General features: G+C 45.1%; 1 protein-coding gene across 3 annotated transcripts; it reads right to left on the bottom strand.

Annotated features, from left to right (window-relative positions):
• Positions 1-4,282: 4,282 nt before the first annotated feature.
• STARD8 (StAR related lipid transfer domain containing 8) lies at positions 4,283-86,903 on the bottom strand. Of its 3 annotated transcripts, none has more exons than XM_074200841.1 (14): positions 86,817-86,903; positions 15,605-15,676; positions 14,739-14,820; positions 14,523-14,586; positions 12,592-13,793; positions 10,562-10,735; positions 10,054-10,213; positions 9,226-9,424; positions 8,302-8,512; positions 7,376-7,490; positions 6,335-6,541; positions 5,258-5,475; positions 4,994-5,170; positions 4,283-4,695 (listed from the first exon to the last, which is right to left on the bottom strand). In XM_074200841.1, the coding sequence occupies exons 4-14, from the start codon at positions 14,577-14,579 to the stop codon at positions 4,581-4,583; spliced, it is 2,835 nt and encodes a 944-aa protein (XP_074056942.1). In that variant the 5' UTR covers positions 14,580-14,586; positions 14,739-14,820; positions 15,605-15,676; positions 86,817-86,903; the 3' UTR covers positions 4,283-4,580. The 3 variants fall into 3 exon arrangements, with proteins under 3 accessions (XP_074056942.1, XP_074056945.1, XP_074056944.1); XM_074200844.1 differs by having other exon boundaries at positions 8,302-8,509; positions 86,817-86,893; XM_074200843.1 differs by lacking the exon at positions 86,817-86,903 and adding an exon at positions 72,688-72,729.
• Between the last annotated feature and the right edge of the window lie 37,811 nt (positions 86,904-124,714).

The raw sequence follows: 124,714 nt of genomic DNA, 5'->3' as shown, positions 1-124,714 counted from the left end.
TGTGAAAGGTTTTTGGCGCAGCGCTTTAGGGAGATCCCTTGGACAGCTGAGTAGGGGATATATTGAAGTGGGGAAGAGTCTTGAGGCAGAGAGGTCAAGCAGAGCTTATTTCTATAGGCCAGGTATGAGGTGATGAAGGCCTGAATCAGGGGTGGCAGCTATGTGAGTGGAGAGAGGACATAAAAGGAGAAATGTGATGAAAGCAGATTGCATGTGCGGAATGGGCAAGAGCCAGCAGCTGAGTGAGGAGGACACTTAGGTTGCGGGTTTGAATTACTGAGGAGATGGCAGTGTCCTTGACAAGAACAGTTCAGAAAAGGAAAAAGTTTTAGGGAAAAGATGAGTTCTGATTTGGATATGCTGAGTTTAAAACATTTGGCAGGAGCTGTTGGAGGTTAGGGCTGGATAGAGAATCATCTGCTGGGTATGCCAATCGAATAGATCCATGGGACCTGATGAGATTATCAGGTAGGTTAGAATCCCAGTTCAAGGCCTATTTCCTGAAGGAGGCCTTTCCTGGTCCCTCCAGCTGCTAAGGTTACCTCTTTCCTACTCTGTAGTATCATGTATGGACCCACATGTGTACATCTTCCCCATTAGACCATAAACTCCCTGAGGACAGGGACTGATGTTTGCCTTTCTTTGTATCTCCAATGTGCTTAGCACCATGCCTACTTTAAGAAATGCTTGCTGACTTGGGGGAATTTGACTAGATAGTTTTTGTGGTCCTTTATATATAAATATTTATAATTATTGAAGCCTTTTGTTTTTCCACACAATTCCAATATGCCCTTCCCACCATCCCATTGAATTCTTCTCCATATCAATGAAAGACAGCTCACTGGAAGTTCTAATGCCATATGTAACCTTCTATGCCTGGCCTTCCTCATATCTCTACCGAGTGGAGGGAAATGGATTTGATCATTGGTTCTCTGGAACTGAGATTGATCACAGAATCTGAATGTAGCTGTCTTTCACAGTTCTTTTTTCATTCATATCATCCTTTTTGTTCAGTCATGTCCAACTCATCATAATCCCATCTGGGTTCTTTTGGGGGCAGAGATACTGAAGTAGTTTGCTGTTTCCTTTTCCAGTTTATTTGACAGATGAGGAAACTAAGGCATGAAACCACTTCACTTATAGGGTGAAGTGGTTTGCTCAGGGTCATACAGTTAGGAGGTGTCTGAGGTCAGATTTGAGCTCAGGAAGATGTCTTCCTGACTCTAGGCCCAGCCCTCTATCCACTGCAGTGCCACCTAGGGGCTCACCAAAAGCTGTGCCTTTTAGGAAGTGCACATAGTACCTTCTCCTATTCTGTAGTCCCTTCCCTCTGTGATTTTAAGCTTTCCCATCTTTATGCCTGTTTCCCCTTCTGTAAAACTGAAAGGGAAGTAATCTCCAAGGTCCCTGTCAGTTCTGACACTTTGACCAGCCTGAGGTGGGAGCAGCTGTTGTGTTCCCTTGTAGAATGCCCTTTAGCCACCTACAGTTCATATTCTAGGTCCTCCACAGCCCTATGGGCCCCCCCTAAGCCTTCTCCATAGAAGCTTCTATTCCTCAGGGATTTTTCCTTAATTCCTTCATTACTGCCTTCTGCCTGTTGATCCGTCTTCCCTCTGAAAGTGCAGCCTCCTCATCCCAGGGTGAGGAGGCCCCATCATCTCCACTACCATTCCTTCCCATCTCATTTCTTTTTGCTTCTTCCACACCCAGTCCCTTCAGCAGACTTAGGGACAGAGGGGCCTCCTCCATTCTCATTACCCTCACGTGATTCATTCCTGGACCTCCTGCGACAGTGGGAAGTTTGAGGATGGGAACAGGGAGAGCAGGAAACAAAGGTCCTTGGAGACTGGGAAGGATAAGAAAGTCTAACTGGGGCCTGGTCCACATAGTTCTGAAGGATATAATTGGGACCAAGAGAGTGTATCTACAGGATCTTTTTAGAGAGCGGGGAGCTGGGATGATGAGGCCAGTTCAATCCTGGGACAATGTCTTAGAAGTCACCAACAACCCTTTGATCAGTGAGGCCTGCAAGTTATGTCATGAATGCAACAAGCTGAAGCCCATGGGTTAGCCCAGGCCCTGACTGGACCTGTTTATTTTTCATCTCCCTTTCAATAATCCCCCTAGGTCTTGTGTAGCCCACTCAATCATTTCTAGCATCTCAGGATTCAAATAACTGTGATTTCAATAATAAATGAGTACGAGAAAGACGGCACAGGAGTTAAACAGGTGAGTCCAGTGGTCAGTGGTGTGAAAGGTGTTCACCAGTTACAGAAGAGTGAAGGGAAGAAGCATCTCGATTGCCCTGCGGTTAGGGGACATTGAAAGAGTGAGCTGGCTTCCCCTAATGGAGAGGTTCAGTTCTTAGTTTCCCAATCTGGTTATCCATTGAGATTTTCATTCTTTTCCCCACCAAGACATCCTCACACATCCATAGGCCACTGTTTCAAGCCATCTCTTCTCCCCTGGAAGGAAGGGCAGCCTGCATGCCCACAGACACATAGGCCAGCCCAGTCTAACCCTTAGCTTACAGCCCACTCCAACCCTAAACCATTCACCCCTTCCCTAAAAAGACAGCCACATACAGATAATTCTTGTGAATACTTTTATTTGCCAGTTGAAAGGTCTTTACATTCCCCATACCTGCCTGTCCTAAGCACCTCATGCCCACTGCCCTACCAAGACCACAAATACATATCGTGATATATATATATATATATATATATATATATATATATATATATATATATACACACCACAATATGTATGTGTATATGTGTATTATGTGTATATATGTATAGAGATGTGCATATACATATGTATATATTAATATATATCCCGACTGTACAGTATTTATAGGTACAAAAGAGACAGGCCTAAAAACTAGAATTAATTAGATTAACAGCTATAGTCCCTCCCCCCCACCCCACCCCCCAAACTAATTACTTCTACAAAAAAGGCAGCAAAATCCAAGGTGTGGGATTTGAAATGCCAAAGATAGACAAGAGTGGTTAGGGCTAGATCAGAAGAAAGGCAAGAAAGCACTGGCTGGAGACTTGGGAGACCGGAGTTCAAGACCCAGCTCTGTCCCTAACTAGCTATTTATGTCCTTGGAGAACTCTGCCCCCAACAGGATCTGGCTGACCCCTAAGGTCCTTTCTATCACTAACACACTTAGAGATGAAGTCCCAGCTGATTAGCACAGTCACTGTCTTGTATTCAGTAGGCACTTAAACAAGGCTGGCTAAGCTGGTTTGTCAGGCTTACCTGGGTGATCACACTACTGCTTGGGGCTCTGTGACTGCTAGGCCACTACAATCAACTGAAATAAGGGCCAGGGACAGTATGGAGACTGGGGATGGGGCAGAGGCTCAGGGGATCTTTCCCCTCCTTTTCTGCTTTTGCTGCATACAGCATGGAAAGCCAGTTGTTATGCTCAAGAAAGCCACTGGGGCAGCAAAGGAAATGAGCTACAGCTAGGCAATACCAGCTGGGGTGGGGTAAGCTGCCCAGACACCATCACTCACCAATCTAGATTGGTACTTGGTGAGCAGGCGATTTGGACTGGCTCTGGGGTGTCACTGGCAGGTTCTGCCAGTTGAGGAGAGTCTCTCCACCAGGGCAGATTGTCACCTGTCTCAGAGAGAGAGAGGTCTGGTGACTTGCCCAGGGTCACAAAGTGGGGGACAGCTCAGATGCAGGACAGGAACTTAGACCTCGTTGACTCAAAGACCTGACTATCTGCCATGCTGCCTCTCAATTGGAGCTTAATATCAAGACTTTCCTAATAAGCTGAAGTGCCCCAAAGGAAGTCGATGGGTGACCTCACAGGATAGTAGGTTCCATAGGCCTGGGGGTGGAGGGCTCCTCCTAGTGGGGTTGGATGACCATTTGTCAGAGATGTCAGGCAAGTGTTGGACAAAATGCTGTCAGATAGACTGGCTCTGCTCTAGGCGGAGACAGCCCCCTTGTTTCACTTTCCCCAATCAGGCCCCATGGGGAGAAATCTCCAAGCAATGGGGGATGGAATCACTAGAAGAAGGGATTCTGAGGCCACTCATTTGGGGGATTCTTAGGAGTTGGCATCTATCTCCCCTTGCAACCTGCTCGCTCTCTTCTCTTCTCTTCTCTTCTCTTCTCTTCTCTTCTCTTCTCTTCTCTTCTCTTCTCTTCTCTTCTCTTCTCTTCTTTTCTTTTCTCTCTCTCTCTCTCTCTCTCTCTCTCTCTCTCTCTCTCTCTCTCTCTCTCTCTCTCTCCCTCCCTCCCTCCCTCCCTCCCTACCTCCCTACCTCCATTGGGTGCTTGGAATTTTCAGGCTAGCAAACATGGTGAAGGCAGAATCCCAGAACTGAACTTGTCATGGTTGCTTCAGTCTATTCATTCCTATACCTCAAGGTGAGGCAGTCAGGGGTAGGGGTGGGGGATGTAAAGGAAGGGGGTGGGCCAAATCACACACATTGGGTGACGAGGCCCTAGATAGGCCCAGTTCAGAGTCCACATTCGTTTGTTCTCATCAGCTAGCTATGAAGGGAAGACCCAAATGAGAGCATTCCTGGGCTCTGTCTGGCCCCATCTGTTCACAGTTTTGTCTCAGGGATGGGCCGAATGGTGGTGAAGGAGTCTCGGATCCTTGCCACCTCCATGGCACACAGGTGTCCAAAAACCTTGTTATACCAGTCCGGAGAATGGCCTCTGGGGAAGGAAAAGCAGCATATCTGAGCAGGAAGAATATTCCAGCTTCATCCCAGGATGTACTGTCAGGTGAGAGGAAGCCTTGACTCCATCAAGGAACCAGGGACCCATGGACAAAAGAGAGAGCATGCTGGGGTCAGAGGCAAGGCTCTAGGGTAGAGGAGAGGGAGAGAGGAGGCTGGAGGATACCAGGGTCATGGGAGAGGAAGAAGAGGGACTGGAGGACCTCAAGGCCAGGGTAGAAGAAGGGAAGGGGGCTTGGGGAGCAGTCAGACTAGGAGGAGGGGTTGATTCTTACCGGAGGTCAGCCCTGCAAATGTGAATTAGCCGGGAGTGCCCAAGGCCATAGGGCTCTATGAGGTACTGAGAAGTGAGCAGGATGGCTCGGACCCCAGCCTCTGGAATTGGCTCCTCAGGCTCCAAAGACTGGGCAACGAGCAGACAGCCTCCTCGGGGGAGGTCTGAGCGCCACATCCTGGGGGAGGAAGGGGCTTTAAGTCACTGGTAGCCTGGCTGGCTGAGGGGTCCAGCACTCCTCACCCACCACAGACAGGGAGCTCACCGAATCACCACGAAGTCTCGGGAAGGTTGAGGGGCCATGCTGTCTGTGACGTAGTGGTAAACATCTACTCCAGGGGCCAGGGACTCAAGCACATGAGCCCGCAGCAGGTCTTCATCCCACATGGCTCTTTCACGTAATACCCGATGGAGGACAGCCACAGGTGGGGCTGCCACCTCTGTTGTCACTTTCCACAGGCGCAGGGGGTGGCCATCCCGGACCTAGAAGCATACTTTGAGGAGTCCCAGTGCTCTCCTGCCCCACTTCCAGTTGTGCCTGGAACAGTTCCTTCCCCAAGATCCCCACAGCCCCCCCTCTCCTTGTTGCCCCTCCTACTTCAGGCCTTCTCTCTCTCCCCCAGTCTCCAACTCATACTCAGAATACCCTACATCCTAATGTGCTTCCCCTCCCTGGGCCTCAGTTTCCCCCTGTAGCATAAGTGGGTAGGATGGTTATATGTGCTCTAAAATCTCATAAATCTATAACATTCTGCTAGGTTCCTAGTGATGCCTTCTTTCTTGGGGGCTAATGAAGGAAACACAGGAGTTGGGAGTCAAGAAGACCTGAGTTTGAATCCTACCTTGTGCACTGACTAAGTTGCTAAACCCCTCTCAGTCTCAGTTTTCATATCAGTGAAATGAGAATAATAACTGTATCCACCTCACAGGTTATAAGGAACAAATGAGATGACACGTGATATGCAATTTGTAAATCTTAAAGCACTGGAGAAAGAGTGCTTATTATCGTTGCTGCTGCTATCGATGAGAGCCAGCTTCTGAGTCAGGAAATCCTGGGCTCAAGTTCCACCCTTGACATACATTTGCCCTATCAGTGCCTCAGAGAAGATGCTGACCTGCATTGGTGGAGGGACTTTCCCCATCTAAGAGTTCCCTATGTTCTCACTTCCTATCCCAGTCATCATTGTTCTTCTGTCCCTGGGCCTAGAGATACAGGTTTCAATGATGGAGCTGGCCCTGAACTGATCTGCAGACTCCAACACTACCATGTTGATGCTGGCCAGGGCAGTTCTTTTCAAAGGCCCTCCCTCCTTGCCCCTATTGGCCCTGTGACTCCACTGACCTTCTTACTGGCTAGCTCTGTGTGCTGTGGTCCAGGCATGTTCAGCCAGCCCTTGAATCGCTCAGCAGCCTCCTGGAGCAAGTTCTGTACACTCTCCTCCAGGTAGTCCCCAGGCTTGACCCTAAGCTCAGCTAGAGCCAGGGGAGGGGAGCTAGGCTTGGTTACCACATAAGAATTACACAACTGCAACATCATGTCCTGGGGAACCTGGGGACAGCCAAAACATTAGTGGATCCCACAACCACTCGGGTAACCCAGTTTGGTGGAGAAAGGAAAAAAGGGAATGTCATGGGAAAAAGGGAAACTTGAAGAAGCTCACCAGGGTGGGAGTCAAAATAGCCAAGGAAGAGTCCCACAGCTTGAGAGGAGGAAGTACTCACAGCACCCTCTTTGGGTGGAGGGCCCTCTCTCTTCGGAGAACTGGCTGTTCCTATCCTTATCAACTGGGAAATGGCTTTTATTCCCTATATATTATAGTTCTCAGATCTTTATCAAATTTGCTGCAAAGATTTTTCCCCAGTTCATTTCCCTTCTAAGTGCACTGATTTTGTTTACGCAAAAACTTTTCAATTTTATGTTGTCAAAAACCGTCCATTTTATGTCCTGTAATTAATCCTCTGTATCCCCTGCTGTTTGGTGAAGAATTTTTCCCCTAAGGGCCTTCTTTTGATTATAGGCAACAAAAAGGCTCTAGAAAGGAGAAGGGTGAAAGGTGAGGATGCTCCAGAAAAAGGCTGGCAGGGATCCATGGAGACAGCCCATGGGCTGGAGGGGGTGGGAGTAGGAGGGTTTGTGTTGCACTATCCTACCCCCAAATATGGCAATAACTACAGTTTTCTAGCCCTAAAATCTATAAAATACTTTTCTCAAATTAGTACTGAGGTGCCTATTTTACAGATGAGGAAATACAGGTTCCAAAAAGTAAAAATCTCCTTGTCTGGGAATCACACAACTCTAACATTAATGTAGAACACTCATTTTGTCACTGCCTGGCATGAGTGCTTTCTTTCCGCATCCAACACCCAGGGTCAGGTCTCTCACCTGAAAGAGCTTCTTGCAATCAGTAATCATGTGGGACAAGCCCTGGGTAGCGGCCATGTTCTCACTCAGGTCTCTTGGGGCTGGTTTGCCTGACTGGCCACGTCTGGGAATGACTCTGGAGAAGAAGGAAAATGGCTGAGACTATTCCATCTGGAAAGGGAGTTTCCCTGATCAGAGGGCTGGCCAAGATAAACAACTGAAGAGTAAGTAAATGAGTAGACAAATAAATGAGCACACAAAGAAACAAATACTAACTCCCACTTTTCCCCAGCCATATTATCCTCATTTTATAGAGGAGGAGGCTGAGGCTCACAGAAGGCCTTGGCCAGGATCCCCAGGTGGAAGATCCCCAACATGTCACATAATCTGTTCTGGGCTGCTTACTTACAGATCCTCCTTACCTACTCCCCAATCAGGCAAGAGATCTCCAGGCAGTGTGTAGGTAGGTAACCAGACTGACCCCTTGTGTTGAGCCTGAGAACTACAGCTGCTTCCTTTCTAGGTCATGTTCAAGGTCCCCTTAGAGATTGGCCACAAGGCCTTTCCTCCCCCCCTATATACCTTCTCCTGCACTCCTCCTGCTTTGCAATTGCCCTGGCTGTTTTGCCATCTGCCCTGCTCCAACAAAAGTCCTCTTCCCTGGCACATTGGGAGTTGGGCTGGGCTGGGCTGAGCTGAGCTGTGTTGCCTTGACTGATCAGCAGTCATCTTCCTGGCCCATGTCCTCACTCTCTCTGCAGAGGCTTTCCCTTGAGTTTACAACTTGACTAAGTGGTTGACATCAAGACTCAGGATCTATGCATGTTGCTCCCATCCCTGCCAGCCCTTCCCCAGTGCTCCTCTTGCCCCAGCAACTGCCCTCATTCATTTTCTGATGAGTGCTCTGACCCTCAGCTCTATGTCCCAGCCCAGTCCCAATTTCCAACCTTGGTGAAGCGCTATCCTTCGAGACATTGAGGTGAAAGATGGAGGGCGCCAAGCAGACAGCCAGGTTGCCAGCAGTCATTTGGTTTTCTTGGGCAGCAGCGATATCGCTCAGGAAGTAAAGCAAGGTCTGCAGTACCTCTCTGTTCTCATCAGGCAGCAGAACAACAGCCGCCTGGGCAGCCAACAGTTGCTGGTCCTTTGGAACAACTGCTGAGATGGGGAAGAGGGGCCAAGTGACCCTCCCTAAAGCCACTGGCCCTTCCTTCCCTTTGATTCTCCCCACCCCCACCCCACCCACGCCTTAGCCTTTGCCTGCAGATCCCTCCCCAGGTCCATTCTTTGCTCAACAGACCGTGGGATGGAGCTGGAGGGGTGCTGAGAATTCACCGAGTAGACATGAACTCTGAGCTCTCAAGCTAAAGGTCATCGTATCCAACTTGCCCATTTTACAGAAGAGGAAACTAAGGTCCCAAAAGGGGAAGGAGCTGACTCAAGGTGCTCTGACTTCAAATCCAGTTCTTTCTACTACACCACATTCCATACTCTTCATTTTTACCATGAGGAAATGGAGACCCAAAGTTATAAGGGCAGATTAGAGCTCCAGGTTGCTCTCTGCAGTGCCCTGTCTGGAAGCCCATCGAATGGGATCTTCATAGTAACTTCTCTCTCCCCTAGAGCCATGATACTTTAAATTAGTCCCTAGACAAATCACTTCTCCCCTTAGCTTAAGTTTTCCCATCTGTAAAATGGGGCTAATCATATTTATCTGACCTGTCAGGTCAGTATTATTGCCCCCATTTTTCAGGTGAGGAAAACAGGCAAGTACCTTGGTCAAAGGCACACAGTGAGGGATAGGCAGAAGCCTCCAGCCCAGGTGTACTGACACCCTTCCCCCAGCAGTCAGTCAAGGCAGGCTCACTCACACTGATAGAGACGCAAGAAGGTCGTGGTAAGCTTGCTAGTGAAGATAGGCTCAGGTAGGTCCCTGAAGTACTGCTTCAGCAGGTCTGCCACATCATAGGCTGATTGGCCTTCATAGACGACATGCTCAGGGGATGCCTCATTCATCTGCCTCAGGGTCTGTATACGGGACTTCACCCCAGACTTGCGGAAAATGCCCACCTGGTCCAGTCAGAGGACAGAAAGTGGGTGGTGAGAAGACTCTCCTTAAATGGGATGGCTGCTCTAGACAGGCCCTTGTTTCCCACAAGTGCCCTGAACAGGACTTTGAGGCTACTAAGAGTCACCACCCTATCCTACAGGCTCCAACTAGGGATCCAGCGAGAAGCCCAGACCCAGTCACATCATGGTGTGAAGAAATGCATCTGGAGCTAAGGGGACCAGCATCAAAAGGGAGCATGTGAGCAAAGCAGGGACCATGTGAGGTCAGTAGGACGCCCGCAAGGATGGAGAGATGAACATGCAGAAGGTTCAAACCTGGGGCAGATTAGGAGGGGGAGAGTGAAGGGAAACAGAGAAACTGAAGACTTGGGCAGATGTCGGAGGTTGAAGGAAAGCAGGAACAGACCATGAGAGGGTATGGGAAGGGAACAAAATGGATTCCCAGAATAAAAAGGGAGAGGTGGGAAGAGTTCTAGGCATCTCAAGCTATGGGCAAAAGGCAGTCCCAGGAGAAGGAGGTGCTCTGACTCTGTTGGGCTGGGCCCTTTCCATCCAAAGAGCATGACTAACCTGACAGAGGCTTTTGCTTAGGCAGAGTCCCCAGAGTGCAGCAGGGGCCAAGGTCTCACCTGGTCCAGGCACTGGCTTCGGAGATAACGCATGGCCTGTTGGATGCTCTGAGGCAGAGGCTGCCCTGTCCTCTGCATGTGGATCAGGAGGGGCACTCCAAAGACACTTTTGCCCTGGTAGCTGGGAGTTTTGCTCCTTTTCATGAACTTGGGGACTGACCTGTTGGGGAGGGAGGGTGGTCACACTCACAAGTCAGGCCAGGCTGAAGTCTAGTATGTGCATGAGCTCCCTGCCTGGGAACAAGGGAAAAGGCCAATGCCCTGGGGCTGGATTCTCCCCTTGGAGTCCTAACCCCACTTCAGTCCTGCATTTATACAGATCTTGGACCCATTTTGCCCACATAAGCCACGTATAAACATTTTGGTCCCACTTTCCTCCACAGGATATGTCATGGACTGCATGATTCTAAGACACTTCCCCTGGTGCACCTGCACCCCTGCACCAAATATTCTGGGGTCACCCTATCAGGGGCTCCTCCCTGAGGTTCCCAGCAGCACCCTTGCTCACCAGGCCCAAGTCTGCTTGTGGGGCACAGAATATTTCTCCATTAAGGCTGTGAGCCGGAGAAGGGAACCCTTGTGGAGTAGATTGAGCTGAGCCACAGACTGGCGGTTGAGTTCAAGGGAAGCAGAGTTGAGGCTGGGTCGGTGGGAGTTCTGGAAGCTGTGCCAGCGGAGTTTCCTGGCAGGAAGAGAGAAAAGTGGGGCCTCAGGGGTGGACATGGGTGCTGCCTACCTGGAATGCTCTCCAATGGTACAGGCCTCTTAGACTTTGAGCACCCTCAAATCAGGGGCTATTGTTTCTGACCTTTTTGACTCGCCAATACTTCACTCATGAGACCTGTTCAAATAATTAACTGACACCTGAACATCTTCTGGGATCATCTTTGGGTCATTTCAAATCCAGGATATTAGCTGTGTTAGGGCCACAGAAGAACTGGTTAGACAAGGCAGTTTGTCATTCCTGAGGTCAAAGGTCATGACTGTCTTTAGTGACCAATCTATAGGGTTCAGGTTAGAGCATGAGAATTCTAGATGTTGAGGTACAGCCTTCTAAATCCAAGCTCCGCATTTTACAGAAAAGGAAACTGAAGCCAAGCAGAGGGGAAATTAGACAACCAAGGTCTTCCAAATGCTAAGTAGTAAAGATGGGATTTGAACCCAAGTCTTTGAATTCCAAATTCCTTGTTTTTTCCCTGTCTTCCTGTCTGCCATCTGCCATGTGGAAACTTGGCTAATCCCACACTATATCCAACAAGATAAAGTTTTTCGAAGACTCACTACCTGCTTTGCACTTTCAGTTCCCAAGCCCAGATATCCAGAGTTCTGGCAAACTTAGGCTCAAAAGTCTTGCCCCCAGCTCCCCTCCAAACTTCCATTGCCAAGTGTCATTCAAATTTACAGTCTGCAGAGACATCTTAAGGTAGTGCCACTAGAGGGCGGCAGAGTCCACTGTTCAGCGACTGTTCAGTTAGCACCAGCTTGGGCCCTTTAGGGCCAATGACAAAGGCTGGCTACACAATGGTTTCCCTCACTTCACCAAAGTGCCAGAAGAAAAAGAACCTGCAAAGACAGACCAAGGGCTGCATGTGCCTAAGAACCTCTGGCACAAAGGGAGGGAGTCAAGACGGAAGGGGGAGGTGAGCACCCCTACTTCCTAAAAGCTGAGCCAACTGCCTAACCTTCTAGGGCCTGAACGGAAGGGCACCTGACATTCCATGTTCTAAGGCCCCACCTAGCTCAGACACTCTGTGTTCTAAGGCCCCCTCCCAACTCTGACATCCTGTCTAAGGGCCCTCAACCTCTAGCATTCTGTGTTCTAAGCATCCCCCATCTCTGACATCCCATATTCTAAAGGACCTCCAAAGCTCTGACATTCTGTGTGCTAAGACTGGTCAAGCTCTGACATCCTGTCTTCTATGGGCCCTCCACGTCTGACATCCTGAGGTCTAAGGCCCCTCCCAGCTCTGATATCATGTGTTCTAAGGGCCTCACACCTCTGACATTCGGTATTCTAAGATCCTCCCAGCTTTGACATTCTGTGTACTAAGGTCCCGCTCAGTTCTGACATTCTATATTTTAAGATCTAAGACATCTCTGATATTCAGTGTTCAAAGGCCCCTCCCAGTTTTGATATTCCATGTTCTAAGCACCTTTGCTCTGACATTGTCTGTACTTAGGCCCCTCCCACCTCTGACATTCCATATTCTAAGGGCCCTCCCGTCTCTGATACTCTGTTCTAATACCTCTCCCAACTCTGACATTGACTGTTCTAAGGGTACTCCCACCTCTGACATTCTAAGGGCCCTCCACCTCTGACATTCAGTGTTCTAAGGGACTCCCAGCTTTCACATTAAGTGTTCTATGTGCCTCCCAGCTCTGACATTCCATGTTCTAAGACCCCTCCCACTTCTGACATTCAGTATTCCAAGACCCCTCCCAGCTCTGACGTCCTGTGTTCTAAGGACCTCTCAGCTCTGACATTCCCTGTTCTAATATCTTGTAAGAGCTAGGTCCATAGTTACTAAGGCAACCCACCTGCAGGGCCTGGTTAGGGAGGCTCCCACACCAGAGTCCCGGCGTTCTCGGATTTCTGTTTCTTCAGTTTCATTCAGGGAGTTTCCAGTGCTGTCGAAGTCACTGGCAGAAGTGCCCATGTCTGACATGGAGTGCTCCTCCTCCAGGTGCATGCTAAAGGGGAAGGTCTGCTCTCCAACAGAATCTGTGTCCTCCTCTTCCTCTTCTTCCTCCTCCTCTTCCTCCCTAGGTTGAACTATGTCTGGACACACGGCCTGAGACCAGAGCTCCACGTGTTTCTGGAGGCCCCACATGTCCTGTAGGATGTCATCTAGTTGGGCACAGTTGACCTCTGGCTCAGAGTCCCTTGGCTCCTCCCTGTTGCCCACCAGTTCAGGCATGTTGTCATAGACACTGAGGCGGCTGTCCATTGAGCTGCATGAACCCCGGCGTTTTTCTGGGCCCCAGCTCCCTGGCTTCTGCCAGTCTAATAGGCAGTGCCCCTCCTTGGGGCACAGGCTTTCAATGGAGAGAGATCGGGGGAAGGTACCTGGCTTGTGGTCACCAGGCACATGCACCAAACAGGCCTGCCAGCGTCCCTGTTGCTGCCATCTTGAGTCCTGGGTGAGCCTGGAGTCCTTAGCCCTAGCCCCCTCAGCCTCTGAGTCTGGATCTTGACTCTTAGAAGAATAGAAGCCAGCTGAGAGGAAGCTTCGGCGACTGTGGAAGGAAAAAGCCTTCCCAAGCTTTTCAGGGGCAGTGGCCTTAGTGGGACTATGTGGTTCCCCCAAGGGAGGCCTGGCCTCGGGGCTTCCTGGCTTCTCCCTTCTCCGCAGAGAGTCAAGGTGCCGGAGAAAGCTTCGGGTACGGCGTTTCCTGGGTTTATCTGGGGGGCCATCCACATCTTGAGGCAGACCAAAGAGGGAACTGGAGTTGGAGGCCCAAGTGGGTGAGTCAAGCTGGGCCATGGTTTGGTCTGGGGGCTCTGGTGGGGGAGACCCCACGATAGCCAGTGTGTCCCGAGCCATGTTCCCAGTCTGGCTGGTCTGGGATGTGGCACTGATGTTAGTGAGGATGCTTTCGTGGCTGGAAGCCACCCACAGGCCTGCACCAGGGGGAACCACCAGATCTGGAGACCCCAGGCGGGACCAGCGCCGACTATCCCGTTGGAAGGTCCAATTGTTGCTGATGGCACACAACTCTTCCTCCTCTGGGTCTTCATTCTGCACAAGAACCCCAAGAATCAAAAGAGGCCCAGGTTCAGCCCTATGGGCCTCAAACACACCCTCACTAACCCTCTGCCTTCTCCTAGGGAGAATGGTACCAAGATAGCCCAACCCAGCTTCACACCCCTACAAACTTCTAAATGAAAAGAGAGCCAGAAACAGGATTAGCTCATAGTACCATAGTCAGCTAGGGGTAGAGGATTCCAGGAGCTGGAACAGCGGTCCAACCTGGGGACAAAGTCACCTCTGCCATTCCCAGTCTAGCTAGGGAAATCACTTCTCTGGGAAGCAAGACCACACTGAGTAAGGGATTCACTCACTCAGGTTTTACTGGAAAAAGCAGTGGAAGTCAAGAGGTCTGATCCACAGTGCCTGGTACCCAACAGATACTCAATGAATGTTGATTCACTGACTGCCCCAACTAGCATTGTGACCTTGGCCAAGTCCCTTCCCCTGAGGGGTTCAATCTCCTTTTCTGGAAAATGGGTTAAGATGGTTCAACTCAATAATCTGTTCTTGAAGGTCACCAATGCAGGAGCTGATTGTGGCCCACTGAGGCTCACCAATCTCTCTTCCCAGGCCCTGCCCCATTCAGAGTACCCAGCTACCTGGAGAAGGGAACTGCTTCCCATACCTTTCCAGGCCCTCCCATCCAACCAGGATTCCCAAGGGGTTCATTTGCTAGGCAGTCCCCACATTTCCCATGGGCCAGGGGCCCAGTCTCACCGGTTTGTGCTGACTGTGAACCTCCAGTTTCATCGAGGCATAGGCGTTCAGGGTCATCAGTCTCCTACAAAGGAACAGCAAGAGGGAAAAACACTCACCCACCCAAACCCCTCTCTGGTGACAACCCCTCTTTGTTGGCACTGACCCCCTCAACACCCCTCAGCTCAGAAGTATTTTCTCCATGAAAACTGAGGCCTTTTCTCTAGCTGGCCTTACCGGCAGAGGGCATGCAGGGAATCCTGATCCAGAAAGCCATGGTCCTTCTTCACAGAGGTGATGTCCAGGGGGAAAAGGGAATCTGGGGGAAGAGGAGCCACAGTGAAAACCACAGAATTTTTGAGACCAGTTTGTGGGCATTGGTGGGGGGAACCACAAAAAGCAGATTCTGCAAGATCCTGAGGAGTGGCTGGATCTCAGAACATAGACTGGGTCAGAGTACTGGGAGGGAGGATTACAAAAGATAGACTAGATCAGAGCCTGGAGACATGGAAACTTCAGAATTCAGAATTCTGGAAGAAACCTTTTTTTTTATTTTCCACAAGAGAAAATTAAGACCCAGAAAAACAATTGAACTGAGAGAGTTAGTGAACCCTTCAAATAATCAGTCCCTGGGGATGGCTCCTTTTCGAGGAGTTCCTTAATGTGGCACTGGACCGTGCTGTCTGTCAGCTTCTGGAGAGAGGGAACCCTCTTGCAACCCCAGAAGCACAGGTGTCACTATTCCTGGAGCCTGGGAGCTTGGTAGCCTAAGCATCAGTCAGTTGGGCCCCAGGCTTCTGGCCAGTGGCATAGGAGAAAGCTGCAATTCACCTGCCTCAACCTTCCATGACCACAGTTACACAGGAGATGGAACTTCCTGGGCTACTTTCTAACATGGTCCAGGCTCAGTCCCCCAGAGTCCTTCAAGAGCTCTGAGAAAAGCTACCCTCCTCCCCCCAGGTACCAGCCTCTTATTTTCTCCCTGAGTTCTAAGCCCTCTTGCACACAAGCAGAAGAATATTGGTGGGGGGGGGGGGGTCAGGGGGAGAGGGGGTAGGAAAGGGAGTAGAAAACCTCAGCAAGCACCCAGAGGAAACCCTTACCTTCATAGAGTTGGGCGTACTGGGGAAAACCCGCTGCACGTAGCCAGTCACAAGCTTTCTTGGCCTCAGTTTCTGAAAGAGAAAAAAGAAAGTCAATGTTAGGAAGATGGGGGTGGGGGTGGGGATGTGGCATTGAGTCTATGCCTATTCAGCAGATGACCTGAGAGGGTAAAGTCAAACCCACAGAAAGAGGCAGGAACTCAAGATTCAAATCCTGACTCTGTCGCTAAAATGCCCATGTGATCTTGGGCCTGGGCCTCCAAAGGGGCCCCTTCCTCTGTAAAATAAACCTCAGTTTCCTCTATCTAGTCTAATCCCCTCATTTCAAAGATTAAGGAAACTGAGGCCAAGAGAGGGAAAGTGATGCTACAAGTCATCCAAGTAGCAGCAGAATTTGAAGCCAGGACCTCAAACTCCAATACTCCCAGCCTTTCCCTTGTGCCATACACTCTTTCTTGAAGTGATGGAAATAGCAAAATAGGCATGGAAAATTGGATTCACCCACAGGTCTGAGGCCTTTTAAAAAGTGAGCCAAAAGGCAAGGAAATTAAAAACAACAGCAGCAAGAATGGAAAATACTCTAGTGTTAATTTTCTCCTATTCCAGAACAACATCTTTGATGCTGCCCAGTGAAGTAGGGAAGTGAAATAGAGAGGTTTTGGAGAGGGGTGCAGGGAAGCTAGACCATACGAGACTGAATGTGAGCTCTGGTCAACAGCAAAAGCATCCTGGACTTGACTGCCGTGGTCACTCAGAACAGAGGCCACCTGAGGGAAGATGATACAAGAAATCTGATGGGAGTGAACATGAACCTTACGATAGACAGTCAGGGACCTTTCTGAGGTCAAACTTTCATTATCAATCCCTTTGTTCAGAAACTATCAGTGGCTCCCTCTTTCCTTGGGAATCAAGTTTTAACTCTTTTCCACTTCTCTCAAAACCCAACTCCCATGACTCCTTCCCTACTACCTCACCCTCCCCACTTTACCGCACAGTCTTTGGCTCTGTCTCTCCCTCTGCCCTAGTCTGACTGTCTAACATAGATTCCATGATGTCTGGAGATAACCCCACCTTACCCCGCCAAATCTTCCCAGTCCTCCAATGCCCTGCTCAAACCCCATTCAGACCCCACCCCACCCCCAGCCCATAGGCATTGACTGTAGACTGTAGAAATTAGCCTTTGATTCCATATACAACCAGATCCTGCCCACTACTGTTATATGTATGTATCTGGGTAAGCCCTGGAAGTGGAACCCTGAGCCGAAGATGACTTCTCCCCTACTGGTCATACATCTCCCCCTGGGGATGGGGATAGGAGGAATGGAGGCCCTATTCATTCCAAAGCATTTCCTCTCCTCTCTTCCCCACTCCCAGAACCTAGCTGTGTTATGCTGGCCACACCACAACCAAGGTCAAAGCCCTTCTGGTGGGTCAGGCGTGGCCTCCCAGAGAGAAGGGATCACTTTTTCCAAGACCGGAAGAACATTCCCTTCCATACCCTTCCTCCAAAGGAAATCCAAGATGGGATCTTGGCAGCCATGCCTTACAGACAAGACAAGACAATATTTCTGAGAAGTTGGGCAGTGGCCATGGAGGAGGGGGGTACTGGGGGAAGGGGAGATTTGGGTGGATAGAGGACAAGGTCAGAAAATGGATCCGAGCAGAGCAAGAGACATATTGAGGCAGAGGTAACAGACAGATGTAACCTCTAGGATGGAAGGAGGATGTTCAGATAGATCCAGGGAAGCTTTTGTGCTTTGCTTGGGTTGTTTTCTTTTCTTAATATTTCTATCTCCAGGCTTAACATCATTCTTGGAATAATATATTTTATAAAATGTTTTCTTCTTTTCCTCTTTCTTTCAACACACTAAATAACATTCTTCCTATAATTTAATGAAATACTTTCTTTCTTTTCTTTCTACAAATTGAATTAAATGTCTTCCTTTCTTGTTGTTCATTCAATCATTCAGCTTCCACAGTAGGGGCCCTGGCAGATGGCATCATCAGAAAGGAGATTGTTCCTCAAGGCTGGCCCTGGGGTTCAACAGCTAGTCAGAGATTATGTGTGTGCATGAACAGTATTTTCATTCCATGAATAGTAAAAAGGTATCCCAAAACCTCTTTTCCAGAAAAGATGACCCAGGAATGCCCAGATCCAGAAACAGTGCCCAAAGTTTCAGATGAAGATGACAGACTGGCAGAGTTGAGAGGAACTATAGGAATATCAGAGCCGAAAGGGCCCCTAGAACACCAATGCTCAGAATGACTAGAACACAGAACATCTAAACTTGGAGCTACTTTAGAATAAACAAAAGTATAAGAACAAAAGCAAAAACAAATGTTAAAAATTGTTTTTACATAGAATTGAGAGAAAATAAATAAAAACATTTAAAAACCAACAATTACTCTCTATAGTTTATGTTCTAAGGTCCCTTACAGCTTAGAACATAGACTACTAGAATAAGGAGCCTAGAGTCATAGAGATTAGCTACTTTAGGACAAGATCTAAACCAATGAGCTTTTCAACAATCATAAGACTGGAGACCAAATAGCCAAAATATACAGACCGGGTCACAGATCTAGCCAGCACTGGAAAGAAACTGAGACTCAGAGAAAGGCATTCATATCTAAACCCAGGTCGTCAGTCTCAAACTCCAGAATTCTTTTCTCTTGCTAAAAATGAAGACTAGGAGGAGCCAAGATGGCGACAAGAGAGGATCATCTCTTAGGTGCTCTCTCTTAAAACTTATAAGCTAAGGACTCTAACTAAATTTTTGAGAGACAGAACCCACAGAGGGATCCAGTGAGGGAGTTCTCCAGCCCAAGGTAACCTGGAAAAGAGTGGAAAGGCTCTGCTCCCCAGGGGTGGAGGGGTGGCATGCCAGAGTGAAGGAACCTCAGTCTCCTGGAGGCAGCCCCAGGGCACTGGGAACCGTGCTCACAGCAGCAAGGGCATTTTACTGACCTACATCCCTGGGAGCACCAGGCACACTTGGGGGGATCAGCGGGGGTACCTCTGCCAGAGCGAGCACGTGAAGCCCAGCCCTCAGGGCACACAGCAAGCAGCCCAGATCCAGGAACCGGAAGAGGGTGAGGCCAGTAAGCAGGCCCCAAGGCGAGAGTGCTGAGCCTAGGGAGGGGAGTGGAGAGACTGCCAAGCACTGTCCTCTGTCCCTGGAACAGGACTCTGGGGCTCTGACTGCATTCAGATCCTGATCACAGTCTAGGTCCCCCATAGAAGAGCAGCCCCCCCACCTCAGACCCCTGGCAGAGGGGTGCACTTATGGTCATTCTCAGACCAGGAGGGAAGACAGAGCCTCACACACACAGAGATCCTTGTGTGTCCCAATAATACTCAAAAGCTCAGTAAGTACCCCAAAACCAGGCTCAGAATGGGAAAATGAGCAAGCACAGAAAAAAGTGGAATGCCATTGAGAAATACTTTGCCTGTGATCCCAAGAAGGATCAAAATACGCAATCTAAAGATGAGGAAGCAAAAGTTGCTGCATCTAAAGACTCCAAGAAAAACAGAAATTGGACTCAGGCTATGACAGAGCTCAAAAAAGATTTTGAAAATCAAGTGAGGGCGATAGAAGCAAAATTGGGAAAAGAAATGAGAGAGATGCAGGAAAAACATGAAAATGAAGTCAGCAGCTTAGTCAAGGAGATCCAGAAAAATGCTGAAGAAAAATAACATGGTCACATGGTAAAAACTAAGTTCAAAAAGTTATTGAGGAGAAGAACACTTTAAAAAGCAGAATTGGTCAGATGGAAAAGGAGATAAGAAAGCTCTCTGAGGGGAACAAATCCTTCAGACAAAGAATGGAACTGAGGGAGGTTACTGATTTTATGAGAAATCAGGACACAATACTTCAAAACCAAAAGAATGAAAAATTAGAAGAAAATGTGAAACATCTGATTGAAAAAAACAACTGATATAGAAAACAGATTTAGGAAAGATAATTTAAAAATTATTGGAATACCTGAAAGTCATGATCAGGAAAAGAGCCTTGACATCATTTTCAAAGAATTACTAGAGGAAAATTGCCCTGATATCCTAGAAGCAGAGGGCAAAATAGAAATGGAGAGAAGCTACTCATCTCCCCTGTTAAGAGATCAAAAAAAAAATCACCAGGAATATTATAGCCAAGTTCCAGGACTCCCAAGTCAAAGAGAAAATATTACAAGCAGCCAGAAGGACACAATTCAAATATCATGGAGCTGCAGCCAGGATCACACAGGACTTAGCAGCAACTACATTAAAAGCTCGTAGGGCTTGGAATATAATATCCCGGAAGGCAAAAGAACTTGGAATGCAACCGAGAATCAACTACCCAGCAAAACTAAACGTCCTCTTCCAGGGAAAAAGATGGACTTTCAATGAACCAGTGGAATTTCAAATGTTCCTGTTGGAATGGCCAGAGTTGAAGAGAAGGTTTGATCTTCAAATACAGGACTCAGGTGAAGCATAGAGTGGAGGAGAGGGGGAAAATATGAGGGACTTAATGATGATGAACTACATGTATTCCTGTATAGAAAAAATGATAGTGATAATACTCATATGAACCTTCTTATTGAATAGAGCAGGTAGAAGGAGATTTTATAGATGAAGCATGGGAGAAAACTGAATTTAAAGATATGATGTGGTGTAAAAATGGAGTCAATAGATAAAAGGGGAATGTAATGGGAGAAAGAAAAAAGAGAGGAGGAATAGGCTAAGATATTTAATATAATAAGATTATTCTTTATTACAATGAGCTTTTGCAATGATATGGAAGGGGGGAAGGCAAGGGGGAATGAGGGAATCTTTGTTCTCATCAGAGGTGGCTAGAAGAGTAAATAGCATATATCCTCAATGGGGTATAGACATCTGGAGTAAGAAGGAGAGAAGCAGGACAGGGGGAAGGGGGGGGGGATGTGAGTGATGGAGGAGAGGATGGACCATGGGGGGAGAGTGGTCAGATATAACACATTTTTTTTTACTTCTTGCAAGGGGCTGGGATTGGATGGCCTGTCTGGGACCATAGGGCCAGGTGGATGCTGGGCCTAAGGGGTGGTATGTGAGCCCAGGGCTGGGGATCTGTCTGCTGCACCACTCAGCTACCCTACAGCAGAGGCAGAGTGAAAGAAGAGAGAAAATATAGTACATGGTAGTGGAGAAGTATGAATGGAGGGAGTTGCGATCAGCAATGGCAACAGTGGAAAAATATGTAAGTAACTTTTGTGATGGACTTATCATAAAGAATGTGATCCACCCGCAACAGAGCTGGTGGTGTTGGAACATTGCCTGAAGCACAATTATTATTATTATTATTATTATCATCATCATCTTTTGGGGGGGTTGCAGGGCAAATGGGGCTGGGTGTCCTGCCTGGGGCCACACAGCTGGGTGACTGTTGGGTGTCTGAGGCCAGATTTGGACCCGGGTGCTCCTAGCTCAAGGGCCAGTGTTCTGTCCGCCACCCGGCCACCCCTGCTATTATTATTACTATTGTATTTTATTTTGGGTCTTTTTTTTGGATTTTTCAGGGCAATGGGGTTGGGGGGGGGCTTACATGGGGTCACACAGCTGGGTGATTGTTGGGTGTATGGGGCCAGATTTGGGCTTGGGTGCTCCTGGCTGCAGGGCTGGTGCTCTGTCCACTGTGCCACCTGGCCATACCTACAATTATTATTATTATTATTATTATTATTATTAATAATAATAATATTTTTTATTTTAATTCCTTTCTCTCCCCTTTCCTTTATCGCTCATGCAGGTCTATATTTTGGGGGGGGAGGGGCATTACGTTTACTCTTAAACAAGAATATTTTAGTAATGTATAAAAAACATTATTTGCACAAAATAAGAATAAATAAATAAATAAATGAAAATGAAGACTAAAAAAAATAAGTATCACTGTTGATATAGTTGGAAATAAAGGTGAAGGTGTAAAAACCTAACAGTAGGGGCGGCCAGGTGGCGCAGTGGATGGAGCACCAGTCCTAGAGTCAGGAGAACAACAGTTCAAATCCAGTCTCAGACACTTAATAATGACCTAGCTGTGTTACCTTGGCAAGTCACTTAACTCCATTGCCTTGCAAAAACAAACAAAAAAACTATCAGCAAAAAAAATTTTAAACAAAACCATTGCTTTGCAATTCTAGAAATCTAAATGTCAAGGACTATTGAATCTCAGGATGGTGTGATGGAGTCAATTGTTAAATTTTCAGTGTGGGCAGTTAAGTTACACCTCAGAAATCAACATGGTAGTCATCAGGGCTTGATGGATTGTTTTCTTGAGTATCTACATTTAAGAAAGTGATGGAGAAAATGTGAATAATGCAGATGAAATTTCACACACACATGTGATCAGAGACTTGGTTGTTAAACATTTACCAGAGCAGTTCTGGTTAAGACCTTTTAGAAAAAGCTGGTAACATGCCTGGAGAGGGTGGTTCTTCTGCCCCACCAAATATTACTGCTTTCCTCTCCCATGTGCAAATGGTTCCCCCTAAAACTCTTCTGCCTGGCTACCCGTGGCTATAGTTCTGTCTTCAGTGGAGTCAGAAAACAGCTATATAAAACCCCCTCCAGGGCCTGATAACTATCAAATTGCTGAATAAAATCCCCAAATATGGGTTTTAAAAATTAACTATACAAGAATAGAACTTTCCAGGGAGAAGAAAGCCAGACAACAAGCAGTCCATGGGGAAAACACCCCAGGGAGTCTTACATGAGCAGAAGATAGCAGATACAGCTCATTCAACCTATACTTCAGGTTCTGAAGCCAAACAAACAAAGAAACAGCCCCATAACCTTTGGGGTCTCCCAAGCAGTTGGGCAAAATGGCAGACAAACAAGTTACCAACAGGATAAATTGAAGATAACTAAGAGAGTGGAGGCATTAGCATTTAAGGAGAGGAGGTGGCGGGAAAAGGTAGAACTTGGAAGAAGTCAGAAAGATAAAATTAAGGAGACAGAGATTTCTAGGTATGAGGGTCAGTCAATCAAAATGATCAGAGTTGAATTGTTGGTGGAGCTGTGAACTCATCCAACCTTTCTGTAGAGCAATTTGGAATTATGCCCAAAGGACAATAAAAAAGTGCATACCCTTTGACCCAGCAATACCACTAATGAGTCTATAACCTGAAGAGACCATGAAAAAGGGTAACTATATCACCTGTACAAAAATATTCATAGCAGCCATGTTTGTGGTGGCAAAGAATTGGAAATCAAGTAAATGTCCTTCAGCTCGGGAATGGATTAGCAAACGGTGGTATATGTATGTCATGGAACACTATTGTTCTATTAGAAACCAGGAGGGACAGGAATTCAGGAAAGCCTGGAGGGATTTGCATGAACTGATGCTGAGTGAGATGAGCAGAACCAGAAGAGCATTGTCCACCCTAATAGCAACATGGGGGCGATGATCAACCTTGATGGACTTGTTCATTCTATTAGTGCAACAATCAGGGATGATTTGGGGGTACCTGCGATGGAGAATACCATCTGTATCCAGAGAAAGAAATGTGGAGTTTGAAAAAAAACCCGTTATCTCATTATGTAATTTTGCTATTTCTTATGCTTTTTCTTCTTTAAGGATATGATTTCTCTCTCATCACATTCAAGTTAGATGAATGTATACCATGGGAACAATGTAAAGACTAACAGACTACCTTCTACTGGCGGGGAGGGAAGCAAGAATAGGGGAAAAATTGTAAAACTCAAAATAAATGTTGATTGGTTGAAAAAAATGCTCAGAGTTGAGAGATGGAGAATCAAAATACGAAGAACAAGAACCCCCCCCCCCATTTAACAATCAAAGTGCTCAAAGACCTCCAAGGAGAAGCATCCTACAACCTCTTAAGGTAAGCAGCCCAATCTCTTTTTAAAGTTAAAAAGCTCCCTGCCTCAACTTCCCTCTATGGCTCTGGGTTCACCCCTCTGGGATAAAATAGAACAAACCTAGTCCCTTCTTCACAGGAGGACAAGTAGCATCAGGAAGGAACCTGAGAAACTATCCAGTCTAACTGATACCTATACAAGGAGGCCATAAGTTCCCTGAGTCAAGTAAGAGATTCTATCCTAAGCTGTGAATAGAAGCAGAAGGGGATGATCAGAGCACATCTAAAATCTGGCTTCTGTTCTAGGTGCCATACTTTGGGAAGGACACCTCTATGCTGGATGGACCCCAGAAGAGGGTGGTTGGACACCAGGCTACCCAGACAGTGAGCAGTGGAAAGAATTTGTGATATTTACCCAGAGCAAGGGGAGGAAGGGGGGAAGGAAAACTGTATTGGAGGTATTCAAAGGGCTGGCAAATGGAAGAGGGCTCAGTCTTTGGCCCAAGTTGTCTTAGGCTCCAGAGGGAAGAACCAGGATTGGTGTAATCAAAGTAAAAGAGAAGCAGACTTTGCTTTCATATAATGAAATTCTCTCCAATAATAACTATCTCAAAAGATAGTGGATTCAGGGGTGGCTAGGTGGCACAGTGGATAGAGCACCAGCCCTTGAGTCAGGAGTACCTGAGTTCAAATCTGGCCTCAGACACTTAATAATTACCTAGCTGTGTGACTGTGATCAAGTCACTTAACCTCATTGCCTTAAATAAAATATAAAAAGGGGGGAAAGAATGGCAGAAAGAGGGGGCAACTAGGTGGCACAGTGGATAGAGCACCAGCCCTTGAGTCAGGAGTACCTGAGTTCAAATCTGGCCTCAGACACTTAATAATTACCTAGCTGTGTGGCCTTAGGCAAGCCACTTAACCCCATTGCCTTGCAAAAAAAAACCCAACTAAACAAAAGATAGCGGATTCTCCTACTCAGAAGCCAACAGTCAGCCTCCCATTGGGATCATTGTATTAAAGATGCCTACCCAGGTAAAGGTGGAAGTAGGGACTCTCTCAGGCTCCTTCCAGTTCTGAGACTGTAAGCAGAAAGGTCCATTGGCCTATATTACTTCTCTATAATGCTCTCCCTCTTGTTTAAGTGGGGAGCTGCAGGCAAAGGATTCTTAATTTAGAATCAGGGCAAGCTGGTGGATCAGGGCAAGCCAATAAGAGGCTAATGACTTAAGCTCCAAACTTCTTTCTCTGGGAAACAGTAAAAAGTAGTCAAGGGATATGAAAAGGTATTTTTCAAAGAAAGAAATCCAAGCTATCAACAACCATATGAAAAAAATTCTCCCAAATTACTGTTAGAGAAACTTGAATTATAACAACTCTGAGGTTTCACTGCATGCCTATCAAATTGGGAAAGTCAACAAAAAAGAAAAATGGAAGATGCTGGAGGGGCTGTTGGAAAGCCAGCATGGTAATGCACTTTTGACAGAGCTATGAACTAGTCCATCCATTTGGGAAATAATTTGGAACTATGCCCAAAAAGTCACTAAACTGTGCATACCCTCTGCTCCAGCAAAATGCTACAAAGACATTATCCCAAAGAGATCGAAGCAACAAGAAAAGGACCCTTTTCTACCAAATTATTTATAGCCGTTCTTTTTTGATGTGGTTCCATCAACTGGAGAATGGCTGAACAAATGTTATGTATATGAATGTAATGGGATACTATTGTTCCAAAAGGAAGGATGAAAAGGATGGTTTTAATGAAACCTGAGAAAACTTGGATGAACTGATACATACTGAAGTGAGCAGAACCAGGAAACAAATTATACCATAAAAACAACTTTACATAATTACCTAGTTGTGTTGCCTTGGGCAAGCCACTTAACCCCATTTGCCTTGCAAAAACCTAAAAAAAAAAAACTTTGAAAGACTTAAGAATGTTTATCAAAGCAATGACCAACCAGAATTTCAAAGAATCAGTGATGAAGCTTGCTCCACTCCCCAGCTCTTGTAACAAAGAGGGGATGGAGTCAAGGTAAGAATGAGACATTGATTTTGTGGACAAGGTCAACAATCCATATTTGTTTACAAGGGTTTTGTTTTTATTTCATTTTTTATATTGGTGGGAGTAGAGAAGCGGAGATGGGGAGAAGAAAACTTTGTTAATTAAAAGAATAAAATTTAATTCTCAAAAAGAGCACTGAGCCTGCATTTGATCCTGTTACTTTGTCTCTGAGCCTGCATTCTTCCACCTTCTTCTTGTTCTCCAGCTGGAATGAACCTTAGAGATATCTCTTCATTTTATTTTGAGAATTTTTCTTTAAAAAGAATACATTGGACAACACCCATTCCTACTAAAAACACTAGAGAGCATAGGAATAAATAGATTGTCCCTTAGAATGATAAGCAGTATCTATCTGAAACCATCAACAAGCATTATATGCAATGGGGACAAGGTAGAGGCATTCCCAATCAGATCAGGGGTGAAACAAGGATGCTCATTATCAGCACTACTATTCAATACTGTATTAGAAATGTTAGCTTCAGTAATAAGAGAAGAAAAAGAAATTGAAGGAATTAGAATTAGGAAGGAAGAAATAAAACTCTCTGTGCAGATGGCATGATGGTATACCTAGAGAATCCCAAAAAATCATCTAAAAAACTACTAGAAATAATTAGCAACTTTAGCAAAGTTGCAGGTTATAAAATAAATCCTCAAAAATCCTCAACATTTTTATATATGGCTAGTAAGATGCAGCAGAAAGGGCTAGAAAGAGAAATCCCATTCAGAGTAATTTCAAAAAAAATAAAATAACTTCAGACAGTATAAAATACTTGGGGATCTACCTGCCAAGGCAGACTAAGAAACTCTATGAAAAAAATTGCAAAACACATCTCTCACAAATAAAATCAGATTTAAAAAACTGGGCAAATATCAACTGCTCATGGATAGGCTGAGCTAATATAATAAAAATGACAGTTCTCCCTAAATTAAACTACTTATTTACCCTTTTCTTACCCTTACTCAGAATTCCAAAAAAAATATTTTAGTGGGTTAGAAAAAAATTCTAAGTAAATTCATATGGAGAAATAAAAAGCCAAGAATTTCTGGGGATTTAATAAAAAAAAAAGCACACAAGAAGGTAGCCTAGTCCTACCAGATCTAAAATTATATTATAAAGCATCAGTCATCAAAACTGTTTGTGTTTGGCTAAGAAATAGAGTGGTGGATCAGCGGAACAGACTAGGTGCAAAAGCAGGAGACGATTATAGTAATCTGCTGTTTGATAAACCCAAAGAGTCCAGCTATTGGGATAAAAACTCTCTTCGAGAAAAACTGTTGGGAAAATTGGAAGTTAGTATGGCAGAAACTCAGATTAGACCAACATCTCATACTTTATACCAAGAAAAGATCAAAATGGATACAGGATTTAGACAAAAAACACTAATATAAGCAAACTAGGAGAATCATGGAATAGTTTACCTGTCAGATCTATGGAAAGGGAAGCAGTTTATGACTAAGGAAGAAATGGAGAACATCACTAAAAACAAACTAGGTAATTTCAATTACATTAAATTAAAAAGATTTTGCACAGACAAAACCACTATAACCAAGATCAAAAGAAATGTAGTAAAATGGGAAACAATTTTTGCAACTAATGTTTCTGACAAAGGACTCATTTCTAAAATATGCAGAGACGTGAGTCAAATTTTTAGAAAAACAAGCCATTCTCCAATTGAAAAAGTGGTCAAAGGATATGCAAAGGCAATTTACAGCTGAGGAAATCAAAGCAATCCATAGTCATAGGAAAATTTCTCTAAACCATTACTGATTAGAGAAATGTAAATTAAAGCATCTCTGAGGTATCACCTCGCACCTCTCAGACTGGTCAATATGACCAGAAAGGACAATGATCAATGTGGGATGGGATGTAGGAAATCTGGGACACTAATGAATTGTTGGTGGAGCTGTGAACTCATCCAACCTTTCTGGAGGGAAATTTGGAATTACACCTAAAGGGCAACAAAAATGTGCATACCATTTGACCCAGCAATACCACTACTGGGTCTATACCCTGAAGAGATCAAGAAAAAGGGTAAAATCATCACTTGTACAAAAATATTCATAACAATTCTATTTGTGGTAGCAAAGAATTGGAAATTGAGTGAATGTCCATCAATTGGGGAATGACTGAACAAATTGTGATCTATGTACATTATGGAACACTATTGTTCTATTAGAAACCAGGAAGTATGGGAATTCAGAGAAGCCTGGAAGGATTTGCATGAACTGATGCTGAGTGAAATGAGCAGAATCACAAGAACACTGTACACCCTAACAGCAACACAACATGAGGGTAATCATGAACCTTAACGGACTTGCTCATTCCATCAGTGCAACAATCAGTCACAATTTTGGGATATCTGCGATGGAGAATACCATCTGTATCCAGAGAAAAAATTGTGGAGTTTGAACAAAGACCAGACTATTACATTTAATTAAAAAAACGCCATCTTATATAATTTTGCCATCTCTTATGTTTATTTTTTTTCTTAAGGATATGATTTCTCTCTCAACACATTCATTTTTGATTAATATACAGCATGGAAACAATGTAAAGACTAACAGACTGCCTTCTGTGGGGGTGGGGGGAAGGAAGTGAGATTTAGGGAAAAATTGTAAAATTAAAAAATAAATAAATTTATTTTAAATATTTTAAAAAAAAACAATACCTTGGGGGCAGCTAGATGGTGCAATGGATAGAGTACCAGCCCTGGAGTCAGGAAGACCTGAGTTCAAATCCAGCCTCAGACACTTAATGATCTAGCTGTGTGACCTTGGGCAAGTTGCTTAACTCCATTACCCTAAATAAATAATTTTTTTTAAAAGAACACATTGTATTGATGCCTTTTATGTTTTTTCTGTCATAGTCCTTTTCTTTCCTCTCCCCTCCCATCCTCTCGAGTGAAAAACAACAAGACTATACAGCAATCCCATCTGAAAATGTACACAGCACTGTGTCTGGGGCAGCCTCCCCCTCTCTGCCATGAATGTTGTATGTTGTCCATTGTTTCTTCTCACTGCTTTTATGACTCAGTTTCCTTTTTAGTGATCTTTCCATGTATATTGTTGTCCTCATTTTGAGTTTTCTTCCTGATTCTACTCATTTCACTCCTTCATAAATCTTCCTTATGTTTCTCTAAATTCCACACTGTTTGTGACTGTGGAATAATATGCTATAAGCATTCACAGACCATGCCTTTTTCAGCTATTCCTCAGCTGACGGGCAGTTACTTTGCTTCCACTGCTAGGAATGATGTGATTGTTTCCACCTTTCATTTCCTTGGAATCCTACTTGCTGCAGGCAGCAGAAGTAACATCTACAAGGATGCCTGACACAAAGATTGTGGCAGTTTTCCCCAAATAGGCTATTCTGAAATTTGATGGGTCTGGAGACTCAAGTGGATGACACAAGCTCTCTATCAGCTAGCCCATAAAAAGACCAGCTCCTGGGGAATCAATGCCTCTCAGACTTGAGGGGTAAATAACGCACCACCATGAGAATCATCACATTCCTATGCCCCTACATATTTCTGCAGCCCCTTGAAGCAATCTTTTTTTCTTTTTTTTAAATTTATTTATTTTTGAATTTTACAATTTTCCCCTTAATCGCACTTCCCTTCCCCCACAGAAGGCAGTCTTTACTTTGTTTCCATACTATACATTGATCTAAATTGAATGTGTTGAGAGAAATCATATCCTTAAAGAATATAAATATAAAAGATAGCAAAATTACATAAGATAATGTATTTTTTTTAAATTAAAGATAATAAGTCTTTGGTTTTTGTTCAAACTCCACAATTCTTTCTCTGGATACAGATGGTATTCTCCATCGCAGATACCCTAAACCAATCTTTAATGTCATACTAGCTAAGTGTTAGATAGTTATGAGCATCTCATTATGTTACAATCCCAAGCCCAAGTCACTGGACCAGTCTATGTTTTGGATCTGGACTGCAACATAAGCCCAATCAGAGAGGATCTGTTGGGTCAAAGGGTATGGATGGTTTCATCGCTTTTCTTTGACCATTGATTTCCCCACTGACAATGACTGGTTATTGTTTCCAGTTCTTATTTTGAAAACTATTTATTTCCTTTAATCACTTATCTATTGAAGACTACTCACCTGAAAAGTCCAAGGCAAGGAGCTACAACAAGCTCAAGTGCAGGTGAAAGCAAGAGAGGCTTCACTGAAAATTAATTGACAAAGATAACCACATGGAGCTACAGTTGATGTGGGAGGGGCTAGAGGAGCTGGGGAAGTCAGCCAATAATTGGGGTTTCCCTTTAGAATTAGGTAATAAAAACAACTAATTGATCCTCATTCTTAAGCCAGCATATTCCAAGGAATTCAAGACAGAAACTGAGGTCTAACATGCATCAAAATCACCACAGCAGTGGTGTGTAGACACATACAATGATTAAGAAGTGACTTAGAAAACCTATGATCTGTGAATGTAAAGGAGCATCTGGACAGTGAGAAATGATTCAAAGGGATTTAGAGAAACATGTTAAGGTTTATATGAACTGATACTGAGCAAAGTAAGTAGAACCAGAGAGTAAAACAACCAATGACTTTTCAAAGAAAAGCCCAAGAAAGGGAATGTAATGGAAAAAACTTGAGAGTGGGAGCCTACTAGGACAGAATATTATATCCTTGGGCAGATGTAGTCACTGTATCAAATGTTTTTATTTAATTGCTTTTTTTTGCCAGAAGGGAAGGGTCATCCCGGGGGAGAGGGGAAATGACTGATGTAAAGGGAAAAGCAACCTTAAAACAGAATTATTAAATTTCAAAGGGTTGGGCCTTTTCAGAGGGATCCTGAGAATGCTGAACACAGCCCAAAGAACAGCAGCAGGCCAGAGAAGTCATCTGGGGCTTGGGAGGGGCAAACATGCGATGCATCTGTACCATCTCCACCCGCCAGGCGCTGTTAGGGCAGAGGTCCATTCTATCTAAACATCCTCTCGCCCTGAAAAAGTTCCTGGAGCCAACCATGGAGAGGTGGTGGTGAAACCTGAGAGATGGCAAGGCCAACCACGTGATGGAAGTTCCTGAGACTCCTTGAGTGCTTGCATGTGAGCCCAAGGCCCTTTTACCTACATTTGAAAGCAGATTCAGAACTTCTTGGAGAAAACTCAGGGTGGGGGCAAAATGAGCCAGCCGACTTTGGGGAGGTTCCCCCAAGAGTGGCAGTGATCCTCAGGAACTTCAAGTCTGGGGCACTACATGGAAAAGCACTTTTGGTTCATAATTATGGAAGGGAGGAGAGGTGTGGGCCCTAGAGCCTTAGGGTGCAAAGGTCCAAAGGGATCTTTGAGCAAGTCTAGGCTAGCCTCCTGGATATACAGAGAGGTAAGCTAAGATTCAGAAAAGGGCACACAACTGAGGAGCAAAAGTGTTGGGTTTGAATTTAAATCTTCAGGACCTATCCCATCCTGGGCCTCATTTGTCAGCCATGTTTTCAAAGAGGAACACAGACTTGCTTGCCATGGAAAGAGGGGACTGAAATAGAAGGTAGCTGGGAGACAGAAGCTACAGGATGTGCAAATGAAGTCCTGAGACAAGGTCTATAAAGGCCTTGGCTTCCCAGAGTCCGTTGGGTGGGACTGGTGGGTGGTCATATGCTTCCAGGGAATGGGAAACAGAAGGTGAGAGTCAGATCAGTAGAAACTGGTACAGCCTTGGTAGCTCAGTCCCATGGCCCAGGTCAAAAACTTGGCTACTTTCCTTTCCAGTCGGCTTCAAAGTCAACCCCATTTTACTTTGAAAACTCCTGGAAGTATAGGGGCAGAGCCAAGATGGCTACATTGAAGGGATCAAGTCTTAGGAGCTCTCTGATAAAAACTCATAAACTAAGGACTCTAACTAAACTTTCGAAGACAGAACCCACAAAGGGAACCAGTGAGGCAGTCCTCCTACTCAAGGTAACCTGGAAAAGAGCAGAAAGGCTCTGCTTCCTGGGGTCGGGGTCGGAGGGGCGGCCCCCCAGAGCGAAAGAACTTCAGCCTCCAGGAGGCAGCCCCAGGGCGCTGGGAGTCACAGCTCACAGCAGCGGGGGGGGGGGGGGGGGGGGGGGGGGGGGGTCTCCAGAGCTGCACCCCGGGGAGCACGGGGCACAAAGTGGCAGAACAGCAGGGGACTTCTGCCAGAGCCAGGACATGGAGCCCAGCCCTCAGGGCACACAGCTAGCACCTTGGTCTTTCCCCAGCCCAGATCCAGGAAACAGAAGCAGGCAGAGTAGAGCCAGTAAGCAGGAGCCTCCAGGGCATGAGCCCATTGAGCTGAGGGAGGGGAGTGAAGAGAGACTGCAGAAATCTTCTGTCCTCTGCCCCTGGAACAGGACTCTGGGGCTCTGACCACATTCAGATCCTGATCCCAGTCTAGGCCCCACCATAGAACAGCAGCAGCCCCCCCACCTCAGCCCCATGGCAGAGGGGAGCGCTTATGGTCATTCATAGACCAGGAGGGAGGACAGAGCCCCACACACTGAGACCCTTGTGGGAGTGTCCCTAAAGCTCAGGAAGCACCATAAAACCAGGCCCAGGCTGGGAAAATGAGCAAGCAAAGAAACAAAAGGAAGGCCATTGAGAAATATTTTGCAAATGAGCCCAAGAAGGATCAAAATACTCAGTCTGAAGATGAGGAAGCACAAGCTCCTGCATCTAAAGACTCCAAGAAAAACAGAAATTGGGCTCAGGCTATGACAGAGCTCAAAAAAGACTTTGAAAATCAAATGAGGGAGTTGGAAGAAAAACTGGGAAAAGAAAGGAGAGAGAGATGCAGGAAAAACATGAAAATGAAGTCAGCAGCTTAGTCAAGGAAATCCAAAAAAATGCTGAAGAAAATAGCATGCTAAAAACCAGCTTAGGTCAAATGGATAAAACAGTTCAAAAAGTTATTGAGGAGAAGAATGCTTTAAAAAGCAAAATTGGCCAGATGGAAAAAAAGATAAGAAAACTCTCTGAGGAGAACAAATCCTTCAGACAAAGAATAGAATTCAGGGAGATTGAGGAATTTACCAGAAATCAGGAATCAAGACTTCAAAACCAAAAAAATGAAAAATTAGAAGAAAATGTGCAATATCTCATTGAAAAAACAACTGATATGGAAAACAGACTTAGGAAAGATAATTTGAAAATTATTGGAATACCTGAAAGTCATGATCAGGAAAAGAGCCTTGACATCATTTTCAAAGAATTACTACAGGAAAATTGCCCTGATATTCTAGAAGCAGAGGGCAAAATAGAAATGGAGAGAATCCACCAATCCCCCCGAGAAAGAGATCCCCAAAAACCAGCCCCTAGGAATATTATAGCCAAGTTCCAGAACTCCCAAGTCAAACAGAAAATATTACAAGCAGCCAGAAGGACACAGTTCAAATATCGTGGAGCTGCAGTCAGGATCACACAGGACTTAGCAGCAACTACATTGGAAGCTCATAGGGCTTGGAATACAATATACCAGAAGGCAAAAGAGCTTAGAATGCAGCCAAGAATGAACTACCCAGCAAGGCTGAATGTCCTCTTCCAGGGAAAAAGATGGACTTTCAATGAACCAGGGGAATTTCAAAGGTTCCTTTTGGAATGGCCAGAGCTGAACAGAAGGTTTGATCTTCAGATACAGGACTCAGGTGAAGCATGGAGATTGGAGGAGAGGGGGGAAATATGAGGGACTTAATGAGGATGAACTGCATGTATAGAAAAATGATACTGATAATATTCATATGAACCTTCTCAGTTAATAGAGCAGGTAGAGGGAGCTTTTATAGTTGAAGCACAGGAGAAAGCTGAATTTGAAGATAAAATATGGTGTAAAAATGGAGTCAATAGAAAAAAAGGGAAATGGAATGGGAGAAAGAAAAAGGAGAGGGGGAATAGGCCAAGATATTTCACATAAAATTTTTTTTTATTACAATGAGCTATTGCAATGATATGGAAGGGGGGAGGCAAGGAGGAATGAGGGAATCTTTGCTCTCATCAGAGATGGCTAGGAGAGGAAACAGCAAATATACTCAATGGGGTAAAGACATCTGGAGTAAGAAGGAGGGGGGAGCAGCGGGAAGGGTTGGGGATGTGAATAAAGGAGGAGAGGATGGACCATGGGGGGTGAGTGGTCAGATATAACACATTTTCTTTTTTACTTCTTGCAAGCGGCTGGGATTGGAAGACCTGCCCAGGACCATAGGGCCAGGTGGATTCTGGGCCTAAGGGGTGGTATGGGGGCTCAGGGCTTCTTGGCCCCAGGACCAGGGATCTGTCTGCTGCACCATTCAGTGACCCTAAAGCAGAGTCAGAGTGAAAGAAGAGAGAAAATAGAGTACATGCTAGTGGAGAAATAAGAAAGGAGGGAGTCGCGATCAGCAGTGGCAATGTTGGAAAAATATGGAAGTAACTTTTGTGATGGACTTATCATAAAGAATGTGATCCACCCACAACAGAGTTGTTAGTGTTGGAACAAGGACTGAAGCACATTTTTTGTTATTATTATTTGGGGGAGGGTGCAGGGCAAGTGGGGCTGGGTGGCCTGCCTGGGGCCACATAGCAGGGTGATCTTTGGGTGTCTGGGGCCGGATTCGGACCCAGGTGCTCCTGGCTCAAGGGCCAATGCTCTGTCTGCCACCCAGCCACCCCTACTATTATTGCTATTTTATTTTATCTTGGGTCTTTTTTTTTTTCTTCTTTTTGGTTTTTGCAGGGCAGTGGGGATCAGGTGGCTTACATGTCACACGGCTGGGTGATTGTTGGGTCTATGGGGCTGGATGTGGGCTCGGGTGCTCATGGCTCCTGGGCTGGTGCTTCGTCCATTGCGCCACCTGGCCATACCTACAATTATTACTATTATCTTTTTTTAATTTTAATTTTTTTCTCTCCCCTTTACTTTTTTCGCCCAAGCAAGTCTATCTATATTCATGGGGGGAGGGGTATTTTGTTTACTTGTAAACAAGAATATTTTCTTAATGTAAAAAAATGTGTACAAAATGAGAATAAAAAATAAATAAAAAATAAAAAAATAAAAAAGATAAAAAAACCTAAGTGTATATATATATATATATTTTTTTTTTTTGAGAGAGATTTGGAAATTGAGGGGATGCCCATCAATTGGGGAATGGTTGAACAAGTTATGGTACATGAAAACTATGGAATATTATTGTTCTATCAGCAACCATAAATGGTTAGACTCTAGAGAAGCATGGGATGAGTTACAGGATCTGCTGCTGAGGGAAGGGAGCAGAACCAAAATAAGAATGTACACATTAACAACCACATTGTGAGATGAACAGCCGTGATGGATGCAACTCTTCTCCATAGTCCAGAGAGCTAGGTCAGCTGTATTTGACTGGTTATGGACTGGTTATCCCCAACCAGAGGAAGAAAAACAACAACAACAAAAAACCCAAAACACAGAAAAAATAAACCAATCTGTCTGAATCTGATAAACATCTTATAAAAAAAAACAAAAAACTCCTGGACTTGGTTTCTCCACCTTCCCCAACCCAGCAGTTGCATCATCTCCGAAAGCATAGTCCTAAACCCTGTCACAGCAGAGTCAGGGGCACTTTGTGGGCACTAGGTCCAGTCTCCCTCCATTGCTCAAGTCATTTTTAATTAATCTCTCTAGGTCATCTCTTCTTCTTCTGGAAAATGAGGGGCTTGGAACAGAGGACACTTAAGACCCCTTGAAATCTCATTAGTCTCAGAGATAAAAGGAAAAACAGAAAGATAGAGAGACAGAAAAAAGGAGAAGGTCAGAGGCAGCCAGCTTAATGTTCTCCCTAAGCCACCACTGCCTCTAGCTGAGGTCTGAGCAGTTCTAAGGCTAGGCCTCCAGCCTCCCAATCCCATAACTCAAGGTCTCCTCCTAGTCCAGGAGGATCTTCTATCCTCACCAAGGCCCCGGCCCCAGCCCCAGCCAAGAAGTGAGCATCACATGGGGTTTCAGGGAGATTCGACGGCTCTACCAAGGTGGCCAGTCCTTTCTCAAGTTTGCCTGATTTGCCAGCCAAGACCCTGGCTCCACTCCACTTGTTGCTAGAGAGGCCAGGGTTAGTCTCAACCTTTCCCTCTTCCCCCGGCCCAATGCAGCCAGTCTGCCCCACCAACCCCTGGAGCCCAGCCTGGTGCAGTGGTGGAAACTGAGTGCAATGGATAGATCTGAGAGAACAATTTACTCAGCATCAGGATGTGGGACCCTGTATTGGCTACTACACTGGAGAGGAGTCAGGGAGAGATGAAGGTGTACCCCCCTCAGTCTGGGGGAGGGGGCCAGAAATGGAGACATACTACTTTTTATGCAAAACTTTTTTTTTATTTTTTTAAGATTTTATTTATTTTGAGTTTTACATTTTTTCCCCTAATCTCGCTTCCCCCCCCCCCCAGAAGGCAATCTGTTAGTCTTTACATTGTTTCCATGGTAAACAATGATCTCAGTTGAATGTGATGAGAGAAATCATATCCTTAAGGAAGAAACATAAAGTATGAGAGATAGAGTAAGATCAAACAATAAGATATCAGGTCTTTTTTTCTAAATTAAAGGTAATAGTCCTTGGTCTTTGTTCAAACTCCACAGTTGTTTCTCTGGATACAGATGGCGTTCATGGAGACATACTCAACAATCACACACAAAATGAAATTCCATTGAAAGGAAACGAAGACACCCCCCCACACCGAGCAATTCCACTGATTACAGGGTGCCCTCCTCAGGTTTTCCAACAGCTCCATCTGGGAAAAGGCACAAATTCTTCTTTGGGTCAATATGGTCCGAGTCTCTGTTCTTAGGATGAAGAAAGGCCCTGTGATCTTATCAGTGATGTAGGGATTCCCTCCATTGACACTAAGCCCAGTCAGACCACACCTTAGTCTTCCATGAATTTCTGTGACTGGAAAAAAAAAATTGCCCCAGTCAGTCCTGGTGATCTGACTTTCTAGGTTTCACCAGGGTGGTCCTCCAATGGCATTCAGGCAAAGTCTTGATGGTCCCTGTGCAAAGACTCCAACTACCTCGAATCCCCTCCACACCCCAATTAGGCAACAAAACCCCCAAATAATGATTTGGACTGATCTTGTAAATGTATTGGTATGGGGAGAACTCTGTAACTTCAAGTCTTAACCCAGGTCTGGGAATTGAAAACCTGTTTCTGATAACTTTATTCCAATATAATGTTAATGCTATGGATTTTCTTTTCTTAGCAATGTTATTTTGAGAAGACACTAAACTGCCCAAGACCTACAGGGCCCAGCTGAGAATTACTGTGACTTCTTGGGACAAGATATAAGTCACAAACTCCCCCAAATCAAATCCATAAGAATGAGGAACTCTTTATCAACTCTGTCATTATGTCTTTGAGAATGAATATTTAAGAAGGCAAATGACCTGCCCAGGGACACCCAGCCAGAATACAGGCCAAGGATTCTGGAACCTTGGTCTTGGGAAATTGTATAGACTTCATCTGCCCCCTTCTACAGCCTGAGTGACTATAACCATTAAGACTGAAAGATTTCCCTACTATACTATTGTCAGTCTCTGCTCTCTGTTTCTGCTCCTCTTGGGGAAGCAGGTTCTACTGCTCGGATCTCATTTACACCGCACCACAGCTCTTGGAGGTGAACAGGAAGGAAACCAATCCCCATTTTAACAAGGGAGAAACTGAGGCTCAGAGAGGGCAGGTTATTTGGCCCTGGTCACATAGTTGAGAAGGTTAGAGCAGTATTCTGAATTGCTAATCCAGAGCTCTTTCTGTGATACCAATAAAACAGAAAAAGAGGCAGGAAACACAGCAATAAACTGACCCGTCTAGATGACACGGCGAGAGAGAAGAGACTGGTGGGAAAATCGATTCCAAACCGGGTCCTGATTCTCTCCATTCTAAACTACACTGCAATTGGACAGAGTAGAAAGCAAGCCAGACAGTAAAGGCTAAATTGGAAAAAAATTAATTAAAAATAAAAAGAAGCCAGCTATTTTTGATCAAACAAATCATCTTCCAATGTATACCCAATGGCCTCCTCCCCACAACATGCACACCTGTCAGCAGCATGGGATAGCAATTAGACCTCCTAGTCAGGGGACTAGCTGCAGCCAACCCACATCCACAGGCCTTTGAGAGTCAGCTTCTGCCAGTGGGCCGTCCCTGGAAGGTGACTGTGGGTGGCCAGCAGCACCTTCCTGCCCTACTGGCTTGGGCAGGGCCCTCTCACTGCTGGGTCTGTCTCTGACTCCCAGGCCTAGTGACCAAGGGTGGAGGGACTATTATACTATTATTCACTCTCATCACCCCGCTCCCCATGATGTTGAAGGAGTGTTTGAAAATTACTTCTCTTGGGGGCGGCTAGGTGGCGCAGTGGATAGAGCACGGGCCCTGGAGTCAGGAGGACCTGAGTTCCAATTCGACCTCAGATGCTTAATAATTACCTAGCTGTGTGGCCTTGGGCAAGCCACTTAACCCCACTGCCTTGAAAAAAAAACTTAAAAAAAAAAGAAAATTACTTCTTTACTTCTATCTAGAACCAGAATTCTAAGTAGAAATAAGCTAAAACACAGGTTCAGGTAGATGTACATACTTAGAGATATACTCTCCCTCAATCCCAAGGTCCATTTCCAAAATCTCTGGCTCACAGTCACCTACGGAAATGTCTGAGGGAGGAGGGGTCTGGGTGGGCCTGGGTGGTGGGACAGAAGCTGAAGTTCAAGTCCCAGCTCTCTGCCTCTGGGAGAGGGGTCCTCTGGTCAACGGGCCATTCTCTAGAAAGTGTTTTGGCCTGGACTAAGAAAAAATGGGCCTTCCTAGCTAAGTGGGCACCAGAGCCCCAAGAACAGATCAGCCCCAGGCCTGCATGCACACATAATGACTCATGGCTTAGGCTAGTTGCACTCCCTCCCCCCCCAATTGGACATAGAAAATCTGAGTATGTATCCACAACTGGTATTATTTCTCATAATATAGCTATCCGGGTGCCATCGTGGGGTTGGCAGAAGACCAGAGAGAAAGTTTATGGTGCTACTTAAGAGCATGTGGCCTTGAACAAGTCACTTCTAAGGCTTTCTCCAGATCTCACTGAGGGTCAGATTGGCTCTGGCCTCTCCAGCTTGCCCAGCCCATACTAGTACATTAGGAGCTGGCAGCTCTCCCCTGTCAGAGTTCCTGGGCTCTGGTTAGACTGGGCCTTTCAATCCCCTTTTTAAGCTGGTGTTACTTAAGGTAAACCAGTTTAGTCTAGTTTAGGGCAGCTTCAGGTCATAACTGGAGGCACACCTTGATCCTAGCCAAAGCAAGACCTGGAGTTTGCACATCTGGTCACAGGGCCGGGCCAGGGGCCACAGACATTCTTTCCCCTCCCTCTGTCTGTGCAGGTATCACTCTACCTGCTGGACAAGCCAGGCCCCAGGCCAACAGAAAGGGGCCCCAGGCCAGCAGGAAGGGGCCCCAGTCTCAGCCCTGGCCCTAGCCCCAGGTAGACAGACCCCAGTTGGGTGGTGTGAGGAGGAAGAACAGAGGCAGGGCTTCTGGTCCAACCCTTAATTACCCAGACAGATGTCCCCAGCTCCTCCAATTGGGAGGGAACATCCAGGACTCATGAGACAGTATGCTACAGGGAGCCAACACTTCTGACATCCTGCTTGGGAATATTCCATCCCATTTCCTGTATTCCTGGAAAGAAAGGTTGATGGGGAATTGAAAGTATATGCAACCTTCCCTGAAACATAGACACAGCCAAAAGCCTTTGGTCTTGTCTCTCAGGTAGCTCAGAAAAACAATTACCCTGGAAGCCATCTGAGGAGGAGTCTCCTACTACATTGGTGCTGACTACTTGGACACCATAAAATGTCAAGTCTGGATGACATTTCAGGGGACACTGAGGATCACAGAATCGGCGATTCTGGGTTGGAAAGGCTCTCAGAGGATATGCAAGTCCAACCTCTGTTTTACAGAGAAGGAAACTGAGGAACACCGAAGTGAAATGCCTTGACCAAGATCCTAAGAACAGAAGAACAGAGCTACAGCTGGAAGGGATCTCAGAGGTATCCAGTCCTAACCTCTTATTTTACAAAAGAGGAAACTGAGGTCCAGGGAGGGGAAATGATTTACTCCAGGTTGTTAGATCATAGATCAAGAGATGAAAGGGACCCCAGAGGTCTTCAAGATCTAATCCTTCCCTCTACATCAGAAAGAGAAGTCTGAGTTCCATGAGCACACTCTGAACCATCTCAGGATATCTAGTTTAAGCTTCTCCTCAGTTTGGGTTTGGGTTTTTTATTTGTCCAATAACCAGTATTTCTTGTTTTTCTCTCCCATGCCCCCTACCCCAACAAAATCCGAAATGCTTCCTCAGTGCTCACCAGAAATTGTGCCAACTTCCCCGTTGGGACCCAGGGAACTTTGGTAAGGGTGCAGTGGAAGTGATAGAACCAAGGTTCTAGCCCAAGGCTTGTGCTCTTCTCACTAACTAGGGATGATTGTTCTTCTCCACTGCCCCCCACCTCATACCTTAAATATCATCCCCTGGCAAACAGCTCTCTCCAAGTTGGAAATGAGGAGGAGACATCAGGGTATGGCAGAAGCAGAACACTTGGGCTCAAGTTGATTGGAACCCTGGGCAAGTCACTTCACCTGTCTGCCTCAATATCTTCAATTGCCCAATGAGGATCATAATAGCACCTCCCTCCCAGAGTTGTTGTGAGGCTCAAATGAGAGAATACTTGCAAAGTGCCTCACCCAAGGTCTGGCACATAGGAGGCTCCCACATCGCCCCTACCCTGGCCCCATCTCTCATTTGATGAGTAGAAGGGAACAGCTCAAGTTCATCCTCACCCTGATCTGCAGTTTCCCTTCAAAGTCAGGGACAAAACCAAAATTATGGGGCCAAAGTCCCAGTACCTCCCAGCACACTTGGCAAGGCACTGGAAGGGCTCATGCTCAGATGGGAGTAGGGCAGTTATGGAGATGTGGCTCATTCTACATGTATCATCAGGGTCCATAGGTGTGAATGTGTGTGTTAGCAGGATTGGCCATAATCTAAGATCCCTGGGGGGTGGCAAACAAAAGTTAGGACCTTACAAAACCACATTCGGAGATCATTTAATCTAAACTATATGGTTTCTCCTTCTTTTACAGAGGGGGGAAACTGAGGTTCATTGGAAGGAAGTGTATTAGCCAAGTAGTGGAGTTAGAATTCCAACCCAGGTCAAAGCTAATAAATCTTCACTATTCATATAATGCTTTTCACATCTGCAAAGTGCTTTACAAATGTTATCTCATTTAACCCTCATGCTTCCAGGTGGGCACAGCCTCCATTTTTCAGATGAGGAAACTGAGGCACACAACTGGGAAATGTCTGAGGTTGGACTCAAGGGTCTCCTGACACCAGGCCCAGCTCTCTGCAGTGTCTCCCTCCCTCCAAGGAGCTGAAAGAATGCTGAGAGGCCATCCAGCCTAGGTTCCCTCATTTGGAAGAGCCAAGGGTCAAAGACTAGATGATGTTAAGGGCCCAGGATGGGCCTTTGGGACTTCAAGTCTGGTGCCCTCCCCCAATCACATCACTCTGGCTCCAAACTTTCACCATCCCACACTGTACCCAGCCCAGTGAGGCTAAAGATCTATGTGAGTGATCCATGTGACCTCTTCCGTGGGCCTTACTTTCCTGGATGAGATGCTCTCCAAGACCCTTTTCAACACTGAACTTCTCCAATTCTTTGGAGTGGCCTGGGATTCCTGCAGTCCAACTTGGCCTCAGTCTGCCTTGCTGCCACTGTGCTGAGCTCCCTGAGGCTGCTGACATTTGAGCCCAAGCTTGGCTGCCTGGGCAGCCCAGCAGCGTGGGCAGTGACCATCCTGACAGCTGTGCCAAGGCGGGGACTTCCCTGGAACACTGAAGGTCAGGGACACGAACAGCTCCCCTGGGTTTAGCAGAATCAAAACCATGGCTCCCATTTCTCTAGTAGCCAAACAACAAGTGTTTATGAAGTTAGCGTACTGTGTGCCAGAGCCCGTATGAAGGCTCCAACTACAAAGAACTAACCAACCCCGATTTGTGAGTAGAACCCACAGAGTTTACAAAACGCTTTCCTCGGAATTCTGAAAGAGACCACAAGTATTCCTGTAACCATTTTACAGAAGAGGAAATTCAGGTTTGAAAGAGTAAAATGACTTGCTTAAGGTCATACTGTAAGTAGAAGAGATGAGATCCACACACAGGTTTCAGAACTGGATTTAGTCTCTGAGGATTCAGTGCTGGAAAGGATCTTAGGGCTCATCTAGTTTAACTACTCATTTTACAAACGGAAAACCCATAAGATTCTAGTTTTAAAGGTAAAAGGGACCTCAAAGTCAACACTGTCTAGCTTCAGCTGCCCAACTTCCCTCTGACTATGGATGGTGGTGCCTTCAAACCTAGACTCTCAACCTAAGAATCCTCCTGAACTCATCCCTCTTTCTCACCCCCCAGATTCAGTTTAGTACCAAGATCTGTAGACTTCATCTCTGCACCATCCCTCCCATACACCTCCCTGAAACAAGGCCCCCACCATTGCAGGTCTTCATCACCTCACACTGAGACTACTCCAATGACCTTCTAATCAGTCAACTTGCCTCAAGTCTCTCTCCACTCCAGTCCATTTTCCATTCAACTGTCAAAGCTGACCACATCATCCCTTCTTCAGTAAATTCTATCATCTCCAGTATCAAATACAAAATCCTCCGTTTGGTTGGGTTTTTTAGTCCTTCACCACTTGGTGCCTCCACCCTTCCCTTTCCAATCTTGATACATCTCACTCCCCTTTGAGTACTCTGTGCTCCAATAAGCAGGCCCTCCTCAATTTCCTCCAACATGCCCAGGGCCTTCTCTTCAGTTGCACCCCCACCCACCCAGAGTGCCCTCTTTCCTCATCTCCACCCTGACCTCCTTTCAGTCCCAGTTCAAACCCCACCTTCTCTAGGCCCCCTTCCTGATTCCCAGTCATTCTGTTCATCAGCTCTGGTGGATTCCACCTACAGCTTTGCTTGTACAATTTGCACATTGTCACCCTCCTTAAACTGAGAGAGTTCCTTGAGAATGAGGCCAAATTTGGGTTTTTCTCTGTACTCCCAGCACTTAACATAGAGCCTCCTTTATAGTAGACGCTTCATAAATGGCTGGTGACTTGGCTCATTTTACAGAGAAGGAAACTGAGACCCAGAATCACTAGCAATAGTAGAAGAGCCAACATTCAAACTTGAGTTCTCTTAATCATTGTCCCCTACTACAGAGAGAGCCCACCTCCCAGGTCAGTCATTGGGTTCCCTTAAAATACACAAAGTACTCAGACACAGACATAGTGACAAAGAAGAAAAAACAAAAGTGTTCTATGGAGCTCATGAAGAGCCCTCAGAGACCATCTAGCTCAACTCACTCATTTTACAGAGGGAGAAACTGAGGCCAGGGAGGGGAAGAGACTTGTTCAAAGTCACATAGTTAGTAATTTATCTGTCCTCTGGCTCCAAAGCCAGCACAATCATCCCTTACTTTAGATCACCTTTAGATCCTTCCATTAGATCACCTGATCTCTAAAACCCTAAGTTAAAATTCAATAGTCTATGTACTGGGGATGGGGGGGGTAGAGGTGGGGGTGTCCATGACTTCCCACTTCAGACCATCCTGGACTTCAAGGTTACAGACACAGGAAATATGGGACAGAGCATCAGATGAAAACACAAACAGATGGCTTCCAGGGAAGGGGCATCCAGTGACCAGGAGATCTCTGCCCACCAACCAACTCTACCTTGAATCAACTCAAGAATACACAAACACATAGCCCCAGGAAGTCCATTTGGAGTTACAGGACACAGGTTTGAGTCTGGCCATATGACCCTGGTCCAGGCCCTTCAACCTGTCCATTCCCCAAATAATTCTCTGAGTCAACTAACTGCAGAACAGGTGCTGCCTTACCCTGGGGGAGGGAATGTCCTCTACACAGAGTTCTTTTCACCCACAAAATCAGAAAGCTGTTTGGACTAATGGTTTCCATGGTCCCTTCCACCTCCACATCTACAGTAGATCTCACCCCAAGCCCTCTCTTCTCCCCCTACCTCCCCACCACTCCCTTCCACCTAGGTTGCCTCTAGACAGAATAGCTAGCTGACATCAAGGTCACCTGTCCCCACCCACTTCCCCAGGTTCCCCACCCCACCCCCACTTCCCTAGTCTGCCTCTTCTCCACTTCCCTTTCCCTTAGTGTTAAACCAAATATAAATTCTCAGACAGGAAATGCCTTTAAGGAGCCAGACCACACCCCGCCACGATCTGGGGAACACTGTCTCTTGGTCAAAAAGGAAATGGGCTCAGGCAAGTTACCCTTCCTCTCCATCAGCTCCTACTGCCCTCCCCCCTCCCCCCAAGCAGAAGGGAGGGGCCAAGTTTTCTGGCATCCCTGGCTGGAACCCAGGAGGTCACTGAATTCATTTGCAATTTTCCTAGCCTATCAATATAGAACAATTTTGCTATTATCCCGGAGATGACTTCTACTGTGGGGCTATCACCCAGAAGGCACCTCAGGGGCCACTTTCTTAGGTTAGTGATTAATTCTTGGGTCAGGACCTCATTAGGCAGCAGGGGCTTGGCCATCAATGGAGCTGTCTGAGGATTCAAAGGTCTCCTTTCCTTACAGAGCAGCAATGTAGGTGAGAGAAGATGCCAGGGTCTCACAGGAGGAGGGAGTCCCCATTGGCTGTTGGAAAGAGAACCCCTGAAGCTACTTAGTTCAACCCCCTCATTTTACAGAGAAGCAAACTGAGGTCTAGGAAAGTTAAAACACTTACCCAAAGTCATTCAAAGGATCTCAGATCTAGGGTTGGAAGAGACTTCAGAGGTCAACTAATTCAACCCCTCATTTTACAGAGAAGGAAACCGAGGTCTATGGAGAGTCTATGGATGATTTGCCCAAAGAAGCAGGATTTAAATCCAAGTTGCACCTCTTACTGCCGATATGACATTGGACAAGTCATTCACCTTGATTGTTTCATATGTCAAATTGGAGAACTGAACTAGGGGATCCTAGTGACATCTTCCAGATGCAAGTAGAGCCACGATCTAAGCTCCTTTGACTCCACAGACATTCTGCCCCTGCCTTCAAGGGCTGCTGATCTGGTAAGCCAAAGGCAGCTTAAGACAATTCACCAGAGTGCAAAGGAAAAGCCCCAAGAGCTGTACTCTCCAGGCCAGCCCTGGAGTAATCAGTGAGTCAGAGAGCTGACTCAAGGGGCTCACACTGCCACAGAAAAGAATAGTTAGTGACTAGAAAGATTAACCCCCAGGTGCATCAGCATAGAGGATGGTGAATGGCAAGCGTCCTCAGGTATGCCTAGAAAGGTCGTCTCCATCTTTCAACGCCACGAGATACCATTTATCCAATCTATTTTAGCCAACTGAATAAAATGCAGCTTTTTTTGGTGGGGGAGGGTTGGTAACATGTTCAGACCTGCCTTCACTTTAGGAAGATCACTTTGGCTGTGGAGTAGAAGATGGATGGATGGGAGGCAGGGAGCCCAACTAGGAGACTATAACAGGTTTTACCAAAAATATAAAATCTCTGATTATTTTATAAATCTTATGTGGGAGTGCGTGTATAAACATGTATACATATGTGTGTGTCTCCAGGTGAAAGGTGATAAGGGTGGAAGGAGAGGCTGAGGGAGTGGAGTGATGGGGGTGGAAGCTGGACTGATGGAGTTAACAGCTGGGAAGATATTCATGGCCCTAGAGAGAGGACAGGGACACTGTGAACCTAGGGGCCTGCTAGAATGGTACATCCTCAGAAGAAAGGGGGAGAGGTTGCAGGCAGTTTTCCTCTAGAAGGCAGCAGCATGGGGCTTAGCTGGGCTTTCAAGGCTGGACAGAAATAACAGAGAGGTGTGTGGAGTTTCCCTCCAAGGTCCCTCCCAGCTTTCTCATTGCATGAAGTTGCCATTTAAGAAAGAAGGCTAACTTACCAACACTTGGCCACCTCTACAAAGGCTTTTATGAAGAAGCCAAAAAAATAAAAAGGCTGGGGGTGAAGGGGCACTCCCCCAAACACCAGGCTAGCCTGTGGCATCTTCCTATCTCAGGTTCCTTGGAGATGGGCTACTGGTCAGCCAGAGACAAAGGGCAGGAAATCCTTCCCCCTCCCAGCAGCTCAGGCTCACCCTGGAGCAGAGCTGACCCTGGGGGTTTGGGGTAAAGGCTAGGGAAGTTGCAGGCCTCTTGTGCATGGCATCAGGAATGCCTCCCTCATCTGAAGCAGTAGGGTGTCCTAGGTAGGAGAGCTCAAAGCCTGGTCATGTGATCTACCCTCAAGTCTTCTTGCTCAAAGGGCTCCTTGAGCAAAGGAACCTAATGCAAAGAGTCTGGCTGGCCCCAGACTCAGAAGAGTTGATGACCTTGGGCAAGTTATTTAATCTCAGGGACATGATTTCCTCATTTGGAGAATGGGTACACTTTGGGTCCTAGACTTGGTCTTTTAGTTACCAAGCATTTCTTTTTTTTTTTAGGGTTTTTTTTTTTTTGCAAGGCAAATGGGGTTAAAGTGACTTGCCCAAGGCCACACAGCCAGATAATTATTAAGTGTCTGAGACCAGATTTGAACCCAGGTACTCCTGACTCCAGGGCTGGTGCTTTATCTACTACGCCACCTAGCCACCCCATACCAAGCATTTCTTAGGGGCCTGGTTCTGGGTTAAGCACTGGGAGTACAAAGAAAGGCAAAAAATTACAATGCCTCGCAGGCAGCCAGGTGGTCCCATAATGGACAGAGCCCTGGCCCTAGAGTCAGGAAGACCTGAGTTCAAATTTGGTCTCAGATACTTACTAGTTGGATGATCCTGTGTAAGTCACTTCACTTCTGCCTGCCTCAGTTTCTTTATCTTTAAATTGTATAAATTGTCTACCTTATTGTGAGGCTCAAAGGACTTAACAGAGTGCTTGGTACAGCCCCACCCCACCCTCCAAGCAGCTCATATTCAAATAGGAGAGATAATATGCTGAGATTTGCAAAGTAAATATGAAGTCACCCCAAAGAGAAGGCACTAGCAGAAAGAGGGCCAGGGGAAACCAGAAGATGAGGAGCAAGAGCATTCCAAGCATCAGAGACCTGGAAATAGAGAGGTTTATAAGAAGAATGTGAAGGATTACCGGAGTCCAAAGAAAGAAGCTTGGGTCACTTACAAAAGTCTTTGAACACCACACTGAAAGAAGATGTGGTCTTGATCCTGGAGGTGAGAGCCAATCAATGAAGCTCAATGAACAGTGGGGGAACATGATGGGACCTGGGCTTTAGGAAGGTCATTTTGGCAACTGAGTGGAAGATGGTCTGGAATGGGTAGATTGAAGCAAAGAGACTCTCCAGAAAACCACTGGCATAGTTCAAGGTGAAAATATTAAGGCCATGCCAGAGGAGAAAAGAGGATGGATACAAGACATGCTGCAAAGACCGAAACAAGATATGACAACAAATTAGGTGTGTGGGGTGAAGAAAAGGAGATGAAGATGACATCAAGGTTCCCAGCCTGGTTCACCCTTGACAATCTACAATAGGGAAGTGCAAGGGAGGGGAGAGTTGAAGAAGGGAAGATGATGGGCTCTGAAGGGGCATTCTATCCAATAGACAGTACAGTGATGTGGGACTGGACTCTGGAGAGACTGAGGCTGGATGCCTCAGATCTGGGATCACAAGACACAAAGCTAATTGAAGCTGTGGGAGCTGATGAGATCACCAAGTGAGATAGTACCTAAGGCCCAGGAAAGAGCTTTGGGGGATACTATCAGCTAGTAGGTGTGACCTAGATGAATATCAAGGGAGTGGTCAGACAGGTAGGAAAAGCAGGAGGCAAGGTTCATAAGCACTGGAGAGGAGAAGGTAATCAACAGTGTCAAAGGTCAAAAGGTCAAAAAAGGATGTTTGAGAAAAGACCATTAGATCTGGCAATGATATCTTTGGAGAAGGTAGTTATTTTTTTTTAAAATTCAGTTAACAGACTTTAAGGTTTTTCTCCATTTCACGCCAGTTTAAAAGAAAAACAAAACCTATGTGACAAATGAGTAGTCAGATCAAATTGCACCACTGGCCATATTCCCAAAATCATCTTAAATTCATCATCTCTCTGTCAGGAGATGGGGAGCATGTTTCATTATCTGGTAACATGATTGGTCATTGTAGCAATCAAAATTCTTAAATCTTTCAGCTATTTTCTTTAACATTATTGTGGTGGTCTTCATGCAAATTGTCCTCCTGCTTCAACTCACTTCCTTTTGCATCAGTTCATACACATCTTCTTCAGTTTCTCTGAAGGCACAGTAGTATTCCATTATAGTCCTAGAGCATAATTTGGGCAGTCATTCATGGGTACCTCCTTAGTTTCCGGTCCTCTGCTCCTACAGAAATAGCTACTCTAAATACATCAGTAGAAATGGATTCTTTTTTGCATGAACTGATGCTGAACAAGATGAGCAGAACCAGAAGAACACTGTACACTCTAATAGCAACATGGGGGTGATGATCAACCTTAATGGACTTGCTCATTCCATCAGTGCAACAATCAGACACAATTTTGGGATATCTACGATGGAGAATACCATCTGTATCCAGAGAAAGAATTGTGGAGTTTGAACAAAGATTAAAGACTAATTTTTTTTTAGGTTTTTGCAAGGCAATGGGGTTAAGTGGCTTGCCCAAGGCCACACAGCTAGGTAATTATTAAGTGTCTGAGACCAGATTTGAGCTCAGGTTCTCCTGACTCCAGAGCCAGTCCCTATCCACTGCGCCACCTAGTTGCCCCAAAATTGAAGACTATTAACTTTAATTTTAAAAAAAAAATCTGTCGTCTTATTATGTAATTTTGCTATCTCATATACTTTATTTTTTTTTCCTTAAAGATATGATTCCTCTCTCATCACGTTCAACTTAGATCAATGTATACCATGGAGATAATGTAAAGACTAACAGACTGCCTTCTGTGGGGGGTGGGAGGAGGTAAGCAAGATTAGGGGAAAAATTGTAAAATTTAAAATAAAAAAATAAAATTAAAAAAAGTAATGGCCCAGAAGACACAAAAAAATGGGCACAGGATTTAGACATACATAGATAAATTAATAGACCAAAAATACTCTATCTGATCTATAGAAAAGGGATAAATTTATGACCAAACAAGAATTAGAGCACACTATAAACTGCAAAATGAATGATTTTGCCTATATTAAATTTAAAAAGTTTTACATTAATAAAATCAATGCTGCCAAAATTAGAAGTAAAGCAGAAAGTTGGGAAACAATCTTCATAAGCAGGAATTCTGATAAAGGTCTCATTTCTAAAATATATAGAGAATTGCATAAAATTTATAAGATCACAAGTCATTCCCCAATTGATAAATTATCAAAGGATTATGAACAGAGTTTTCAAATGAAGAAATTAAAGCTATAAATAATTATATGAAAGAATGCACCAAATCACTATTGATTAGAGAAATTCAAATTAAAACAACAATGAGGTATCATCTCACACCTATTAGATTAGCCCAGATAAGAAAAAGGGAAGATGATCAATGTTGGAGAGGATGTGGGAGGACTGGGACATTGATGCATTGCTGGTGGGGTTTTGAAAGGATCCAATCTTTCTGGAGAGCAATATGGAAGCATGCCCAAAGAGCAATACAACTGTTTATACTCTTTGACCTAGCAATTCCGATTCTAGGACTATATCCAGAAGAAATTGTAAAAAACGGAGAAAGTCCTACATGTTCCAAAATAGTCATGGCAGCGGTTTGTCGTGGCAAAGAATTGGAAATTGAGGAATTCCATCAATTGTGGAATGACTAAACAAGTTATGGTACATGAATATTATGGAATATTATTGTTCTATAGGAAACCATAAACAGTCGGACTCTAGAGAAGCATGGAATGACTTATGGGATCTGATGCTGAGTGAAGGGAGTAGAGCCAAGAGAACAATGCACACATCAACATTGTGAGATGAACAACTTTGATGGAAGCAAATCCTCTCTACAATCCAGAGAGCTAGGCCAACTGTATTAGACTAGTAATGGTCTACATTATCCCCAACCAGAGGAAGAAAACAAAACAAAATACAACACAGAAAAAAAAACTACCCCTATAGAATCTGATGAACACTTTGTAAAAATTATCTCTTATGTATCTCTTTCCCTTAATCCTAATTCCTCATGCCAAAAATTACTAATTTGTAAATATGTTTAACAAAATATATATGGAAAATGTTAACCTGACTCTTCCCTACTGAGGGGAGGGGTGGGTGGGAAGGGAGGGTGGAAGGAAATTTTGTAATTTGGAAATATGCACGTACAAATGGATGAAAATAAAAAAAATTTAAAAAAAAGAAAAATGCTCTCTCCAAAGTCGCAAATGATCACTTCATTGACCAATATGATGGTCTTTTCTCAGTCTTCATCCTTATCAACCTCTCTACTGCATTTGATACTACTGACCCTCTCTGTCCTCTCTGGGTTTTTGTGACCCGACCCTCTTCTGGTTTTCCTCCTTCTTGTCTGACCAATCCTTCTCAATCTTTTGCTGGCATCACCTCCGGTTCCTCTATTTAGGGACATTCTTCAGGTTCTTAACCCTTAGGTCTGTCTCCTTATCCTTAGATGGGGGGGGGAACTATCTTTATTTCAGAATAATCGACTCCCTCCACAATCCTATGTATTTTATTTAATACATTTAGAAATATTATTCTGAGAAGTCCTTCCTCAGACTGACTGCCAAAGGGATCTATGACATAAAGATTATGAGCCCCAGTTTTCCACTCTCAGATCATAAACTCAGTGTCATCTAAGAATCTTCACTCTCCTTAGTCCAATCTTGCCTTTTCTCCCTTCCAATATCTCTTGCTTAGGACCCCTTCTCTCCAGTCACACAGACACCACCTTAGCCCAGCCCTCTGGCTTAATCTCAAGTCTTTAACCACTCCAATCTAGTCTCCACCTGTTGCCAAAGTAATTTTCCTTAAGTGAGGATTTGACTACATTACTCCACTACTCAACCAACTATCGTGTTATAAAATATTAAATCCTTAGTTTAGCTTTTTAGAAGCCTAAATAACCAGGCCCCTAGCCTCATGGGACATTACTTCCAGTCTTTCATTCTGACATCCAGACAAATTGACCTTTCTGTTTCTCAAGCAAGGATCCTCCAGCTCAGAACTCTAGGACTTTGTACAGTCTCAAATGTCTAGAAGGTACTTCTTCCTTGCCTCAGGCTAAGATTCCCTCTTTTCCTTTAAGATAAAGCTCAGGTACCACCTTGGCATGATGACCCTCCCACTCACTCCCCATTCTCATTCCTAGCACCTTCCCTCTTCAAATAACCAGGTATTTATTTTATGTATACTTAAGATATATTCATGTTGACTTCCCCATTAGAAATGTGAGTTCATTGAGAACTGAGATTAATTTTTGTTTTTGTGTCTATCTCTGGTGCCTATCAACCTGGCACACAGTAAATAGGTGCTCAATAAATGATTGCTGCTTGAAATGTACTTCAAGGAAGCTAAATAGCTACATCTTTATGTCTCATCGATCAAGGAAAAGATTGATGTGGTCTGGCTTCCCTTCCAGGAGTCAGGGTATGCCAGGCAGCCCTTAAAAGCCAGGCTGACTGATGGGACACCTAAGAAATTCTGTGTTTGGTGTTCAGAGAGCGCCTGTCACTTAGATCGAAGCTGGAATCTGGGCCAGGGCTGATTTTATGGAACACTGAATTAATCCATCCAACAACAAGCATTTATTAAGCAGCTACTGGACACAAGGCACTGTGTCCCTTCAGAGCTCCTTAGGATCACAGAGACCAGCACACACTCACAGAGGATGAAGGGCCCTGAGAGGCCATGGAGAATTCTGGAGAGACAACTTGAAGGCAGCGAGACCTAGATGTGAGAATGCCGGCCAACTCATTTAACATCTCATTGCTCTCTAAAACTTTCTAAGTCATAGGGCAGGTGTCAAGCTGTCCTGGAAAAAGGAGTTTCCTGATAAGAGTTCCCCAAAGTCCTCTCACCCCAAAAGATTCTCTTCTTTTGGCATATTGCTCAGGGCTGGAATAGTCGCAAAAAGGCCTAACTTCAGATCTAATGAATACGGATAGAGCTGTTTTGCTATATTTTAATCTAGAGCTGGACTTAGAAGTTATGTATAGTGGATAAAGCACCAGTCTTAAGAGTCTGGAAGAGTCAAGTGTGAATCCCAGTCTAGTAACTGTGTGGTTTTGAGTGAGATACTCTGCTTCAGTTTCCTCACTAGCAAAATGGGAATAATAATAGTGCCTACCTCCAAGGGTTGTTGTTCAAATGCGATGATAGATGCAAAACAATTTACAAACTTTAGGTGCTATAGAAACACTAGCTATCATCATCATCATCATCATCATTATTATTACTATTCCTATGCTCCCCTTTGGTCAAGTCAAATGCGGATTATATTCAGATTTGGGAATGACATTTTAGGAGGGCCAGGGAGGGATACTAAAGGGGTTCAGAGTCATGCCATAGGTTGAAGGAAAGACTGTTTAATCTTTAAAAGAGAAGATTCAGTGATGCCACCAAAGAGGAAGTCAACAGGAAGAGAGCAGCCTTGCTCTAGTTGGTCTATTTGGTGCTATTATTTGGTTAGGGTTAGAGCGAGGGGTGCAAGTTCTACGGACAGAACTGGGCTTGTCCTGAGGACAAATTTCCTAAAGATGACAGTCCTCTCCAAGAAGGGCAACATGGGGAAATAGCAGGCTAACTTCAGTAAGGAAAGTTCTGTTCAGGTAGGGTTAGATGACCTCCAAAGTCCCTTGCAACCCTGTGACTCATTTTACGGGACACATGGTCAGCTCCTTTCAATCATGAGGCCCTGAAAAAAAGGCCTTGGTGAAACAATTACATGAGGCAGGGTGAAAAAAACTTTGGTGATGACAATTACAGCCTATGGGCCAATATGTAACAGAAGATGAAGAGGATGAGAAAGTCAATGAAAAGTTTCATAACATACCCCATTCTCTCCCCGCTCCTCTAATTTAAATCAACATCTACTCTAATATTCTGTAGAGACAGGCAGAGGAAATTGACTAAAATACAATGGAAAATGCAGTTCTGGAGTAAGAGAGTAAGAGTTAGAGAACCTATTTTTTTTTTAGGATTTTGCAAGGCAATGGGGTTAAGTGGCTTGCCCAAGGCCACACAGCTAGGTCATTATGAAGTGTCTGAGGCCAGATTTGAACTCAAGTATTCCTGACTCCAGGGCCGGTGCTCTATCCACTGCACCACCTAGTCACTCCCCGAGAACTTATCTTAACTAGAAGATACAGTCCATCTTCTCTAGGAGGAAGGCTACAAAGCAATAGTTCAAATAATTAGGGATTGGAGTATTCCTACCTAAATACATCTACTTTTTTCAATGAAAACAAAGTTCTAATCAAAGTTGACAAGAGGGAGCCTAATACAGGGAATTCCCTCCAACCAACTGGGAACCCGGAACAGCCATTATACAGTATAGAAAATGAGATCATATTTGAGTCCATTCCTCTCCAATCAAAGTGGATGTGATCCACGCCAGTCGCATCATTTTATTAACAGGTACCTGCTGCATTTGAATAGGAAGAATGTCACCCTCAAGTTAAAGGATCTGGGTAGAGATGCAAAAAATAGTAGATGTATTTCAATTTTGTGATACTGTTCATTTTGCTAAACTGGCCTCCTCCAAAACTGCAACTTCTTTTAAGAAAATCAGAAGGACTCAAGAGCAGTCAATCATCTGAACTTTTCAAAAATTAAATGTAATTACCTTTATTTTACAATAATAACTTGGTTGGAAGAGAAGCTCATGGAACTGCAAAAACTAGTCTAAGCAAAGACAATAATGGCAGTAAAGAGCAAAAGTAGATAAATACAAAATAAAAAGCTCAAATCCCATTACAATATTTATCACTGCAACTCACAAGTACTATTACTGATAGGGAAGAATGACAGTGGTGTTTGCTTGGATCCACATTTCAGCTGAAGTGGCATGAAACTACTAAATGAAGGAAAATAGATGAAGTCCATTTAATGATTATCTTGAAAATATGCAGACTACATTGGCAACACAAAAATTAGATGCTTTTAATAAGAAAAAGGACCTTTTTAAAAAAATCATGTTTATGACATCCACAAAACTGCTTGCATCATAAAAGGCTGGAAGCGTACAAAGTTTCAATCCATAGTAGATAGTGTTATCTGCAGTTGATGATATATAGTTAAAACAATACAAAGCAGATATAAAAAAGTCCACCTGCAGGAAAACAGTGAAAATTGTTCACGTTCAAAAACCTTGGCGATCAATTGACCAAGGAAGTAAAAATTGTCCCACTTTGTAATAAAAGTGCATCAAGCAACAGATGTAGTTAAAATGTTTATTTGGTGATATATGTCTGATACATTATTGAAACTGATGTTAAGAAAGATTTGCTACTTTGCAAACTCATCAGTAACATCACATCAGGAGAAAACTTCAATATAGTTGATTAATTTTTTAATGAAAAACATATAATGTGGTAAAATTGTATTGAACTCTGTAGTGGTAGATTACAATAGTTATCAAGAGAAATTCAACAGAACCCTGCCTATAAACTCTAAGTAAAAGTGAAGCCTCCATAAAATCTGTACACACTACTCAAGATTACTTTTGATCCCCTCTAAGGTTACCTTTGATAAACTCTATATTTATCCTTATGTTCTGATTTATGGCCCCCCTTTAAAATGTAAGTTCCCTGAGAGCAAGGACCATTTTCAATTTTTCTTAGTATCAGTAGCTCTTAGCACAATTCTTGTTGGCTAACTATGGCTAGCAAAATTAGTAATGCCGGCCGATTGATTGAGTTATAAATAATCACTTGTAGCAAGAAACATGACCAAGAAAGTAAATGAGTTTTCAAGTTGTTAACAGAGCAGTCATTTTTATTTTTTAAAAAATGTCAAATACAAGAAGGACCTTTGCAAAGATCTTATGGCAGTAGGCCAAAGATAAGGATACTTCTAATTAGTTCCAAACATGCCATGGTCTTGTCAAGCCAAAAGATGCTCAATTTAAGGCTGTTAGAGCTTAAAGAACAAACTGCTTTTTTCCTAGTGATAAAATAATAATAAAGTGGAAATAAATTCATTGTGACTAAAATTTTCTCCTGAAACATGAGTATTTCATGGATATTTTTGAAAAAGAAAATGGATATTCGAATGAGATCACTTCAAAGTCTTTGAATTCATACTCGATCCAGAAAAAGAAAGTAACTACATCTATGAAAAAGTCAGGGTTATAGATAATCATTTTATGAAACAGTATTTTTTGAATATCCTTTCCAAATCTTCAAAACCAAACCAAACCAAACAAAACAAAGCTTTACTGGCAAATGAAATAGGAAGTAAAGAAAAAAGTTTTCGTTCAACTTTCTAGGTGCTCAGCCCAGAGCTATGTCCTCCAGGAGCTTAAAGGAAGCAGAAAGTGGGAGGCAGGGAGGGAGGGAGGAAGGAAGGAAAGATGAGGCACTTCTGTCACATGACTTTCAGGCTTCTCCTCCTGTATGAATGATCTTTCTTAGTCTGGATCATCAGCTATGCTATGTCCCAGCTGTGGGCACAGTGCAAGACTTCACCGTGGGCTCTCTTCTCTCCTTGTTCTATATTCTCACTTGGTGAGAGAAGCAGCTAGGTGCTATAGTGAGTGAACAGAGCTCTAGGACTGAAGTCAGATAGATCTGAGTTAAGAATCAGATTCAGAACATTACTATGTCTTCCTGACCCTGTGGCAAATTCCTTGACCTGACTGCCTCCATTTTCTCAACTATAAAATGAGGATAATAATAGCATCAGTCTCCCAGGAGTGTTGTGAATATCAAATGAGATCATCTTTATAAAACATTTTGCATAGCTCCTTGCACATAGTGGATGCTTGCTCCTTTCCATTCTTCCTTGGTGACCAAGTGGATACAATGATCATCTCTATGCAGATGACGCCCAGATCTAGTCTCAAACAGTCCAACTGCTTCCTGGATGTCCCAATCGGATCGCGAGCTCAACATGTCTATCTTTTTTCCAACATTTCACCCAGGAAATCAACTCCACTATCTTCTGAACTTTTCTACTGATAACAATGGCACCCTCTTTCTAGTCACCCATATTCACAATCTCTGTCATTCTCGACTCCTTACCCTCAATCATCACCTCAGATGCCAAATCTTGCTATTTCCACCTCTACAACTTCTACATCTGTGCTCTTCTCTCTACTCACATGGCCAATATCCTAGTTCACTCCATAGTTCACCTCCTGCCTGGACTATTATAGCTTTTGATTTGGTTTTCCTGCCTCAATTTACCCTCCTATTCAATAAACTCCAGGACCTCCTCTAGGAACAACAGAAATTCTTCTAAACACACTGGTCTCAATCCTATCTTTCCAGCCTTCTCACACATTATTCCATTCTATAATCTAGTCAAAGTGGTTTTCCAGTTGTGCTCCACTCACTGCAGCTACCCTCTCACCGCCAGCTGTCCTCCACATCTGGAAGGCAATCCCTACTCACTTCTATCTCCTAGAATCCCTGGTTTCCTTGAAAACACAGCTCCAATTTTATCTTTTGCACGAAGCTTTCCTTTGACTCTCCAGATGGTTAGACTGTTTTTTACTTATTGTGCGGAGTGTGCCTGTGCCTATTTTTATGTCTACATTTATATATGTATAAAGAGATGGGACCACTAGGTGGCACTACAGTGGACAGAATGTCCACCCTCAAATAAGAAGGATCTGTGTTCAAATTTGACCTCATAGACTTACTAGCTGCATAGCTTCCTCATTTGTAAAATGGGCCAAGAAGGGAAGGGCAAACCCCTCCAGTATCTTTGCCAAGAAAATTCCAAATGGAGTCAAAAAGAGCCAGACACACACACACAAACTTCTCTACTTTAATACAAGCCCCTAAAGGGCAGGGACTACCTCACTTTTGTCTTTATATCCTCAGTGTCTAGCACAGTGTTTGGTATACTTATCCTTCTCTAGCTCATTTTGCAGACGAGGAAACTGAGGTAAGCAGGGTAAAGTGACTTGCCCAGAGTCACACAACTAGGAAATGTCTGAAGCCAGATTTGAACTTGGGTCCTCCTGATGCCAGGCCCATTGCATTGCTATTACCATCTAGCTGTAAATACTTAATAAACTTTTTTGATTTGAAAATTTGTCAAGTTTCATCATAAAGTTCTTTGGTCTTAATTCATCAGAACAAGAATAGGGGATAGCCTCATGATACAATGTTGAAATAAGTATTTCAATCTGAACATCATATGTTTTGGCTATAAGTGAATAAAGAGGTATTTGATTTACCAAATACAAATTTTATTATCATTCATAAAACAGTTTTCTACTATAGCTGTTACAAAGATAAAATAGAGATAGAGATTTCATTGATATGGTCAAGAAATTCCCACTATCAATGTAGGTCTCTTTTTAGAAACTTAAGTCTTAGAGAACTGAAAGTTTAAGTGACTTGTTCAAGGTCACAAAACCAGCACATGCTAGATAGGCAAGTCTTCCTGACTCTGAGGCCAGCTCTATCCAATTCTACCACATAAAACAAAATATCAATCTTAATTATAGTTGCAAAAGAATTATGAGTGATAATCTGAAAGTCACCAAATTTGAGAAAAATTTCACCCTAGAAATCAACTCCACTCGTCACATTAATAATAATATGATCATAGTTATAATTTCATAAGCCATAACCATAAAAATTGCAAATGTCTGTATGGGGGTTGCTAGGTGGCACAGTGGATAGAACACTGGCCTTGGAGTCAGGAGAACAAGAGTCTGAATCCAGTCTCAAATACTTGATGCTAGCTGTGTGACTTTAGGCAAGTCACTTAACCCTGATTGCCTCGTATCCAGAGCTATCTCCAGCCATCCTGATTCATATGTGGCCCATAACTGGATCTAGATGGCTCCACAGGAGAAAGTGAGGCTGGTAACTTAGCACAGCCCCACCTCACTCAAATCCAATTCATGTGCTTGTCATGGCATCACCTCCCTGATATCATAGTCCTCTCTGAGAATGAAGGACAAATATCAAATGTCTGCGTATACTTTTCTTATTTGTTTAAGATTTGTTACAAAACTATAATAAGTGGAATACCAAAACCTCTTTATAGAAAATGGGACCAATAGTTCAGAAAATTGGAAAACTGAGCTTCTAGACTATAGAGAAAAAAATGCATGTCTAAATATCATGAAGAGTCGGGAGTCCCTGGACAGAGTAGCAGACATGACAAAAAAGCTTTGATTCATTATATTCAGATGGAATCTGATGAGTTACACTCATCTACATCAATTGTGAATACAGTCAGACCATCAAATTGGTCTGACAATAAAAATGAGAAGAAACTACAAAAATCAAAAGATAAAGTATCTAACTGAAGCATCTTCAAACTGACTGAAAGAAGTTGCTGATGCCAAAATGGGAAATTAATAAAGGGATAGATACTGACGCAGAGTATCATCATTTCCAAAGTAACTTTAAGCACTGAAAAGCAACTGCCCCAACAAAGAGCTCAAATAAACCTAGATGCAGCTTCAGTCAGCAAACACATTATCTCTTTGCTATTATTTAGCAACCAAGGGAAAAATGTGTTTTGAATATACACTCTGTTTATAAAATCTTAAGGAACAAAATGGTAGAAGATTATGAACAGTGTTACCTCCAAAACCAGCTAGAAGCAGCAGAAGGAAAAAACAACAATGAAGTTGATGAGAAAACCAATTAAACCAATTCATTATGAAGACATTTAAAGATTAAACTGGAAGAAATAGAAAAGATCCATAAAGATTTTTTGTAAAAATAAAAAAAAATGGAAACAGTTCATAAAGGAACAAGATATGAAATATAACCATAAAATGATCATTAACAAAAATGGCTGATTAGAAAGAGCTAAAAAAAAAAAAAGAATTCCCTTCAAAATTGCTACACAATGCAAAAAGTCTGGGTGTTAGCCTACACACTCAAGAGTTAAATGAATACAACTATAAAGTATTCTTTATAGAAACTGACAAAACAACAACAAAATCCATTTGGAGGAAGCAAAGGTCAAAATCCAAAGAGAAATGATGAAAAAATTAGAAACAAAGGAACCAGAGTAACATCAGTTCTGAGACTAAACAGTAAGCATCAAAATTACATGATACAAGTGAAAAAATTCAAACAAGTGGACCAAGTGAACAGATTGTGTAAACAAGATGTGGAAGCAATGAGACGTAGTAAGAATGTGCAATGATGCCATGAACATAGACTACTGCGCAAAGTACTCCTCAGTCAGAAAGAATAGCTGAGAAAACTGGAGAGCAATTTGGCAGAAATTAGCTTTACACCAACACTTTATGCCATATCGTAGAAGTTCGGAATGGATGCATCAGTCAGTCAATGGGAACTTATTAAGTCAATTAATATTGATTAGGTGCTTCTAAGTGCTGGGGAGACAAAGAAAGGCAAAGGGCAGGTCCTGCATAGATAGACAGATCAGATAGCTAGATACATATGGCTGGCAGGCAGGCTGGCTGGCTGGATGAATGGATGGATGAATGCATGAATGGATGGACAGTCAGAAAGACAGAAGATAGAAGAATAAATGGGTAGATGGATGGATGGATGGAGATATGTTTATGTATGTATATAGAAATGTATATATAAAAATATGGATATGTGAGAAGACAATCAAGAAGACAAGCAAGAGAGAAGTCAGATTGAAACAGGAGCCATCTTTGCAAGGATGATCTTGGGCAGAGAGGTCTGGCAATGGTCAGGAATGTAGAAGTGGGGGATTCTCTGGCTCACTGGAGAGGGAAGAAGGTTGGTGGGTAGAAACTAGAAAGGTGACCAAAGAAGTAAGGGACCCAAAATCAATTGGAACTAACCAAAAGAGGGAAAGCTCTAACATGAAAGGGATCAGGAAAGGTTTCTTGTAGAAGGTGGGATTTTCATTACTTATTAGAGAAATGCAAATTAAAGCTTCTCTGAGATATCACCTCATACCTCTCAGACTGGCCAATATGACTAGAAAGGAAAATGATCATTGTTGGAAGGGGTGTGGGAAATCTGGGACACTATTATATCGCTGGTGGAGCTGTGAACTCATCCAACCTTTCTGGAGAGCAATTTGGAACTATGCCCAAAGGGCAACAAAAATGTGTATCCCCCTTGATCCAGCAATACCACTACTGGATCTATACCCTGAAGAGATGATGAAAAAGGGTAAAAACATCACTTGTACAAAAATATTCATAGCAGCTCTGTTTGTGGTGGCAAAGAATTGGAAATCAAGTAAATGTCCTTCAATTGGGGAATGGCTTAGCAAACTGTGATATATGTATGTCATGGAACACTATTGTTCTATTAGAAACCAGGAGGGACAAAAATTCAGGGAAGTCTGGAGACATTTGCATGAACTGATGCTGAGTGAGATGAACAGAACCAGAAAAACATTGTACACCTTAACAGCAACATGGGGGTGATGATCAACCTTGATGGATTTGCTCATTCCATCACTGCAACAATCAGGGACAATTTGGGGCTGTCTGAGATGGAGAATCCCATCTGTATCCAGAGGAAGAACTGTGGAGTTTGAACAAAGATCAAGGACTATTACCTTTAATTTAGAAAAAAAAAATTGATATCATATTTGTCTGATCTTGCTATCTCTTATACTTTATATTTTTTTTCCTTAAGGATCTGATTTCTCTCTCATCACATACAATTTTTATCAATGTATACATGGAAACAATGTAAAGACTGGCAAATGGCCTTCTGTGGGTGGGGAGAGGGAAGTAAGATTAGGGGAAAATTGTAAAACTCAAAATAAATAAAATCTTTGTAATTCAAAAAAAAAGGCGAGATTTTAGCTAAGCCTTAAAGGAAGCCAGAGAAATTTGGAAGCTGAGATAAGAAGGGAAAGGGATCCAGATATGGGGGATGACCAGTGCAAATGCCCAGAATTGGGAGAAGAAGTTCCCTGTAATGGGAAACTAGCAAAGTGACTGATGTTACTAGACTGAAGAATCCTTGGCAGGCTCTAACATGGAAGAAGATTGGAAAGGTAGGAAAGTAGGAAGGGGCCAGGCTATGGGGGGCTTTATAAGTCTATGTGATATGGGAGGCAATAGGGAGGCAGTAGGTGTCTCTGTGAGGTGCTATAGACCCTAAATACAGACAATCACATCATAAAAAAATTAGGAGAAGGGATAAAGGTCCCTTTCGCAACTACAGTTTATAAAGAGGATTCTTAAACAAGGATAAACGTCATAAAAAATAAAATGAACAATTCTGATGATATAAAATTCAAGAGATTTGGCAGGAACAAAAATCAATATAGCTAGAAGAAAAGTTAATTGGGAAAACCTTTTCAGCTCAAGTATCTTTGTAAAAGTCTGATACCCCAAATACTTGGAAAATTAATGGAAATATATGAGGAAAAGAGTCATTCCCAAGAGACAAGGGGTCAACTTCAATTAAAGCCAATGAACATTAAGGATCAATGTGCTCAATACTGTGTTGGTAATATGAAAATAAAAGTAAAAATAGTTCCCATCTTTTCTTTTGTCAATTATCTTCTGGTAGAGAAGCAGAATAGACACAATTGGATAGCAATATAGAGTCAAGCTAATCCCAGACCAAAAGATACCAAAGGTCTACCTAGGCGGAGGTGGTTCACTTTCCCAGGAAGTCACTACACCAGTAAACCCATATTTGGATGAAAATCACTTCCTTGTGACTTAATATGGTTATAAGACATGGAATTCCACAGTCTCTGAAGAAGTAAAGGATCATCCAAGATGGTGGTCATGAATAGGCTCCAGGGTACTACTAGCAAAGAATTAGTCATAAGATGTGGCAAAAAGAATGTAGCCCAGAAGATGTATGGCTCAAAAAGGAAATGGGCCAGTCACATACTGAGAGGGAAGAATAACTGAGAGACAGCTTGAATGCACATTGCCATCCATGCAATACAGATGAGATCTACATCATAGCCCCCAGAATACTGTGGTGGGGGGAATCAATTAGAGGGCACAGATAAGAGGCACACAAAATGGAATGATAAGGATGGATTGCAATCTCATTGTCCAATCCAAGGACAAGGTAGGTCCATCAAAATAGTTTCCCCTTTCAGCACTGTAGGAAAAGGTCTGACCCTGGAGTCAAGATGACTTGGGTTAGAACCCTGCTTCCAACATTTCCTAGTTGTGTGACCCTAGGCAAGCCACTAAACCTTTTAATCTGTTTCCTCAGTTTGAAAATGAGGATAATATAACTGGAGAATGAATGTTGTGATGCTCAAATGAGAATGAATATAGAGCGTTTTGCATATCTTAAAATACATGAATAAATGGCAGTTAGTTTTCCACTGGATACCAGCTAGAGTTCTTCCAATTGCAGTCTAAATTCAGTCTAGAAAGCAAGGCAGAAATCAGATTGAAACAGAAGCCATCTTTGCAAAGATGATCTTGGGCAAAGAGACCTGGCACTGGTCAGGAATGTAGAAGTGGGGGATCATCTGGCTCCTCAGGGAAGGAAGAAGGTTGGTGGGTAGAGGTTGGAAAGGTGACCAAAGAAGTAAGAGGCCCAAGTAGCCTGGACTCTCCTTTCCCAGAACCTTAGCTGGCATAAGGGAGCAATGGGTCACTCATTAACCCAAGGCTGAATGCGTTGGAGCAGGGTGAGCTGGGGAAGGTGCATTTCAGAGGGGTTGGTCAAACCAGGTGGGAGCCGAACCCAGCCAGTAGCTGTTTAAACTAACAAAGAGGGGAGACTGTTTAATGACCAGAACCTGACAGAAGTCAATTCCAGCTCTCATTTGAAGTAGGGAGCAGAAAAAAGTTCCTGATTGGGAATGAGACTTCTACAGAGAATTGTTTATCAAGCTTTCTCAAACAAAAAGCCAGTCTCTGGTCATTGCCACCCTCCCCACTGCCAAACACAAACTCTAGATCTAGAACTAAAAGTGTCCTCATCTGCTACATCATCCAACTTCCTCAATTTACAGATAGGGAAACTGAGGTCTAGAAATACATGACTTGACAAAGGTCACAAATGTAGTAAAGGGCTCTGCCTTTGAAACCAGCACTTTGTCAACGATACCATACTGCAGCAAATTGAGTTTGCCTGGGAATGAGACTGTGCTGTCCTAGAAGAGGCAACACCAGAGACTATCAGTGCTGCAAGGAACCTTAGCATTTCAAGTACTAAGCTGGAGCTGACTTGAGAACACTGAATCTTAGAACATTAGTCAGTCCAACAGCTTGGGACAGTTGCCTTTCTTTGCCCTTGTAACACACATCAACAGCAGCCTGGATAAGAAATACCACCCTTGGTTTTATCCAGGCCCCAGACTCTGGGGCCAAACTGCCTGAGAATAAGCCCTGAAAGCCTTCAACTACATCCCCAGTCACACACAGGCATCATCAAGTGGCCACAACAAGCCACCCCACACTTGCACATGACTTTCCCATCAACAACAACACTGAGTGTCACCAATGGAAAGGCAAGCCTGCCCCACCTACTGAAGACCCAGAAAAGAAAACATTCATCCCTACATCCTTGGAGCTACCAGAAACAGTAGGATTTCAGCAATGGGAGTGGCATTTAAAAAGAAGCCCTAAGCATCTGCTTTGCTGCTGCTGCAACCTCCCCAACCCCACCCCAAAACCATAGGACTTTGCCAGCTGAGTTGCCACTGAAACCCCACCCCCACTTAGAACGTAAGATCCTTAAGAACCTTCTTACATTTCTTTCTGTATTCTCAGAACTTAGCACAGAGGAAGCACTTAAGAAATGCTTTTTTTAAGCCATTCCCCAATTGACAAATGGTCAAAGGATATGCAAAGACAATTTACAGATGAGGAGATCAAAGCAATCCCTAGCCATGTGAAAAACTGCTCTAAATCATTAAATTATTAGAGAAATGCAAATTAAAGCTTCTCTGAGGTACCACCTCACACTTCTCAGACTGGTCAATATGACCAGAAAGGACAATGATCATTGTTGGAAGGGTTGTGGGAAATCTGGGACACTATTACACTGTTGGTGGAGCTGTGAACTCATCCAACCTTTCTAGAGAGCAATTTGGAACTATGCCCAAAGGGCAACAAAAATGTGCATACCCTTTGATCTAGCAATACCACTACTGGCTCTATTCCCTGAAGAGATGATGAAAAAGGGTAATACATCACGTGTACAAAAATGTTCATAGCAGCCCTGTTTGTGGTATCAAAGAATTGGAAATCAAGTAAATGTCCTTCAATTGGGGAATGGCTTAGGAAACTGTGGTCTATGTATGTCATGGAACACTATTGTTCTATTAGAAACCAGGAGGGATGGGATTTCAGGGAAACCTGGAGGGATTTGCATGAACTGATGCTGAGTGAGATGAGCAGAACCAGAAAAACACTGTACACTCTAACAGCAACATGGGGGTGATGTCCAACCTTGATGGACTTGCTCATTCCATCAGTGCAACAATCAGGGACAATTTGGGACTGTCTGCGATGGAGAATACCATCTGTATCCAGAGAAAGAACTGCAGAGTTTGAACAACATTCAAGGACTATTCTCTTTAATTTAGAAAAAAAACCAGATCTTATTGCCTGATCTTGTTATCCCTTATACTTTTTGTTTCTTCCTTAAGGATGTGATTTCCCTCTCATCACATTCAGTTTGGATCAATGTATACCATGGAGACAATGGAAAGACTGACAGATTGCTTTCTGTGGGGGGTTGGGGGGAGGGAAGTAAGATTTGGGGAAAATTGTAATACTCAAATAAAATCTTTAATAAAAGAAAAAAAGAAATGCTTTTTTTTAATCCAGTCCCCTGTTAAGGGAGAGGGTTGACCTAGTTGGTCTGAAAGGTACCACTCAGACATCTCTGGACTGTAAGATTTCCCCCGCACTACCACTGCCGCTTCTGCTGCCACCATACTACCACTGCTGTTGCTATAGCCACCACCACCAGCCAAGCTGTAGCCATTCCCATGACCAGATGAGCCACCTCTGAGACCTGAATCACTCTTGTATCTAGTTTTATGTACATGTTATCTCCTTCACATGACTGAGCTCCTTGAGGGCAAGGACTCCTCTTGCCTTTCTCTGCATCCTCTACGTTTAGCACAGAGCCCTGACACACAATAGGTACTAGATGACTTGCCTGAATCTATATTTGGCCAAAAGTCAGCCTATCCAACTCCATCCCCTGTGACAGAACTACATCTGAATTGGTGTGAGCTGAGGGTACCCTGAGAGCAGGCCTTGCTGAACTTGCCTGAGGGCAGTCTCAGCTCTCCCTCCAGCCCAGGTCTCCAGCAAAGTTCAGAATCAATCTTGAGACTGTCCTTTTTGATGTTAGGTAGGAGTTTCCAAACTACTCTTGAGGGAAAGGAAGCCAAAGAACCCCGGCACCCTAGGGATGGTCTGTAGCTGTGTCCTGCATCCTCCCTGTTGCTTCTAATCAACTGAGTCCTACCAGTGCTGCTGAAGGAAGAGACAGCAGAATAGACAAGTTTGAGGACAAGATGGTAAAAGAATGAAATATAATTGAGATATGTGACCTTGGACAAGTCATTTGCAAAATCATCACTTGAGGGGCTTACCAGCTCTGACTTTCTGTTTTGAGGGCCTTCCCAGCTTCGACAATCTATAGTTCCAAGTTCCCTGACAGCTACCTTGTACAACCTTAATTTTCAAATGATGAAATTGAGTCCCAGGGAGGGAAAGAGTTTTGCCCAAGATGACAAAAGTAATGTCTCAGAATTTTAATTCAGGTCCAGTGCTCTTGCCACTAGCTCACTTTATTTAGAGATTGAGTCACTTTAACTATGGAGAGAACAGGATCATGACTCTAGGATTTGCCATCAGCCCAGGTGGAAGTGACTGGATAACAGAGATCCCTTCAGGGGCAGCAGAGCCCATGGGTCAAGGTTCCCAGGTGCTCCAGGGCTCCAGCCTGGGTCCTCTTGTGGGCTTAGGAAGCCCGTGGCCTCCCTTCTACAAAAATACATGGAATCGCAAAGGAAACTAAGCGTGGTGAAACAGTGATCAGCACACAGTAAAAAAACAAGTTGCCCAAGTCCAGGTTGAGAAGTCTTGGTCTCAGGGCTGGAATGACCAGGGGCCAGGCGGTTGGTTAATGACTGTCCTCTGGAGGTGACTTTCAGGAGGTAGTTGTACGGCTCAATCATTAACCATGCTAAAGCAGGCCCCAAGCTCTGTTGGAAAGAGGCCACTTCCCCTCCCAAGGGCAGGCAGGCAACAACTGGGCACCTGGTCCAGAAAGGGGGCAGCTTAGAGACTCTCCCCTCTCTCTCTCTCTCTCCCCTCCTTCTCTTATCTTTCTCCCTTCTTCTTCTTCTTCTTCTTCTTCTTCTTCTTCTTCTTCTTCTCTCTTTTCTCTCTCTCTCTCTCTCTCTCTCTCTCTCTCTCTCCCTCTCCCTCTCCCCCTCCCCTCCCCCTCCCCCTCCCCCTCATCTTTTCCCAAACCCACGAGATGGTAGGGTTTGGTACCAAGCTTTGTGGGAAGGTCTCTGCTTTACTGAAAGGCATTCTTTGCCATGAGGTTAATTAGTCCAACTTGGAGCCACGAGTCATTCTTGGCCACTGACTTAAGGAATCTAATCAGCACAGGCCAGATCTTCAGTTTCTTGTGGCTCCCCAAACATAAACACTCTAGCAGAGGACGCATACTAGGGGTCTCTATCCTCCAGAAGACTGAATATATCTTCCTAGGAGCCAAGGGAAGGCCTACAGTCTTTAGATGAGACATGGCTGCTAGTCCTCAAGGACAATGGCATCCAGTAATGGGAAGGCAGGAAACATGGGACTCCCATCCTGGGGCTGCAAGAATAGCTGGCCTTAGCAACCTTTTGGGTTCTCAAAGTAGGTTGCCATGGAATGGTAAGAATCAAAGGGAATTCCCAGAGTTCCTGGTGTCTGCCCACTGAATAGGACAGGCAGATGAGAGCAGCATGGTCAATCCCTCTCTCTCAGGAACCTTTTCTGGGTCCTGGCCCTGTGTAAGTCTGTGGCAGCCTACCCTTTGCAGAACTGCAATTTAGCACCTCCATACATGAAGGAAGGACACGCTAAATTTTGGTTCAAAGTTGGGAGTCAAAGAGAGGGAAATTTTTCCCCATCCAAGTTCACAGACTCCTTGAAACCTCTCCCTATGGACCTCAAGTTTAAAACTATTAAAACTCAACTGTTTATCCTGATTGAACTTTACAGGAAAGAACACTATTTAGGGAGCCAGGAGACCCCGGCTCTATCCTTCATGAGCCATGGGAGCTTGGACAAATGACTCCCTCTCTGAGCCTGACTTGCTACACTCCCAGGACTCTTGTAGCTGCCAATCCTGTGCTTTGGGGAGGTTGCATCCTTGCCATTGCTCCCTATCTGCCACACACTTGCTCTGTGGCTGGATTTGGAGTCCCAGCCCCACTCGTCCATCCACCTACTGGCTGGAGAACCTGCAACTCCTATAGCTTCCATCTCACTAAGGTGGGGGTGGTCTCTTCTTTGAAGAGGTGAGAGACTATGGATGTGGAACATTATATGCCATATCAATCTTTTTCCACGTGTTGCTTTTTTTGTCCTTTTTTATTCTTTGTTCTAAAGGATTATCTCTCTAGGACATAGACAAGGATAAAATATATGGGTAAATGTGGATGATAAAATTACATGATATCAATAAAAATTTAACAAGATCATTAAAAACCAGGAAAAGACTCACGTATGCAAAAATAAAGCAGCTCTTTTGGTAGCGGCAAAAATACAGAAATTGAGGAGTGGCTGAACAAGTTATGGGATATGAATGTTATGGAGTACTATTTATCTGAAGGAAATCCTGAGTAGTCGGACTGTAGAGAAGCATGGAAAGTCTTGCCTTAACTGATGCTTAGCGAAGGGAGCAGAACCAAGAGAACATTGGACACATTAATGGGAACTCTATGAGATGATTAACTGTGATGGCTGCAACTCCTCTCAGCAGTTCACAGATCAAGGACAATCCTAAGAGACTTGTGATGGACAATGCCATCCACATCCAGAGGGAAAAAACTATGGAGTCTGAATGCAGAACAAAGCGTACTAGGTTCACTTTTTAAAACTTCCTTTATGTTTTTCCTTTCTTTCTCATGGTTTCTCCCCCCCCCCCCACTTAATTCTAATTCCTCTTTCACAACATGACCAATAGGAAATATGTTAAATATGACATCCATGTACAACTTTTACCAGATTCTTCACCACCAATGGGAGGGGGGGAGGGAAGGGAAGTAGAAAAGTGTGGAATTCAAAAACTTGCAAAAGAATGTAATTGCGTGTAATTGGGAAAATAAAATAATAAAGGATTTAAAGAAGGGGGTGTAGACCAAATAATCCCTAAAGTCTTAGGATTTCATACAGAAGGGGACCTTCCTTTAACAGATGGGGAAACTGAGGTCTGGAGAAAAAAATTACTTAAGATATCAGACTTAGAGTTGGAAGGGACCTCAGAGGCCATCTGGTCCAGTCTCCTCATTGCACCAGAGAAGGAGACTGAGGCCCAGGGAGACTGGCTCAAGTGACTTGCTATATGACCTCAAGCAGAGTCGGACTTGGAGTCCAGGCTGTCATTCCGTGTCTCTCTACCCTCTGAGGTCCTAAACAATTCTGAGATATTCTGTGTAACAACTTGCCTGGCTCTAGAGGAAGTCTGCACCCCCCCTAGAGGGAAGAGAGAGCCAGCAAGGGTTCGTTCCTGAATGAGAGAGGAAGCCCCAAACTGAGCCCGAATGATTAGAGGACATGCTAGGGAAAAAGTTCATCCAGGATGCATCCTGTTTTGTTCGGAAGTGGCCCCAGAGCCTGGGGAGGGGGGAGGGGGGAGGAGCAGTGGTTAGATGAGGACCTCCCAAGAGGAGTTCAGTCAGTTGGTCACCAAGTGCCCAAGCTGAGAAAGGCTGCCCTGGAAAGGTTGGAGAAACAAAGTCTCACAGAAATTCACAGAAGCAAAAGCATCACAATATTCCCCAAGGTACCAAGTCTGTTCACTCAGTGAACCCAGTCAGACAGAGCAGAGAGAGCAATGGCAGTGGAGTCCCCATGTACCAGCTGTGTCACCACCTCAGGCAATGCCAACTCTCTTTTCCTGGGACTCAGTTTCCTCATCTGGAATATGAGAACCACCTTTGCCATAACACTCAATGTAAGGAAAGGGGTCCTGGGTGAGCTCTCCTGGGAGGAACTATGTTCTAGAGTGGCCCTTGGGCTGGCCATCTCTAAGGATCAAGTTCTCTTCCCAGCCTTTTAGCTCAGACTTTCTCTGAAGGGCCTTTCCAGCCAGCCCTCCACCAGAGGGTTTTGATCACACACAGACCTCCTTCATTCAATGCTCACTGGCTAGTAAGCAGAATCTGGGAAGAAAGGGCCAGGATCTGGTTTCCAGTTCCACTTTTGACATTTACTGCCTGTCTGACCTTAGGGAAGACATTAGGTAAGTCATTCTCACTATAATCTAGTGGTCCTGTTTCCTTAGCTGCAAAATGCCACTAGATTTCATATAGAGGTTGGACAAGATGGTGTCTCAGGTCTTTTCAGACATTCTCTAACCTCTGAGGTTTCTCTGAGCTTGAGATCTAAAAACCTACAGGTGACCTTTACCCCCAAGGCCACCCTACTTCCTAATTTCCCTATTACTGTGGAGGGTACTGTCCAGTCACCCAGGCTCCCAACTCGTTGATCTCTTTCCTCCCTCCATCATAACTATCTCCTGCCAAGCCTGGTAACTTCAACCTTCTCAGCGTCTCTTGAATGTATCCCCTTCCCTCTTCTGAGGAGCCCTGTCCTGATCCAGGTCCTCAGCATCTCACCCTGGCCTATTGCCATAGTCCGCTGATGGGTCTGCCTCGAACTAGGCTCTATTCCGTCGTCCCACCCCTCCCCCACCAGCCGTCAAACTGACCACATCATTCCTGTATTCTACAATTCCAATGGCTCCCCATTACTTCCAGGATCAGATATGAAATGCTCTGTTTGGCTTTGAAAGCTGACCCCTTGCTACCTTTCCAACCTTCTGAGAGTACTGGCAAGGAAGACAGGGAGGGTGGCCTCGGCCATCTCCTGCCTCTGGACAATGCCCTCCCCACCCCACCCCCAGAGCCTGGAACGTTCTGCCTCATCTCCCACTTCCCTGCCTTCCTCTAGGTCCCAGCTACAATGCCCTGTCTCCTGGAACAGAGCCCTCCCCTTGTTGAGTAGCTCCAAGTGATCTATCTGCAGCTTCTTTGTACTTCATTGTTTGCATGTAGTCTCTCCCCCCCCTTTAGACTGTGAGCTCCCCCTTTTCCCTTTCTTTGTATCCCCAGAGCTTGGTACAATGCCTGGCTTAATCAATGTTTTTGACTTGACTTTTTCCGGGGTCTCAGTCTCCCCTTCTGTCAAACAAGGAGTTGGACTCCACAGTCTCTGGGGGCCCTGCTGGCTCCAGATCCAGAAGCTCATATGTTAGAATGGAAGACTTGTTCAGGGTTCCCCCATGAATTAGAAGTTGTGTGGTCTTGGGTTGAGTTTAGTCTGGGATTTGACCTGGCTAAGTTGCTTCCCCTCCCTGGTCCTCAGTTTCCTCTTCTGTAAAAATCCCAGAAGTTGACTTAGAAGAGCTCAGAAGTTCCTTCCAGCACAAATATTCTGGGAATCTAAGAGGCCTCACTTCCAGGGCTCAGTTTGAAGCAGGCAGGAAGGCGGGGAGAGGGGGGGAGGGGGGACACGACTGGGTAAGCTAGCCAAAAACAACCCCAAGAAACCTGCTCCTGAAACACATCCATGATCTCCTCCCAGGCTTGACCTTTCCTTCCTTCATTCCAGGAGATGAAAGCTGAGGCCAGAAGGTAGCCTGGGGCAGAGACAGCAGACCATGGGGGACTCACAGAAAGAGCCTGGAAAAGAGGACATGGGCTGGGGGACACTCTTGCTGCAAAGGAAACTGATTTCAAGAAGGCCAGGCGTCCATCTGCTGGCTCCAGAGGAAGGCTCTCCCTGCCCCCAGCCCAGTTTTCTAGCAGATCTCAACTGCTTCCATCTGCAGAGCTTGTCTTATAGCCCAAGTGGCTCAAAGGGAACCCCAGGGGCTTGGGGGGGGTGATGTGGCTGCCTCAGAGATCAGGTGATAGATCTGAGGTTTAAGTCGGCCTAGGAGTCATAAGGGGGCCACTTCTCTGGTCCAAACCCTTCATTTTACAGAAGAGGAAACTGAGGCCCAGGGAAAGAAAGTAACTCATGCCAAGTCCCACCAAGAGTCAGAAATCTGCATCCATATTCTGGGTCTCCCAAGGTCATACTGGACCACATGCTTTCCAGCTCCCACATTCTCTGGACCCCACCCTCTGAGCCTCAGTTTCCTTATCTGAAAATGAGGGGAGAGATTGGATTAGACACCATCACATTTACTTCCCTTTCCACAGTCACTCACAGCACATGGTTGGTCTTAGGGGTTTTTCTATAGGTTCCCTAGGTGTCATCTACTCTGCCTCTGGTCTCTCATTGAATTTAAACTTCAGTTCAGGGGAGGTTAGGTGGCACATTGGGGGGGGGGGGCTAGGTGGTGCAGTGGATAGAGCACTGGCCCTGGAGTCCAGAGGACTCTTAATGACACTTAATGACCTAGCTGTGTGGCCTTGGGCAGCCCACTTAATCCCATTTGCCTTGCAAAAACCTTAAAAACCCCAGGTCTTTCTTGATCCCCCCAATTCCCCAAATTTCCCTGCATTTATATGCAGATAAACACCCCACCCAGGGAAGTTTCCTGAACTTTTGTCTAGGAATCCCAGCATCCAGTAGGTCCTTAATAAAGGCCGGTGACTCCCTCAAGGTCCCTTCCAGCTGTCCTGAGATAGAATAAGCAAAAGTAACCAAAGCTCTCTGACAAGGTTCTGGCTCCCTGACACTTGGAGTGTGAAGGAGGAGGTGATTTTCTTTCATTCCCTTTTCTAGAAGTGGGAGAGTGCTGAATTGGGAATCAGGAGAGAGCTGGGTTCAAATCCCACCTTGGAAATTTGCTTTCCATGACACCTCACCTTTCACAGCCTCATTGGCCTCATCTGTCAGAAGTTAAGGTAATTGGGGGCAGCTAGGTGGCCCAGTGGATAGAGCATGGTCGCTGGGGTCAGGAGGACCTGAGTTCAAAATCTACCCTGAGGCACTTAATAATGTCCCAGCTGTGTGACCTTGGGCAAGTCACTTAATCACCTTGCCTTGCAAAAAAAAAAGTTCAGCTACTAACAGCACTTGATTTATTGCACCATTTCCTGGAAGCCAAGGAGAAGGGGCTGAGGATGCAGCCCGAAACAAGTAACCCAGCCAGAGCCTGCCCTGGGAGAGCTTCCATTCCACTGAAGGGAAGCGCTACTGAGCCTTGGGAGGAAGCTGGAGGTGCAGGGGGCAGAGGTGAGGAGGAAGTGCCCGGCGGGTCCGAGCGGCCGGCGGCCGCAGGGGCCAGCCTATGCCAAGGTTGGAGGCCAGGAGGTGAGCCTGCTGGCAGGGAACGGAGACTCCCAAAGAAGACAAGGGCAGTCGGGCCCGGGGAGGTGGGCCGGGGCCAGCCGTGCGTGCCAGGGGCTCCGGCTGGCATCTGATGGTGGAGGCCAGAGGGAGCGGCGGGCGCTTCCTGGCCGGGGGGCTGACAAGGTAGGAGCTGTGCTCTGCGTTCCCGTTAGTCTTCGTCTTCATCCTCAGAAAGTGCCAGATGCTTCTCGGAAGGGGGCAGGGGAGAAAAGCGCAGGCATTCCTGCCCGGCCAGCCGCGGCTCGGGCCGAAGCAGGAGCTTTGGGGGAAGGGCGCTGGGCTCCGGTCTGGGCTCGGGAGGGGGCGCGCCGGGAGTTCGCTCCAGCCCGGGGGCGCCGGTTCACCTCGCTCCCGCCTCCTCCCCGCCCCGTCCCCGGGCTCCGGGGGCCCCGCGGCTCGGAAGCGCCCCTCGGGACGGGGCCAGCTCGGGGCCACCTCTGCGGGCACCTCTTCCGGGAAGGCCGCCCTGCCCGAGGTCCGAGCAGCCCCTCCACCTGACCGAGGGGGAAACTGAGGCCCCGGGGAGGGCGTAACGTTGGGGCGCGCCGGGGCCCTCCGAGGGCGGCCCGGGGCACTCCCTGCTGGCTTACCTGGAGGCGGCGTCGGGGTCCTGCCCGGGGCTGGGTCCGGGAGCGCACGCGGCCGGAGGCCTCACCCGCGGGGGCGGGGGCCAGCGGAGCCGCGGCCAAGGCCACGCCGCGGGGCTCCGCTCGCAGCCGGGGAGCGCCCCGCCCACTCCCCCGAGCCGGCCACCAATGAGAGCCCAGCTCGGCCGCGGCCCGCCCCCCTGGAAAGGGCTTCAAAGCGAGGGGGGCGGGGCCCTGCCTCGGGCCTCGGCCAATGGCGGGGCAGCAGCGGATCCCTCGTGTCACCCGCCGCGGGGCGGGGGGGGGGGGGGACTAGGGAGCGCAGGCGGGCGCGCCGGCCGGGCGCCTCCGGCCCACGTTGCGCCGCCGGGCTGCTGCAGGAGCCCCTCTGGATGGCTCCTTACCCTGCAGGACCCTGCCGGCGCGGAGGGCAGATGCGCACTTGCTGGGGTGCGGCGCTTTTCCCTGCCGGGAGCCCCCTCTGCCAAGGCCAGCACCCATCCTCTCGTGCCCCCTCCAAACGCGCCAAGACGCAAGGCGCGAGCGGCATCCCTGCACGGGGAAGCCCCTCTGAGCAAGCAGCCTGCACGAGCGCAAGGGGCGGCGCGGGGCGCCCACTCTCGCCACTGGGCCCGTGGCGGCGCGCCCGAAGGCCACAGCAGGGGATTTGCTGAGGGCATGAGGCACGGGCACCGTGGATCAGGAAGGCCTTCAGTTAGGGGCTGCGACAGTCCCCAGGGGGCAGTTTGGGCCCTCGCGATGAGGACGATGCCTTCTCCTCCGTTGGTAGCCCGGGAGAGTGGCTGGCACGCTGAGACAGAGGGGGCGGGCCGTGCCCACCATCCCGCGGCTGAAGAGGGGGCAGGGGCGAGGCTCGAGCGATCAGGGCCTCCCCGGCTCTGGCACCAGCCCCCCCCCCCCCCCCCCCGCCGGCACCGGGCTCGCACCGAGTCACAGGGCTAGCTCACAGGATGGCTCTGGGCTGCTCTCTGAACCCAGGAGCAGACTGGAGAAGGGCCGAGGCCCTCTGCGTGGCTCCAGGCCCCACGGACCCCACCCCAACCCGCTTCCAGCCCAGTACCATCCTCACCAACAAAGGGAACCAACCAAACCCTCGGGCACAGATTACAGACAGCTGCCAGTTTAGGGGAACTGTCTGGCACAGCGGGCAGGACACTGGAAAGGACTGGGCAACAGCGAGGGAAGCAGGTGATGTTGGCCATCACCAGCCCATCCTTCCCTGGAGATCTGGAAGGTTGAGAAAGCCCCTCCACCTGCTGGGCCGCCAGCCGAGGGCCAGGCCCATCTGGAAACCTGGTGAGAATTAGTCACCCCAACGTGGAGGTGGAACGAAGAAAGATTTAGCATTCACTGGGCAAAACAAGCTAGTTCCTGCGGGCGCTACGCTGCAGCTGGAGATAGCCGCCCCACACAAAAACCTTGTCCGGGAAACCCGAAATCAGAGAATTCCAACGGATGGGCACCCTAGAGGTCACGGAAATCCAACTCTCCCCCCAAAATCCAACTGTCTCATTTAGCAGTTGAGGAGCACAGAGACCAGCTGGAAAGCTGCATGAGAGGCAGAATTAGAACTCCGGGCTTGACCCAACATCAAGTCTGCCTGTATCTGCTCATTTCACATCTACTTATGCCACCGTCAAGGGCCTGAATGAGAAAGACACCCAATCAGCAGGCTCAAATTCCCCTTCCCCTGGCCCCTCCCTGAGCCCCCAGAAACCCGTGACTCCAGAGGTGCTCTTGGAGTCCAAAATGCCAGTTCAAATCATGCCTCTGACCATGAGTAATTCCCCTTCCCTTTCTGGACCACGGTTTCTTCCTCCATAAGGATGTGGACTACATGATCTTGGAGGTCCCTTCTCATTCTACACCTTGGATCCTGTACAGTGCCAACCCCATGTTGGTACAGGGGCCTCATTGCCGCCAGCTTCCACTGGCCATCCTAGCCGTGCCAGATGATAATCTTCTGCATATGCAGATCCGATGATATCACTGCCCTACCATTGGGTACCCCAGGCAAGATTTGGAAATTGTAGCCCTTGTGGGTTACTGCTCACCAGTCTTCACTGAAACATATACAATTTGAACATCCCAAAATAAATATCTGCAGGCCATGGAAAGTGGAATTTTGGGTATTAAAAAATGTGTACATTCAAGTTTTTAAAAGAAATATGAAAAGGCATCCCTACTTACATAGATTACACACACACACACATACACACAAACACACACACACACACACACACACACACACACACACACACACACACACAATCTCTTAGGCTGCAGCCAGCTGCCTACTTGCCACCGACCTCTAGTCCTCCTGCCTTTGCTTCCCTCAACACTGTTTCTGTTATGTCCCTCCATGTCTAAAACCATCAATACTTCTCTGCTACTTAAAGGATGAAGTCTAAACGTCTCCTGCCATTCAAGGCCTCCACCATCTGGCTCAATATACCTTCCCAGACTAATCTTATACTACTCCCCTCCAAAGAACTCCAGGCTTCAACCTAACTGAACCCTTCCTCATTCCCCATCCCCCAAACCAATCACTTGATTGTGCCCCCCACTGCCTGGAATCCTCTCTCTTCCTCCCCCATCTCTGCCAAATGAAATTCTCCAAGAAGTCTTCCTCAATTCTCTCAGCTGGTAGTGATCCCCCTGGTTTTGTGCATTTCCACAGGCCTGTGTCTGTCATCCTGTTCTAGGAACTGCCACATTTTGCTTCTGTTCTTGGTTGATCTTTTCTATCACGATAGAAGTTTGATGAGAACAAGGAGTCTCCCTATTTCATTCATCTCTGTATCAGAAGTACCCAGGAGAGGAGCCTGAAAACACAGATGGCACTCAATAAATGTTGGAGAGAGGGGTATGAATAATAACTGACATTTTAGAGAATACTTTAGGGTTTGCAAAGGACATGTTATCTCATTCAATGCTAGCATTTATATTCTGATGTTATCTACATGTCTCTCATCTGTCCCTGCCCCTTTGCCAGGTCCAAACCAGAGCAAGAGACCTGCCTCCCCCTCCCCTGCACCCTACTTTCCCATCCAGGGAGCTCCATCCTGGCTAATGATTACAGGCTTAGGAAATCAACCCTGCCATCTAAAACCAGACACAGGTCCCTGCCCCTCATCACCAGGACACCTGGCCTGCCAGCAAGATCCCCACCAAGGACTCACCTCACCCCAGCCCCCACCTGGTCTTCCACCTTTTACTCAGGGAATGATAATCCAATCAACTCTGATTGAGGCCTGGGACCCAGCTGCCAGAGGTCCCCAGGAAGGGGGTGATTATCAACTGTCCCCTGGCTAAAACACTCTCTCCCCCTCTTCCTTTTCCTCCTTGCCTTCTTTCTCTTACTTCTCCCAGAATCCCTGGGAATCAGAGTCCCAGGCAGCCTAAGCAAAATCTCACTTTCCTTGCTACAACTGCCCACTCTCTCTCATACCCATCTATGTCAGCCCAACCTACCTCCCCCACCCATGGTTCCATCCTGCCGTTTCCCTTACTTCTACCGCTGCTAACAAACCGTCCTTTGAGAATTAGAACTCCATTCAATAATAACACCTATCATTTATATAGCTTCTCTCCCACCCCCTAACATATCGGACCAGGGGGAATCCTCCTGACTTTTGGTCTCCCACCTTCATTTCCAGTCCCTCTTTCAAAAATCAGCAATCTCCCCCTTTTTAAAGTTTACCTCATGGTTCTTCAACCCTCTGTCCAGATCCTAGGGAGCTATTCACTACCAGCCTCCAACTCACTCCCCCTTTTTTCTCAAAGCATTCAGAACCAGCCTCAGTCCTCTTAACATTAGACCCTAAATCCTTAAAGCCTGCATTTGATGGCCCCTCAAATACCCTGGTCTCCAAGTCCACTGACCTCCTCAGTAGCCATGATATTCCCACTCCACCCCAAACACAGAGAGATGACCCATACCCTTGCTCTATGATGCAGAACTCTGACATTCCTCTATCTGACCACAACCTCCAATCAATTTTTCCATCTTTCTCTCTGCTTTATGATCTCCTATGACGCAGTTGAGTAGTATAGGAGACAGCATGGTTGGGCAGAGAGTCAGGAAGATCTGAGTTCTAATCCATCAGAAATTATTAACTGGGTGATCCTGGTTATACCTCAGTTTCCCCAATAGCAAAATGGAGATCATAAGAGCATCAACTTAGTAGTCCTTAGGAAGAGCAATTGAAATATCTGTCAAGTTCTTGCCATATACTAGACACTTAATAAATATGTATTCCCCTCCCTTTTCTCCAAACCAAACCAATTGTTTCCCCATTGCAACCTCCCATCCTTCCACTCTTTCCTGCTTTCCGAGGCTAACAGCAACTATGCTTTGGTCTAACTTTTCCTCTTTAACCAGTTCAAATCCCTTGTTTATTTATCCCTTGTCTTCTATCACTTAATTCCTTTTCAAACCCCAGCCCTGGATAACCCCCATCATCTGCCTTATCCACCCCTATTCCTGAGCCGCCAAATTCCACTGAAAGAAAGTTCCACAACTGTTGTTTATGTTCACTGCAAATTTGTCCTATCTGATCTCATCAGAGCCATTCTGGGACAGTAACATCCTTTTCCTCTCCCTAAGCAAGATTTGAAACTAAGTCCTCCTAAGTCAAGTTCCCTCACTAGGTTCCAGTGCCACCATTTAACTGCAAAAGTCACCAATGGCCTCTTTATTAAGAAATGCAATGACCTTTCTTCAGTCCTCCTCCTCCCTGAGATCTGCAGCTTTTGTCACAAAGGATCATCCTCTCCTCCTTGGTTTTCTGAGTCACTTCTCACCCCTAGTTCTCTTCCTCGATATTTATCTGAATGCTCAGTTTCCACCACTTTGACTGGATGATGCTAAACCCCGTAGATTTCACCTTTGCAAACTTTCCTGAATATGCCCCCTTCTGGGGGGGGGGGAGTGAGATTAGGGGGAAAATTGTAAAATTCAAAATAAATAAATCAATTTTTTAAAAATACCTCCTTCTCTCCTCGAATACTGCCACCACCCTGTTGTGGGAGGACCTCATAACCTCCTGCCTGAATGATTACAATAGCTGCTAGTAGATCAGCCTGCCACAAGGCTCTCCCCATGCCAGTCCACCGACCCCCCCCACACACACACACACACTAACACACTAAGCTGTCAAGTTGATCTTCCTAAAGACTACAAGTCTGGCCATGCCATCCTCCTATTCAATCAATTTCAGTGGTTCTCAACCATCTCCAGGATCAAATATAAAATCTACCTTTCCAGTCTTCTTATAGACCTTCACCCTCACTCCTGAGTATTCTGAGATACAGTGACACTGACCTCTTTGCTCTTTCTCACACAAAACACTATATCCTAAGACTCAGCATTTTCACTGGCTATCTCTCATGCCTGGAACTCTTTCCCTCTTCTCCTTCTCCTGACTTCCCTCAAGTTCCAGATAAATCCCATCTTTTCCAGGATCCCCATCAATCCCCACCTCAATTTTAGTAGTGTCTTCCCTCTGTTGATTATTTCTAATTTGGACAGTATGTATATTAGTTCTACAGAGTTATTTACCCGTTGTCTTCCCTGTGAGACTGAGGGGCTTGAGAATAAAGACTATCTCTTGCCTTTCTTTGTATCTCTAGCACATAGCACATAAATGTTTACTGAGTGACTGACTCATCATTTCATGTGAGTGTCTCCTAAGGATCAGTCCAGCACCCTTTTAATCTCTCTCTATATAAGGAGATGACTTGGTGATCTCATCAGCTCCCAAGGAATCAACTACTATCTCTAAAGCTGATGATTTCCAGATCTACATATATAGTCCTCACATCTCTCCCAAGCTCACAATTCAAATCACCCACTCCTAGATGGACATTTCCACCTGCATGTCCCTTCGGCACCTCCATCTCATCACCTCTGAAAGAGAATTTATGATCACCTAGACCCCTCCTTCACTCCCTAAATCTGTCAAGGGCACCAGTCACCCAGGTTCACAAACTCGGTACCACCTTCACCCTCACCCCTTCTCATCCAATTTGTCTCCACTTCCAGGGACACCATCCTTCCTCATCTGGATTATGGCAAGAGCCTCTTCAAAGCTCTCTCCCCTCCCCCACCAAGCTTCCAAAAGCACCAGGCTTCCCCTGCCCCTCCACCCCACAAGAAGCCTCAGTGACTTTGCATTGCCTTTAGGATCTAATACAAACTGCTCTGTTTAGAATTGAAAGCCCTTCTTAGTCTGGCTCCATGCTACCTTTCCAGACATATTTCACATTACTCCCTCTCACAATTCTACATTCCAGCCAAACTGGCTTGCTGACTGCTCCCTGTGAGTGATATTCCATCTTCTGCCGCTATGGCTGGCACAGTCCCCCAAGCCTGGAATGCACTCCCTCCTCATCTCCACCTCTAAGAATCCCTCCTTTCTTCCAAGGCTCAGCTCCAATGGGCCTCCTCTGAGACAGGGGTCTTTTCTGATTCTCCCTGTTAGTTTTCTTCCTCCAGGAAGTTACTTTCTACTTCCTTTGTGTCTGAGTTCCTGTTCCTCTGAGTTCCTTGAAACAGAATATAAGCTACTTGAGAGAAGGAATGATTTCATTTTTCTCTAGGTATCCCCAGCATCAAGTACTGGGTCTGGCTGGTGCACAGAAGCTGGAAAGAAGACAAACTATGGATTCAGAAGACTTGCGTTCTTACTTCTCACCCCTGATGTTTGCTAGCTGTGTGGCTTTGGATAAATCACCTACCCCCTCAGAAACTTTGTTTGCTCATCTGCTGAATGAGGAGACAGAAAGAAGATCTCTAAATTATCCTCCTACTCCTAATCCTCTTGTTCCCAGAAAGTCACTTGCATTTTCTCTCCCTTCCAGTCCCTTCTTCAGACTACTACCAGGATAAGCTCGGTGCTGTCCAGATGCCCTCATGTTATTTCCTCTGCTCGAAAATCTTCAGTGCCTCTCGCTGGCCTGCTGAGTAAAATTCAGACTTGATCGCCTGGCCTCCAAGGCTCTCCACAACCTGTCACCACCCTATCTTTCCAATCTTGTCTCCCATGACTCCCCTCAACATATTCTACACTTCAGTCAAACTCTGTTTCTCTGTGTTCCCTAAGTCTGAGATAGCTTGTCCAGTCTATTCCCTTACCATCAATATCTAATTCTCATGTCCTCTCCTCCAGAAAACTGGTCCTGATTCCCATCCCTGGTTGGTAATGACCTTTCCCCTGTGATCTGAAACAGAAGCGCACGTGTAATCCTTATCATATAAATTGCTTATGTCCTAGATACAGACCTGAAAGAGTCCCCTGAGACCATCTAGTCCAACACCAGGATTTTGTGGAAGAAGAAACTGAGACCCAGGGACATGCACAAGTTCCCTAAGGTCACTGAGACGCCAAGTGCCACAGATAGCATTTGAACCCTCGTCTTCTAAGTGGTTTGGGGACCCTGGACCCTTCCCTTCGTCAGTGTAGGGTGAAGCCTATAGACCCCACCCTTCTCAAAATCACATTTTAAAATAATTGAAGGAAATGCTCGATTTCAGTTAGAGGTAAAGCAAAACAAGGTCATTTTTCCCCCATCCAAGTTCCCAGAGCCCCTGACATTCATCCAGGGCCCCAGAGCCTTGCACTGGATCATCTTTGCTTGGATTGATCTCCCTCCTAGACCAGAAGTTCCATGAGGACAGCGATACTCTCTTCTCACAGCTTTCAGTCCCCTCAAGGCCTAGCTCAGACAGAGCTCTGGAGACAACAGGTTTTTAATCCCACTCATCTTCACCTCCTGTCTGGCTCCCAATCCCCTAGCATTCCCTGCCTCTGCTCCCACCCCCACCCCTCCCACCTTGAGAAATAGCAGCAACAACTGCTCTTCGACCCCACCCCCCCCCCCAGTTCCCTTCCCTGATGCCAGGACTGGAGTTGGCATCCACAAGGGCTCTGCGTAAGCTGACACTCTGCAAGTGAGACAGTGTGGACCCCTCTGGGGGCTGGCCAGGGATGAAGTGGGAAAAAGAAACAGCTGGAAAAGTTGATTCATTTTCCTCTTCTTTCTGCCCAGGCCCCCCTTCCACCTGGCTCTTCCTTTTTCTCTCCTTAGTTCCTAGATCCCCTCCCACTTCCCAGAGGTGTGGAGAGACAGAGACAGAGACACAGAGAGTGAAACAGAAAGAGTGAGAAAGGCAGAGAGACAGAGTGAAACACAGAACATTGGATTGGGGATCAAGGCTGATGGTTTGGAATGCTGGTACTACTACTGCTTATTAGCTCCATGGTCTTGGTCTAAGTCATTTCCTCCTGAAAAGCAGCCTGGTACATTGGGTAGGGTCTAGTGCCAGGAGCCCGAAAGACCTGGCTTCAAATCCTGCCTCCATGCACAAATCATGAAAACTCTGTTCCTCAGTTGACTCATCTGTAAAGTGTAAGGGGGGTTAAACTCAAGTTTCTTGCAGCTCTAAATCCACGATCCAGTGATCCTTCTCAGGGCCTCAGGCTCCCCATCCGAACTCTGAGAGGGATTTGATTAAATGATTTTTAGGTCTCTCCCAGCTCTGTCTTTATTCTGGGATTGCAGCAGTGGAGTAGGGATGGTTGGGACAGCCATCCTTACATCCTGAAGTAATTGGCCAAGCAATCAGCTTGAAGCCTGAATGCCCAGGTCCCTCATCTACTAGCTGTGTTATGGGCACTTAGAAAGCCTCTTTTAGACTCAGTGGTAACCAGACTTCTCAGGATTGTTTTGTTGTTCACTTGTTTCAGTCATTTCCAACTCTTCCAGAAGCCCATTTGGAATTTTCTTGGTAAAGATATTGAAGTGGTTTGCCATTTCCAGCTCATTTTACCGATGAGGAAACTAAAGCAAAGGGTAAAGTGAATTGCCCAGGGTCATACCACCAGTAAGTATCAGGCCAGAATTAAACTCCCGAACATGAATGAGTTCTCCTGACTCCAGACTCAGAGCTCTATCCACTGCAACCCTACCCAGAAACCTGAGAATTGTGGCAAACATTAAATGTCATATGCAACTTAAAAGGGAACCGTTACTATTATGTTCATGATTCTGAATATGAGGTCTGATGAGGATCTGGGTTGAGCTAGAGGTTCCTCACTGAGGTTTAAAAAAATAGAACCAAGACTCCTTTGGGCCACCTTCTATGAGCAAGAAGGTACTGCCAGATCCCTAGGCTTGCAATTCAAGAAACCTGGGTTCAGCTGCTGATCAACTGTGAAACCTTGCGTGTGTCCCTCCCTCTCTGGGCCTCATCTACCTCTTCTCACAACCCAAAAGGCTGGACTACATGGCCACTGTTTTCCATTCATGTTTAATGTTCTGTGATTCTCAATGGAGAGTGAGCGCGGAGAGTGCATCTGGGATGCTGGGGAGGGGAAGAGGAGTTCCGTATAGGGGCAGTATGGAACAGTGGAAAGGGGATTACTGGTTCTGGGAGACCCGAGTTCAAATTCTGTCTCTGATGCTTAGCATTCCTGTGAACCTGAGCAAGTTCCTTCCCTTCCCTGGGCCTGGGTTTTCACCTCCATCAAATGGTGTCTCCTAGATCACCTCAATCAGGTGTGTCCGACCTGAGGCCCTCTGGCCACACGGGGCCCTCAAAGCCCATTCATGCATGCAGTGTGGTTACATCTTTTCATTGTACTCACTGGTAACAGGAGTTACATTGTGGGCATGAGCAAATAGGAAATTTTCTACGTGGCTCTTGACAAGTTTTTTTCCTGGGCGATGCGGCCCGGAAGAGCTAAGAAGTTGGATATCCATGGACTAGATGGTCTGCCAGGTCTCCTTCAATTTTAGACCTAGGATCCTATGAGTGACCTTGGACAAGTCCCTTCCCTTCCCTGGGCTTCAGTTTCCTCCTCTGTCAAATGAGAGGGAAAGACTATATGGTCTGGGAAGTTCCTTCCAGCTCAAGAGCTAGAATTCTAAACTCTAGGCAGGCTGCATGGTCAGGAAAGCATCAGAGAATTCCAGGAGAGATTAAAATGTGAGTCTTGTCTGTGCCATTTCCTCCATCTGTGATAGTGGGTAACCTCCATGAACTTCACTTTCCTTCTCTGTTAAAATGGGTGTACTCATGTTTGCGATGCCCGTCTGGGGCCGTGGTCTCTTTTGGGATAGTGTCTGCAAAAGGCAGAAGGACAGCCATGTGAGGGTTCTTAATAGATCAGAAAGTCAGAGATCTGGAGACCTCTGCATCCAGCAAGCCCAACCTCCTCCGTTTTCAAAGGAGGAAACTGAGGCCCTGGAAAGGGAAGGGATTTACTTAAAGTTACAGAGGTGGCAGATAGTTGAAGTCAAATCCAGTCTTCTACCCACTGCTGAGGAGAATACTTAATAAATTCCACATGGTGCTACCATTGTGAGTGTGAGTGCTCATGGGATTGCCCCATCCTGGGCATTCAGGCATGGAAAATGAGAAGGGGAATATTTGATATTGGGGAATGATAATATGCCCTACCTCAGGATATTAAAGACTGAGAGACAATATCACGAAACCCTTCAGAACTCATCAAGCTTCACATAAATGTTCATGAAAGGCAAGTTGGCATTATTTTGCTTTCTACAGCTCTGATGGTTTAGGCTGCAAATGCCCTATGCCCTCTCACACTCCATGTTCTAAGGTTCCTTCCAGCTGATGGTCTAGGTCTTAGGGTCACTTCTGACTCTAACAGACCATGCTTCAGGGTCCCTCCCAGCAATCCTCACAGTGTCTGGCAAACAGTAGAAGCTTAATAAAAGCTTGTGGACTTACAGGTTGAATAACTATTTGAAGAACTTTCACATTCTATGTTCTAAGGTCCCTCCCAACTCTAACAATCTGAATGAAAAGGAAAGGGTGCAGAGGGCACCATCCTGCCAACTCAAGGAGGAGGAGGAGGAGGAGAAGTTAGAACCCACTACTTAACCCTGGATGAAAGCCTCAGAACCTGTACAGAATCTCTCCTCACTCTGCTCATGCCTGTGGTTGTCGAGGAGCGGTGGGTGAAAGCCACTGTACCAGAGCAGTCCCCCAAGACAGGTCTGTCTGGGCAATTAGGCCATAGACAAATGTGAATGCATGTGTCCCCCATTCAGGGCACCGACAACCCTGGGAGACAGAAAGAAGAGTGAGGGTCAGGGTCACAGCAGGGACTACTTCCAAGAGAAAGCGGTGGCAATAATAGAATGACAGGGCTGAGAGGGGCCTTAGAACAGAGACTGCTGAGATCCAGAAGGATCATTAGAACAGAGAACAGCAGAGGGAACTTTCCAACGAGAGCAGAGCTGAAACCTCAGCACAGTCAATCTAAGAAAATCAGAACTCAGAGAACTTTGAGACTATCCATTTGAGAATATCCATTCTGCCCCTCTTACCCCTCACAGAGAAGTAACTGGACCAAGGTCAGGAGACAGATAACAACAGCAAAGTAGGGCCTTGTACCCAGGCCTTGGGACCCAGCCCACAAATGACTAGAATATAAATTGTATCATGATAAATGCAATAAAAGAGATGCCCAATCTCATGTGAGTTTATTTCCAAGGGGAAGGATCCGAGATGGATTTGGGGAAGAGATGGAATTTTGAACTGTGTCTTGCAAAAGGAGAAGAGTGCCAGGGTGGAGATCACTTCAGGTAGAAGGAAGGGTACGAGCAAAAGTCAAACCGTGGGAGAAGGGGGGCTTGGCATCTATGTGGATCAGGGGAAGTAAACAGTCCAGTGTGGTTGGAGAGCAGTAATTTCATGGGGGGGAGAGATGAGGATGCAAAGGAAAATTGAGGCCCGGAGGTAAGGGCCGACCTCCACAATTGAGTGACTTTAGGCAGATTAATCCAGGTAATCTGTCCAGAACCGAGTGGGGAGGAGAGTCTGAGAGTGTTGAATGAAGGCTATTAGGAGACCATTACTACCCCCCAAGGGGGAGGTGAGAAGCCTTGGTAATAGGGTGGTAGTGGCCGGAACCAAGAGGAGGGGCTAGAATTCAGGACACCTGGGAACAGGCTAGGGGGGAAGGGGGGGAAGGGAAAAAGGAAAGGGAAGGGGGAGGGGAAAGGAGGAGCCTAAGGTGACTCTCTGGATTCCAATCTCCAAGCTCCGAAGACAGAGAAGGCAAGAGGCGGGGCAGCCTCCGGGCAAAGATACCCGATTAGAGATCAATTCCCAACGATAATAATGACAGCTTGGAGGTCACAATAGCAGTTTATAAAGCGGCAGAGAGAGCAGTGGGCAGAGAGCTGGCTGAGGAACCCAGTTCGAGTCCACCCTTGGCCACAGCGAGGCTAAGGGACCCTGGGTTTAACTGAACCTCCCACTGCCTCCAGCGGCTATCTAAAAAGAAAACAAAACGAAACAAAAAACGAAAAGTAGGTGGGGATGGGCTTCAGAAGAGGGAATTTCCTCACCTAAGAAATCACAGCCCCAGCGCCCCCCTCCCAAAAAAAGCAGGGAATGTCGATTTTTCCATTGATTTTCAGGACAGGATGCCCTATGGTAGAGTGGAGGGCATTAAACCATGTGACCTTGGGCAGGTCCTTTCCTCTCTTTGAGTCCTCAGTTGGAGGCACAAAACTGGTTGGAGGAAAAGGAAGTGTTCCCCCTTGGTTCTAGCTCCAGGAGCTATGTGTGACTCTGAGCAAGCCTCAGTTTCCTCCTCTGCAAAAATGAGGAGGCAGTCTTGGAAGTCATTCCCAGCTCTCAGTCTGTGCTTTTACTAGCACTTGAATTTATCTGGCTGTCCTATGGGGTGAGTGACCGCGTTTCTCCTGGCTGGTATTTCCATGGCTTGACAGGGACCATGGCACCTAGACAAGGGGTACGGTGGGAAGGCACCAGGGCGCAGGGTGGGGCAGGGAAGGAAGCGCACCCTGCCACGTCCCACAAAGTCTAGCCTGACCTCACGTCTCCAGACTCAGCCTCAATGTGGACTAGATGGAGGCCCAGGAGGCCCAGGAGGCCAGAGGAGGATGCCCTTTTGGTCTTCACACCCAGTTGCCAGGGGCCTGACCCTGTCCAGCCATCAAAGGTCTCCCGGGCACATTCAGTGACTGGAGGAGTTTGGGAGGGCAGTTCCTATGCCCCAGACTTGGCCAGGATGGGGTAAATATCAGACCCACCCCCACCCCCGGAGGTGCATGGCAATTTTCCCCACGCTGAGCACCATACAGTCTGGAAGCCTGAGGCTTGGATTTCCTTTCTAGAAGACTGAGGAGGCCAAAGCAAGGTTCATCTGGGAATTCGGATCCCTGGGATCCATAGACTCCCAGGATGGGAGGGGGGGGGGGGCAGAAAGGACCTGAGAAAATAGAATATTCGAACCAGAAGGGCCTTCAAGTAGTCAGGCCTCCACCCTCCTTGGAGAGTGGAGGAAACTAAGGGTCACTGGGCCGGGGTCCCCCAGAAGAAGCCCGATCTGGGCCTAGCAGGGACCTCGGAGGCCATCTGGTTCAGTCCCCTCCTTTAGCAGAGGAAGAAAGTGCAGCTCGGCCAGGGCAAGGGACTTGTCCAGGGCTGCACAGTGTCCGAGGTCAAACCGGACCCCAGGTGGGCCCCGAAACGGACGCCGCCCCCCACCATTGCTTTGGCCTTAGCGGCTCCTTCCAGTTCAGGCAGCCATCCCGAGCGGTTTCCAAAGGTTCCGGGGCCTTAGGGGTGGGGTGGGGGAGAGATCCTGCCCTCAGGGAGCTTCCAGTCCCTAGACACACCCATAAAAAGATAAGCAAGCTGCTCTGCTAAGCGCCCAGGGTCCCTCCCGGGACGCAGAACGAGCATGCCCAGATGCCTCCAGATGCCTCTCGCCCCCACCCCACCAATTTCCCCTCCCCCTAGGCCCCGGGGTCTGGGAGTCCCAGGGCAACACTCCCAATCCGATTCCGATTTCCTCTTTCCGCTCTCCGAGCGGCCCGGAGAGCGCAGGGGTCGGAGAGGCTGGGGGGTCCCCCGAGAGCCGCCCGGGCCGAGGGGCTCCGGGGAGCCGGAGAGACGCGGGGTCCCAAGGATGGGGAGCGGGGGCCGGGGGCGGCGGCCGAGGACGGGGAGCTGGGGCGCTAGGGACAAAGGCGGACAGGGGCAGGGAGCCGATGCGCAGGGCGGCGCGCGGGGGGCGGCCGAACGGGCGGCCGCCGCTCACCTGGCTTCCAGCGCGCCGGCTTCCTCGGCGGCCCCTTGGCGCGCCAGAGGGTCCACGTACTGGGCTTGGGAAGGCGCAGGGGCGGCCCGGCCCCGGCCCCCGGGCCCCGGCCCCGAGGCTGCTCCATGTGCGGCCGCCGCCCCGCCCCGAGCCGGAGCCGAGACCCGGCGCAGAGACCCGGCGCGAGCAGGACGTGGAGCGGGATGGCAGGGGGAGGGCCCCGACGGCCGGACGGGACGGGCTGCACCGCCCCGGCTGCTAGGGACCCCGGAGCACCGCCTCCTTCCCCGGCCCGGGGCGTAGCCAGCGGGGCCCTCGCCCTGCCCCCCACCCCCAGCTGGGGGGGGCGGGGGAGGAGGGGGCTTCCCCGGCCCACTAGCGTGCCTGGCCCTCCCCCGGCCCTGGGGAAGTAGCGGAGCCTCGGGGAGCCCCGGCCAATTTGCTGTGTGTCGTCGGGCTGGACACTTCCTGTCTCTGGGCTCCTTTCCTCGGCCACCACACCGTGGTCTTGTCCCCCTGGGGTGCGCCAAGCCCCCCCTCCCCCGGCTTCTGAGGGTTTCCACTACGGCCCTTGACCTCCGCCTTTGGGGGCCTGGGTGAGCCAGAGGCTGGGAGGGATGGAATCTGGAGGCCGCCTCCGCCCAGGGTCCCCGTTTCCTCTCCCATTGTCCCGGTCGGCCCCTTGGTCCCGTGACTCCGGAGCGCCGGCGACCCAGATCCCAGGCCGGGGGGCAGAAGCAGCCGCCGACCGGGCACCCGGGGCAGGAACACCCGTAACTGGGCCGGCAGGGGGGAGGCTGGCAGAGCCGGCCACCTCCCGGGACGCCCCCAGGCTCTCCCGGGCTCTCGGCGCGTGGGACCCGGGCGAAGGAGGCACCCAGGCCGAGAAACTGAAAGCTTTCGGCTCCCACGTTGACCCTCCCACCCCCTCCAGCTATTGTCTTTCCAGCTCTTCCCCTACAAAGTCCAGGAAAAGGCTTTGGACACCCAACCTTCTGGGGCTCCTTCCATCAAGCAGTCGTGTCCGGCCTTCTAACTGGGGGTGTCCCCGAAGGGGTCTGCTGATCTCTCTCTCTCCTCTCTCCTCTCTCCCTCCCCCCCCCCCGTGCCACACACACACACACACACACACACACACACACACACACACACACACACACATCCCCCTGCCTCCTGGGCATCCATGCATTATTTCTATATGAATGACTCCCAAATCTACAAGCCTAGTCTTAGCTTCCCATCACGAACGGCCTTGGCAACTGGAGAGCCCCTAAAATTCCACACATGATCTCCATCGCCCCCCACCCCCCACTGTCCCCTTTTCCAAACTTCACCATTTCTCCTGAAGGCACCACTCTCTTCCCCGTCACCACTGCAGCTGCTCAAAGTCACCCCCAACTCCCCCTCACTCCCCTCACTCTACACCTCCCGGATCCATGGGAGGCCAACTCTACCCCCACCTCTGAAGACCGCTGCCTTCTATTAATTCACTCCACAGCCATGTCCTCGTCTCTCGACTGGACCATTTCTATTGCTTCTCTCCTTCCTCCAAAAGCAAATCTGAACTTTTCCACTCCATCCTCTACCCAACTGCCAAAGCGTTATTCCTGAAGCCTGGGTCAGACTGTGCCACTCCGCTGCTCAGGAAGCTTCATTCGTTTCCCACTGCATTTGGAACAAAATTCAAACTTCTCTACTCAGCCCTGAGCACCCTTCCCAGTGTGCCTCTATTATTCCAGTGATGGATTTCTGCCCCTCACTCACTGTACATTTCAGCTGTCCTCCAAACTCCATCTGCTGTCTCTGACCCTTTGCCCAACTGTCGCCATGCCTGTAATACTTTTCATTTTCATTGTCAGTGTTTCCACTCCTCCTCCAGCACGGTCCTCCAGCGAGTGCTGGAGCCAGCTCAAACCGGCTCCCGGGAGCCAACTGTTAAAATTTTAGTGTGAACATTCACACCTCAGAAAACCAGCAGTTACTAATCAGGGCTTGATTTATTGTTTTGTTAATTGTCTAGACATAAGAAAGTGACAGAGTGTTAATAATACAGATTAAACTTAAGAGTGTGTCAGGGGCAAGTGGGTAACTTCCCCCCTTCCCCAACTAAGTTGTTAAACATTTACCAGCACACCCTTATATTTATTTGTGAATAGATTTTCTTCCCCATTTCCCTTTGTATCTCCAGTATCTAGTACTGCGTCTGGCACACAATAGGCACTTGATTAATAGATTTACAGTATTTTTTAAAAAGCATATGGTTACAGAAAGTTGATTGCCTGTATGGTATAAATATAGTGGGCGGAGGTTTGAGGTGGGGAAAAATCCAGATGTGGGGTGGGGGCTGGAGCCATAGTCTTCCTATTTTAATAAGGCTGAGCAATATTTTATATCAACCTCTAGGCTAAAATTCAAAACCCAGTCTGTTATTTGCCCAGCTGTTTGAAGCCACAAGGTGGTGAGAGGCTCCAGCATGACCATGTGCCAGAAAAACTGTATCTGAAGACTTGAGGAGAGTGGTGGACAAATTAAATGTTATCTGTACTCTTTGTTGAGTAATTAATAAAGTGACATCCTGCCATTCTGCATGCCTAACTGGCTACACAGCAGTGGAAATGGACTGCTACTGCTACTGTGGCAGCCCAAGCCTCAAACACTCAAACAGTGTTTGCACCACAATCTCTCTCTCTCTCTCTCTCTCTCTCACACACACACACACACACACACACATATACACGCACATGCACAATCTCATTTGATCCTTGCTACAACCTCATGAGGTGAGTATTATTAACTCCATTTTGCTGAGCAGTTAACTGAGGCTGAGAAACTAAATGGCTGGCTCAGTCACATAGCCAACAAACAAAATTGATAATCTAAGTTTTTCTGATTCCAACTCCAGGAATTCATCTATAATATCACACTGCCTATTTGACAGGGGTTGCACTGGGGAGTCTTGAAGGTTTCTGCCAACTCTAAATTATCGTAATTTGTTCCATGGTGTTTGTTAAGATAAGTTAATTGTATCCTTTCAACTCTATGATGCCTCCACTTTCTTTGCTTCCTTCTGTTTCTGAATCCTGATGTTCTAACTACATAAGACCAGGGTAGTAGTATTGTTTTCTTCAAAGCACCAACAACAGAGGGGCATCCTGGTATGGTGGATGGAGAGTGCCAGCCTCAGAGTAAGGACAAGGTCTGGGTTCAAACCTTCCCCTCACCACAAACACACACATTCGTACTGGCTCTGTGACCCCGAGCAAATCATAACCTCAATGCCCCAGTCCATTTTTAAGGGCTAGAAGCTGCAGCGCAGATGCCAACCAACTGACCCTTTCAAGATATGGGAGTGAGAGCATGTTCAATTTCAATCCATATTTAGTATGGTTGCTTTCTGGTAGGGGGAGGGCAGAAGAAAGGGAGGGAGGGAGGGAGAAAAATTGTAAAACTCAAAGCCTTGCAAAAAATGATTGGTAAAAACTACCATTGTATGTAGTTGGAAAAATAAATAAAATATTTATTTTAGAAAAAGCTATTAGAGTGAGTCTCCATCCATTTTTTCTTGGAGTTAGGGAGGAGGATGCCCAGATACGTGGGGAGGATGCAAGACCCAAAGCTGCAATAAGGGCTGTTCAAATAATGTTTTGTACCAGGGCATCAAATTTAGAAGACTCTTGCAGTCCTTTAATACATCAAACAACAAAATTTAGCACCGATTAGAAAGAATAATTCATTTAAATAGGAATTTGCCACTTGGCAGATGAAGAGATAGATTAGTCTCAAATGGTCCCAGAGGCTTTCTAGCTAGGGGACCCTGGACCAGTCACTTCACTTTTACCTGCCTCAGTTTCCTCATCTGTGAAAAGAGACTAATAATATCCCCTCCTCTCTGGGCTGTTAAGTGGATCAAAGAAGATACTATATCAACAGATTTGTAAATTGAAAAGCACTATAAATAATCCTGCCTATCATTATCCTACCTTACCCTGCTCTTTCCCACTGCAGAGAACTTCCTAGTATCAGCCTGGCCCTCCCAAGCTATAGCACACACCTTAACTGGGGGGTGGGGAGGTGGGGGCAGGCTTTTGCAACTTGTTTGGGATCTGGCTTGCAATGCTCGCCTTAGGCGCAAGCAGAGGTTCCCAGTTTAGCCCTTCCAAGACACCTTCTCCACTCCAAGGCAAGATAGCTGAGCCCTGAAGTTAGTTCACTGGAGGCCTGCCTGAGTCTCAAGCTCGTCCACTGGCTCTTTAGGACAAACCAAGCCTCTTGTCCTCAAGATGTCTGACCAGTCTCACAGTGTGTGTATGTGTGTGTGTGTGTGTGTGTGTGTGTGTGTGTGTGTGTGTGTGTGTGTGTGTGTGTGTATGTGTGTGTGTGTGTGTGTGTGTTGGGGGAAAGGGACTAAAGCAAATGGGAGTCTTGCTCAACCCATCATAGGAGCAGAATAACAAACGAGCTGGTGCTTGAAGGTGTGTAGAGCCCATTACAAATATTATCTCACAAAGAGCTGGAGGGGACCTCAGAGAGGTCCTCATGTGTTCATGCAGCAGACAGAAGACAGACAAATCTTGTCTGCCATGGACAATGGGGTGATCTTGGGCAAGCCACTGATCTTGTTTGGGTCTCAGTTTCCTCATCTGTCAAATATGACTAAATAGTCTTTAATACCCTTTCCAGCTCTCAATCTGGAATCTGTGATCGTCCTTATTGAATCACGTGCCAGGTATGTCTCACTCTCTGTGACTCCATTTTTTGCAAGATATTGGAATGGGTGGCTATTTCCTTCTCCAGCTTATTTGACAGATGAGGAAACTGAGGGAAACGGGGTGAAATGACTTGCCCAGGAGCACACAACTAGTAAATGTCTGTGATCAAATTTGAAATCAGGAAAACTCAGGAGTCCTCCCAACTCCAGGCAGGGTACTCTATCCCCTGCAGCGCCACCTACCTACCCATTTTATGGTTACAGATCATCTCATCAATCAACCAATCAATCCCTTCCTTCCTCTACTCTTTTGGACCCCAGGCCAGGGAATCTAGGACCCTCTTCTCCCTTTCCCTTCCTTCCCCTCCTTTCCTGGACTCCTGGTCAGCTGTTTCAGCTGTGTTCCAAAAAACAGGAACTGATGTGTTGTATATTGCATCTCCTTTTCGTGTAGACCATGTACTTCCAAATGCTGCCCATTCCTCACCCTGCCGCCCACGCCCGGCCTGCTCTTCTCTGCACAGGCAGGCCCAGCTTCTCTTCTTGTCTCTTCAGTCCTCCCCCTTAGTCCCCAAGCCTGGAAGAATGACTAGGAGGACCCCACCGCCCAGTCCGAGGGCTCCCCAGTCCTTTCGCTTCTCCTTTCCCTGCAGATCCCTCTGCCTTGGTGGCTGACTCAGGGCCAAGTTCCCCTCTGAGGAAGATGAGGCCCCACTCAGCTTCCTCAGACTCAGCGGGGTTTCCCTTTTGCTAAGCAGAAGACAACCCTGCTGCTTCAGGGAAGGTCAGCCACAGCAGCCATTTCCCATATGGGCCACCCCATGGGCAACTAGAGAGAAGCTTGGCCCAGTGCATTGAGTACTGGATTTGGAGTCAGAGGGGCTGGGCATCAATCCTACCTCCTCCACCTACTGGGGCTAGGCCCTTCCCTCCTTGAGCCTCAGTTTCCTACTCTGTCAAAAGAGGGGTTGGATTAACCTACCTTTGAGATTCCTTTCACCTCTGATGTATGATCCTCTGTAAGACCTTGGACAAGTTACTTCCCTTCCCTGGGCCTGTTTCCTCCTCTGGGGAGAATGAACAACATGACTTCTGGGGTCCCTTCCAATTCTGGATTTAGGATCCCTTGTTGGACCTAATGCTTTCACTGGAGCAGAAAAAAATCTAATAATCCCTCTTCCACATGAGAGCCTTTTGACTCGAACCATAAGATAGTTGTTGCTATTAATGTAAACACAAACTGCCAACCTCACAACATCCCTAGGAGGACTTGAGGAATGCATTTACTCTAATGCCACCTTATGGTGAAGACATCGAGGCTCAGAGAGAGTCAGCAGCTTGGTCAAAGTCAACCAGCTACACAGCTTGGATTTAAATGGAAGTTTTCTTACTCCAAGCCCAGAACCATTGAAACAGAGAACTGAATTATTTCAATTACATCATGCATAGTTTGAGGTTCCTCCCATCAAATCACTTCTCCAGTTTCATACCTACCCCCTTGTGATATGATTCAAGTTATAGGCTCATTGATTCCTAGATGTACAGCTATAAAGACCTCATTTGACAAATGTGGAAACCAAGGGCCATGGTGGGGAAGTGACTTGAGCAAGGTCACATATAGAATTCTAGACCTAGAGCCAAAAAGGAGGACCTCAGAAACCAACTAGTCTAACTCCTTCTCCAGAAAAGGAAACTGAGGCCAAAAGAGAGGAAATGATTTGTTCCATGGTCACCCAGGTAAGTAGCTTCAAGACAGGATTTGAACCCAGGTCTTCTGACTCCAAATTGGGCATCTACTACTTTCCATGTTCTACTTTACACAGCCTTCTCTTCATTGGTTCCTCATTTTCTGCATTGTATGAGAACCATTACCTTCCTGCTGCACTTTGACCTCACGTCATAACCTCTTCTACATTAGTTATATTCCTGAAGATATATGTGGAGACATTTCAGTGATGAATGAATGAATGAATGGATGGATGGATGGATGGATGGATGAATTTTATAGGTTGATTCAAAAATGAGTCATGGGATTTAGAGACTGGGAGAACCTTAGATAGCATCTCATCCTCCTATTTAATACCTGAGGAAACTGAGGCCCAAGGAGGGGAAGTGACTTTCCCAAAGTCACCCAGGTGAGATATGGCCCAAGAGATAGGGCCCAGCTGGAATTAACCTCCTAGCTTAGATACCTGAGAAATTAAATGTATGTTAAGGCTTAAGAGTGTTTTCTTCCCTTACATTCAGTTAAAGTAAATATTATTTATTGTCTCCATTTTACAGATGAGAAAACTGACACTCAGTGATTGAGTAATCTGTCAAAAGTTAACACAAATGTGAAATGGCAGGGCCAGGCCTCAAGTCTAGGTCTTCCTGCTGCTAATACCCAGCTCTCTCTACTACCCCACACTGCTTTGCTCCCTTCCATTCCCCAGAGGAGCAACTTGAGAATAGTGGCCAGAAGAGAAAGAATTTGGAGCCCTGCAGCATCAGAAATGTGAGTCACCTATGTTTTTAATATATATTACTTTCTCTGACCATACTCTAGATGTGTGTCTGACCAATATGGAGTCATCGAGAGTGGGTCTACTCAATTTATGGGAAATGGTGGGACACTCTTGTAGCTATTGCTCTTTCCTTGCCATATTAATCTATGCCTTTATTTTTGAGCTAATTTTGTCTACTGAAAGACCATTGAAATTAAACAAACTGGTAAGGATCATGGGAGCTACAGTCTGATCCAAAGAATACATGGAACTTGGGGACTCAAGCTATGTCTGAGTTGGGGGTAGGATGAGGCAGGGTTAGGCTATGCTCTAATATATCATACATGTTCTTTCTTTTTCAAAAATTTAAATTTATTTATTTATTTTGAATTTTACAATTTTTACCTTAATCTCGCTTCCCTCCTCCCCACCCCCCACTCCCCACTGAAGGCAGTCTGTTATTCTTTACATTGCTTCCATGGTATACATCGTATATCATACATTTTCAATCATTTCCAAGTCTGCATCAGGATTTTTTTGTCCATTCATTTTATTTGTTCCCAGCTTGGGGTACTTTAGTCTTTGGATTTTGCCAATTTTGCATTCTTTCATAAAATAATATTTCTGGATTTTTTTTGGTATTCCTCAGACTTATTTATCATAATTGCATTATGATATTTCATTACATTAATGTAAAAAAAATTGCTTGTCCATTCCTCTCTGGCTGAATGTTTAGGAAAGGACATTTCCAGGTTTTTGCAATTACTTAATTCTGCTATGAAAGAAAATCTCTGAATGGATAATCCTTTTTGGTTTGTTTGTTTTTTATGACATTTTCAGAATATATTCCCAACATTGGAATGAATGGGTCAAAGGCTAGGATTATTTTTGTAACTTTTACTGTGTACTGCCAGACTTCTTTCCAAAAAGATTCTGCTAATTTGCAATTCCACCGGCAATGGATGAGTGCACTGCTGAGGGATCCACAGCATTGGGTTTTGTTGCTTTAATTATTTTTGCCAATCTGATGGCTGTAAGAAGGTACCTTAACTATATTTACATTAGTGTCTCTTTAATTATTAGTGAAATTGCACATTTTTCAAAGGATTATTGGCAATTTATGTTTCTTCTTTTGAAAACAGTCTGCTCATCAAAACCAGGTGAACAATTTATACAGCAACATCAACACTGCAAAGAAAAACAAATTTGAAAGACTTAGGAATTCTGACCAAAGTAATGACCAGCCATGATTTCAGGGAACTAATGATAAAGTGTGCTGCTGGCTTCCTAACAGAGAGGTGATAGATAGAAGTTCTAAATGGGACATACATTTTTGGATGTGGGAAATGTGTGGATTTGTTTTGGTTGACTAGGCATATTTGTTTCAAGGATTGTGTTTTTTTTTTTCCTTAGGAGGAGGATTTGGCGGGAGACAGACAGGAGAGTTGGCGATAGTGTTGTCAAAAAAATAGAAGAAAAAGAAAAAAAAAGATTATTAAAATATCTTTAAAATGTCCAGAAGAGAACAAAAGAAAAGTCAGAAAGAAACATCAATAAACAGAATAGTTTTGTAAGTAACATGAATTTATTAGATAAATAAAAAAGCATGTTATCCATATACAGTAGAGATTCGAAGGTTCACACCTAAGTTTCTTTTCCAATTCTTCTTTATATGTGAAATGTTCAGGGATTTATGGTATTCATCAAATTCAGAATGCCAAAAATCAATTTAAAAAATTAGAATTGTCTACTCACACCCTTTGACCATTTTATTCATTGTTAATTTTCCTATTTTCTATTTTTAGGTTTTTGCAAGGCAAATGGGGTTAAGTGGCTTGCCCAAGGCCACAAAACTGGGTAATTATTAAGTGTCTGAGACCAGATTTGAACCCAGGTACTTCTGACTCCAAGGCCGGTGCTTCATCCACTATGCTACCTAACTGCCCCCATTGTTAATTTTTCAAAACAAAATATTTACATCTCTCATACAACCAAAATTCGCTGGGGGGTATTATGTGAAAGATATGGGTCTAAATTAATTTCCTGCCAAATTTCTAACCAATTATCCCCCAAATATATGCTGAATAACAAATCCTTTCATCAGTTTTAATTTTATGATCTCTGAGTATATCTTTAAATTCCATTGGTCACTTTTTCTAGGCATGATCAAGTGCCCAAAGGTTTGGAAGTAAACTTCTTTGTAATATTATTTTAATATGCTTAATGTGCTTAATTTGTTTTAAAGCCTGGCAGCAAGGGTGACTAGGTCGTGCAGTGATAGAGCACCGGCCCTGGAGTCAGGAGGACCTGAGTTCAAATTTGACCTCGGACTCTTAGTAATTACCTAGCTGTGTGGCCTTGGGCAAGCCACTTAACCCCGTTGCCCTACAAAAAACAAACAAACAAAAAAAGAATAAAGCCTGGGGAGTACAAGACCACCTTCATCAACTTTTCTCTGCTGTTAGCCCTTTGACCTTCTTGATTGCACTGTTATTTTTCCCCATGTAAACAGTATTTAGGATTTATGTCTATTTCCATAAAAAAGTCTTGGTTTTTAAAAAAATTAGCATTTAATAATCAATTTAATTATCATTGTCGTGAATATACAAATTAATTTGACAAGTATGATAGCTTTTACTATATTCATCTGAGCCATATACATACACTGAATGTCCCTAAAATTATTTAGTTACACCTCTATTTGGTTTAAAGTAGTTCTTATAATAGGCCCCATGGTTACTAAAATTTAGTTTGGGAATTAGATATTTAGAACTAAAAATCCTAAGAGGTTCATTCCTAAATATCTTATAAGCATTTTTTGTTTTTATAAAAGGGATTTTAGTATGTCTTCTATACCTCTATAAATAAGAATGCAGATGATTTTTCTGAGTTAATCTTGTATCTGACAACTTTGCAGAAAGCATGTGTAGACATTAGGGTTGTTTCGGTTGAGGCCATTTGAATTTCTACAAACACAATTATATTACCTACGAGTTAGACCCTTTTGACTTGTTCATTCCCATTGTTAATACCTCTCCTTTTTTTTATGGTCTATTGCGATGAGTAGACTTTTTAATATAATAATAAAAGAAGTGAGAATAGATTTCTTTACTTTGTATCTGATTCTAGCAGGAAGGCTTATAACGTTTTGTTATTATATCACATGTCATATATGATGTGATGTGTTTGTATTATATTTGTGTTGATATATTATATGGTATTGTGTTGTTACATTATTGTGTTACATTACATCATACCATATTATTCCCCTCTATCATTACTGGAGTACTATTGGAGTACTATCACTATTAGAGTACTACTAAAAGAGTACTGTTCATTTTGGACTCCTGATTTGTGAAGTTGGAGAGGAGGATCAGATGGCCTCTCAGGTCCCTTGGAGTCCCATGATGTTTCTAAGTCTATTTCCTATTGCTTATCTGTTTAAACACCGGCACCAAGCCTACTTACTATCAACGCATCTTCTAGTTTCCGCCCTCTACACCTTTGTTCATGCTCTCTTCCTGCCTGGATGCCATCCCCACTCCTCTGCCTATCTAAATCCACCTTATCCTTTGAGGCAAAGCTCCAATTTCCGCCTCCTCTGGGAAACCTTCCTCCTAATGGACAAAATATTTCTCGCCCTCGTCATTCATCCATTTGGTCTTTTAGCACAGACGTCCTCCTATAGCTTATAGCTCAGTTGCTACCAATTGGGGCTTGAGTTATTGCTTTGCTGATTGTCTAAGCTTGATAAAGAGGCGGAGCAACTCTTCAATGATGCAGATGAAACCTCAAAGGGTGTCAATGCATGTTGGTTGGTTTTTGGGGGTTTTTTTTGTTTTTGCCCAGCTAGGCTGTTGTTAAATATTTACCAGCTCACCACTGGCTATAATGGCAAGAACAATGGACCGAGAATCAGAGACCTGAGTTCAAGCTTGAACTCCTCAGTGGATTGGCTACCGAGTGGCTATCAGATAAGTCACTTAAACTCTCAATCTCTTCTTCTCTTAAAAGGAAGATAATGATAATCCTCCCAAGGTTGTTTATGAGAATTGGATCTACTATGTAATTGTAAAACACTATTGAAATGTAACTTATTCTCAGTTGTTGTTTTGGTTGAAAATCTCATATCTTGGACTCTGCAGGCAGGAAGTGAAAGGGGGGGGTTAGGGGACCAAATACTCTGTGACTTCCTACTGGGCCTCACTTTTCTCTTTTGAAAGATGAAGGGTCTGGACTCAGTGACCTCTGGGGCCCTTTTAGCTCTAGGTCTATGATCCTTTGTGTGACCTTGGGTCAGTTGCTTTCCCTTCCTAGATCTCAGTTTCCTCCTCTATCATATGAGGTGAATGGACTAGCGGCTCTCTGAGATTATAACTTAGATCCCATGTGTGACCTTGGACAAGTCTCTTTTTCTCCCTGTGCCTCAATTTCCTCCTTTGTCAAATGAGGGAGAGGGGATCTTAATAACCTCTGAGGTCCCTTCCAGTTCTAGGCCTAGGTCCTAGATGTGAATCTGGCCATATCAGGGTCTCAGTTTCCTCTTTTGTAAAATGAGGAAGTGGGACCAGATGAACTCTGAGGTACCTGAGTTGGTATGTCAGGAAAATTGTCCTTAGATCAAGCCAAAATCTGCTTCTCTCCAACTTTCAACAATCACTCCCATGAGAAGCCCATTTGTGGGCCAGGATGTCAAGGCAAGGGAAAAATGGAGGTAGTCGAATGTCTGGTGCCCCAGGTGGCCTGAGACCATGGAGGGGCCGGGGGCGGGGGTGTCTCCTGGAAGCCCCTTCCCTTCCCTTCCCTCCCCTCCCCTCCCCTCCCCTCCCCTCCCCTCCCCTCCCTTCCCTTCCCTTCCCTTCCCTTCCCTTCCCTTCCCTTCCCTTCCCTTCCCTTCCCTTCCCTTCCCTTCCCTTCCCTTCCCTTCCCTTCCCTTCCCTTCCCTTCCCTTCCCCTCCCCCATTGTTCTTTGTACAGACCAGTCTGCTCCTCCCCTTTCCCAGCCTTCCCAGGCAGATGTGACTATGTGCGCACATTTGTGTGTGTGTGTGTGTGTGTGTGTGTGTGTGTGTGTGTGTGCACACCTGGCCAGTCTGAAGCTATTGAATTTCTCCATGTTTATCCAAGAAACTTTGCTTTGTCAGCTCTTGCTTCTGGGATTCTGAACTCCGTTATTTGGGGATGCCCAGCTGAGGTTCAAGAAAGTGAGGGATTCCCCAGAGAACTTTATGATCATTTATTCAAGAAATGCCTTCTGGGTCTGAGCTCAGAGCCCAGGGGCCAGGCCAGGGAAACAAGCCTTCAGCACAGGCCCAGACAGCAGGCTCCGCTTGGTCATTTGGGCCCTTGTTTCCAATCACAGTGCCTAGCATATAGGACAGGAAGAAGGATTGAGCCCCGGTTTCCCTAGAGGTAAGGTGAAGAAACTCTCTGGAAGGCTGGGTGGCTGCTTCTCCAAAATCTCTAGTGTTTGAGAGTAGCCCAGAGGACTGAGTTTCAATGACTTGCCCCTCAGTCCCACAGCCAGGATGAGTCAGAGACTGAATGTAGACCATGGGGATTGATGAATAAATTTGTGTTTAATTGAGGTTGAACCGAATTGTACTAAGGAGGACTGGTTGAAGACCAAGAGAGAGCCTTATAATCCCGTGTACAGAATAAACAGGAGCCAGAGCAGCTTCATGCTGTGTTACATGTCTCTAGAAAAAGAGCACCAGCCTCAGGCAAGAAAGAAGGAAACAGGTCCTTATTAAGAGCTTCCTTAAGTTCAAATCCAGCTTCAAACAATTGATACTGACTAGCTGTGTGACCTTGGGTAAGTCACTTAACTGAACCACAAAAAAATAAACAAGCAAAAAAAGGGCAGCTAGGTGGCACAGTGGATAGAACACCAGCCCTGAAGTCAGGAGGAACCTGAGTTCAAATTCAGCATCAGACACTTGATACTTACTAGTTGTATGAGTTTGGGTAGTCACTTAATCTCATTGCCCCACCAAAAAACCCAAACAAATAAAAAAGTCGGGGGGAGGCATTTAGGTGGCACAGTGGCTAGAGCACCAGCCCTGGAGTCAGGAGGACCTTAGTTCAAATTTTGTCTCAGACACTTAATAATTACTACCTGTGTGACCCTGGGTAAGTCATTTAACCCTATTGTTCCATAAAAACTAAAAAAAAAAAGAGTCAACTTATTTGCTGGGTACTGCACTAAATCTTTGCAAATATTATCATATTTATTCCCTGCAGCAATCCAGGGAGGCAGGTTCTATTACAATCTTTATTTTACAGTTGGGGAGCTGAGGTAGACAGAGGTTTCGTAACTTGCCCAGGGTCACACAGCTAGTATATGACTCTGGATTTGAACTTGAGGTCGACTGAATTCAACCACCCAGCTGGAAGCCCTTGATTTGGAAACAGAAGATTTGAGTTAGAGGCTTATATCTGCCCCTTCCTCCCAATGTCACCTTGGTTTAGTCACTGCCTCTCTCTGGGACTCAGAGGAAATCGAACTATAAGGTCCCTGTCAGTTGAAATTACTGTGAACTTACTTGCAGTGGGACATTGTAGTAAATCACTTTGTTTTTCTGGGCCTCAGTTTGCTCATATGTAAAAGGGAGACACTGATACCTCCACAGACTCGTAGAATTCCCAAGCTAGGAGCTGAAAGACCATCAAATAAAATGTTCTCATTTTTACAGAGGAGGAAACTGAGTTCCAGTGTGGAGTCTCTCCTAATCCATCCTATCCATCCCTTCCTTTCAAATTGAGACCCAGAGAAGTATCATAAGATCCTAGATAAAGGCTTAGAAGGTCCCTCACAGACAATCTATTCCAACACCCTCATGTTACAGAAGGATAAACTGAGCCCAGGGAAATACAGGTTGTAATAACAGAGAGATTTGAACCCAGATTTTCTGACTCCAAAGCTCTTGTCACTATAGCTTCCATCCTCTTCTATTCCCCAGGGGAAAGTGAAAACCAGAGGGATGGGTTGTAGATAATGCGCTTACTAAATGCTTAGCATGTACTAGGCATTGTGTTACGTTCTGGGGATACAAATACAAGCCAGTCAAGTAGGCCCTGCCCTTAAGGAGCTCACAGTCTAATGGAAGAAAATCTTTAACAGGGCAGAGGGGGTGTGAGAAAGAGAGAGAGGAGAGAAAGAGGAGAAAGGAAGAAACAAAGAAAGAGAAAGAAGAGTGAAAGAAAAAGTAGAGAAAGAGAGAAAAAAGAAAGAGGAGAAAGAGAGAGAGAGAGAGAGAGAAAGAAAGAGAGACAGAGACAGAGAATAGAAACTCAACCTCTTTCCTTTCTCTACTTATTGCTAAACATGATTCTCTCACCTCCTTCCTTCCTTCCCCCCACCCCCCTCTTCCCACCTTGGAAAAGCACATGATCGAAAATGAGGAAGTGTGGTATGGTGTAGTCCTGAAGTCAGGTTCCTTGGGGTCCCACTGATTGCGTGACCTTGGGTACTTCACCTTTCCTCTCAGAATAGGTTTCCTTCTTGGCAAGATGGAAATCATATTATGTGCCCTTCCTAAGTCATGGGGCATCTGTAAGAATAACACAGGACCAAGGATGTGAATGCATTGCTATTTCCCAATCATTCTTGGAAGGTGACTTAGTCTCATTACAGTTGAATTTTATTCCTCAAAGTCCCAAGTTAAGAGCCTAAAGGTAGGGGGCTGCTAGGTGGCACAGTGGATAGAGCACCGGTCCTGGAGTCAGGAGTACCTGGGTTCAAATCCGACCTCGGACACTTAATAATGACCTAGCTGCGTGGCCTTGGGCAAGCCACTTAACCCCATTGCCTCGAACAATCTTGAAAAAAGCGCCTAAAGGTGGTACTGGCAGTTTTGTATATAGAACAAAGGCACTTGACCAGGCCAGAGACATCCGTGAAGGGCTCCATAAGGATCTGGGACTCAGATAAAGGACATCATAGTGGATACCAAGTCTCCACCCAAATCATGGTACTGAGCCTCCAGTTAGAGGGCAAAAAGGACTTATTCTGAGTTAGAAGACCACTGTTCAAATCTTGTTTCTGATGTTTGCTACCTATGTAACCTTAGAGAGGAATTCCTTTGCCTCTGGACCTCAGTTTCCACTTTTGTAAAACACGGGAGTTAGATTGAGATGGCTTTTAAGTTCCCTCCCAGCTCCAGAGCTGACATTGGATGGTCCTCCTAGAGCTATAGCTGGCAAAGCTAGTATTCATCAGATCCTGTTGAGGGGGCGGTGCTCTGAGTCTGGGAAGAGAGTGTGCCCTGGAATCTGTGAACTAGGACCGAGGGAAAGGTGACTCCTGGAATTTAGAGAATCCTAAGACCTTGGTAATCATATTTGTCCACCTCATTGGAATGGAAGAATTGCTTCTCTCTTTGGATTTGGCACATAGTAGGTGTTTAAAGGGACTGATATTCTGATTCATTCTCCTCTGAGAGGGAGTATAGGACTATAATTATATGTAGCAGCCTCCTTCATTATTGCTTGTCTAAGAGAAATTTATTTAAATTTAAATCACTTTCCAGGTTTACTGTTCCTTAAAGAGGCAGCAGTACCCAAGAAAGCTCGATCTAGCAAACACTAGTTACACAAAAGATCATCACTAATAGTGAATAGTGAGTAAAAGAAAGCATTTATCTAAGCAGACAATAAACAGAAATCAGAGAATTTCTACAGGTCGGCATATAACAGACATATAAAGTGAATTAGCTGTCTAGGGATGCAAACTGGAAACCAGGGACATATAGAGAAGCCAGCTTTCCCCTCCATTTGTGCTTTCCAAAGTCTGTTTTTCTCTCTCTGCTGGTCTTGTTCAACAAATCTATGTGTGTCCTTTCTCTTGAAGTAAAAATAAAGAATATCTTTCCTCTCCCAGGTTCTCCAGCCAACTCCACTCCTTTCATGTAAGCACAGTGTTGAATTCTCTGCACCAATGAGGATAGTCTTATGCAAATGTGCCAGGTTTGAACATGGGTTACACTACCCAAGTGCTCCCCCATGTTCTCTAAACAGTGGAGTATCCTGTAAAACTATCCTGGACTCCCGTTCTCTTCTCAGAGGTCACATGGTGACCTCATCAGTTCTCAAGGTGTTCAATTACTGTCTCTATGTCAGTTCTGTCTTAACCCCAAGCTGCAATCTTCTCCATGTCTCAGAGACATCTCAAACTCATATCCAAAATGCATCTTATCTTTTCCCCAGAACCCACCTCCCTCCAAACTTCTCTATTTCTGATGAAATAGCCTTCTTTTCTCAAAGATGCATAACTTCAGTGACATTCTTTTTTTATATGTAAATATTTTATTTATTTTCCAATTATATACAATAGTAGTTTCTACTTTTGAATTTTACAATTTCCCCCCACCCTACCTTCCCTCCCCCCACAGAAGGCAGTCTGATAAGCTTTACATTATTTTCATGCTATGCATTGATCAAAATTGAATGTGTTGAGAGGAAAAGCATATCCTGAGGAAGATATTAGAGATAGTAAAATTCTGTGGTACATATGACAACTTTTTAAAAAAAATCGAAGTTAATAATCTTTGGTCTTTATTTAAACTCCACAATTCTTTCTCTGAGTACAGATGGCATTCTCCATCTCAGATACCCTAAAATTGTCCCTGATTATTGCACTGATGGAATGCGTAAGTCCATTAAGTTGATCATCACCCCTATATTGCTTTTAGGATGTACAATGTTCTGGTTCTGTTCATCTCGCTCAGCATCAGTTCATGTAAGTCTTTCAGGCTTCTCTGAAATTCCATCCTTCCTGATTTCTAATAGTTTTCCATAACATACATAGACCACAGTTTGTTTAGCCATTCCCCAACTGATGGATATCCCCTCAATTTCCAACTCTTTGCCACCACAAATAGAGCTGCTATGAATATTTTTGTACAAGTGATGCTTTTACCCTTTTTTCATGATCTCTTCAGGATATACACCCAGTAATGGCATTGCTGGGTCAAAGGGGATGCACATTTTTGTTGCCCTTTGGGCATAGTTCTAAATTTCTCTCCAGAAAGGTTGGATGAGTTCACAGCTCTACCAATAATGTACTAGTGTCCCAGATTTCCCACATCCCTTCCAACATTGATCATTGTTCTTTCTGGTCATATAGGTCCATCTGAGAGGTGTGAGGTGGTACCTCAGAGATGCTTTAATTTGCCTTTCTCTAATCAGTAATGATTTAGAGCTATTTTCCATATGTCAATGACATTCTTGGTTCCTTGCTCCACATATCCAATTTGTTATCAAATCTTGCCTTTCTGACCTCCACAACATCTGATTATTGCTGCAGACTCTTAAATTACCCAACTCTAGAACTAGTGCCAAAGTTGATTTTCCTTAAAATCATATCTCACTATGTCACTTCTCTAAAATTATCTCCCCAAACCCCAAATTCTAGTCCCTCTAGTGGCTCCCTCTTGCCTTCAGGAGCAAACAGAAATCACTCTGTTGATCTTTTAAGGCCCTTTAATCTTCTGGTCCCAAGCTATCTTTCCTTAGGGTACAGTACTCCTCTCCCCTGTATGAGATCTAGTCAAGCGGCCCAAACTACTCACATGCTCCACATCATCTCCTCTCCTTGTGCTTGAACAAGAGTCATCCTCTTTGGCTAGCACATTGTTTGGCACCTAGCTGATAATAAAGAAATATTTGCTTGATTGATTGCTCCTTCTCATTTGATAGATCTGGGTAAACTGAGTTACCCGAGAGGGCCAGCGGCTCAAACCAAGTGATGGGAGCCAAGCCTAGGCCTCCTGGGTACCAGACCACACTACCTTGGGGTGGAAAGCTGAGGATTCTGTGTTCAAACTGTACTCGCGCTTTTCCACGTCCTACATTTGGCCTGTGGGAGGAGAAGGAGTGAATTTGCTGAAACAGAAGGCTTTCAACCAAAAGTAACAAACCCCAAATCCCCAGGGACACATTGAAAGAAAGCCTCAATTGCTTCCATTTGAACTTCCGAACTTGTTGCAGAGGTGGGGGAACCCTGGCAGGAGGGAGGGGGCTCAGTGGGTGGGTGGGGGAAGTCTAGCCTCAGATGTCAAGTTTCCTGGTGTATTTTGAGAGGTGCCCTGTCAACCCAGACAGCTTGGTGGGTTGGGTGCCACTTCTGGCCAGGCCACGTGAGAAGAGGGCCTGTACACCCTCTGCTCCTCCTTTAACCACCTGTGGTTACATCTCATGCCTGCCTACTGAGTCATGTTGAGGATCCTTCAGCCCCAACATCATCTCAGAAAGAAAACCCCCAATTTCGCAGCTACCACTTGGCCTGATCAGAGGCTGCCGGCTCCCAGGGACACCCAGTCTGGGCTTCCCTCGGGCTGCCTTCCTAGGAATGCAGAGAGAGGAGGTGGGCAGGCAGAGCCTTTTTTAGTGTCCTAACCACATAGATTGCCACTGATGAGTTGCTTAATAAACATATTCCACCTACCTCCTAGATGCCTAAGTTACATCTCAGGGTCTTGGTTTCTTCATCTGGGAAAGGGGTTAATAATAATGATATTGGCAAGAATTCTAGCCCTGAAGTCAGGAAGCCTGGGATTTCTAACTCTTCTAGCTCTCCGTCTACTGGCTGTGAGACTGTGAATGAATTATTTCTGCTCTTGGTTCTGTTTCATCTACTAGAAAACGAGAGCTTGGAGCACTTCAGAACTGGACTTGGAAGAGATCTTAGATGAGATCTAATCTAAGCTCATCATTTTATAGGTCACAAATTAGACTCATGATCTAAAGAGGCTTCAGATGCCATTCAGTCCACCCCACCCCTTTCTCATTTTAGATGAAGAAACAGACCCAGGGAAAGCAAGTGACTTGTTCAAAGTTAACTGAGGTAGTTAAGTGCCAGAAATGGGATCTGAACCCAGGTCTGCCCCAGGCATTCCATTACACTGTCCGTGGGGAGCAGAGAGCAGGGGCACATAATGACAGGGAACATATGGAAGAAGTTGTGCTCTTTGTGGGAGAGGGGCTCTTCAGAATTAGGTCAAGCCCCAGGGAGCCCCTTGCACTCATAGACTATTCCCTTTGGGGCCAATAGGCCCTGCTTCTGGGATCACTAGCCTGTATGAGGACTGCAGGAAACGGACAGCGGAACAGGGTGCAGGTAATGGACCCAAACTTTGTCCGTCTTGAAATCAGTCAGATCTGGGACAAATTCTCTTGATGAACTGAAAATACACTGAGAAAATTCAGGCTGAACAGGAAGTGAGAAGGTAACTGGAATACCTGGATCAACCAGCACAAGGGCTGGAGTTTGATGTGTTCAGCCCAAGGATCTGGGTTCAAATCCTACCTAAGCAACTCACGTGTCTAGGCTAAATCATTTCCCCCTTCTGGGCCTCAGTTTCCCCTTCTGTAAAGTGTAGGATTACCAATAGATGGCCTTTGAGGTCCCTTGCAGCGCTCAATCTACAATCTTATGGTCCTATATGTGACCTTGGACAAGTTATTCTCTGGGTTTCTGTAAAATGTGCTTGATGGCTTTCAAGTCTCTTTTAGCTCAAAATCGAGAATCCTCAGGTTATAAACATCAACACAGCCTGTTCATTCCTTCTTCCTACTTTCCTTTGTCTCTCCCTGTTTTTCTTTTTCTTTCTCTTCCTTGTTCATGGAGAGGTATATTTACATGTTAAACCACAACCCTCATATTTCCAACATTTCCACTTTCAGGGAAATTTTGTTGCTAGCACATTCATGCTTTCCTGATTGGTCATGGCCTTTCTGACATCTCTGATCCATCTTCCTTCCTTAGTCTGGAGCACACAGACACAGACACAGACACAGACACAGACACACAGACACAGACACAGACACACAGATACAGACACAGACACAGACACACACACACACACACACACACACACACACACACACACACACACCCCCTGCCCCTGCCCCCTCAAAAAAATTACCTCCCTAAACAAAAGAAAATCTGCAGGAGAGCTTGTCCTGGGAGAGAATGTGTAATAGCGGTCCTAGAAATGAAATCAGAAGCCCAGTCTGCCACTTCCTATCTCTGACCCTGGCACCTCAGGTTGCTCCCCAAGTCTCAGTTTCCTCATGTATAAAATGGGAATAATAATCCTTGCATTGACTGCCTTATAGGGTTGTTTAGTCAATCAACAAACATTTATTAGGTGCCTACTGTGTGCCCCAGACACTGTACTATACTAAGTGTCTAGTGTAAGTACAAAGAATTAATATCTGCTCTCAAGGACCTTACATTCTAATGAAGGAAGACAATAAGGACATGTAGAAGTATACAGAGCCTAAATAAAAAGGGAGGACATTTAAAAAATCCAAAATTGTAAAAATACAAAGGAGGGAGAAAGAGAAGGAGGACACTCCCAGAAGGGGCTATGAGGAAAGGCTTCATGTAAGAGATGGCATCTGAGCTACTAAGAGGAAAATCCTTACAGAACTATAAGAGGGGCAGCTAGATGGCGCAGTGGAGAGAGCACCGGCCCTGGAGTCAGGAGGACCTGAGTTCAAATCCGACCTGTGTGACTCTGGGCAAGTCACTGAACCTTGATTGCCTCAGTTTCCTCATGTGTAAAATGAGCTGAAAAAAGAAATGGCAAACCATTCCAGTATCATTGCCAAGAAAACTCCAAATGGGGGTCACAAAGAGTCATATATTACTGAAAAACAAGTGAACAGAACTAAAGAAATGTGAGCTCTTCTGTTCTTTGCCAGCTACTCACACAAGATTCATCAGGTTTGTCACCTGTTAAACAGCCAGAATAATACTCAGGATCAGCCAGGGTTGTTGTAAGCAACATCCTTTGTGATCTATAATGTCCTATAAAAAGAGCAATTTTTGTTTTTATTGACTTGATTTTCAGACAAGTGTCTGAAGCTCAGACACGTTCTACCTCAGACAATAATGGAGGCCATTTGCTGAGAGCTCCCTCTTTTTTTCCTTCTCCTCATCTCCCATCAGTCAGACATCTTCCCCATCTCCTTCACCTTAGTCTCTCAGGAAGAAGTAGCCTTTCACCTAAACAGAACAAACCCCCTTACATTCATTCTCTTTTTTTGTAAGGTAAACGGGGTTAAGTGGCTTGCCCAAGGCCACACAGCTAGGTCATTGTCATTATTGAGTGTCTGAGACGGGGATTTGAACCCAGGTACTCCTGACTCCAGGGCCGGTGCTTTATCCACTGCACCACCTAGCCGCCCCCTACATTCATTCTTGAGCCTATCCCTTCCTGTCTCCTCTAGGAGATTGTCCCCTGTCATCCCAAGTCTCTAATCTCCAACCTCTCCCTATCTGCTGGCTTCTTACAAACACACCCATGTCTCCTCCAGCCTTTAAAAAACAAACAAAAACCCCTCTACTTGATCCGACCCCCCCAGCTGTCATCCTATGCCTCAGCTCCTGCTCTGAGCTAACGCCACCTACAATGGATGACCCCACTTCTCCTCTTACTCTTCTCACCCCCCAGCAGTCTGACTTCTGACCTCCTCATTCAACTATAGCTGCCCTCTCCAACATTCCCAATGTTCTCTATTCATTGCCAAATCAAACGACCTTTTCTTAATCCCCTCCCTGCTGCAACTTTTAATACAGTCAATTGCCTCTTCTCTCTCTTCCCCTTTCTCGGAGTTTTCTTGACCCTGCTCTTCCTTGATTCTCCTCCTACCTACCTGACCACTCCTTCCTCTCCTCTGCTTATCTAGGTGACACACATCAGCAGTGGATGTCCCCCAGGGCTCCGTCCTGGGCCCTCTTCTGTTCTCCCTCTATTCTATCTTGTTTAGTGATTTCATCAGTTCCCCTGGGCTCCTTATAATCCCTCTGCTGATAATTCCCATATCTGTTTATCCAGCCCTACTGTCTCTCCCAAGTTTCAATCTGGAGTTACCTAGTACCTCTTGGACATTTCCAACTGGATGTCTCAGAGACATCTCAAGATCAATATAGTGAAAACAGAAGTCACCATCTCCTCCCCACCCCTCACCTTTCCCAAACTTCCATATTACCTACTGTCCAGGGCACCACTATCCTTTCAGTTACCCTGACCTCTTTTTTTTTAGGTTTTTTTGCAAGGCAAATGGGGTTAAGTGGCTTGCCCAAGGCCACACAGCTAGGTAATTATTAAGTGTCTGAGACTGCATTTGAACCCAGGTCCTCCTGATTCCAGGGCCGGTGCTTTATCTGCTGCGCCAACTAGCTGTCCCTGATCTCCTCTTTCCACTCACTCCACAGAACCACTGAGTCACCAAGTCCTTTCCCCGTAACTCCTCCTCACAGGTTTTAATTTTCAATGGCCATCACCATGATCAGTCTAGAAGTTTCCTTCAGTACTCAGATCAAATTGTACCTTCTGTAGAAAGCCTTTCCCTAACCCTCCGGCTTGCTAATGTCCTCTCCTCTGGTATTGCCTTCCATAAACTCTGTACATATCATCTATTTACATAGCTATTTGTGGAACATCTCCCTCATTAAAATGTGCTAGAGGCTTGAGAAGACATTGTCAAGAAAGAAAAAGACTTCTGACTCATAGTTAGAAGAGACTTTAAGCTACAGAATGTTCTTTTTTTTTTTATTAAAGTTATTTATTTATTGATTTTGAATTTTACAATTTCCCCCTAACCTTGCTTCCCTCCCCCCAGCTTCCACAGAAGGCAACCTCTTAGTCTTTATGTTGTTTCCAGGGTATACACTGATCTAAGTTGAATGTGATAAGAGAGAAATCATATCCTTAAGGGAAAAAATAAAGTATATGAGATAGCAGAAATACATAGTAAGATAATGGGTTCTTTTAAAAAATTATATAGAATTTTCTAAGAGAACATATTCTCCCTAAGGCCAGGCACAAGGCCTGGCAGGGTCATGTTTGTTGAATGTCAGAACAGGAAGGGAATCTTAGAATATCAACTATAGGAAAGGAAAGTTGAATTTTCAATTATTATTCAGTCCAAAGGCATTTTACTGAGGAGAAAACTGAGGCCCAGAGAGGGAGAAGTGATTTTTTTTCAAGGTCAGTTCAATGAATTTCTCATCTCATTGACAGGGATACTCCCTCCAAATTGCAAATAGAAACCCATACACACTTCATCCTATGTGACTCTTGTCCATGTCACCACATAAATTGTCCATAAATCATTCATCTCTTGCATAAGAGGTCTTTTAAACTTCCACAGGCAGCACAGTACCCTGGCAACCACCCATTTGTTATTTGACTCTCCAAGCTTAATATTGTCTAGGGCAGATGGATGACTCAGCAGAGAGGGCAATGGCCCTGGATTCAGGAAGACCTGAGTTCAAATATGCCCTCAAACATCTACTAGCTGAATCACTCTGGCCAAGGTATTTAATCACTTCCTGCCTCAGTTTCCTCATCTGTAAAATAAGGATAATAATAATAATAATAGCCCCTACCTTATAGGATAAAATAAACTAATGTTGTATTTATTTATTTGGTTTTGCAAGGCAAACGGGGTTAAGTGGCTTGCCCAAGGCCACACAGCTAGGTAATTATTAAGTGTCTGAGACCAGATTTGAACCCAGGTACTCCTGACTCCAGGGCCGGTGCTTTATCCACTGCGCCACCTAGCCACCCCTTAAACTAATATTTTAAAGCAATTTTCAAACCTTAAAATACTAGCTATTATTGAGTCTAAACCCCTCATTTTATAGAAGAACAAACTGAGGTTCAGGACTGTTAAATGACTTGCCAACACAAGTTAGATGCCAAAGCTGAACTCTAACTTTAAGAAAGTCCAGGGGGTAGAGTAGAAAGAGTACTGGGGGGGGGGGGGGGCGGAGCCAAGATGGCGACATGAAGGGATCCAGTCTTAGGAGCTCTCTGATAAAAACTGATAAAAACTCATAAACTAAGGACTCTAACTAAACTTTCGAAGACAGAACCCACAAAGGGAACCAGTGAGGCAGTCCTCCTACTCAAGGTAACCTGGAAAAGAGCAGAAAGGCTCTGCTTCCTGGGGTCGGGGTCGGAGGGGCGGCCCCCCAGAGCGAAAGAACTTCAGCCTCCAGGAGGCAGCCCGAGTCACAGCTCACAGCAGCGGGGGAGTCTCCAGAGCTGCAGCCCGGGGAGCACGGGGCACAAAGTGGCGGAACAGCAGGGCACTTCTGCCAGAGCCAGGACATGGAGCCCAGCCCTCAGGGCACACAGCTAGCACCTTGGTCTTTCCCCAGCCCAGATCCAGGAAACAGAAGCAGGCAGAGCCAGTAAGCAGGAGCCTCCAGGGCATGAGCCCATTGAGCTGAGGGAGGGGAGTGAAGAGAGACTGCAGAGTTCTTCTGTCCTCTGCCCCTGGAACAGGACTCTGGGGCTCTGACCACATTCAGATCCTGATCCCAGTCTAGGCCCCACCATAGAACAACAGGGCCCTCCCACCTCGGCCCCGTGGCAGAGGGGGGTGCTTATGGTCATTCACAAACCAGGAGGGAGGACAGAACCTCACACACTGAGACCCTTGTGGGAGTGTCCCAAAAGCTCAGGAAGCACCCCAAAAAACAGGCTTAGGCTGGGAAAATGAACAAGCAAAGAAACAAGAGGAAGACCATTGAGAAATATTTTGCAAATGAGCCCAAGAAGGATCAAAATACTCAGTCTGAAGATGAGGAAGCACAAGCTCCTGCATCTAAAGACTCCAAGAAAAACAGAAATTGTGCGCAGGCTACGATAGAGCTCAAAAAAGACTTTGAAAATCAAATGAGGGAGTTGGAAGAAAAACTGGGAAAAGAAAGGAGAGAGAGATGCAGGAAAAACATGAAAATGAAGTGAGCAGCTTAGTCAAGGAAATCCAAAAAAATGCTGAAGAAAATAACAGGCTAAAAACCAGCTTAGGTCAAATGGATAAAACAGTTCAAAAAGTTATTGAGGAGAAGAATGCTTTAAAAAGCAAAATTGGCCAGATGGAAAAAAGAGATAAGAAAACTCTCTGAGGAGAACAAATCCTTCAGACAAAGAATAGAATTCAGGGAGATTGAGGAATTTACCAGAAATCAGGAATCAAGACTTCAAAACCAAAAAAAATAAATGAAAAATTAGAAGAAAATGTGAAATATCTCATTGAAAAAACAACTGATATGGAAAACAGACTTAGGAAAAGATAATTTAAAAATTATTGGAATACCTGAAAGTCATGATCAGGAAAAGAGCCTTGACATCATTTTCAAAGAATTACTACAGGAAAATTGCCCTGATATTCTAGAAGCAAAGGGCAAAATAGAAATGGAGAGAATCCACCGATCCCCCCGAGAAAGAGATCCCCAAAAACCAGCCCCTAGGAATATTATAGCCAAGTTCCAGAACTCCCAAGTCAAACAGAAAATATTACAAGCAGCCAGAAGGACACAGTTCAAATATCGTGGAGCTGCAGTCAGGATCACACAGGACTTAGCAGCAGCTACATTGGAAGCTCATAGGGCTTGGAATACAATATACTGGAAGGCAAAAGAGCTTAGAATGCAGCCAAGAATGAACTACCCAGCAAGGCTGAATGTCCTCTTCCAGGGAAAAAGATGGACTTTCAATGAACCAGGGGAATTTCAAAAGTTCCTTTTGGAATGGCCACAGCTGAACAGAAGGTTTGATCTTCAGATACAGGACTCAGGTGAAGCATGGAGATTGGAGGAGAGGGGGGAAATATGAGGGACTTAATGAGGATGAACTGCATGTATAGAAAAATGATACTGATAATATTCATATGAACCATCTCAGTTAATAGAGCAGGTAGAGGGAGCTTTTATAGTTGAAGCACAGGAGAAAGCTGAATTCGAAGATAAAATATGGTATAAAAATGGAGTCAATAGAAAAAAAGGGAAATGGAATGGGAGAAAGAAAAAGGAGAGGGGGGAATAGTCCAAGATATTTCACATAATAAATTTTTTTTTTATTACAATGAGCTATTGCAATGATATGGAAGGGGGGAGGCAAGAGACTGTGATTTGAAGCCAAATAGTACCATTGAAGGTAGATTTTTATTTCAAGGAGCAACTTGGAACCATGGATTCCCATTAAGAATTCCCCATGATGGGGGCAGCTAGGTGGCTTAGTGGATAAAGCACAGGCCTTGGAGTCAGGAGTACCTGGGTTCAAATTCGGTCTCAGCCACTTCACAATTGCCTAGCTGTGTGGCCTTGGGCAAGCCACTTAACCCCATTTGCCTTGCAAAAACCTTAAAAAAAATAAAAATAAAGAATTCCCCATGATGAATCTAGTCCTCTCTTCTTTCCTTATTCAATTTTAGACCCTCTTCATAACTACCACCCCTACTTTCTCACCTCCCATTCCCAAAGACTACTTTCTCATCTTTCTAAAATCTCTGAGAATTATCTACCCATTCCTTGATGGTATCCTTGATGAAAATATGAAAAGAGAGGAGGGAGGCTTTTGCAAACAGCTAGGCTACATATTTAGAATTACACAACTAATTGACAGAAAGATAGAGATTGCTTATTATTTTGTGATTTAGTAAGTCAAAATGCAGTCTTGAAGGGTCTCTTCCTATAAGGAATTTCTAAAGCATTTGTTAGATATGTACACAAATTCTTTGAGAGATGAAATAATAGAGATAATGTTACTACTGTTCTTAGTATCAATATCAAGTATAAGCACATTAATGGGAGATCTGGGACTAGAACCCAGACTTCTAGGCTCTCTGCTCCATGTTCTCTCCACTACACCATGTGGCCTCAGCAGCTGTTAACTGTTTTCTTAAAGGCTCAGCCAACTGGTGGTGGTGGTGGGGAATTCTCCCCGAACAATTGGGTGCACACAGGGGTCACGATTTCCTGTTTTCTTTCTTTTCCCCTCTTTTTATTGTGATGTCCATGGGTCTGAGCCCAGAGCCTGCAAGCCATCTGCTCTGTCTGCCCACATCCCCACCTGATGGCAACCTTGGAGCATGACCTCTGCCTGCCCGTAAGCCAGCAATGGTGGCCAAGCAACCAGCAGGCATTTATGTGCAAAGGGTCAGGAATGGGAGAAAGGTGTGATATCTTTACACCCAGGTATGAACAGTACATGAACCCAGAGTTTTGCTTCTTACAAGTGCTGGTCTTTAGAGTCCTATCATCAAAGTCAAATGGTGCTTGTTTTGGCATTTTTACATTTTAGACAAATTTAATTACAGACTTGCAGAACTGAGAGGTCCCTTAGAAAATGGAATGTCAGAACTGGAAAGAGACCCTTAGAACATGGAAGTCAGAACTGGGAGGTCCCTTAGAGCATGGAATGTCAGGACAGAGCCAAGATGGCGGCATGAAGGCAGCATTTCCCAGGAACTCCTTACCCCCCAAACTCCAAAAGCCATCAAATTATGACTCTAGCCAAAATTTAGAGGGGCAGAACCCACAGAAAGACTGAGTGATACATTTTCCCAGTCCAAGATAACTTAGAAGTTAAACAGAAAAGCTGTGTTTCAACAGGACCAGGAAATCGAAAAAGCCCTGGTCAAAGCACAGTCCAGGAACAGCTTGACGGGGCAGTGAGATAATTCTGCTACGCTAGAATGAGTGTGGAGTGAGGAGCACTGGCCAAAGAACCTGCAACGAGATTTGGGAGAAACCAGCCTGCACCTCCAGAGCACAACCCATAGATGGTAAGGGAGTCAGGGGAGACTGCAGAAATTTCTCTGCTCTCCCAGGGGCAGGAGTCTGTTGTTTGCCCACACTCAGATCCAGGTTGCAGTTTGGCCTTCCATACTAAGATAGCCAAGCAGGGCTCCTCCTTACAGCTCCAGGACAGAGGGGAGTGCTTGTGGTTATCTACATATCAAAGCCCAGACAAGAGAGCAGAAGAACTTGGAGGAATAAAGGTCCCAGTGGGATGTCCCCCCCAAAACCCCAAAGCCTTGGAAGTGCTGTAAATTAGTCTTGGGCTGAGGAAATGAGTAAACAACAGAAAAAGAAGAATTTGAACATAGAAAATTACTTTGGTCCATGGAAGATAAAAACACATACTCAGATGATGACAAAATCAAAGCTTCTATATCCAAAACCTCCAAGAGAAATAGAAAATAGGCTCAGACTTTGCATGAGCTCAAAAAAACTTTGAAAAGCAATTAAGGGAGATGGAGGAAAAATTGGGAGGAGAAATGAGAACAATGCAGAAAAATCATGAAATCCAAATCAACAGCTTGGTGAAAGATATACAAAAACATGCTAAAGAAAATAATATGTTAAAAACCAGTTTAGGTGTAGTGGAAAAAGCAAAACAAAAAGCAAATAAGGAGAAGAATGCCTTAAAAAGCAGAATTGGCCAACTGGAAAAGGAGATAAAAAAGTTCTCTGAAGAAAATAACTCCTTCAAATGCAGAATGGAACTAAAGGAAGCTGATGGCTTTGCAGGAAATCAGGAAGAAATAAAACTCTTTCCAAAAAGTCAGAAATTAGAAGAAAATGTGAAATATTTCATTAGAAAAACAACTGATCTCAAAAACAGATTGAGAAGAAATAACTTAAAACTTATTGGGCTACCTGAAAGTCATGACCAGGAAAAGAGTCTAGACTTCATTTTTCAAGAAATAATATAGCAAAATTGCCCTGAGCTCTTAAAAGCAGAGGGTAAAAGAGAAACTGAGGGAATTCACAGGACACCTCCTGAAAGGGATCCCAAAAGAAAAATTTCCAGGAATATTATAGCCAAATTCTAAAACTCCCAAATCAAAGAGAAAATTCTAAAAAGTTTCCAGAAAAAAACAATTCAACTAATGAGGCTCCATAGTCAAGATTATACAGGATCTGGCAGCATCTACACTAAGGTCTTGTAGGGCTTGGAATATGATATTCCAAAAGGCAAAAGGTCTTGGTTTATAACCAAAAATCAACTATACAGCAAAACTGAACATCTTCTTTCAGGGGAAAAGATTGACTTTCAATGAAACAGGGGACTTTCAAACTTTCCTATTGAAATAACCAGAGTTGAACAGGAAGTTTGATCTCCAAGTACAGGACTCTGGTGAACTATAGAGGGGGTGGATGAGAAGGACTAACTATGAGGAGCTTAATGATGTTGAACTGCTTGTATTCCTGCATGGGAAGAAGATACTGATAACTCATATGAACTTTCTCATTTATAAGAGCTGTAAGAAGGAGCGTATATAGACAGGACATAGGAAGGAGTGGAATATAATGGTACAATATAGTAAAAAGATGGAGTCAATGGGTGATAAAGGAAAGTACTGGGAGGAAGGGAAAGGAGAGGAAGAAAGGGCTAAGAAATTTCATATAAGAGTCAAGGAAAAGCTTTTTCAATGGAGTGGAAAGGGGGGAAGGTAAGGGGGGATGAGTGAACCTTCATTCTCATCAGAAATGGTTCACAGAGGAAATAACATACACACTTAATAGGGTGAGGAAACCTATCTTACCCTAGAGAAAAATGAGAAGAAAGGGATGGGATAAGGGGGAATGAGGGGGTGGGAAGGGGGGAATAGGTGATAGAAGAGAGGGAAGATGGGGGGGTACTCAGATATAACACACTTTTGGACAGGGCCAGGATGAAAGGAGAGAGAGAGAGAGAGAGAGAGAGAGAGAGAGAGAGAGAGAGAGAGAGAGAGAGAGAGAACACAATAAATGAGAGTGGGGAGGAATAGAGTGGAGGGAAATACAGCTAGTAATAGCAACTGTGGGATAAATATTGAAGCAACTTCTCTGGTGGACTTATAATAAAGAAGACAGCTCACCCCAAAGACAGAGCCATTGGAGTCTGAACACAGACTGAAGTACATTCTTTTTTCTCTCTCTCACTATTCTTGAGGTTTCTCATCTTCTTGGGGGGTTACATTTACTCTTATAACAAAATTATTGTAATAATATAAAATAAATAAATCTAGATTCTTCACTTAAAAATTATTTGATACTGGTAAATAAACAGAAAAGTAGATCAGTTGGAACATTCTAGATAAGTTAGAAATACAGTAACAACTGAGCTCAATAACCCAATGTCCAATAATTCCAAGGGCTTAAACTACTGGGGGAAGGACTCTGTATTTGACAAAATTTGCTGAGAAAACTTAAAGACAGTTTGGCAAAAATTAGGTTTAACTCAACTTCTTATATTTATCATAATAAGATAGTGAGATCTATAAACTATTGAAAAATAAAACTGTTAAATTTTTTTTTAAAAAAAAGAACATGGAATGTCAGAGCTGAGAGAGACCTTAGAACCCAGAATGTCAGATCTAAAAAAAACCCCTTAGAATAGGGAATGTGAAAGGTTGGAGGGATCTTAGAATTGAGAATGTCAGAACTTCCTGGGACCTTAGGCTAACTCCCTTCTTTTATGAGTCAGGGAACTGAGAGAGAGGATGAAAGGCTTGTTCAAGTTCATGGAACAGAACTGATACAAAAACCTAGGTCTCCTGACTCCCAGTCATGAGATCTATGAATCAGTAAATGTTGGAGCTTAAAGATCCTCTGATTTTTCCAGCATACCCTGCTGACCCTTGGCATTTGCCCTTTCCTCAAACAGACCAGAGCACTATGAGTAATAGAAACTTGACCAACTGAGTCACTCATCTTCTGCAAGTGGGCCTGTCTTCCTATTTCAGAGGATTTAGCTGAAGTATGTACCATATGTTGTCTACAATGTTGGATTGAGCTGGTGAGGCATCCAGTAACATGCTAGAAATGTCCCTTACTCCAATGGCAAAACTAGCAAATAGCTGCTTACCCAACAGTTTATCCCATGAGGTCTTATTGCCCCTGAAGCCCAAATCTTGTCATCTTCCAGCAACCTCATACCTTCTCTGATCCTCACTTCCCCCTTCAATAAAACCTAGTTCAATTCAAGCATTATATTCAGTGTTTTCTTCATGTCAAGCCCTCTGCTAGACATTAGGGAAACAACCACAATCAGAAATTCATTTTTGCCCTCAAGAAACTTCCATTCTCCTGGTGAAAGGCAACATTACACAGTTAAATAAGTACAAAGGACATTGAAACTAAGATGAAATCCTTTCCAGAGGGAGGGGGCAGTGCCAGCTGAGGCGACCAGGAAAGGTTTCAAGTAGGATGTGGCATGTAAACTGTACCTTGACTGAACAAGGGCTCCTTAAAGGTGGAGGGGAGAAGGGGCTACATCTCAGCCATGGGGCTGAGCCCACCTCTGGAAAAGCCAGGAATGGGACACCATGGGCAGGGAGCACCTAGTAGGCCAGTTTGACTGAAACAGAATGCAAGAAATACAACTCAAAAGGGTGAGTGGGAGCCATATTGTAAAAGGCTTTAATTGGCAAACTGAGTATTTGTATTTGATCTTAAAAACAATAGAGAAACATTTAAGATTTTAGAATAGAGATGGGGTATCAGGACAAGATCAGATCTGTATTTGAGGAATATCACGGTGAAGGGGGAAAGACTGGAAAGGGAGAGAATGGAAGCAGAGGGACCAATTAAGAGATCACTGCAGAGGTTCAGGTGAGAGATGATGAGAATCAGAAGAAGGATGATGCCATGTCAGCCAAGAGTAGTGTTGGAGATTCAACAACTAATAAGGCATTGGTGGGGGGAGGGAAGGGTCTATGATGACTTGAGGATAGTAGTCATTCTTTGCATGGAGGCCATCTCCAGACATCTTAACTTTTGTCTTTTTCACTGGTTCTGAGATCGCAGATGTGGGTAACTGGACAAAAGTAGTGCCCTCAAAAGAAATATGAAAGTGTGGAGAAAGCCCAGGGAGGGGGGAGGGAATATATGGAATTCTATTTCACAGTTTGTGTATTGAGAATCCAGGAGATGTCCAGCTGGCAGTTAGTATGTGGAGTTGAAAGATGAAGACCAATATGTAAGACGAAGACCTTCTGAAGTTCAGGAGAAAGACTGGGGATGGATAGATGTATGTGAGAGTCATCTGGCTAGAGATGATAATTAAATCCATGCAGGCTGGTGAGGTCACCCAAAGAGAAAGGAGAGAGGAAGGAAAGGAGAGTCCAGGAAAAAAATCTTGGGTAATTTTCACATTCATTGAGCACATTGTGAATCCTGAGTCATCAAAGGAAACTGAGTTAGACAGAAAGGAGGAGAACCCAGAGAAAGTAGTGTCACAAAATCTCAGAGAAGAGAAAGTAAAAGAAAAATGGTGGTCAACAAGGCCAAATGTTTCAAAGAAATGAAGAAGAAAGATTAAGAAAAGACCTTTGGAGTTGGCAAGTAAGAAATCATTGATAAGTTTGGAAAGAGTTGTTTCAGTTGAGCAATGAGATCACAAGTCAGACTGTTGAGATTTCAGAAAAAAAGGGGGGGGAGAAGTGGAAGCATAGAGTACAAGCAGCTTTTTCAAAGGATTTGACTGGAAATGGAAGAGAAGATATAGGATGATAACTAGCAAGAATGGTTGGATCAAGTGAGGAGTTTTAAAGATGAAAGCATAGCCAAAGGAAAAGGGTCAGGAGATAGGGAGAGATTGAGTATTAGAGAGAAAGAGGTTATGAAAGGCAATCTACCAGACAAGATAGACTAGATGGGATAAAAGCATGGACGAATGGGAGGAGATGGGATAAAAAGTACATATGGAGGGATTGTCCTTGACAAGAAGGGGTATCTCTTCATCAGAGACTGGAGTAACAAAAAGGAAGTAGTGCAGGATTGTAAGATGAAGAGGAGAGAAGATGGAGGTCCTGGAGAAAGTTTTCAATTTTATCTATTGAATTGAAGGTGCAGTCTTCAGCAAAAAGGGTGGGAGTAAAGGGTAGCATAGGAGACTGGATAAGAAGAGAAGAGGATTAGAACTACCATTGTGGTAAGTGGGCTAGTGAATCTATTAAGGAGTAAAATAATTGCCTTGCTGCAGTGAGGTCTCAGTTGACATTAGATAATATAAATTGCATGAATTGTCATAGTTACATTCAGCAGTATGTGAATAGGAAAGTATGAAATGAATGATAGGAGGGAGTAAGCAAGAGTTGGCGCTGGGCAATGCGGGAATGGTAATAGGTCAAGGGATCAAGGGATTCAGGAATCTAACTCAAGTCCCACCTGCAGGAGACCTTTTTCAGTCTCTCTCTGCCCTTTCCACAATGCTTTCCCTCTAAGATCACCTTCCATCTAGCATCTATTCCACATATTATATATATATATATATATATATATATATATATATATGTATGTATGTATGTCAGTTTTTGTATGTCTTCTTCCCCATTAGAATATAAGCCCTTTGAAAGCAATTTCCTTTCTTTGTATTCCCAGAATGCAGTCCAGTGTCTGAGCACATATTAAGTGCTTAATATTTATGTATTTATTATAAAATTGAACTACCTCACTAAGGGGTCAAGATAAGGAAGGGAGGGAAATGTCACGAGAGTATGAGACAGGAATGGAAAGATAAGAAGAAAGAAAAGATGAAGAAAAGGTATAAGGAGGAGAAAAAAGAGATTGGAATGATAGATGATCCAAAAAATGATTTTAATTGTAGAAGTGGATGAAAGGCCAGCAAGGCCAAGAGTATGATCAACCCTGTTTATAGCTGAGGTAGAGTGAAAGAGTGGATCTTGGAAGTAGAAGAAATAAGGGATGGCAGGCATCAACATCACTGTCATAACATCACAGAACACTATCAACATAGTTGTATCATTACCACCAACTTTATTACATCAGTTATCACTATTATCACTATCTTATCAATACTATCATCACTGTCACATCACTACCACAACTTCAAGTTGAAGTCACGTCATATATGCTGAAGTTTTCTAGAATAAGGAGTCTGTGAACCAGGCAGTGAATTCATTGATAAAGGAAGAAGAGTATCCTGTAGGTCAGTAGGAGGTCAGTAGATAACAACCTGAGCATCTGGATAGGGTGATAAATTTGGATAGAGGAAAACTTGAAGGAGAAGAGATTTCCAAGTGATAGTAGTGGAGGGAAGAGTCTGGAAGTGGCAGGGCTAGTGACCGTGACAATGGTAGAGATGTTAAAATGATGTTTTTGCTTCTATGCCAGTGATGATGGCCTAAATGTGATAGTGATGCTGGTTGTGATGTAACTGGGATTTGTTCTGATGATATGAGCTTGAGCATGATGGGATGTCACAATATTCACGGTACTGGTGGTAGCATTGTGTCAGTGCTAATGGTGAAAATGTGGTAGTGATCATTGTTCTGATATGACCATGATTATAGTACTTCTGTAGCAGTGATGATGATAATACTGATGATGATAGTGACGCTGCTGTGGTGATATGAAAATAATCATGGCTCTTATGTACAATAATGAAGTAAGAAAGGTGGGAGCCTGATGGTGGGAGTAGAGTGATGATTGTGATAATAAAATAGTAATGATGGTGGAAATGCAATGGTGATAAGAGTGGTGTTTTGACAATGATGATGGTGATGTGATAGCTATGAGGAAGCAAGGAAGGAGGGAAGGAAGGAAGGAAGGAAGGAAGGAAGGAAGGAAGGAAGGAAGGAAGGAAGGAAGGAAGGAAGGAAGGAAGGAGGAAGAAAAACAGAAGGGAGGGGGTGAGGAAAGGACGAAGGGAAAAAGAGAGGGAGGAAGGGACAGAGGACATAAAAAGCATTTATCAAATACTTTCTACATGACAAATACTATTAAACCTTTGGATATAAATATAAAAAAGAGATAATCTCTGCCCTCAAGGAGCTTGCATTCTAATAGTAAAAGACAACTCATAAAGGGGAATGGTGGCCAGAGAACTTTGTTCAGGGGAATCACAGGAATGGTGAAATGATGCATATTATATGTCTTTTCCCAAAATAATGAAACTATTGACTTGATCACTGTGTTCAGGATAAGGGATAGAAATTAGTAGAGAAAAGGGAGAAGCAATGATAATGACACCGTGATGCTGTTGGATGGTGGGGATGTGGAAATGATGATGTAAATGAGAAAGTAATACTGTTGCTAATTTCACATTTTCATTTCAGACATAGGTAACAGTTGGTACAAAGACAGAGATGGAAGGTGGAGTGTTGAGTGTGAGAAGCAGAAAGTAATCTAGGATGACAGAACCACAGAGCTTAGAGAGAGGAGTAATATTTTGTTGTTGGTTGTCTTTCCTTTTCTTTTTTTTAACTTTTTTTATTTTGGGCAATGGGGTTAAGTGACTTGCCCAAGGACACACAGCTAGGCAATTATTAAGTGTCTGAGGCCATATTTGAACTCAGGTACTCCAGACTCCAGGGCCGGTGCTCTATCCACTGCGCCACCTAGCTGGCCTATGTCATTGCTTTTCAAAGAAAAACCAATGACATCATGGGGTGATGACTTGCCCATGAATTGAAGTGAGGCAGAGTTCCCCAAAGTCATTAGCCTTACTCTCTCTTCCTGAATCATCCAAGTTCAGTGGTAAGACAAAAATCAAGGTGACTGAGGATGACCCAGGATACAGAGGATGACTTGGTATTTTCCATGTCTGACCAAGCTCTAAGCATTGCATAGCATCTATTTTAGTCACCTTCATGGCTATTGGAACAAATTGTTTTCATCCACCCATTCCATGGGGTGGAGGTGTCTTCACATGCTTCGAGTAGAATCTCCCTAATTCACTGATGGATTTGAGGTCTGTCAGTTACCATCTAACAAGATGGTTTTACTGGGGTTTGGCCACTGCTTCTTGGAACTACAGGTGAAAGTTAGGTGGCAGGGGGATACCAAAGGTGGATGAGGAGCCCTGAAAAGGACTCAGTTGCCCCCACACCAGAGATGCGCATCCTCCCCGAATCCCCCATACCTGAAGGAATATGTAAAAAAGACTCTAAAGGTAGAAAGAGGTCAGAGCTTAAAGAACTTTTCATAGAAGAGTTACCAGAGTTTACACTTCATCTCAGAGGCAATAAGGAGATACTGTAGGCTTATGAGTAGGGGTCGGGATGACATGGTCATACTTTGGCTTTAAGAAAAGCACTGTGGCAGCTGCATGGAAGATGACTGGATGAGAGAAAGGCTTGAGGCAGGAAGCTTCCTTAGGAATTTGCAAGAATCCAAGCAAGAAGTGTTGTGAGCTGAAACAAGGATGATGGCTGAAGGAGTGGAGAGGAGTCAGATGGGAGAGATGGCAACTGATCTGGATCTGAAGGATGAAAGAAAGTCAAGGGAGATACTGAGGTTTTGAGCTAGGTGAAGGGAAGGTCGGTGGCTTGGTGACACAGTGGATAGAGCACTGGCCTGGGAGTCAGGGGGACAGGAATTCAAATCTGACCTCAGATACTTGACTCTTATTAGCTGTGTGACCTTGGGAAAGTCACTTAACCATGATTGCCTTGAATTCAGTGTCATCTCCAGGAGCCCTGATTCATCTGGCTGGAGGAAAAAGTGAGGCTGGTGACTTAGCCAACACCACCTCATTCAAATCCAGTTCACATGCTTGTCATGCATCATCTCCCTGATGTTGTGGTCTTCTTCGAAAATGAAGGAGAAACATTAATCCAATAACAAAGGGGCAGCTAGTTGGCACAGTGGATAGAGCACTGGCTCTGGAGTCAGGAGTACCTGAGTTCAAATCTGACCTCAGACACTTTGTGATTACCTAGCTGTGTGGCCTTGGGCAAGCCACTTAACCCCATTTGCCTTGCAAAAAAAAACAAACTTAAAAAAATACAATAAGGGAGAAGTTGGGAAGAGATATGGGCTAGAAGGGAAAGAATGAGTTTCCATTTTGGGAAAATGGAGGTTGAGATGTTTCTAGGACACCCAGGAGGAAATATTCGATAAGCAGTTGGTGATGTGGGATGTGGGGTGTGTGTGTGTGTGTGTGTGTGTGTGTGTGTGTGTGTGAGAGAGGGGGGGGTGGGGCTGGAAATATGAGCTATCTCTCCCTATTAGAATGTAAGCTTCTTGAGAGCAGATTTTTTTTTTATATTTATATTTCAGGTCTTAGCAGTGTCTGTCACATAAGCATTTAATGAATATTTAATGAATAGATCTAGGAACCTAGGCCTTATACAAGTCATTTCCCGGTGCTGGGCCTTAGTTTCCTCCCCTAAAAAGTGAGGGGATTGGGTGAACATAGTTGGACAATGTCATGAAACCATACTGATTGACTCTGCTACAAATTTATGGTACATAATTTCAGCTGGGCTCTCAACTGCAGCAAGGTAGTCCTTTCACATCGCCCTAACTGATTTAGCAGCCTACTGAATATAGCAGATTTACTAAATCTATTCATCCTTTTTCCATGGCTCCTCTTCCTTGCACCATCTTAGCTGAGAACTCTGTCTCATCTTTCTCTGAAAACAGTGAAGTTATTCCTTCAGAAGTGCCTCTTCTTTCTTCCTTCTCAATTCACATCATTCAGATGCCTTCCTCCACTATCTCCTCCTTCATTCCTGTCTCATTCCATGTCCTCCTTGACAAGTAAACTCTTACTTGCCAAAATCAATTCCATTTTATCCAGTCTTCTTCAGCATATTGGCCCACTCTTTCTCACTTATCTCTAATCTTTCCTGTCTACAGTTGACAATCATGCCCGTGTCTCCTCCATCCTCAACGCCCCCCCACTCGATCTATCTCCAATATCCCTATCTTCAACAGCCCTTTCCTTTCACAGCTAATCTTTTGGTGTTTCGACTTCCTATGCTCTCACTCTTTTTTAGTCAGTAGACTGGCTTCTGACCTTTTCATTCAGCTCAAATCCCCTCCAAAGTTATAGTGACCTCTAAACTGCCAAATCTAAGGGCCTTTTCTTCATCTCCAGCAGCTAGATGGCAGGGTGGATAAAGTGCTGAGTCTGGGGTCAGGAAGAACTGTGTTCAAA

The sequence above is a fragment of the Macrotis lagotis genome, chromosome X, assembly GCF_037893015.1.
Source record: "Macrotis lagotis isolate mMagLag1 chromosome X, bilby.v1.9.chrom.fasta, whole genome shotgun sequence".
NCBI classification, from domain to species: domain Eukaryota; kingdom Metazoa; phylum Chordata; class Mammalia; order Peramelemorphia; family Peramelidae; genus Macrotis; species Macrotis lagotis.
This window is presented reverse-complemented; position numbering and strand designations above follow the sequence as displayed.

What these genes read in the sequence shown, in the direction of transcription:
- STARD8 (XM_074200841.1), bottom strand. Translation starts at nt 14,579, where the DNA reads ATGACCCTGAACGCCTATGCCTCGATGAAACTGGAGGTTCACAGTCAG. An exon ending in AAGGATAGCGCTTCACCAAG is followed by an intron (nt 7,491 to 8,301) that starts GTTGGAAATTGG and finishes CTTCTTCTCCAG; the next exon opens with AGTCATTCCCAGACGTGGCC. An exon ending in ATTGCAAGAAGCTCTTTCAG is followed by an intron (nt 6,542 to 7,375) that starts GTGAGAGACCTG and finishes GGCTGTCCCCAG; the next exon opens with GTTCCCCAGGACATGATGTT.